This window comes from Cynocephalus volans, chromosome 9 (genome assembly GCF_027409185.1).
Source record: "Cynocephalus volans isolate mCynVol1 chromosome 9, mCynVol1.pri, whole genome shotgun sequence".
NCBI lineage: Eukaryota > Metazoa > Chordata > Mammalia > Dermoptera > Cynocephalidae > Cynocephalus > Cynocephalus volans.
In genome coordinates this window covers 38,441,886-38,586,064 of record NC_084468.1, presented here as the reverse complement: position 1 = coordinate 38,586,064, position 144,179 = coordinate 38,441,886, and positions in this window count along the sequence as shown.

The window sequence follows — 144,179 nt, the reverse complement described above, 5'->3', positions numbered from 1 at the left end:
TAACACGAGATGGTGTTCACATCAAAATCTTTATGTGTAAAAAATGGTGTGTTTGGCATGTCAAATTTGTTTTGACACATGCCCATGTATAAAATGTGGCACAAACAAATAATGTTCTAGAGAATTTTTCTGATTCCTCTCGCTTATTCATGTGAAGAAAATCTTCCTTCATTTTTACACTTTTACAATCGTTGAATTTCAAGGTAGTATAATTTTATGAAACAAGGCATAAAGTCATTGGTACCTAGCCTAGAATTTAGATGTTTATTTTACCCTCTTTCTTTATGAATTTAAAAGTATATCTTAAGATTAACCACCCCTAGAAGCAGCGTTCAGTAGATGAAAGTTGATCCGTATTTGTCAAAGCAGTACATATTCTCGCTCTGAAGGATTTTGTGTGTTGTCCAGACTCATGTTTTCCTAACCGCGACTCTCCAAGAAAACTGTGTCTCCTCAGTTATCTTAACACATATCCTCAACACATTTTAATTTTCTTTGCTTTGTCGGATTTACATAGTACCTTTAAAACACTTTACTTATTATTTAAAAATAAACACAATGAGAAAGTTAGCCAAAGAATCTAACAACAAAAACAATTCTTATACCATGAATCATTTGAACTATATTTCATGTTATCTTAAAAAAATATGAATCTCTCTTAATCTGGGATGTTAAGGAGACTAAATGCATTCTACATTTTAAAGGAAGGAAAAAGAGAATGAAATATAGTTATAAACCTATTGTGCTGACAAAATTAGGTGCTTGTTCACAATGTTTCTACTACTTATTTTAAAATATGGTAAACACAGATATTCGTTAAATAATTTTCTTTGTGATTAAATGAAGTCTTCAATTAAACCAGAGTGTGTGAAATGAGTTTTAAAATGAAGGCTAGATTACAAGGCATAATGGCCAAAGTTTACATAAATTTTAAATACATAACGAGTTGAAAAAATTTCCTAGTACTGTTTGTAAACGTGCATCCTTCTGAGAGTTCCATGGTGTAATGGTGAGCACTGGACTCCTCAAATATTAATCATGTGTGCAAACAAAAAAAATCTTCAAAGATAAAATAATTTGGATATTTTAAATAACAAACTCAGTAATAATTGATAACGCTTTAACAGTTCTTTCAATCAGATAATTGATTACCAATTAAAATAAGTTTTTATTATATTTTAATTTGTGGTACATGAAACAATAGAAGTTGCCACTGTAAATAAAAACATAGAAGTAGTAGTATCTCTTCATTATGCCTCTCGGATATATTCCCTGTATCTCTTTAAATAGTTATATAGTTCTGTGGGTTTAAAAATGTTGTTTCATATCTCTATCACAGATCTTAATTAGAATGTGTCACTTTTCTGTATGTGTGTTAACTAAGAATCATAAAGAATAATTTTCCATGAGATTCCATGATTGACATCAAGCCCTAATTGGTGGACTTTTCCTTTTTTCATTTGTATCATTTTTTTCTTCTTGCATTGTATCATTTGGATTGTCCAACATTAGAACAAATATTCTGAAAATTTATTATAACAGCTATGGTATATTACACAGTTTCTAAAAAATGACTTAACCCTAATGAAGAGTTTTTAAAAATTCTTCAGAATTATTGTATTAATATGCAGAGTCTATCAGGGATATGTGCCATCTGTTAAATTATTAGATAATAGGGCTGAGCCCGTGGCGCACTCGGTAGCGTGCTGCGCTAGCAGCGCGGCGACGCTCCCGCCCGCGGGTTCGGATCCTATATAAGAATGACCGGTGCACTCCCTGGCTGAGCGCCGGTCACGGAAAAAAAAAAAAAAAAAAATTATTAGATAATAGAAAAGAAGAAAAATATTTTGCTTTTTTTCTCCCCACAATTGCTATATTTTCTACCAAGATCTATGAATTATTAAGAAATGATATGGCTATTGATACATGATAATATTAAATTAGACACAATTAATTTAATTTTTTCAGCAAGTAGTGAGGGGAAAGTCATATTCACCATATAAAAAAGTAATTTTTCTTTAATATTCTTTAGTGTTACTAATGTTCTATGATTAAACATACTTAAGCTTCAAGGAATATCCGTGGTATCTATTTGATTTCATCTTATGAATGAGTCTACTCTCTGCTTTTTCTTAAAGACATTGCAGATTCCAATCATACTTTGTCTTTACATTTCAAGATTAATCCTTTATATTGTCCTCATAAAGCAGACTCCTTGATTCAAAATTACTTGGATCATTTTAGCTACCATTATCCATAACTTTTCAAACTCCTAAGGTCATCTTCAGGTTATGCAAAGCAGTCTATCTGTAAATACACAATCACCATTTGCAAGGATCATATGATGATTACTTTTTCCCTCCCCTACAAAGCACTTTTGACCAGATTGTTTTTTCTATATAGAAGTACGAAACAGCAACAGTTCCAGGGAGTAGTCTAAAAATTCTTCTTTGATTATTAATTGCACGTATTCCATCATCTTTTAAGTATTTTTGGATTGTTTTCTCCTAAATATTAATTTTCATTTACACATATTGAAGCCCTCCTGCTGCCTCTTGGCTATGAAACAATTTATTTCTTGATTTGTTGATGGGATGATCACAGTGGCATGCAGACTTAGTCTATCTTTCCTGCTACAACATTCCTCCATCTTCCTAAGTGATTTTCCATTATGTAGGGAAGGGAAATTAAAACTGTGAAAATGACCAAGAAAGATTTCACTGGAGGACCAGGATTTTGCAATGCTTCTTCGAGCAGCTTCAAGTGTCACTTTGCACATCTCCTATGTAGTATTTGACATCAGAAGATGCAATCTCAACATCACCAAAAGTTTGGCTAAGCATGTTAGTTTGCTAGTGCTACCATAACAAATACCACAGATTGAGTGGCTTGTGAAACAAATTAATTTTCTCACACTACTGAAGGCTGAAAGTCCAAGATCAAGGTGCCAGCAGGGTTGATTTCTCTCCTTGGCTTGCAGAAAGCCACCTTCTCCTTGTGGCTTCTCTCCCTGGTGTTTCTATCTCTTCTTATAAGGACATGAGTCATACTGAATTAGGGCCCCACCATTATGTGCTCATTTAACCTTAATTAGCTTCTTAAAAGCTGTATATCCAAATACAGCCACTTTGTAGGTTAGGACTTCAAAATATGACTCTAGGAGGAACACAGTATAGTCCATAACACGAGGCTTTATATTATTTTTTGGAAAAATTTAAAAGACTTCCTTCCACAGGCCACAGGTATAAAAAAGTTTTGCCACCAGCAGCATCATTGAGTGAGACTGCCTCAAGCTCCCAAAGTACGTCACTCTGCCCAAACACCTTATTTCTGTTAAGGCTTTTTAGAGGCCACTTTCAGTACACCAGAACTTAACACAGAAAAAAAGAAATACTTTCTCTTATTCTTTTGATTTGGAACAACATTTTTTTTTTCTTTGCAATTCAATAGTTTCATAGAGTGATACTGAAGAAGAAAAGGGACGTCTGCACATTTCCCCAGGATATGCATTATGCAATTACTTTAGTAAGTCCCCTGGAATGAAAGATACCCCACCAAAAAAAAGGCAGTATATCTCCATAAACCCAAGGTTGCTGCAACTCCTAATACACCTTATATGTGTCCTTCTTGAATGTGCCTAAGAGTCACTCTGTATATAAGGAACAGAGACCCATCTTAAAATTTAACTCAATTGATACTGGCCTATCTAGAAAAAAGGCCTAGAAACTAAATTTAAAATACACTTTAAAAATTATTTATGTCTGGCTTTGGTGTAGTGAAGCTTTTTGTCTTCTGGAATGAGGAAAAGCAGATTAATCATACAGGCTTAGCTCTCTAACATTCTTTCCTCAGTATCCCCTGCCTCCTATAGCATTTCAGATTTTATACACAATATAGCTTAGCCTGCAAAACAGAACATAGAAATATAGGTATATGTAGAAGAAGTGTGTCATCCGAGGTTATGCTATAGATTACCAGGGATAAAGAGAGCAGGCAAACTTTTCTTTAGTGGTTGATCTATATTGGTTTCAGATTATGTTAGCAAACAGATTATTGGGGGGGGGGGGATAAATGAGGCTCTTCCTTTAATATAAATTAATTATTCAAACTATTCAGTGTTTCTGGATAGTCTTAGAGAAAATTATATTAAGTGAAATAAGCCAGGAACAGAAAGAGAAATGCCACATGTTCTCAGTTATTTGTGGGAGCGAATAAAAATTAATAAATAAATATACAAACAAACAGGGGGATGGGGGAAGAAGACACAATAATCACAACAATTCCTTGAACTTATTAAGACAAATGAGCAGATAGGATGTAGATGAGGGGAGCAGGGGGGACCAAGGAAAAGGAGGAATTGGTAAAGGGACACGAAAATCAACTACATTGTATATTGATAAATTTTTTAAAAAATTCTTAAATAAAAAATATTTTAAAAAGAGTTTGGAGCTGCCTGGTGACCAATCCTTCTTCCCCAGGCTAGAGTCAGAAGAGAATGGGGGGGGGGGAGAGGGGGGCAGAGGGAAAGGAGAGAAAAAAACAAACAAAAAACCTATGCATTTTTCAAACCAGAATAATATCTCTTCCAGAAGTAATTGTTATCTCCTCCCCGCTTCTTCCTCCTCCATTTCCTCTTTAATCTTGTTTTGTTCTTAGGTGTGTATATATTAGAGTGTTACCAAAATAACTAAAATGCTCATTTGTGGGAAAACAAAGTGAATGAATTTTCACCATTAAAAAGAAATTTGTTGGTTCAGCAAAGAATAAGGGACATACCTGAGCCATGAGCTGAATTAGAAAAGAGTGAAGAGCATATCTTCAAAATGAAAAAGAGAATAAGAAATGTGGACTTCCAAATGATTTTCACAAAGCAAACTAATTCAAACTCCAGACATATAATCTTTTAATTAAAATGTCTTCTTAATAAAAGTGCTCTCTATCTGCTGTTCAGTGTCAAATAATATATTTGAGTCAGTGATAGAAGCAAAAAGTATTATGTTCAAAATGTATTTTAAGCAGATCCACAGGAGAAAGTTCAAATCCCTTGCAGAAATACCTCTAGTAAGAAAGATGTAAAATTGGTGAAGAAAACTAGTAGAGAAATGTGAAACAAGACTTTGTAACTTCTTTTTAGTAGTAATTGTTTCCCCTTGGAGAAGAGAGCTGGTCCTTCTGATGAGTCATTGGTAGAAAACAAAGCAAGGAGCCATGCACCCTTGGGATAGATGAAATAGACATAAAATATCTCAATGCCATCACAAAAGCTAAAAGAATTCATGTTTCACGTAGTCTGATTCCTGACAGGTATTTAGAGAACAGCTTAGTGAACACACTGGAAGGTAAGCAGCAAGGAGGAGTTTGGGGGCTCACTTTGAAAAAGACAAACAGCTTATTCTTGGTTGTTTCGATTTTCTGAAACTTAGACCTTATCGTGTGAGGATAAGAAAGAATGTAACTTAAGAGAGATGGATTTCAATCAGTGTAAATCAAATATCACTCAGCATTTGGAGCTGAATTGACTTTTAGATCACACTTATTATGGCATAACTATAAATGAGATTTTCTCATCGAGTAAAATTAATATACATTAATTTACATTTTGGTTGTTAATTTTCTAAATTCTCCATTCAAATTTTTATGTACTTATTAAATATTGACTGCAACCTGGGAGAAACACTGTTTTCCTTACTTATCTGCTCAAAAATGTTACCTTAGTGGTAGCTTAGTGGTATTTACAGTATGAAGTCATCCTCCATAACATGGGGTCTCTATCATATGTCCTTAATCTAATTCTTAAAATATTTCCTTCTGGGATTATATTCTTAGTCTCCATGTATTATGGGCTGAATAAAAAATTTATGTGTTGAAGCCCAGAACCCCAGTACATCAGAATGTGACTGTATTTAGAGGCAGTTCTTTTAAAGAAGTTAATTAAGTTAAAATGAGGACATTAGAGTAGGCCCTAATTTAATATGACTGATGTCCTTATAAGAACAGGAGATTAAGACAGAGACAACAGACAGAAAGATAACCATGTGAGGGAGGACACAGCAAGAAGGCAGCCATCTGCAAGCCATTTCAAAAGAAATCAAGGCTGCAAACACCTTGATCTGGGACTTCTAGTCTCCATTACTAAAAACACACATTCCTGTTGTCTAAACCACTAAGTCTATGGAAGTTTTTTATGAGATCCCTAGCAAACTAATACATTCAGTTTTAGTTAAAGAGGATTACAATTTTTCTAAAAGAAAATTTATTGACTTTATTAAACACTTACTACATGCCAAATACGTAAAATATTTCACTTTATGTATGTACAAAAAACTGAAAATGAATCAGCATTATTTTCATTTTAAAGATACTTGTTCTTTGCCTCAAATTACATGGTTTGTTAATACTGGTCGTCCTATCTGAATTTTGCTTTTATTATAATATTCTACCGTTCCGACACAGAATGCTGACACTCCTACCTACACTAGCTTAATTTCTACTCTTCTCTGCTACCCTGGTTTTTAAAGTCCTGTTTCTGAGTTTTATTCATTATACCAAATTTTCTACATCTGACAACTTCAGTGTCAAAATTACAATAAACTTAACAGCAAGTTCAGTACAGTGGAAAGAGACCAGACCTGGCTGTGAATCTTGAATCTACCAGTCAATAGTTGTGTGACATGAATACACTTAACCTCTCTGAGCCTTCTACCTTCATCTGAGGAATGGAATTACACCCAATCCAAAGGCTCTTCTGAGGTTTGATATAAAGTCTATGTACAGGGCCTGATTTGTAATAACAGGCTCTTAATACACCAGTCAGATAATAAACAGCCTTTAACATAAAATCTGTGGCTCTTCCCATTTTCATGTGATTCCATATGAATAAAGTCTTAAGGTTCTTTTAAAAAATCTAATATTGCTAAGTCCTGACAATTAAAAATTTGTTTTATTTGCACGGTAATATCAACTACAGCAAAGCAAATAATTTTCTGGATTAGTATTCTCAGCTGAAAATTGTTTTCTCATTGGATGATGCTAAACAGATAATCAATCATGAAATTATTGAGAGCAAGAGTTGTTGCTAACCTGAGTTGACAAGGCAGCATCAGCCAAAGTAAAAAAATTATTAAGAAAAAAGTTCTACCCTTCATTATTACTTCATTTGTTCATTCATTCACTCAATATGTAGCTAATGAATTACTAATGTGTGCAAAGCACTGAGAGGATGCAGAGGTTACAAAGATAAATCAAGAACAGAGGTAATAAAAATGTATCAATATGATTAATAAAGAATAAAAAATGAAAATTTTCCTACTTGAATTACACAGAAAATCCCCAGAGATTCTCAGGTACAAGAGATTATTATTAACTGACTTGATTAAGGTAGACGACATAGAAGGCATATAATTTAGGTTGTAAAAGAAGGGCAATATTTAAACCTTAAGGAAATAAGAGTGGGAGAGAAGCAAAGTGTTTTTAATGGGGTGAGGAAGAACTGGGCACATACACAAGAACTCAGTAGTTCTTTTTAGCAGTGCTGTAGCTTTTCTGATTGAAAATCATTGAAAACAAACTTGGAAATCATGAGTGTCTTGAATGACAAATTAAGGAGCTCTGATTTATTCTGAATGAAATAAAGATTAATTATAGATTTTTTGAGCCAGGGGTCATTACTCAATCAAAGCTGTGTGACATTTCGTTAAATAACCCTCATTCTCCAGTCCACCCAGCAAGGGACAATTGTAGCCTCACATTTGAGTTTCAAATCAATATTTCTCTGACTCTGCACCCAATTTTGGTAAATGAAGACCCTTTTAAAATTTTTCTAGACCGAGAGCTTTAATCTTTTACCCATGAATAGTCATTAGGAGTTCCATGAACTAGGCATAACCCAGAAAAATACATACACATGCACACACAGAGGCGCAAACACACACTCACACACACTTATTTGATTACCTTTCAGTCATGTTGAAAATTATATGTCGATGGATAAAATGTTACATTATATTAATTATGTTCCATGATTATATAACAATGCACATAAAAGTTTGAATAAAATGTTACATTAATGCTATTATGTCTTTGCTGTAAATGACATAGTACACTACCGTGCATACATATATGGGTGAGTGTAATCATCACACCAACCAGAATAGCTTCTGGTTGACATAAATTAATAAAACATAGCCTTCTTTGCCATTTTTTTATATAAGGCATCACTTAAGTTGGAAACCGTCAAAGAAACATTGAACTTTCAGAAGGAGAAAACAGACCTATAGTTACTAGAGGTGGGAAAGAGGGAGGGGGAGGTGGGATAGGGAATAATTGTGTAAGGGACACAAAAGTAATTGCAATTTGTAATGTTGATTTGACCACCACATACTGTACACAAAGACTGATAGTCAACTCTGTACCCCATAAATATGTATAAATAAAAATAAAATAAATAAAATAATTTTTAAAAAACGAACAATGAAGTTGAAATTACTTTTAATTTTAATTTTATTGAAAAACGTGATTGGTCATAAAAACCACAGTATTTATAGTATTACATTTTTTTCCCCCAGTTGTAATCTAAAGCCACTGAGGCTAAATAAGCTCCTCGGATGTGTCTTCACAGAGTATGTCACACAGCATTCATATTTCTCATGAGAAGATGGCTTGATTTAAAGAGGCTGAAATTAAAGCTACCCTGAATCAAACCCTTTCCTCAAAGCATCCTACAAGACATGAGCACACAATTACAGAGACCCGAACACAATCATGTGTCCTAGAAATAGATAAGCTGGTTTGTAGCCTATTGTTCAGGAAGAAAAGAAGGTTCTGCTGTTTCTTTTATTCCTGAACAATAGGAAGACACGTATCGTACACACCACCCACGCTAGAAACATTTATTTGTTTACTAATATATTAGGGAAGGCCATTAAAGAATCAACGAAGAATCAGCAAAGAATCTAGTAATATAGCAGAGGAGGTTTAGAAGAATCAGTGAGTTAGCATGCAGCAGCATGAAACTACTGAAATCTCTTTATGCAACCAACATGTAGATTTCTGCTCTTAAAGGGACTTAGAAGGCATTAAGAATTCCTATTTGGAGAGCTCCTTTTAGAATCCTCAACCCTGAATTTCTTCTGCTACTAAAATCTTTAACTGAAAAAAAAATTTCTTGATTCTCTGTTCTGAAATGATACATTTGAAATGCTCGGTAACACTATTTTTGCTATTTGGGCAAAGAAAAATATGTAAATGAGTCATTATTCATAGAACAGTTGTCAAATCTCAGCTAAAGATTCTAGAAGAAGGTTTGGATTTTTGCTGTGAAACTGTAACTTCAATGGAGCTGCCGATCCCCACTCTTTGAGGTGGTCCAGGCAAGAATTGAAAGCAAAGGATGAGTTTGTTCACTTGGGGCAGAGAACTTTTTTACCTCTCAATAAATAATTCCTGAAGTGTTTAAATGAACTTCAGGTAGATGTTTGACTATCTTTCAAATAAACAGGAGAGTCTACCTTATAATAATTTGATTGGAAGCAGTTTATTTAAGGCTTTGCTCTATCAGCTGAAAACTTTTGGTCATGGAATAAAGTGTATTTTTGTCTGCTTGATCTCACGGTCTCTGAGAGGTAAAATTCCCAATTACAATTTTTGGTTGATCCATTCATTCTGTGGTTCCGTTAAAAGTTAATACATTTTAAAGCAGTTTATACATGTTTATAATGAATATAACTTTTTCATTTCTCCTTTTACAAGATATAATTTCTTGTCTTTGGCCTATTTTCTTTATGTCTTAAATTCAATTGTGATAATTATTGAGATCGTTACCTCCATCTTTATAAAGATACATATTTGCCTGATATTCTTTTCCAAACCTTTTATTTTTAACATAAAGTATGTTTTTAAGAGAGAATCTTGAAAAAACTGCTGTTTTATCTTTTCATTCAATCTAAAAGTATCTTTCTAATTAAAAAGGCAATAGACACTTACTTAAAATTACTGTTACGTTAGAACTCTTGTGTGTCATTTTACTTCATATTTTACATTAATTGTACTTATTTATTTTTTTCTCCATTGATGATTTCATTGGATGAGTGGAGTTGTCTTTTGGTTGTTTTGAAAGTACACGTATGTCCCACTTTTTTCAGGTACTTTGTTCATTGTTCTTCTTTCTTCTTTTGTACTGTTTTTTTCAGGTGGAATAATCCCTAAATCATCTCTTTAACTTTGCTGATTCTTTTGATAGCTGTTAAAATCTGTTGAATACTTCTAATAATTTTTTAATTTCAGTTATTGTTCTTTTCAACTCCAGAATTTCTATAAAGTCCTATCTCTTTCTTAATATTCTGTATGCTATGCACATTGTCATCATATCTTTCTCTGGTTCTTTAACATGGTTTCCCAGGCCTAAGGCTAGGATCTGGGGGAAGAGGCAGCCATTACCCTTGGCTGCACTTGCCCAGGGTAGAGCGCCTGGGTTAGAGATTCCTTAACACAGGGCTGGGAGAAGGGCTGTGAAGGCACAATTCAAGCTACAGACTCTCACTGTTCTTACCAGGACTTACTAGATGTTCTTCAATTAATATTTTTTCATTTCCTTTGTTTCCTGTATCCTGTATTTTCATTTCCTTATCCTTTCCTGCCCTTAAGAGAGTTTCCAGAGATTTTAAACGATTTATTTTTATAATTTTCACCAGTTAAATTATTTTCACCAGTTAAATGGTCTACTAAGTTTTTTACTCTGCCATTCTGAAGTTCTACCCTACCACATGCCTTTGAATAAATATTTGAATTTGCACAGTAATATGGGCTGAATTGTGTACCCCTAGTTTTTATGCATTAGTAGCTTAACCCCCACTGACAGTGTTAAGAGGGTGGGAAATTCTACCATGGTAATTGAAAGGTGGAGACTTTATGAGGTGATTAGATTGTGAGGACTGTGCCCTGGTGAATAGATTAATCCAAGATAAGTTACTGAGTTACTGTGTGGTCAAGTCCTCTTGCTTGAGGACTAGTTACTGAGTCAGCAGTAATTAGTCTTGAGGACTCATTACTGAGTCAGCAGTAATGAGTCCTCAAGCAAGAGGACTTGACTGCACAATTTGTCACATATAGTTGATCTTAATTCACCTGGCAGTTAGGTTGACCATCTATGTTAGCTAATTGATTTTATCCAAAGGAAAAAATAAATTTCTCATATCTTTACGACAAGAGGTAGGTTTGCAAGTTGAAGGCAGGCAGAAGCTGAAGTTAGGCTCTTACCTTCCCATAGAAACTGGCAAATAGGGGCACTACCATCATAATGACTACTTTTCAAAGAAATGGCCTTCAGGTCTTTGAGAAAGGAATTTATGGTTTGTGAAGCTGGCAAAAAGTTTATTTAGCTTTTAAAAAGATTTGCATTCATCTCAAAGTGGTAGAGAAAGAATGTACGATTACAACTTTTCTAAAAGAAATGCTCTAAGAAGAGAGAGGGGGAAATGGTCTCTTTTCCTTTTCATACAAGGGAAGAGTATTTTTCTTTTTTTACATGTGTGTTTACCCTTACATTTACAACATCATTTGGTTTAAAGGTAGAGGTTTGTGAAATTTGCTTATTATTCATTAGTCTTCAAAGTCAAACAAATCTTTCTTCATAAAGAGTAACTGAGACAAAATGATTCTGTATTTGTATAATACCTTTTTTATTTGCCCAGTTGCTGACATAATCTTACCAAAGGCCCAGCACAACATACCAGGAGAATTGAATATGTGAAGCAAATTCTTTTTCTTCCACATTTTATGGGAGCAAGTCACTATCTCCTACAAAACTGGGACTTTTATTCATATCAACTCAAAAATAAAATAGTTCTCATAGTTTTTTTTAGACAGATTTTCTTTCATGAGTTATATTTAATGTTCTATATTAAAAATAGACTTTTAATATCAGATCCTTATAAAAAACCTATAGCTATAAACCATACACCTTTTAAAATAATTCTCAAATATGTTATCCTACATAGAATGCAAAATATTAACTGATATTTGGTAGAATGTTATAGTTTATACAATGTTTACTTAGACACTACCTCATTTCTAAAACAATACTGTGGGTCAGCAGAATAAAATAGAATTATACACATTGTGTTGATAAGGATTTTTGAGACTTGGAAAGGTTGGGCAATTTTCCAAAGTAAAGGATGCAGCTGCGATTCAAACACAGCACTCCTGATGTCCAGTTTCTAGAACTTTCCACTATGCCATAAACAAGGCTCTTTGAAAATTTAACATTTCAGTAGTCAAATTACAAAGTAGTTTGAAATATCTGATTATAAATTCAAACTAAAATGCTTGTACCAAAAGAAAAATTAATCATCCACATATACATCTTTTTATTTACAATCTTATTATATACCTAAACATGAAGAAGACCCAAATATTCTCTGTAAACTAACAAATTATTGTCCAATGTCATACATTACAGTGTATGAAATAAAATGGCTGGATTCAGATTTGACAAACATTGAATAAAACGGAATGATTTAGGTACTCTCAATTAGTTTAATTTGAGCCAAGATTTACACCTTGTCTCTCCTCTGTTTTAGGGCATGTTTAGGAATGCTGCCTCATTGCATGAGGGAGTCTTCAAAAAGCTCACAGAAAGATTTGTATTATGTTTTAATTTAGTTTTTCCACAAACTTATTGAAGTACCCATGTATCATTTAGCCATGAATGAAGAAATCTCTTTTTCTAACCAGCAGCCACAAAACCAAGCAACGAGCGTGGAACTGAAAGGTATTTTAAAGACCTAAATAATTTTATTTGTCCCCAAAGCTCTCTTTCTGAGGTGTACCATGCCCCTTCTTTCCTCTTCTGTGTGAATTGGATGCTCCTACCCAACCCAGACACATACACCAACACTTCCCTGATAAAATAGCTACTAAATTCAGCTTCAGTATATATTTTAGAAACCTCAATGTTACCATGCCATTCTGAATCAATGGCCATTTTGAAGTTGTCAATTTAACCCCACTTTTTATCTTTGCTTCACAAAAGTTGAGTGGAATTAACAAATAGATTTTGTTAGTAATATAAATGACTAATCATGAAAAAGATAACAATTCTGAACTGAGGAAAAATTTCTTAAAGATTGGATAACAAAATCAATCAAAATTTCCTGTCCAGTTCATAATGAGTTAATAGACATAAATTTCAATGGTCCAGCTCTTGACACCTAGTAAGAGCACAGGAAATGTTACTTTTCTTCTTAGTGAAAGCCCCACTTAAACTGTTAATGTTAACATTATAAAATTAATACTTTATTAGAAGAACTGGCTTTCCTGTCAAAGTTACAGAGTGTCATACACAGGGTTGTTACCGAAGAACCAAAAGTTATTTCCAAAGAGGCAAAGGATGGTTAGGCCAATAATTACCGAGTAAGACAAATAAAGAGAAGTTAAATCACAGATTAAGTCAATTATAGACCAGAGGCTACAAGTAAGAAATATTTAGTTCCTAAACAAATATTTTCTCCTGGTTATTACAGGAATTTTCTTTAATTTTACATTGCAATTTGTGTAGAAACTTAAGAAGATAATAGAGCCCTAAATTATATTGGAAGCCCCATTTTATCACCCCAATTTATTTAACAAAAAAAGGAACTTCATTAGAAAAACTATAATGGAGAGGAAGATTTCACTAACAGGAAACTCATTTCAGTGAGCTCTTATTCTTATCCAGACAAGACTCTTCTGAAAATTAGGGAATCAAGAATTCTGATGAGTTGATGATGGAGATATAATATAGAATATGAACAAGATCATAATATGATAAAATTTTCCTAATGGGCACCCCCCAGTGGAAACAAAAATATGCTAATTAACCAAGCATTACCATTAACAGAGACTCTTAGGGATATCCTGTGCTGCACAATATGCACTTTTAATTAAGGTATTGTTTGCAAAAATAACTGGAGACATGATAATTTTTAAAATGCAAAAATTTAGATTTTTCAAGCACACATAGCAACATATTATTAAAAATTGTCTAATAAGCAACTGAGGTAAGTTATTTCTAGGAATATGCCTCAATAACTTTCTTGCAAACAGCATATTTATAAAAATAAATTCCTGAGTAAAAAACAGGTCATGCAATTTATTGTTGACTGGTTTGTGTAGCTGATACAAGCAAAACTATTTAAAAGCCAATCCAAGGCAAGTTCACATCTAGATAATACATTAGACACAACCAGACTCTGATCATCTTAAATTTGACCTGAGTCAGACATCATATTGCCACCTTACTAACAGATTGATTGCTAAAGAACATGTGACCTTCTTCTAACAGATTTTTACTCCTTTATGTATCCTATTTCTGTGCCATTTTTGCTGACAAAGTAACTGGATTTAGGGTCCAGATCTCTACTCACTTTGCAGTAAGGGTTTCTCAGATTCTGATTAATATATGATTGAAGACAACTCAAGTAGACTATTCTCATCAGTTGATTGATTTTATAGTGTAAGTTTCATCCTTTTGCATGTATTATTTCTAAGATTGGATAGATAGGGCCTGATGAAGAACAGAAATGAACTTATTTCCAGGCTTAAAAATGACAGCTTGGAGGAGAAAAATGTTTAGTGAATATAGTAAATACAAAATTTTATCAATAGCAAGGATTGGCTTTAAAAGCCAATGAGCGAATTTAAAAACTGATGAGATATACCAGAATACTGTGGAATCTGACTACACACAGCTAAGTGATCTCGTTAAGCACTCGAAGTTTTAATTTTCTTATCTTTGAAATAGAGATAATAATATTATCAATCTCAAATGACAGGTAGGAATAAATGATGGCATGGTCTATGTAAAGTTCTTGGCAGTAGTAGTATTCAATAATCATTAGTCATTCTTTGCTCTTGATTTAAATGTAGTCTTTTAATGATATAGGATATTATTCAACTATAGGAGTTAACATTATAAAACTTAATCATTTTACAGTTAATAGAAAATAATATATACATATAATTAATTATAAAATTGTATAATATAATATAGAAATTATAGAATAATAATAAAGAATGGATTTGGTGACAAGTACAGGAAAATTGTTTCCTTCTTCATCTCCTTTCAGGAGTCAGCTTTGTTTTCTCTCTCGTTACCTTAATTAGGGAAACTGAGTCTGTAGTTTCTCTTATTTTCCCAACACAGTTTAAAATTAATGAATACTGGATAAAGAACAGCATCTAAGTTGCTTAGCCAAAAATCTTGGTATAGCAAAGGTCCTCAAGTAGTAAAAATGGCATCCATGAACTCTCTTTTTTGAAAATATTTTTGTATATTTGAATCCAAGACTCTTATAGAGTAATACCAGATTAAAGAAGGGTTTCCAGGATATTTCTGGAAGAGAAAATTATAGAGTATGAAATAAAATGAATCATAGAACTATAGGTACTTAACACTGAAGGGCACATCAAGAATCTCTGGTCAGGGTCCCCAATTCAAATGCCAAAGGTGGGCAGGTAGATTATACACTTGGGTGCATCAGGCAATTGGGCAGATGAAAGTTAAGACAGATAATAAAAAGCACAATGCTTCCAAAAAAGGCAGCTTTTCTTCAGCTCCACACAATTGTTGCCATGTGAGAAACTGGACTCAGTATTGCCACATATTCAAGCGTTTCAAGATAAATGGAATACTCACATATGTATGTATAGCCTCTCATATTTTAAATGATGTCAACTCATATCATTGTAAGAGGACATCTTTGGCTAAAACATCCCATAGACAGCCAGTTTGTGAATTCTCTGCTATTCAATGGTCCAACTCTCCTCACAAATGAAAAAGTTGTTACTGAAAGAAGTTACAGCATAATAGATATCAATATGCATATCCAAAAATGTGTTCATATCAATAAATTTAATTTAATAGTTTACAGAGGGATAAATGTATTTATTCTTTGTTAAAATAAAAATATGATTTTCTTTTTTTTTAATTTTTACTTCTCAATATACATTGAAGTTGATTTTCGTGATCCTTTACCTGTTCCTCTTTTCCCCCTCCCTCTCTCCCCTTCCCCCCAGCTACATAATGTCTGTTCATATAACAAGTTCAAGAAATTGTGTTTGTTGTGTATTCTTCCCCCATCCACCCTTTATTTGTTTGTGTGTTTCTTTATTTATTATTTTTACCTTGACAAATAAGTGAGAACATGTAGTATTTCCCTTTCTGTGCCTGACTTGTTTCACTTAATATAATTTTCTCTAAGTCCATCCATGTTGTTGCAAATGTTAGTATTTCATTCTTTTTTATAGCAGAGTAGTATTCCATTGTGTAGATGTACCACAGTTTCCTTATCCACTCATCTGATGATGGACATTTGGGCTGGTTCCAACTCATGGCTATTGCAAATAGTGCTGCAATAAACACTGGAGTAGAAGTATACCTTCCGAATGATGATTTCCATTCCTCTGGGAATATTCTCAGCAGTGGAATAGCTGGGTCATATGGTAGATCTATCTGTAACTGTTTGAGGAACCTCCATACCATTTTCCATAAAGGCTGCACCATTTTTCAGTCCTACCAACAGTGTATGAGAGTTCTTTTTTCTCTGCAACTTCACTGCATTTATCATTCTCAGTCTTTTGTATATTAGCCATCTTAACTGGAGTGAGATGGTATCTAAACTTGGTTTTGATTTGCATTCCCGAATGCTAAGTGATGTTGGCATTTTTTCATGTGTCTGTTGGCCATTCCTTTGAGAAACGCTTATTCAGCTCTTTTGCTCATTTTTTAATTGGTTTATTTGGTTTTTTGCTGTAAATTGTTCGTGTTCCTTGTATATTCTGGATATTAATCCTTTGTCAGATGTATACTTTGCAAATAGTTTCTCCCACTCTGCTGGTTGTCCTTTCACTCTGCTGATTGTTTCTTTTGCTGTGCAGAAGCTTTTTAGTTTGATATAATCAGACTTTTAATTTTTCCTTTAGTTGTCTGTGCTTTGGGGTCCTATTCATGAAGTCTGTACCCACTCCTACTTCCTGTTTCCCCTATGTTTTCCTTAAGGAGTTTTATTGTTTCAGGATGTATATTTAATTTTTTACTCCATTTTGAGTTGATTTTAGTATACAGTGAGAGGTACAGGTTCAGTTTCATTCTCCTACATATGAATATCCAGTTTTCCCCAAACTATTTGCTAAAGGGGCAGTCTCTTCCGTAATGTGTATACTTGGTGCCTTTGTCAAAGATCAGATGGCTGTAGGTGTATGGGTTGATTTCTGGATTCTCTAGTCTATTCCATTGATCCATGTGTCTCTTTTTATGCCAGTACCATGCTGTTTTGGTTATTATAGATTTGTAATATAGTTTCAAATCAGGTGTGTTATGCCTCCAGCTTTATTTTTATTTATTTATTTATTTATTTGATCAGGATTGCTTTGGCTGTGTGTGGTTTTTTGTTATTTCATATAAATATCTGAACAGTTTTTCCATTTCTGAGAAAAATGTAATTAGAATTTTGATGGGGATTGCATTGAATCTGTAGATCGCTTAGGGTAATATGGACATTTTCACAATGTTAATTCTTCTGATCCAAGAGCATGAGATATCTTTCCATATTCTTGTGTCCTCTTTAATTGCTCTCAACAGTGGCTTATAGTTCTCTCTCTTTTTTTTTTTTTTTTTTGTGACTGGTAAGGGGATCGTAACCCTTGGCTTGATGTCGCCCGCACCGCACTCAGCCAGTGAGCGCACCGGCCATCCCTATATAGGATCCGAATCCACGGCCGTGGTGCTCCCAGCACCGCTGTGCTCCCACCGCCACACTCTCCTGAGTGAGCCACAGGGTCGGCCCTGTAGTTCTCTTCATAGAGATTTTTCACATCCTTGGTAAACTTTATTTCTAAGTATTTTATTTTTTGGTGGCTCTTTTAAATGGGCTAGCTTTCTTGATTTCTTTTTCTGCATGTTTACTGTTGGAGTTTAGAAATGCTACTGATTTTTGTGTGTTGAATTTGTATCCTGCAGCTGTGCTGAAATCATTTATCAACTCTAAGAGTTTTTTTATAGAGGCTTTAGGCTGTTCAATATATAGGATCGTATCATCCACAAACAGGGACAGTTTGACTTCATCTTTTCCAATCTGGATGCACTTTATTTCCTTCTGTTCTCTGATTGCTCTGGCTAGTACTTCTAACACTATGTTGAATAGGAGTGGTGAGAGTGGGCATCCTTGTCTAGTTCTTTTTCTTAAGGGAAAACCTTTCAGCTTTTCCCTGTTCAGGATGATATTGGCAGTGGGCTTATCATATACGGCTTTAATTGTGCTGAGATAATTTCCATCTATGCCTAACCTGTAGAGAGTCTTTATCATGAAACAATGTGGAATTTTGTCAAATGCTTTCTTGGCATGTGTAGAGATGATCATATGGTTTTTGTCTTTGCTTTTATGAATATGGTGTATCACAGTTATTGATTTGCAGATGTCGAACCAACCTTGCATACCTGAGATGAATCTACTTGATTGTGGGGTATAATTTTGTGTGTGTGTTGCTGTATTCTGTTTGCTAGTATTTTATTGAAGATTTTTGCATCTATATTCATCAAGTATATCGGCCTGTAGTTTTCTATTTTTGATGTATCTTTGTCTGGTTTTGGTATCAGGGAGATGTTTGGTTCATAGAATGAGTTTGGGAGAATGGCCTCTGTTTCAATCTTTTGGAATAGTTTGTAGATAACTGGCATTAGTTCCATTTTGCAGGTATGGTAGAACTCTGCAGTGAACCCGTCTGATCCTGGGCTTTTCTTTCTTGGGAGCTTTCTGATAACAGCTTCATCCTCTTTTATTGTTATTGATCTGTTCAGATTTTCTATTTCTTCTTGGCTCAGTTTTGATAGATTGTATGTGTCCAGAAATTTATCCATTTCCTCCAGATTTTCAAATATGTTGGCATATAGTTGACAATAGAAGTCTCTAATGATTCCCTGTATTTCTGAGGTGTCAGTGGTAATATCACCTTTTTATTTCAAATTTATGTTATTTGGGTCTTCTCTCTTCTTTTCTCAGTTAGCCTTGCTAAAGGTTTGTCAATTTTATTTATCTTTTCAAAAAACCAACTTTTTGTTTCATTGATCTTTTGTATCATTTTTGGGGTTCTATTTCATTTAGCTCTGCTCTGACCTTAATTATTTCTTTCTGTCTACTAACTTTGGGTTTGGATTGTTCTTGTTTTTCTAGTTCTTTAAGGTGAAGGTTAGGTTGTTTATTTGCCATCTTTCTTTCTTCTGAAGTAAGCATTTAATGTGATAAATTTCTCCCTTAGTACTGCTTTTGCAGTATCCCACAGGTTTTGGTATAATGTGTCATTATTTTAATTAGTTTCAAGAAATTTTTTGATTTCCTGTTTAATTTCTTCTTGGACTCATATGTCATTAAGTAGAGTGTTGTTTAATTTCCATGTGTTTATATAGTTTCCATAGTTTCATTTCTTATTGATTTCTAATTTGAATCTATTGTGATCTGAAAAAATACATGGAATAGTTCTATTTTTTTAAATTTGTTGAGACTTGCTTTGTGACCTAACATGTGGTCTAACTTGGAGAATGTTCCTTGAGCTGATGAAAAGAATTCTCTGAGGTTGTTTGATGGAATGTTCTGTAAATTTCTGCCAAGTCCAACTGGTCTAAAGTGTTGCTTAGATCTTGTGTTTCTCTATTGATTTTTTTGCCTAGATGATCTGTCCAATGTTGAGAGTGGGGTGTTCAGGTCCCCTGCTATTATGGTGTTAGTGTCTATCTCATCCTTTAGATCTAATAGTGTTTGCTTTATAAATCTGGCTGCTTTGACATTGGTGCATATATATTTATGATTGTTATGTCTTCTTGATGGTTACATACTTTTATCATTATATAGTGGCCTTCTTTATCGCTTTTTGTGGTTTTCGCTTTAAAGTCTATTTTATCTGATATAAGAATAGCTACTCAGCTTGTTTTTCATTTCTATTTACATGGTATATCTTTTTCTATCCTTCCACTCTTAGTTGATGTGTGTCTTTACAGGTGAGGTGAATCTCTTGAAGGAAGCATATTGTTGGGTCCATCTTTTGAATCCAGTCAGTCAGTCTGTGTCTTTTGAATGCTGAATTTAATCACCTAACATTTAGAATTATTACTGAAAGGTGTTGATTTACTCCTAGCATTTTATTGATTTTTGTTTAGGTGGCTTAAGTAACTTTTGTTCCTTTCTGATTTTCTGTTTGTCTTCTGTGTTTGTTGGTTTCTTGGGGTGGTAGACAAACTGTTTTTTTTTTTTTCTTTATTGTTAGCCTTTTTGTTTTACTGGTAGGTTTTGTTCTTTCTTGAGTATTCATGGCAGTGATCATTGTTTTTCAGGTATCAAACCCAGTACTCCCTTGAGAATTTCTTGTAAGGCTGGTCATGTGGTAGTGAACTCCTGCAGTTTTTGTCTGAGAAATATGCTATTTGTCCTTCATTTCAGAAGGATAGCCTTACTGGGTAAGGTATTCTTGGCTGGCAATTTTTGTCCTTTAGTGTTTTGAATATATCATACCATTCTTTTCTGGCTTTTCGGGTTTCTTATGAAAAATTTGATGTTATTCTAATTGAGGCTCCCTTATAGGTGACTTGCTGCTTCTCTCTTGCAGCTTTTAAGATTCTCTCTTTGTCTTTGAGTTTTGCCCATTTGACTATAACATGTTTGTGAGGGGACCTTTTTTGGCTGGAAATGTTTAAAAACCTTTGGGCCTCCTGATTCTGAAGATCTGTGACTGGCCCTATACCTGGGAAGTTTTCTGCTATTATTTCATTGAATATGTTTTCAATGCCATTTCCTTTTTCCTTCCCTTCTGGAATACCCATGATTTGGATATTTGAGTACTTAAGGTTGTCTGTTATTGCTCTGAGATTTTCTTCAGTTTTTAATTTTTTTTTTCTTTTTTCTGGTCCACCTGTATCAATTCAAACAGCTGGTCTTCAAGGACTGAAATTCTCTCTTCGGCTTCTTCTAGCCTGCTGGTTAGAATCCCAGTTGTGTTTTTTATTTCATTGAATGAATCATTCAGCTCCACAAGCTCTGCTACATTCTTTTTCAGGGCACAGATTTTTTGGACATTTCTTCTTTCAGGTCCTGCATATCTTTCCTCATTTCATTGTGTTGTCTAATTGAGTTTTCTTGTATCTCATTTGGTTTCCTTAGAATTGCTTCTTGAAATTCCTTGTCAGTCATTTCAAGGACTTTCTGTTTTATAGGATCTAGAGCTTGAGAGTTATTGTTTTCCTTTGGTGGTGATGTACTTTCTTGATTTTTCATATTTCTGGTATCTTTCCTTTGGTGTTTAGTCATTGTGGCAGGGGGTATCACGGCCCACTCATTCCATGCTGATGTCCAGCCTGGATCCTGAAGGGACTGCCAATTCTGTACAGCAGGGACTAGCCTGGGCCAGGGGTCCTGTGGCACCAGCTTGTTCTGGCACAGCTGGCTTGGGGCATCTGGGTCCGGTGGCTCTCGGGCCTCTCTGGGCAGTATGGAATGACCTGGGCTGGGGGTCCTGTGGTGCCTGCCTGTTCTGCCATGGCTGACTTGGTGTGTGTGGACCCGGTGGCTCTCAGGCCTCTCTGGGTGGTGGGCACTGGCCTGGTCTGGAGGTCCTGTGGCTCTTACCTGTTCCTGCACAGCTGACTCAGGGCATTTTGGCTCGGCATCTCTCAGGCTTCTCTAGGCTGTGGGGACTGACCTGGGCTGGAGGTCCCATGGCTGCTGCCTGTTCCAGCATAGCTGACTCAGGGCATGTGGGCCCGTCAGCTCTCAGGTCTCACTGGGCAGCGGGCACTGGCCTGGGCCAGGGCCCACAGTGTGCACCTCCTGCTTGTTCTGGCACAGCTCTCAGGCCTCCTATTGTTGCTTTTTAATTGTTGCAAATTGGTTCATTTGTGAGAGAGAGTGACACTAGGAACCATCTAGTCTGCCATCTTGACTGGAAGCCCCAGAATATGATTTTCTTATACTCTTTCTCTGCAAAAATCAACTTTATTGTCATCAAACCCAACTTTGTTATCCTTCTTTATCCATGCTATTATACATTGTGGTTTACAATGGTCTTTTTCACACTATTTCTTTTATTTTACCTAGAATCTGCTACCTACGTCTATACATTTTAAAATACTAATTTTTCTTCAAGATCACACACAAATGTAAGTTTTCTGAAGGTAGAGACCATGTATTACTTATTCACTACTTCATCCTTTATACCTTGCACAATGCCAGAGGCAGTGGAGATGATCAGTAAATATTTCTGGAATGAATGTGTACATGAATTAATGAATGAGTGAATAATCACACCAGTCTGAACTGATGGTTCTATCCTCTAAAAAGCTAAAACATTTCTTATGTTTGGAATGCCACTTGTCTTAAACTGTCTGGTTCTGCTACTTCTCAGTAAACTCAAGAAAGGTTGTCATGTTTGCAGTGTTGTCAGTTTTGTTGCTCTTTTTCAAATATGAGGTACTTAGGGTCATATCATCTACAAGTTTGGGCACCAGGAGTCAATTCTGGGGTATCAGGAAAAGTCTGATACAAACATATGTATTCTTTTTTTATTTACCCCAGATTTTTATTTACCCCCAGATTTCAAGATCTTTGCAAGCAGAGACTGTGTCATACTTAGCCTGCTTGCTCTTACAACATTTAGCCCAGTGACTTCCCACATGAGAATTCTTCAATGAAGAGAAATGAGTAAAGCTTGATAAGGAAATGTTTTTGCTCTAACTCTTCATTTCCTATTATTTTTCAGTGGCATTGTTTTTTTTTTTTTTTTTTTTTTACCCCCAGTCTTTATATCAGATGTCCAAATAATTAAAAGATAATATAATATGACTTGAAAAATCTGAAACCTCTAATTTGTAGTAGAATTTAGTGCAACATCATGTTACTTTTGTTTGACCATGTGTCAAACACCATCCTAGGTGCTGAGGGAACAAAGGCAAACAGAAAAATACAAATAAGCAAAAGGAGGCACAGCACAATGATACATGCAGAGAAGTTTTCAGGTTCAGCGGGAGGAGACAAGCAATTAATGCTACCTGGAGTGATGCATAAGTGGTATTTTACTAAGGAGCTTTGTTTTAATGCCTTCCACACACTAATAAAATAAAATGAAATAAAATAAAAAATAATAAGGTAAGTCTCCTGAATTGTTGATAAACATTTTTTCCCTACTAGGATGTCTGCCTCTGTGTGTGTGTGTGTGTGTGTGTGTGTGTGTGTGTGTGTGTAATTAGCTCATAAAAGTCTGATTATTATCTTTCATGTTTTCACTATTGAAATCCTCATATTTTTTCACATTCATTAGGGAGAGAATCTTAATCACCAGATTTTAAGTTTTAATTTTACAATTTAGATATAAAACTGGAGTGACAGGAAATTGCTGCTTATCTCTTCCTCGAAGCCGATTCCCCTCACATGTGCTTTCTTATTTCCTAGCTGGGGACCATGCTTATCCAACTTTTGAGATGACTGAACTCCAGACAGGAGAGTTATTATATTATTTATCTATTATTGTGTAACAAATCACCCCATATTTGATGGCTTAAGACAACAAACATTTCTTATTTCATCCACATTTCTGAGGGTCAGGAATCTCAGAGTGGCTTGGCTGTGTGGTCTGGCTCAGGGTCTCTCATGGGTTGCTATCAGTCTGCTGCTGGGGCTGCAGATACTTCAAGGCTTCACTGGGGCCGGAAAACCTCCTTCGAAGCTCACTTACGTGTTTGGTGGGAGGCTTCAGCTCCTCACTGGTTGTTGGTGGGAGGCTTCAGCTCCTCACCGGTTGTTGGTGGGAGGCTTCAGCTCCTCACCGGTTGTTGGTGGGAGGCTTCAGCTCCTCACCGGTTGTTGGTGGGAGGCTTCAGCTCCTCACCGGTTGTTGGTGGGAGGCTTCAGCTCCTCACCGGTTGTTGGTGGGAGGCTTCAGCTCCTCACCGGTTGTTGGTGGGAGGCTTCAGCTCCTCACCGGTTGTTGGTGGGAGGCTTCAGCTCCTCACCGGTTGTTGGTGGGAGGCTTCAGCTCCTCACCGGTTGTTGGTGGGAGGCTTCAGCTCCTCACCGGTTGTTGGTGGGAGGCTTCAGCTCCTCACTGGTTGTTGGTGGGAGGCTTCAGCTCCTCACCATTTGGACTTTTGCATAGGGCTGCTGATAATATGGCAACTTCCATCCTCCAAAGTGAGATATCCAAAAGAGAAGAGAGTGAATACCTGTGGTGAGTTCGAGGATTCCAAGGCTGATTAAGGGAAAAACAAGACCTGGAGTTGGCAGTATTTCACAACAAGCTTTACTAGGTGGCACTTGACAGGGTTGCATGAGCGGTGAAGTCCTCAGAGCAGGAGACCTTCTAGAAACAGCAGTGCAAGGCCACCACTCAGAAGGGAAAGATGACAAGGAAACTCCTAGGAAAAAAGGAGAATCTGAGAGGGGGCTTATATGTCTGGGTGATGTCATCTAGTAGTAAGGTCGGAATATCTGGGTCAGTGACCTTCAAAGGGCAGCAGCAGTCTCAAATCTTTTTTAGCTACAGAGTTTGTCTTATGTATGGCTAGCAGGTGTTGAGTGAAATTTCACATGTTATTCAAAGCAGAAGGGCTCTAAATATCTAAACATATGCTTATTTGGGCTATACTTAAAGCCATTGGACTCATAAGAATTTGAGTTTAGCACCTCTGGGCTTTGTGCTAATGGTCCTACTCTGCTGCGAAGAGGTAAATAACATCTGGACCAGTATACAGGGATCACCTTTGGTCCTTTTATGTAACAGGACCCAAGATGGAAGCTACAATCTTTTACAACTTGATCTCAGAATTAATATACCTTTACTTCTGCACTGTGAAAATGGTTACAGACAAATCCTGTTACAATGCAAGCAGGGACTACAAAAGGATGAGAAATTCAGGAGGGAGAGAGCATTGAAAACCATCTTGGAGGCTGGCTTCTACAGCTACAAGGAATCACAGCCTAAGAAGTTGGTGTGAGCTGTAGTTCAATACCAGATTTCCTTCCTGCTTCTAGTGCCAGAACCTTGCTAAGAGTCCATCTCAGATTGTCTGGATATTTAATTCCTGATGTTTTGCTCTCTAGTTTCTTAATCTAGGTTTTTATCTTTGCCTTACCTAATTTTCTAGACTCACCTCTTTGCTTCTTTGAACTAAAGTACCTCCTGGCCCTTGTTTTCCCTAGCTATTCTTCTGGACTTCAGCTGCATAAACCTGAACTTTTTGAACCTACCTATCTTTCAGGTAAAGCTCAACTTCTATTCTAGCTCCCACAAACCTTCGCTGATGAAGTACCACAAAACTACAACATGGGGACAAACACTTTGAGGATAAGGCTGCTACAAATAACCTCCACCAAATTCATATGAAGACAATTAATTCACAATAACAACACAAGCAATAATATTTTCTCAAAGATCACCCTTCAGTGGATTTTACCTTTCCCCTCAAAAATTTCAGTGATAAATGAGCAGCTGTCTGGTGAAACATCTGTAATTCCTACTCAAGGAAACCAGAGGCTTGACTGAAGACAAGGCAAATCTGTTGTTTTCTCACCTGTGTGGACCTGCTGACCTTGACTTCTTTTCTAGTAGAAACTCACATTTGGATGGTTCTGGGGTGGAAAACAAAAAGTGACAGTCAACTCTCACTATCCACATTGTTATAAAAAAGTTATGATATGGTTGACCTTGACACCAATGGAGAATTTAAAATGATAATTCTCTTGAAGATAAAATAAGTTTTGATATTTATGTTGTATGTTATAAAATACCTATTCCATGTTCCTCTTATTTTTTTTAATAGCAAATGACTTTCTTATGCCTACCAAATAAGTCAGTTAGTTGTGAAAGTAAATTTACTCGAGGAGATATGTTTCACAATACTAATTTTACATGAAAAGCGAATTTGGGAATTAAGAATTATTTTTTAAATGAAACAAAAATACTTAAATCAGGATTTCTTGAAAGGATTTGCCCCCCACTTTTCTATATATGCCACAAATATATTGTGTCCTATTTTACATTGATACAGAAAATTTCTTCAAGTTCTATTTAGCAGTTTCCTGATCTGATGTCCAGATATATTGTAATTTTTAATGTTACTAAACATATCGTGAATGAGTTGTTAGAATAAATATGTCAACGAGAAATATTTTGGCCCCTTAGGATATCTGAAACAAGGAGAAACAAACAAATACTTCCAATGATGGGAAGGGTGTGTGTGTGTGAGTGTGTGTGTGTGTGTGTGTGTGTGTGTGTGTGTGTCTGTCTGTCTGTCTGTGTGAATATATTGGAGAACTGAGGATTCCTGTCAGGTGGTACATCATGAATCCTGTTTATTCAATAATATCACAACCTTAAGAAAATCAAGACTGGCTGGTTAGCTCAGCTGCTTATAGTGTGGTGCTGATTACATCAAGGATTCAAGTTTCCATCCCTGTACTGGCCAGCCACCAAACAATCAAACAAAAAACAAATAAAAATATTAACCAGAAGAAAAAAAGAAAGAAGAAAATGAGGTGTCCTGAGATAGTTGTATTTTCTGTGGACTTAGAATATCAAGTGCTTCCTCCCAGGGGATCACCTACAGCATATCTGCCAGAAGCTGAATCCATCCTTAAAGAGATCACTGGGCCTGGAAAACGATCCCTCCTGGGGACCCTGGGAGGGTGATTTGTGATTGGGTGATTGTCACCCTTTCCTTCTTTGTTTATACCAATTTTTTCAAGCATCTTATATATATATAAAAAAAAAAATCTTAATTTCATGAGCCTACATGGTTAAGTTAAAGACTGGAATAAATCATTCCTATCTATTCTTAGTCCTCTTCTGTGAGCAGACATGCAGAACAATCCCTGTCTAGACAGAGCTGGTGCTTTCTACTATCTTTCAAGGGTGACCTTTGAGTCATATTTTCTCAGAGGTGAAACAGATAGACAAATGTTTTGATTGAGATCAGATACCTGACTGTCACACTTAATAGGGTTATTATGGTTCAAAGCTCTTTCTGAATAAGAAAAAATACATTTAAAATTATTCAGTGCTAATTATTATGTATTAGCTCTTGGAGTAAAATGGAGAGTTAAAGAAAAAAATATATATATACACACATATATATTTTTATGGCTCATCTATCAGATAGCTCAGAGTCCGGTTATGGAAAATTCATGAAACAAATAAACACATGATCATATAATTGCAGACTGTGATAGGTACAGAGCAATATGCAAGCATATAGAATATTCTGATCTTGTCTAGAAGGTCAAGAAAAGATTTTCTTAGGAACTGGCTTCGGAGCTACAATTTGAAGGATGGAAAAAAAGAGGAGAGATGATAAGGAAAGGATATGGAGAAAGAGGCCTGATAATAGAGGATCATGTCACAGTTATGAAAATGAAAGAAAAATAAAGTATGGATAAAGCACAGAGAAAGAGGAGAGGGTAGCATAAGATGAGAATGGAAATGGAAGCATGAACCAGAGAATGCAGGTTTCTATGGCTGTAGTGACCATGTAACTTATCCAAACCATTATACTTCTGAGAGTGAAAGGCAAAACTATTCATTTTTCCAGGACACCAGGCATAAGATATTTCTATATAGAGGCCACGTTAGGGATTTTCCTGTTAATCCTAACAGCAATGGGAAATAATTGAAAGGCAATAAGCAAAGGAGAAAATGATTATATCGATTCTTGAGAAAAATCTCTTTGGTTAAGATAAAGTGGAGATTGAAAGGCCTATTAAAGGGCTATAGAATTTGCCCAAGGAAGAGATGATAGTAATTTAGACAAAGACTGCTACAATGGAAATAAAATGATCCAGTCACAGAGTACATATGGGCAATAAAAGAACTGGAGGGATTAAAGATGACTCGTAGGTTTCTAATCTGCTCAAACTACACAAAATCAGATAGATGAGGTCTGGGGTAGATCATTTGAGTGAGAGTATTTGGGATATTATCAATACTTTGTAGCCAACAGACCACCAGGAGCACACCTGCAGTTGAATAAAGTTGGGTTTATCCTCATCGCACTGAGGGAGAACACACACCATGGGCAGCCGTGGGCCATCTCAGTAAGAGAATATGAGAAAGGATTTATAAGATGCGGGCTTGCTTTAGGAGATTTGGGGAAGATGCAAGAAAATAGAGATTTGTTCTGAGTTGGATGCTGTTTGTCAAAGGGGGCAATTCTATGATTGGAGTAAAGCTAAATTGATTTTTTTAAATAGCATATTCATGAGGATATAGGGATATTTTATCATTTTTGTGATTTAGGCTATTTTCTTGTTTGGTCTATACTCAGATTTGATTACAAAGTGGTCTTGTTTTGTCTTGACTCGCCATAGTCACAGTATGGCCTTGTCTGATGGCGCTCTGTGAAATTGTTTATGTTGAACAGGAGAACACCACAGTCTAGCTGGGAGGGCCAGGCCAGCTCATACTAACATAAAGACCCAGCAGCTGGTAATACCATATCAGCCCCTAAATGTTGGAGACTGCTTTTCTCTTTCTCAGTATACTAAGTAAGCGGTGCCTTTGAGACGTCCAAGTGAAAATATTGAAGAAGGGTATGACTATATAAGTCTAGATCTTAATAAAGAGATCTTGATTGAGTGAGAACAGTTGAATCTATGTTTTAGCACTCAGTGGGTACTTATAATGAAATAACAAAAATGACTTCAAAGTGATTTGTGTGTACTAATTGAACCTCACAGCAATGTTAAGAGCCGGTTGCTATTATCCCATTTAATACTTAAGAAAATTGTGGCATAGAGAGTCGAAGATATTTTCCCAAAGTCACAGAACTAGTAACTGCCAAAAGTGAAATTTTAACAAAGGCAGACTTATTCCAGAGTTTATGCTCTTAACTGCAACTCCATAGTATGACATATAAAAGACTAGTTAATTTTAAGACAAAAAGAAGTCTGATCCTGTCTCTCACATTTGCCAATTATGTAAACTTGAAAAAGGTCACTTAAATTGGTGAATTTCGTTTATCTCCCCTGCAACACAAGATAATATAACTTGAAAAGCTGTTGGTATTAAAATGTCCACTGTGTATGAAAGTGCTTAGCATTGTGTTGAAGACCTAATAGGCACACTGTAAACAATAATTAAATTTATACAAAAAGTCATCAGCATGGTTTGTGTGAGATTTGTCCTAAAGATAAATTACAACAAATGAAAATAGAATACTTAAGGCTGAAGGGAAATATATCTGTAAAGAGTTCCATTTTCAATGCCTTATAAACTTGTCAGAGATGAAAGGTCGGGGGCCTGAAAATAACTAGTAAAGAAATATTGGGTCTTTTTAAAAATATATAGCTATGAAAAGTTAATGCAACTAACATTTAATCAGTCTTCTAAAGTGTTCCTGAGAAAAGGAAAGCTAAATAGGATACAAATATGTACTTACATGGCTACAAATTCTTCAAGTCTTCTGAGTTAGTTGGATAAAAAAAGTTACCTTTTCAAAATATTATGAACTGTCAAACCATAAAATTCATGTGGTTGTCATGACAGGCTTTCTTTTGCCTTTTATATCATCTAAATTTTAAAAAGTCATTATGTTCCCATGTTTTCAGCAGGATTCATGGTGGCTTGTGACTGGGCACTTAAATAATAAATACTTTCTCAGGCACTTAATAAAATAACATGTTAGGGGAAGGAAATCTAAGGGTAGAATAAAATATTTCTTACATATGATTTTTTATTTGGAGTCTGATATCAGTTATGGTGGTGGCCTTCAGTGATGTCTTCTCCTGACAGGGAAATAGGCATCTTTTCAAAAGCTGAGAAAAGTGTCTTTCATTGGATGTCAGGACCATTCACACAAGTGGCATCAGCTGAAATGCTGGAAGGGATTGTCCAGAACCTATCATTTCAATGTTTCATCAAACCCACTCAACACTCTGAAAATATTATACCTTGAAGCTATAAGAAATATTTAAATCATCAAATTGTCAAGATGAAATTGAAAAAGGTATGGCTGCTTTGTAAAAGATCTGTTTTTAATTTAACCTAGACCAGTTTTCTAAAAGTCAAAGCAATGTCTTATACCCCACTTGATGCATGATGGAGTGTGCATCAATTCTGTGAATGCAAGTCATTTTTTATGTCGCTTTTTCATTAATAGGGGGAAAGCCAAGCATGTCTCCACTCATCACCAGGAACCACAATGCTGCCAACCATTTTTCTGAGATTATTCTTCCTTATGAAAGAAATAAAGAAAAAAACATATGTTTAAAAGTTGTGTAGGTAGGTACTCGGTTAACCTGTTTATGTACAAAGCACATTGTCTCTAATATTTTAGAAAGTTCAATTAAATGCAAAAGGAATTATGGAAGACAGCTATTAAAAATTCCCATGGGGTCTGAAGTAAGTAAGTTCAGATTGCTATTTGCATTCTAAGGTCCGGGGACAAATTTGTCTATGATTAACCATGATTATAGAATGTGATCTACAACATCTCATAATTTCGTATGTTTTGCAATTTGTTTGCTGTGTATATTGTAAGTTTTTCTGAGCACAGAAAATTGTTTTATACTTTAAAATTTTTCTATGACAGATCCAGCATAGTTTTTTGCAATATGATGGAAACAGAGAAATCAGAACAGCCCTGGTTCTGCTACTGTGTGGCTTTGGATAGGTTAGATTAGGTTGGATAGGTTGTTCATTTAAACTAACAGCCTTAGTTTTCTCATATGCAAAGTAAATACTGTCGAGTCCGCCACCGGCTGACATGAACAGCCCTTGCCTTGCTATCAGTCTCTCCTGTGGTGTCCCTTCTGGTGGGCAGGTGGATTGCCCAGATTCCTCTTTCCCCAGTCCCCATTAAGAGGAGACAGAAGATGAGAGCCGTGAAGAGAGGTGAGCACAGCTGCAGGCCCCAACCAGCCCATTAAAGAACACTCAGACGTGCGGGGGTTCTGTCGAGCAGTTCCGTTTGTTATCACACAAGCACTTGCTTTTAAAGGCAAATGGGGAAGGGAGGTTTTTACATCCTCCAATCAGCTTAAAGGTTACGAGAGCATGCATCCTGTCTCAATGCCTAGCTATTGCAATCACGCAGTGTTCATGAGCATGGAAGCATGTATCTGGCCAATAAGGGCTAAGGCAAAGTTCCTGCAGACACTCCCACCCTACTTCCTCCTGGGGCCATCTTAGGCTGCCATGTTAATACGCCCTTGTGGGCCCATAATGGTGCCGCTTGTAATGTCACTTAAGGTGGCATTAGTTTTTAAGGCCCGGCAAAATACCTACATTACAGGGTTGCTGTGTGTAACTACTATAGATGCTCAAAAATGGATATCTACTTTCACAATTTCCTTTAAAATATCAGTTGCTTTTACTAAACACTGAATTAGAACAAAATACTTTCCTAAAACACATTCTAAAAGAATATTTCTATAGGCAGAAGCAGACTAACTTCCCTTCTTTCTGAAAATCTCTTTGATCTCCTCCTTGAACTCTTAAGTTTCAGAAGAGTATCATCCTCATGTATTATAGCATTTAAAAAAGAACACCCCAAAATTCTAATCTCTCTTAGCAATGGTGTTTGTTATTTTTTCTTTCTTTTTCACATTTTGGAGTAAACAAAAGGTGCTGTAATACCAAGTGCAGGGATTGAATCCTCATTGCCAATAGTAGATAAAAATCCTTCCTAAGTACGGGAGATTCTCCTCATCTGTCCCAAGTTTCTCATGTGCTCATTTGTGTTTAATAAAAGGGAAGAGTCTAGAATGTCTCTCTCTCTCTTTTTTTTTAATCTGTGTTGGTGAACCAAGTACAGTGTATGGATTTTCCATAACTGTTGAGTAAAAGCTGGGTTCAACTGCATACAGCACATAGTTGGGTAAAGTCTCTCTGCCACTGCTATTCCAGATAACAGGGCTGTACCTTACTCTGCTTTAGAGAAACTTTAAAAATGAGTAGATGCATTTCTCTCTGTTTCAGTGTAAGTGCTCTTTTCCAAGCTTGCAGAAGTATATATAACATGAAGCTATTAAGGCTCCATGGAAAAGAAGAAAGTAATAGCAACTGACTTTGGCAAGCCACTTGACCGAATTTGATCCTAGATAGAGTGGTTCATTATATGCATTTTCCTAAAGGAAGTAGAATATTAGAAGATGCATATTTATTTCTAGATAATATCTTAGTAACATGGAAATCACAGATATTATATAACTTTAGCAACATTAAAGATGCTTATTAAAACAAGAACATAAATTACTATTTTTTTAGCCTGAAGTTGGAATGATAGTCAAAAAGTAATGAAAAATAAAGGTCGTTTTTTGTTTTGTTTGCTTGCTTTCTTATTTTGCATTTTTTTGTGTAGTCCAATCATTAAACTCTCAGCAAATAATGTATTTATGGAAATGAACAAGAAAAGTATAACTTTTTGATGGATATAAAAATTTTATGAATATTACAAAAGAAATATTGCCCACAATTTATTTTTCTTGTGATTTATCAGGAAAATCCAATATTTTGGCAGCTAAAATTGGATAGTGGAATAGAAGTGATCATAGGAGATGGAATTATCTGTCATTTTGGCTATTTCTATGCACGTACAAAAGCTGCTACTTTAGAGAAACTCAGCTGAGCAACATTTTCAGCAGAGGCCAATAGGTCAGTATTATATTTTATAGCACTAGCTTTCTCTGATAGATTGCAGTATGACTTAACCATCCCTCATCAAAAATGCTGTGTGACATCAGAAGAAGGGCAGCTACATCCACATTCCAAGAAGACACAGGATTTATGCCAAATGAATTAGAAGCTCAACATAGACGCTCAGTTTACATGTCAATAGACTAGACCTAAGAGACCTAAGGTAGAGCCTCACTATCTGCATTTGTAATAACCTCTCAAATGATCTTAATGCACTGTGTTTTGAGAAACACTGAGTTGTACAATTAACAACAAAACTAATCAATCAAAAAATATACTTAATCGCCTATTATATACAAAATAGTGTGCTAAGCTTGGTAGGAGAGATGATGTCTAAGAACTAGTTCCAACATCTTAATCCTCAAGAAGCCAAAAATTGATTTGGAAGACAGACAAAAAACAGATACACAGCGTGGTTTAAGTGAGTAATGCACGGTACTGAAGATTAAAGACGTAGATTCTTTCCTGAAAGTCAGGGCATTCAGAAAAGATTGGCTTTAAAGAATGGAGAGTCTTTTGAGAGGGGGGTAAATGAAAAGAAGGCTGAAGGTCACTCAGTGAAAAGGAATTCATCCAATGTGGCAGAAACAGAATGTAAGTTGAGAAGTTATGGAGTGGAAGATATAAAAGGAGGGCCTGAAAAGACAAATAAAATAATTCATCTATGTCATGGTTTTGAACAGCTTCTCAACTGTACTAGATACAAAACTGTTTTTTATAGCCAACATTTTGTGATGATGCTTTTATTATCCTAAAGTAAGTTATCAAAATTGTAAATTGAAAAGTACACCATAAAGAAAAATATATACAGAAAGTTATTTATGTAAAATTATGTGTATTTTGGTCTGGAAATGCTTAGAAATGACTATAGTCGATAAAGTTCAAGGACATCTACATGCAGAATCACCCTGAATGATGAGGTGTATAACAGACATGTTTAGTATTTATGTCTAAAAATCCAAAAATGTAATTGTTTTTAGTAACGTAGTTTTCAGAAATATTAAATAACTCTTCATCAAGTTCTAAAAAATGTCTGCATTCAATATGAATGTTAGTGGTGTCTTCAGAAATTCATTGTATATCAAAATATGCAAAAATACTTTAGGATTTTATGTGAAACAAAGTTCTAGATTCACATAATTTTAAATAGATTTTTTAAAAATCAAATTATGGAACTCATGCAAAATAACAGGAAATTCTTTGTTGTGTAGGGCTGCCTCACTCATGTAGTGTAGCAAGTCTGGCCCCAGAACCCTCAATTATGCAGTAGTTTCCACCTCTGAAAAACAAAACCTTACTGTGAAAAATAAAACCTTGCCGACAAAATCCCAAAGCTCTCCCAAGGATTCAGTATCACCCCCACTGAGAAACACTGGCATAGGCAATGAGAAATTGTGGAGATGTTTAGAAAAGAAAAGGATGTACTAAACCTGATTGTGTTGAATTCAGAATTTATATTCTTTATCTTGGCTGTTATGAACAGTGCTGCAATAAACATGGGGGTGCAGATATCTCTTCCATATGCTAATGTCCTTTTATTTGGATAAATACCCAGCAGTGGGATTGCTGGATCGTATGGTAGTTGTATTTTTAGTTTTTTGAATAACCTCCATACTGTTTTCCACAATAGCTATACTAACTTACATTCTCACCAACAGTGTGTAAGAGTTCCCTTTTCTTCACATCCTTGACAGTGTTTATTATTTTTGATCTTTTTGATGACAGCTATTCTATTTGGGGTGTGATGATATCTCATTGTGGCTTTGATTTGCATTTTCCTGATGATTAGTGGTGTTGAGCATTTTTTTATATGCATACAGATGAGTGGATAAAGAAAATGTGGTATATATACACAATGGAATACTACTCAGCCATAAAAAATAATGAAATCCTGCCATCTGTGGCAACATAGATAACCCTGGAAGACATTATGTTAAGTGAATTAAATCAGGCAAAGAAAGACAAATACTGAATGTTCTCACTCCTGTAAATGAACTCAAAAATTTCATGGAAAGATTTGTATTATCTTTTAATTCTATTTCTCCATGAACCTTTTGAAGTACTCTTATATGTGGTAGCCACAAAAAAGTTGAGCTTACAGAAGTAGGGAGTAGAACTGTGGTTACTAGAGGTAAGAAAGGGTACGGAGAGGGGCACAGGGAATACAAAATTATAGCTAGAGAGGAAAAATAAGTTCTACTGGTCTACAGTGCTAGATGTCTATAATTAACAATAATTTATTTTGTTTCCAAATGGCTAGAAGAGAGGAGCTCAAATACTCTCATCACACAAAAAAATAAAGTTCTGTGATGATGAATATGCTAATTATCCTGATAAGATTATCCTACATTGTATATATGTACTGAAATATAACTCTGTACTGCATAAATAAGTACAATCAATATGTGTCAATTAAAAATAAGTAAAATACAAACAAACATTTTTGAAAGAGTATTATTTTTAGTGGCAGCAAGGGATGTTAAAAAATTATTGCAATAGGCCTGTTGAAATAGTCTCTTTCACATTTGTATGGACTATAGATGTGAAAGAGAAACATAACAGTAGGACTACATAAGAAAATACAAAAGTGTAAGAAAACATAAAGGAAGAACCAGCAGAAATTGAAGACTGATTGGATGTTAAGAATGAAGGAGAGGGGGATCCAGAAAAGTTTTGTTTATTTTGGTTTTGTTTCTTTTTTCTTCTTATCTTTTTTTGAAGCAATAAATCACCATTGCTTTTTTATGGCTGCTAATTTCATAGAAACAACTATGAAATGTATATGTTTAGAAAAATTTTAATTTATCATCAGGTTTCTCACCTTTAAACATTGTGCCTTTAATTAAACTAATGGAGTGAATATAGTTGATTGGCGAGATTAGATAGTGTCATGTTGAGTGATGCTTAATGAAAGCTAATGCATACAGACTCCCCACACTCCTGCCACCATGAAAGTCAAGCCATTCTATCTCATTTATGGGCAGCCATTACATACCATCTGCTACACCTGAAATACAACAGTATGATACACTAATGAGTGTGTCCTAAATGCATCCTTCCAGATCATGGTAATTTTCTATTTAAACATGACAATAACCAACTAATTTCCCTTTTGATTAGCATTCAGAGATTGTAGTAGGAATTACACTGAAAAGAAAAAAGGCAATGAATAAATAATTAAAATACATCAGAAAACATGTAATTTGGGGGAAATAATGGAATTATTGGTTGAAACAAAAGTTATACTGGGGTGGGACATGATAAGGATACAAAAGATGTTAACAAATAGTTTAATTTATTTTTTTAAATTTTTCTAAAATATTTATCTATTTTTTATTATACATATTTATGGAATACAGATTGACTATCAGCATTTGTGTGCAGTAGGTGATAATCAAATAAATATTATTAGCATGTGCCTTGGATAGAGTGCCCCCTCAAAACTTGACCCCACTGTGATAGTGTTAAGAAGGAGGACAATCCTGTTATGGTAATTGAAAGGTGGGACCTTGAAGAGGTGGTTAGATTATAGGACCATGCCATGGTGGTCATGGCATGGTTCTGAGGGCTTTAAAAAGAGAGTGAATAAGGAGATTAGTCTCTCTTTCTCTCTCTGCTCTGATATTTTTCAATGTGATACCCTGTTGTCACTGTCACCGCCACCAAAACTTTCACCAGCTGTGTTCCCTGGACTTTGGACTTCCAAGCCTACAAAACTGTAAGCAATAAATTTCTTTTTCTTTATAAATTACCCAGTTCCAGGTATTTTGTTATAAGCAACAGAAATGGACTAATACAGAAAATTGATACTAGAGAACTGGGGTGTGGCTTATAATAAACAGTTGAAAATGTGGAAGCAGCTTTGGGACAGATTATGGAGTATACTAACATTTATAAAGCAAATGTATTTCACAGGGCCTAGCTTCCAAGGCCCTGTAGTTTCAGCTATAGCCTAACTTTTAAAAATTCCACATAGAAATGTTAAGCTTGGAAAAGACAGGAAACTTTCTCAAGGCTAAAGTCTCTGTTGTAGATAAACAATTATAACACAGCAAAATTGCTGACTCTAAGGGCAGATGTCCTTGGTGCAGCTAAACCTAATGATTGTTGCCATGACAATTACCTTACTGTTCTTTTTGTAACTACCTATGTTCCTTTTCTGTAACTTGCTGGCCTGGAGAATAAATACTGAGAGAAGACCCTAGTTCCGTGTTATTTTTCCAATGAATGCTTCTCTCTTGAAGGTTTCTGGAAAATTAACCCCTTTGGGGCTTCTCACTGCTCAGAAGAAATGGGCTTTGAGTAATCCTTTGCATTTCCATCACCCTGGGGGAGAGGTGACAGCAGATACTGAGAAGAAGCTGGAGGAATTTAGAGGAACAGGTTAGAAAAGGACTAGATGCTGGTGAAAGTTTAGAAGTCAAGAAAAACAGGGAAAGTTTGGAATGTTTTAGAGACTGGTTAAATGGTGGCAACCAGAATACTTATGGAAATATGGACTATAAAGACCACTCTAAAGAGGTCTCATAGGTAAATGAGAAGGGACTTATTGGGAACTGGGGCATAGATCACCCTTGGTATGAACTGGCAAGGAACTTAGCTGCATAGTGTCCATGCCAAAAGACCTTGTGGAAGTTAGAATTCAGGAGTTGTAAACCAGAGTATTTGGTGGAAGAAATTTCTAAGCAACAAAGCATTAAGGTAGCTGCATGATTGCTTGTATCAGCCTACATTGAGTTGTGGTGGCAAGGGCATGATGTAAAGCCAGAATTTAAAAGGGAAGCAGAATGTAAAGATTTAGCAAATTTGCAGCCTTGCCATATGGTAGACAAACAGAGAGCGTTTTCAGGATAAAAATCCAGTGGTGTAGTAAAAGGACTGGTTGTTGAAGACATTAGCATGGCTATGAGGCAGCCAGGTGTTAATACAAAGACAGTGGGAGACAGGTCTTGAAGGCATTTCAGAGATCTGGAGTCTGAGTCTTCCATTACAGGTCCAGAGGTCTAGGGGCACAGAATGGTCTTGGGGAACAGGCATGAATTTCCCTCCATGGGCTGGCTGCTCAGGCACACCTTGGGAAGCTGCTTCCAGAACCAGTACCAGCTGTGCTCCAGCTATGGCTAAATTAGCCCCAGGTGTGGCTGGATCCACAGCTTTGAAAGACACATGCCAGAAGCTTTGGCAGCATCCATGTGATGTTAAATTTGTAGGCTCAAAGAATGCCAGAGCTGTGGAGGCTTGGGATCCTCCACCCCAATTTCAAAGGATGTATGGAAAAGCCTGGGGGCCCAGGAAGAGATCTGTCATGGGGGCAGATTCACCACATAGAGGCTTCACTTGAGCAATGTAAAGCAGAAACACTGAGTCAGAGTTGCAGCAGAGAAACCCCATCAGTGCCATGCCTACTGGAGCCGAGAGAGTGGGACCACCGTGGAGACCCCAGAATTGCAAAGCTACCAGCATGCGACACCAGACTGTGAGAGCTGAGGCATGGCTTCAGACCAGAAAAACAATAGGAATAGAGCTGCCTAAGGACTTGTGGATCCAACCCCAGCACCGGACTGCAGAGGGCATCAAACATGGAGTCAAGGTACATGATTTGCCAGCTATAAAATTCAATGCACACCATGCTGGGTTTCAGACTTGTTCAACCTGTTACCCCTTTCTTTTGGCCTACTTCTCACTTTTTGAATGGGAATATGTATCCTTTGTTTATTCCATCATTATATCTTGGAAGTTAGATAACTTGTTTTGGATTCACAGATAGGACTTGGAACTTTGGATTATTGAGATGAAACAATTTAAGACCTTGGGGATTGAATGAATGTATTTGTATATGAAAGGAACATGAGTTTCATGAGTTTGGGGAGGCCAAGGGCAAAATGCCTTGGATTGAGTGTCTCCCCAGAAAACCTGATCTCACTGTGACAGTGTTAAGAGGTGGGAAATCCTATTATGGTCATTGAAAGGTCAGGCCTTGAAGAGGTGAATAAATTATAGGACCACACCACAGTAAATGGATTAAAAATGGTGATCATGAGTGTGGTTCTGAGGGCTTTAAAAAGACAGTGAATGAGGAGGTTAGTCTTTCTCCCTCTGTTCTGCCATATCACAATGTGATACCCTGCCATCACTGTCACCACCACCAAGACTTTCACCAGTTCTGTTCCCTGGACTTTGTACTTCTCAGCCTAAGAAACGGTAAGCAATAAATTTCATTTTCTTTATAAATTACCCAGTTCTGGGTATTTTGTTATAAGCAACAGAAATGGATTAATATAGCATTTTCCTCATTACAAATTGTAATTACTCTTTGTGTCCCGTACCCAATCACTCCCTAACCCCCTCTTGCTCCCCCTTTCCCACTCTGTTAACTATAGGTCTGTTCTCTCCTTCTGAAAGTTCAATGATTTTTTGTGGTCTTTATTTATTTCCTTCTTTCTCTTTCTTTCTTTCTTTCCTTCTTTCCTTCTTTCTTTCTTTCTTGTTCCCACTTATAAGTGAGGACATGAGATATTTCTCTTTCTGTGCCTGACTTACCTCACTAAACATATTTTCTCCAAGCTCAGCCATGTTTTTGCAACTGGCAGAATTTTGTGCTTTTTCTATGGCTGAGTAGTATTCCACTTGTATATATACCACATTTTCCTTATCCAGTTATCCACCGATGGACATTTATGTTAGTTCCTTATCTTGGCAATTGTAAATAGAGCTGCAATTAACATGGTCATGCAGGTAGGTATCCCTTTGACATGATGATTTCCATTCTTTTGATTATGTACCCAAAAGTGGAAATGCTGGATCACATGGCAGTTCTATCTGTAGTTGTTTGAGAAAGCTCCATACTGTTTTCCATAATTGCTATACTACGTTTACAGATAATACTAGTTTACAGTTCCACCAACAGTGTAGAAGAGTTCCCTTTTCTCCACATCTTCTCAGGATTTGTTAGTCTTGGTCTTTTTGAAAATAATCAGTCTAACTGGGGTGAGATAAGATCTCATTGTGGTTTTGATTTGCATTTCTCTGATGATTAGTTATGTTGAGCATTTTTTTCATGTACCTGTTGCCCCTTTGTATGTCTTCCTTTGAAAAATGTCTATTCAGTTCCTTTGCCCATTTTATAATTGGGTTATTTGTCTTTTTACATTGAAGTTGTTTGAGTTCCAGGTATATTCTGGATACTAATCCTTTGTCAGATATATAGTTTGCAAATATCTTCTCCCATTCAGTAGGTTGTCTTTTCACCCCGTTGATTGTTCTCTGTGATGTGCAGAAGCTTTTTAGCCCCCAGTCCTACTTCCTGAAGAATTTCCCAATATTCTTGATGAACACAGATGCAAAAATCCTCAACAAGATATTAGCAAACAGAATTTAACAGTGCAGCAAAAAGATTATTCACCATGATCAAGTGAGATTCATCCCAGGAATTCAAGGATGGTTCAACATACACAAATCAATAAATGTACTACACCACATTAACAAAAGCAAGGACAAAAACCACATTATTATCTCAACAGGTGCATAAAAAGCCTTTGACAAAATTCAGCATCCCTTCATGATGAAGACCCTCAGCAAATTAGGTATAGAAGGAAAATATCTCAACACAATAAAAGCCATATATGAGAAACCCACCTCCAACATGATCCTGAATGGAGAAAAACTGAAAGCTTTTCCTTTAAGAACAGGAACAAGACAAGGATGCCCAGTCTTACCACTCCTATTCAACATAGTTTTGGAAGTATTAGCCAGAGCTATTAGGCAACAGAAGGAAATTAAGGGCATCCAAATAGGAAAAGACGAAGTTGAATTGTTACTGTTCACAGATGACATGATCCTATGTATAGAAAAACCCATAACCTCTAACAAAAAAACTCCTAGAGCTCTAAACAAATTCAGTAAATTTGTAGGATACAAAATCAATGCACAAAAATCAGTAGCATTCTTATATACCAACACCAAACAAGAAGAAAAAGAAATCAAGAAAGCAAGCCCATTTACAATAGCAACCAAAAGAATAAAATACCTAGGAATAAATTTAACCAAAGAGGTAAAAGATCTCTGCAATAAGAATTACAAAACTCTACTGAAAGAAATTAAAGTGGACACCAAAATATGGAAAGACATTCCTTGTTCATGGAGTGGAAGAATTAATCAATCCCCATCAAAATACCAATGACATTCTTCACAGAAATAGAAAAAAAATCCTAAAATTCATATAGAACAACCAAAGACTCTGAATAGCAAAAGCAATCCTGAGCAAACAAAATAAAACTGGAGGCATTACACTCTCTGACTTCAAACTATACTACAAAGCTGAAGTAACCAAAACAGCATGGTACTGGCATAAAAACAGACACTTGGACCAATGGAACAAAATAGAAAACCCAGAAATCAACCCAGGTACATGCAGCCAATTGATCTTTGACAAAGGCACCAGAAACATACATTGGGGAAAGGACAACTTTTTCCATAAATGGTGCTGGGAAAACTGGATATTCATGTGTAGAGGAATGAAAATAGATGCATTACTCTCACCATATACCAAAATAACCTTAAAATGGATTTAAGACTTAAGTAAAAGACCAGAAACTATGAAACTCCTAGAAGCAAACAGTTCAATTCAAATGCTTCTAGAATTTAATGAATCTCTTTTCTAAGTACAATGTAGAAAGTTCTGACCGAATTTTAGCTCAGTTTAAGACATTTATCATAACAATTGTAAGTTTTTAAATATGTTTAACAATTTATGTTCTCTTACATGTTTTCAATGGTCATATTTTTCTTTAGAGCAAAAATCTGTGGCTGATTTAAAACAACAGTTACTTGACTATTACAAAAACTGAAAGATCCTAAAAATGTTTAGCCCTAATTATACATCAGATTATTTAAAAACAGGAATACGATATGATTAACTAACATTTTTTTCCTCAGCAGCCTTTAAATGTATATCCATATGACTCTCAAAATCCTCAAGGAAAGTGAAAGGATGCTCGAAACTCAATGAGGTTAAAGATTTATACTTTATCAAAAAAAAGCATAGTGATAAATTGTCCAATTTCCAAATTTTCATTGTCTTCTAAGGAACCCTAAAAGCTAGCTGAAATTTAGCTGCTTGTACCACTCACAGCTAGTTCCTTTGATTCAAAAAAATCACCCAAGACTGAAATATAAATTTAGTAGCCAATACTAAATAGACATAATTTTTACCAAGACTCATCCTAGAGTGTTTTGTCAGCTCCTATGGAAGACCTGAAATTGCTCAGTTCTCACTTGTAGAAGACATCATCACTACTTCTGGGCATGCTCTGACCTCACATGTGATGGACCTGTAAGGTTGGACACCATTATGCTTTTCACAGGTCAAAATATATTTAAAATCTCTCTCCATTTTCTCTCTGTTTGGCTCTTTTGTACTATCTCTCTTTTGTTTTTTTAGACCCTACCCTTCTCTTTTCTCTTTCCCGCTGTCAGTAAAACTTAGTTTTTCCATAGCTGTCTTTTATTTTGACAAAGATTTAATTCACACTAATTAAGACCTAATTCCCCCTAAGGTCATATTGATTGGATGCTGCTTAATATGTACAACTATGGGTATTTAACTTTGCTGGACAACAAAACATACCCTAAAGGGATGGGATATAATTGAAGGGACCTTTTGAGAGCCCTTCAACCCATAGCTAAATACTCTTTGTTATACTGTAAATGCAAATAACCCTTTACATGGAAACTCTATACTACATTAATTAATTTCCTAATTTTGTAGTTTCTTCCTCTTTCATCTCTGATTACTTTGTTGTTGTTGTTTTTGGTGGCTGGCCAGTAAAGGGATCCGAACCTTTGACCGTGGTATTATAATACTGCACTCTAACCAAATGAACTAACCAGCCAGCCCTGATTACTTTGAATCTATGGAAACATCAGTAGAACAAAGAAAACATATGAAGAGAGGAAAACCCACACAAACATGCTCTCTCTCCCTCTCTCTTTCTCTTTCTGTCTCACACACACATGCTCATACACTACACACCACAGATATACACACCACACACACACCACAAGCATACATACATACATACACACACCACACACACACACATATATCACACACATACACACATATACATACACACACCACATACACATACACATGACAAACAATTTAGTTCCACAGAACATCTCTTTGGTGATTAAAGATACAATGTTTGGGCTGATATTAGAGTCTCAGGTGCTAGAAAATTAAGGGCATAACTTTCTCACAGCTGTAGTTGTGGAGTAATAAGGTGTTCAGCACTATATTAATGAGACCATAAAGAGCATTGAAAGCAAAGGATCACCAGTGAGACTGTATAAGAGGAGAAAGTAAGCATGTTCTGGAAATAGTCTTGTAAAATTCTAAAATACAAAGCTAAAAAAAATCATTACATATCATATTTCACATCCCAGATTATTTCCAGCTTCATTTTTAATATAGTTCATTGGAGGTTTTGCAATTTGATTCATTGCAAAATATCATATACTGCATTAATCAATACATAAAAGTCATGTCTCAAATTTGAATTAACCCCTCTTCCATTAACAAATTCTTGGGAAGAAACAAAAGTGCTGAAGTTGAATTGCTTTTCAGGTGAAATATGGCACAACCAAAAGTCCAGATTTCATCCTCCTTGTCTTATCTGAACAATCTCAAATAAGAGGGCTTTTTGGACTTAGACTCACAGATTTGGTCTTTGCCACGTCAATTCATGATCGTGTACATATAACATTCCATCACCATTTACCTTGATTTAAAATCACCTTTTTGTATTATTTTATAGAAATGAAATAAATGTGTATTGCTTTAGTTATTTCTGCTCACCTTTATCTTACAAATTAGAGTTTCCTTGGATGACACTGGAAAGTAGACAACAAATTGATGGTTGCCTCTGGAACCCTACCAAAGTTCCTTCCACAGTCTGTCCTCACTCCATTCCCACTAGTGACTGAAGGTCACATCTGTCAGCTGATTTCTAAGCTGGGCATTGGTTAATAATACCTTAAATTATGGCCTCTGGATAACATCAAAATCTTCAGGGCACAAATGAATATCTCTCTAAATATAGAATACCTGAAATTACAACATACAGTGAAGGATTTTTTTCTAGATGTTAGAGCCTTATCTGGTATCCAAAAATTATTTTGCTTACTTCTATGTATGAGCTTTTTTGTAGATCCCAGGCATTCAGAAATTTAATATTCACTATTTCAACAATTTGTGAACTAGCCAGAGTCATCACATGCAATTTCTCATTTTCCTGAGGCATAAATTGAAATAATAAGAGCAACAACACTAATGAGATGGATACAGTTAATATATTTGTGAGAACAACAAAGGGGAAATGAGATGGCCCGTAACACAGTCAAGGCCAGGGGAATCTCATCAAAATAAAGACTGTGATGGAAGCAATCTTATTTAGTAACTAAATTGATTTTAGAAATTTGAAGTGGGTCTTGACAAGCAACAAAGTAGGAGCTCAGTTTTATGCTGGGAGTTGGTAGTACCTAAGCTTTGATGAGTCTCTCATTTCAGGAAGAAGAAGCCTAATTGTTCTATGTGAGCTGCACCATTTGGAGCACATGACAACCAGCAAGTGGGGGTTAAGGACAAGGTTTGACTTCCATGGAAATGGGAGGTTGCACTAACCAGGGGTACTATCGACCCACTATAACTCCATTGTGGTTACAATAGGGTAACCTGAATGCTCATTAAGAACTGAGAGTGAAGCACAGTCATAGAGAAAGAACCAGCAGAGCAGTCCAAGCAGGTTGTAGCTCACTGGGTATCGGGAAGCCTGTCCAACCTTGCCTAATAGGGAACAGGGTAACGTATTTAATTGAACACTGGAAGGGGTAGGACATGCTCTCAAAACTGATTTAGAAATTTAGTGGGGTAGACCTGCAGGTAAGAATCATCAGTTGTCCTCAGCTGAGCAATGCTGGAGACAGGCGGGACTGACATATCACAGGACGCCTTGTTACTACCAAAAAGTGATGTATTGTCACTGCAATTAAAATCTCCAAGAGCATAAAGCATAAAGTTAGGTTATTTTTCAAGACAATCCTACTTGTTACTGAACATAAATGTAATAAAATAATGGAAATACGCCACACAGTTACTGAGCACCTCTTCTGCTCATTACCTACTCATTAGTTTATTTATTTATATATTTTTACTGTTTTCTATAATTAATCTTTTTCCATATCTCATAAGTCAACCTTTCTACAATGTTCTTGCCATTCTTGAAGTTTATTCTTCCACGTGAATTTTAGAATCCATTTACTTTATTTTATTTGGACCATATTAAATGTACAAATTAAGGAGAAATTACATATTTATAACATTGAATCTCCCTATGCAAACTAATCTATTCAAAACTTCTTTTCAGTCCCTTTAGTATTTTAAAGTTTTATTCACATAGACATTATGTATTATGTATTTCTTATTGAGTTTATTCCTAGGGGCTTTATCATTTTGTTGCTTCTGTTTAAGTGTTTTATTCATTATATTTTTAAGTAGATGATTTTTATCTATGAAAAAGTTGGATTTTAAAAATCAATTATGCATTTAGAGACAGAAGTAATTTACTATAGTTTGTGGAGAGCGTATGAGGTGTAGGAGTGAGAAGCCATGAACTATCAATAAAACATTAAGGCGCTCTCTAGTACTAGACCTTTAGTCGTGCATATGTACAGAAACCAGATTGCAGCAAGCCAAGGAGCAAAAGGAAAGCAAGAAAAGAGAGTAAGATGACTATACAGTCAGAAGAAAATAAAGAACAGAAGGACATCTCAGGGTTATCAGAGCCCAAGGAAAAAAAGCTTTTGTTTCTGTTTTTTGTTTTGTAGAATATGAGACTTAGGGATGTATGCTTCTATTTGAACTCAGAGTAGAAAAGCATGAGCAGAAAGCCTGAAGTTTCTGGGGACAAAGAGTAAGCCAAGTTTTGGTGAAGTTACAAAGGAGGTATCAGAAGCATAAAGGTGGAAAAAACGACTTCCACAATTTGCTGTGGCTTTCAGAAATAATACAATACAAATAAGATCGGGAATAAAATGAAATTTCCTCATAATTCATGTGACACTGAATGTTTTGCCCCTGTCAACTAAAATCATAATTCCTGTTAAAAAATTAGTCGTGAATTGATTAATCTTCTATAGGAAGATTTTTATTTCTATTGTATTCCCTTTTCTTTCCTGTTTCCCTGTTTCTTTCCTGTTAGTAGACCAAACAAACAAAAGAAAGCATGCTCAGGAAGTCACATAACAAAATCATTATCTCCTACTATTTTAAAACATGCTCTTAACACTTAAAACAGTTTCATTTATATTCTTTCAGACATACATATAGATACCAGATAAAGATATAAAATGTTTGGCCATCCTGAAATAATAGTTAGCAAAAGAGAGTAATGTTTATTGAAAATTCCAGTTTATTTATTCAAAAAATTAATGGTAGTTAAGTTTAATATCATTAAGTTTAATGGTAGTTAAGTTTAATATTAGCTAAAACGTATCTGTGATAAAGGCTATGTTCTCAACCCTTTGATTATTCTTTAATTCTGTGCAATACACAGTATGTCCATAGTTATTTAAAGCAATCTGCCTTTCACATATATATTTTTGGACTTTTTGTTTGTCTAAGAAATATTCTAAGACCTTGCTATGCAATGTACACATTCCATGGACTTGAAGTATCAGCATATTCTGGAAACTTGTTAGAAATGTGGAACCTCAGACTCTACCCTGGAGCTACTGAATTAGAATATGCATTTTAACAAGATAGAATGGTTTGTATGCCACATAGCTCTTAAAGCCAGGAAGCACTGATCCAAAATAAAACACATATGATTTAGGGCAATACACTACTGATTATACTTCAAATAGATAAAAAGCTAACAGAGCCTTCTATAGTCCTCTTCACACAGATTTAGTAAGATTTATGAAATGTAAAATTGTAGTGTAAGTTAGAATCCAGTCAAGATGGCAGAGTAGATGGTTTCTAGTGTCACTCTCTCCCACAAAGCGACCAACTTGCAGCTATTAAAAAGCAGCAGTAGGAAACACGAGATCTGCACTGGAAGAGGCAGGAGCCACGTGCCACAGGACTCCAGTCCAGGCCAGTTTCTGCCACTCAGAGAGGCCTGAGAGATGCAGGGCCCACAAACCCTGAGACAACCAAGCCAGAAAAGACAGGCGCCCAGGGACCTCTAGCCCAGGTCAGTCCCCACCACTTACAGAGACTTAAGAGTCTCTGGGCCACACACCCCAAGACAGCTGCACTGGAAAAGGCAGGCACTGTGGGACCTCCAGCCCAGGTCAGTTCCCACCACTTAGAAAGAATTGAAAGCCTCTAGGCTCATATGACCTGAGACAGCCATGCTGGAAAAGACAGGCATCATGGGACCCCCCAGCCCAGGTTAGTTCCTGTTGCCCAGAATTGGCAGTCCCTTCAGAATCCAAGCCAGACTAAGGGTGAAATGAGTGGACTATGATACCCCCTGCCACAATGACAAAAAAACAAAGGAAAGATAACAGAAATATGAAAAATCAAGAAAGTACATCACCATGAAAGAAAAATAGTAACTCTCAAACTCTAGATCCTATAGAACAGGAAGTCTTTGAAATGACTGACAAGGAATTTAGAGCAACAATTTTAAGGAAACTAAATGAGATACAAGAAAACTCAATTAGACGACACAATGAAATGAGAAAAAATGTACAGGATCTGAAAGAAGAAATGTGCAAAGAAATCAGTGCCTTGAAAAAGAATGTAGCAGAGCTTGTGGAGCTGAAGGATTCATTTAACAAAAATAAAAAACACAACAGAGAGTCTAACGAGCAGGCTAGAAGAAGCAGAAGAGAGAATTTCTGACCTTGAAGACAGGCTGTTTGAACCAATGCAGGCAGACCAGAAAAAAGAAAAATGAATTTAAAAAATTGAAGAAAATCTAAGAGACATAACAGACAACCTTAAGTGATCAAACATCTGAATTATGGGTATTCCAGAAGGGGAGGAAAAAGGAAATGGCATTGAAAGTATATTCAATGAAATAATAGCAGAAATATTCCCAGGTATAGGGACAGTCACGGATCTCCAGATTCAGTAGGCCCAAAGATCCCCTAACATATTCAACCCAAAAAAAGTCCTCTCCAAGATATGTGATAGTCAAACTGGCAAAACTAAAACACAAAGAGAGAATCTTAAAAGCTGCAAGACAGAAGCAGCAAGTCACCTATAAGGAAGCCTCAATCAGAATAACATCAGACTCTTTGTCAGAAACCCCAAAAGCAAGAAAAGAATGGGATTATCTATTCAAAATACTAGAGGACAAAAATTACTAGCCAAGAATACTTTACCCAGCAAGGCTATCCTTCTAAAATGAAGGTCAAATAGTACATTTTTTCAGACAAACAAAAACTGTGGGAGTTCACTTCCACACAACCAGACTTACAAGAAATTCTCAAGGAAGTTCTGGGTTTGATACCACAAAACAACCATCACCACCATGAATAATCAAGAAAGAACAAAATCTGCCAGCAAAAGGAAAATGCTAACTGTAAAGAGAAAACGTGGTTGGGCCGACCCCGTGGCACACTCGGGAGAGTGCAGCGCTTGGGAGCGTAGCAGCACTCCCGCCGCGGGTTCAGATCCTATATAGGGATGGCTGGTGCACTCACTGGCTGAGTGTGGTGTGGTCGGTCACAAAAAAGACAAAAAAAAAAAAAAAAAAAAGAAAAGAAAACGTGGTTTATCTACCACCCCCAAAAAACAACAGATGCAGAAAACAGAAAATTAGGAAGAAAGGAACAAAAGGTACTTAAGACATCTAAAAAAAAAGTCAATAAATTGCTAAGAGGAAATCAACACCTTTCAATAACAACTCTGAATGTAAAAGTATTAAATTCCCCATTCAAAAGATACAGACTGACTGACTGGATTACAAAGATGGACCAAACAATATGCTGCCTTCGAGAGACTCACCTCACCTGTAAAGACACATAAACTAAGAGTGAAGGGATGGAAAAAGATATATCATGCAAATAGAAATGAAAAACGAGCTGGAGTAGCTATTCTTATATTAGATAAAGTAGACTTTAAAGCAAAAACTATAAAAAGAGATAAAGAAGGCCACTATATAATGATAAAAGGATGTATCCATCAAGAAGACATAACAATCATAAATATATATACACCCAATGTCGGAGCAGCCAGATTTATAAAGCAAACTCTATTAGATCTAAAGAATGAAATAGACACTAACACCATAATAGTGGGAGACATGAACATCCCACTGTCAACATTGGACAGATCATCTAGGCAAAAAATCAATAGAGAAACACAATCAAGATCTAAACAGCACTTTAGACCAATTCGACTTAACAGGAATCTACAGAAAATTCCACCCAACAAACTCAGAATATTCATTCTTCTCATCAGCACATGGAACATTCTCCAGGATAGACCACATGTTAGGTCACAAAGCAAGTCTCAACAAATTCAAAAAATTGGAATTTTTCCATGTATTTTTTCTGATCACAATGGATTAAAATTAGAAATCAATAATAAATAAAACTATGGAAAATATACAAACACATTCAAATTAAACAAGATTCTACTTAATGAAATATGGGTCCAAGAAGAAATTAAACAAGAAATCAAAAAATTTCTTGAAACTAATGAAAATAATGACACATCATACCATAACCTGTGGTTATGTACAGCATAAGCAGTACTAAGAGGGAAATTTATCACATTACATGCTTAATTCAGAAGAATGGAAATATGGCAAATAAACAACCCAACATTTCAGCTTAAAGATCTAGAAAAACAAGCACAATACAAACCCAAAGTTAGTAGACGGAAAGAAATAATTAAGATCAGAGCAGAACTAAATGAAATAGAAACCCGAAAAACAATACAAAAGATCAATGAAACAAAAAGTTGGTTTTTTGGAAAGAATAATAAAATCAACAAACCTTTAGCAAGGCTAACTAAAAAAAAAAAAAAGAGAGAGAGAGAGAAGACCCAAATAACAAAAATTAGAAATGAAAAAGGTGATATTACAACTGACACCTCAGAAATACAAGAAATCATTAGAGACTACTATAAACAACTGTATGCCAACAAATATGAAAATCTGGACAAAATGGATAAATTTCTGGACACATACAAACTACCAAGGCTGAGGTAAGAAGATACAGAAAATCTGAACAGACCAATAACAATAGAAGAGGATAAAGCTGTTATTGGAATGCTCCCAACAAAGAAAAGCCCCGGTTCAGATGGGTTCACTGCAGAGTTCTACCAAACCTTCAAAGAGGAACTGATACCAATTCTCTACAAAATGTTCCAAAAGATTGAAACAGAGGCCATTCTCCCAAACTCATTCTATGAGGCAATCATCACCCTGATACCAAAACCAGACAAAGATACATCAAAACTAGAAAACTACAGGCCAATATCCTTGATGAATATAGATGCAAAAATCCTCAACAAAATTGTAGCTAACAGAATACAGCAACTTATACACAAAATTATACACCATGATCACGTGGGATTCATCCCAGGGATGCAAGGTTGGTTCAACATACACAAATCAATGAATGTGATACACCACATCAATAAAAGCAACGACAAAAACCATATGATCATCTCTATATATGCTGAAAAAGCATTTGACAAAATTCGACATTCTTTCATGATAAAAACTCTCTATAAGTTAGGCATAGATGGAAAGTATGTCAACACAATTAAAGCCATATATGATAAGCCCACTGCTAATATCATTATCAGGAACTAGATAAGGATGCCCACTCTCACCACTCCTATTCAACAGTGTTGGAAGTACTAACCAGAGCAATCAGAGAAGAGAAGGAAATAAAGAGCATCCAGATTGGAAAAGATGAAGTCAAACTGTCCCTGTTTGTGGATGATATGATCCTATACATTGAACAGACTAAAGCCTCTACCAAAAACCTCCTAGAGTTGATAAGTGATTTCAGCAAAGTTTCAGGATACAAAATCAACACACAAAATCAGTAGCATTTGTATATTCCACCAGTGAACATGCAGAAAAAGAAATAAAGAAATCTAGCCCATTTACAGTAGCCACCAAAAAAATAAAATACTTAGGAATAAAGATAATCAAAGATGTGAAAAATCTCTATGAAGACAACTACAAACCACTGTTGAGAGAAATTAAAGAGGACACAAGAAGATGGAAAGATATCCTATGCTTTTGGATCAGAAAAATTAACATTGTGAAAATGTCCATATTACCCAAAGTGATCTACAGATTCACTGCAATCCCCTTCAAAATCCAATGACATTTTACTCAGAAATAGAAAAAACTATCCAGACATTTATATGGAATAACAAAAGGCCATGCATAGCCAACACAATCCTGAAGAAAAAAAATAAAGCTGGAGGAATAACACTACCTGGCTTTAAACTATGTTGCAAAGCTATAATAATCAAAACAACATGGCACTGGCATAAAAACAGACACATGGATCAATGGAATAGAATAGAGAATCCAGACATCAACCCATACACTTACAACCATCTGATCATTGACAAAGGCTGCAAGTCCACACACTGGGGAAGAGACTGCCTCTTCAACAAATGGTGCAGTGAAACTGGATATTCATATGTTGGAGAATGAAACTAGATCCGTACCTCTCACTATACCAAAATCAACTATAAATGGATTAAAGGATTAAATATACATCTTGAAACAATAAAACTCCTTAAAGAAATCACAGGGGAAACACTCCAGGAAGTAGGAGTGGGTACAGACTTCATGAGTAGGACCCCAAAAGCACAAGCAACTAAAGGTAAAATAAGCAGATGGGATTATATCAACCTAAAAACTTTCTGCAAATCAAAAGAATTAATCAACAGAGTTAAAAGACAACAAACAGAGTGAGAGAAAATATTTGCAAAATATCCATCAGACAAAGGATTAATATCCAGAATATACAAGGAATTCAAACAACTTTACAACAAAAAAACAAATAACCCAATTTAAAAATGGGTAAAGGAGCTGAATAGGCATTTCTCAAATGAAGATATACAAATGGCCAACAGAAACATGAAAAAATGCTAAACATCACTCGGCTACTGGGAAATGCAAATGAAGACCACTTTGAGATACCATCTCAATCCAGTCAGGATGGCTAATATCCAAAAGACTGAGAATCATAAGTGCTGGAGATGTTGCAGAGAAAAAGGAACTCTCATACTTTTGGTGGGACTGCAAAATGGTGCAGCCTTTATGGAAAATGGTATGGATGTTCCTCAAACAGTCACAGATAGATCTACCATATGACCCAGCGATTCCACTGCTGGGAATATACCCTGAGGAATGGAAATCATCATGCCAAAGGGATACCTGTACTCCAATGTTTATTGCAGCACTATTTACAATAGCCAAGATTTGGAACCAGACCAAATGTCCATCATCAGATGAGTGGATAGAGAAAATGTGGTACATCTACACAATGGAATACTAGTGTGCTATAAAAAGGAATGAAATACTAACATTCACATCCACATGGATGGACTTAGAGAAAATTATATTAAGTGAAACAAGTCAGATACAGAAAGAGAAATACCACATGTTCTCATTTATTTGTGGGAGCTACAAATTAATAAATAAATGAACACACTAACAAACAGTGTGGAGAGGAAGAAGACAAAACATTCACAACGATTCCTTGAAGTTTTTAAGACAAGTGAACAGATATAATGTAGGGGGTTTGGGAAGCGGGGAAGAGGAATGGGTAAAGGGTCATGAAAATTGACTACAAAGTATACTGAGAAGTTAAAAATTAATAACAAAATAAAAATAAGAAAATAAAATAAAATTGTAGTGTAATGTAAGATTGTTTAATAACATAATAGTTCAGTTATGATTTTATAAGCTTTGATATAGAAAATTATCACTGAATATGTTCAACTCTACTATTAGAATTCCTATATTCCAATATTCTTGTAATTCAGTATTAGAAAATGATTTTTAAAAGCTGAGAAATAGAGGAAACATGTTAACCTGTCATTGGTGAATGACAATTTAGTCTAGGTTACCACACAGCATTTAATTTGCACAACATTTAATTTGTACAAGCAAAGTCAAAGAAGTTTGTAGTGCAATCTATTCTCCTGACTCAGCTGTACAAGGTTCTGAAATTTTTAAAAGATGAAAAATGTCTCCTGCTAAAAATAGTTTGAGAACTCTATCAATTGTGCTTTGCTGATAACAAACAATGTCAATATCTCAGTGGCTTACAGCAACAAACGTTCAGTATATTCTCCTGCAGATCAGCTGCAGGTCCGTTGATCTAAGCAGGGCTCAGCTGGGTTAGACTAGATTCCAGACTTCTTCTTGGGTTCAGGATCTTTCATCTGTCTTCCATCTGGGAACTAGGCTGAAACAGCTACTGTGGAATGCTTGTTTTAACCACGGATCTCAGGAACACAAGAGCGTATGTGGAATTCCACAGTGGATACTTCTAAGGCCTCTGCTGACAACTTGCATGCTGTTACTTCCATCCACATTCCATTGACCAAGGCAAGTCATTTCACTCATACCCAAATCAGTGAGACAGGAAAATAGACCACACCCATAGTAAAAGGTGCTGGAAAGCTACATGGCAAAGAGCACTGGAGACTTCCAGTGCACAGAGGAGAGGATCCAATCAATGCTAGAATAATTAGCTTCAAACTTTTATTATTTTTGACATGGCTGACATGCTCTGCTGAACTGTAAGCTTTCTGAAAGTAAGATCAAAGTACAAGCAATCAATTCCAGCCTTCCCTAACCCCCACAAAAAGTAGGGATTACATCCATTTTGTTGAATGCATTTGAGAAATAAATTTAAAAGAAAAGTTAATGGATTGCTTACTTTTTAAAACAATGGAGATTTAAACATTAGGTTTAAAGATTCGAAGTTTAATCCTCAGGTGAAATAATCATCTACAGTGGTCCCAGTCCACTTTTTTTTCTTTTTCTTTTTCATTTCAGTGTTTTCTATAACAATTTCTGTGCCTGCAGAGTGTATTTTTCTTAATTATATTTGTCATCATTTTGAGAATCAACCCACCTGTATAAAATGGGCATATTGCAACCTCTTTAAATCTTGTAGAAATATTGATAGAATTAAACAAGATTTTGTAAGTAAAGAACTTAGTGTAGTGCCATGGATATAAAGAATCTCGAAATATCGGTCTCATCTCCTTTTCCAAAGTATCTCTTTTGGTTTTTATTTAGCAATGCTTTTTATGGAATGGTAAGGTATTTGTTCACTAGAATGCTGTTATTATTTCTGCCTGCCTTGAATATAGACTTTGTATTTTCAAATTGGAAGAGACCATATCTAGTTTAAATATATCATTTTACAGACAAAGAACATTTGTGATGGTTAATTCCATGTCAATCTGACAGGTTAATGGATGCTCAGATATCTGGCAAAATATTATTTCTGGGTGTGTCTTTGTAGATGTTTCAGGAAGACATTAGCATTTGAATCAATGAACTAAGTAAGGAAGATCCACCTTTACCACTGAGGACAGGCACCTTCCAATCCACTGATGGCTCAGATAGAACAAAAAGGTGCAGGAAGAGCAACTTTTCTTTCCCTCCTTGAGATGAGACATCCATTTTCTCCTGCCGTTGAACATCGGAATACTTGAGTTTTGGGACTTTGGACTCCAGGACTCACCAGTGCCACCTTTCCTGGCCCCCTCAGTTCTCAGACCTTCAGCCTAGGACTGAATTGTACCACTGGCTTTCTTGGGGGACTTCTCAGCCTCATAATCACATGAGCCAGTTCCTATAATAAATCTCCTCTTACACTATCTATCTGTGTATTTATCTATTTATCTGTCTGTCTAGATCTCCTGTTAGTTCTATTTCTCTGAAAAGCCCTGACTAATACAACATTTACACTAAAAAATGACAGGATATTGTTCAACATCATTCAAAATATAAGCATTAGGATTAGAAATAGAACTTAGGCACTCTGCCAGTTCAGTGTGTTCTGTCTACTAGGCTGTATTAATAATAAACGTATGTATGTTGCCACCACCTCTCCCCAAGCTCATGCCCAGCATGCCAGAGGGATGCACCTAATTCTTTAACACTTTTAATTTCTATTCCCCCAGATAATACATACCCAATAAAAAATATACCTATTCTCGACCCTACTCTTTTGGGGGACACTCTTTATTGGCTTTTCTCTGTCTTTCTTAGAGGGCAGTGAGTGAATCTGATAATTTTTTTTACTAAGGTCTAGCTGTCTCTCATCAAGCCACAAGTAAAGCCTAATGAAAGGGATTATTTAAAAAAAGCTGGTGCCTCCTTCATCAATGTGATCTCAGTTCTGGGCATAACAGGAGTAGGTTTAACAGTGTGGTACCTAGCTTCTAGTATTTTGCTTAATCGTGGCAAACAATGTGGAAAATTTTGTTTGTTGGCAGCAATGCAAGAAATTAAAGATTTTTTAGTCAATAAATGAAAATAGAACTTTGCACCACCTAGTACACCTGCTTGGCATGTATTCTTGAAGCCATTTCTCTTAAGTAGTAGTTCAACTTGAACATTCATGTACTCCCAAAGGATTTATAATAATAAAATGTCCATCTATAACTTAATATTTTTAAATTACAGGTAGTTCTTAATTCTCTTGATGTCCATTTAATTCCCACTTCTAGATTATCCAGACTACTGAATATCTGTTCTCTTCCCAAGAAGGACTCTTTAGAGATGGAATATTGGCTACATAACAGTGATTTAACTCAAAGAAATCTCAGGGTACAGTCTTACATTGATTCTGATTAATGACAATAGGTATTTTTCATATTAAAATTCAAAGTCTTTAGGAAATTGTGTGCGATTATTTGAAGGAATCAGTACATTGGGAAAGATTCAATAACAGTATAGTGCATTTATATAGAATGTATATAATCACAACCTTTTATACACCATCAGTTACAACAAAATTTAATTTTTTGTATAAGACAGAAGCAGTTAAATAGATCCCCTAACAGACTGCCTGAACTGAAATGTATTCCAAGAGGAGCATTATGTCTTACCATCTTCCTACTTTAGCAATGATTATAACCAAGCAGTTGGTATAGAAAAGTTAGGAAGTCTGAGTTTTTAGCACATACTTTTGACCTAACTTTATGAATTATATAGCTCAGGAAGTAGCATTGCCCCCACCTTTTTTTTGTATGTTATGACTAATGGTTAATAAAATCTGGAATAAAAGTGTCCCATTGTTTTCTCTATTTTGTGCAGAGAAATGGAGCATTTACCAGCTCTCGCTTAGTTTTAATTTAAGTTCCTACCTAAGATGGTATATCACATTCACTACTACTTTAGACTTTCATGTACAAAATGAGAGTGAGAATTACTACTGTGCAATAGGCAATATGTCTGACAATTGATGGGACTCTTAAAGTGGTGGCCTGCATGCACATATCATATATCACTTTGATATCAAGGAGAGGGTGTGGAGGATACTAACATTAATAAAACAAATGTATTTTACAGGGCCTAGCTTCCAAAGCCCTGTAGTTTCAGGTTTAGCCTAACTTTTTAAAATTACACATAGAAATGTTAAGCTTGTGAAAGACAGGAGAATTTCCTCAGGCTAAAGTCTCTGTTGTAGATAAAGAATTGTAAGAGCAAAATTGCTGGCTCAAGGACAGACATCCTTGGTGCATTTTAACCTACTGATTGATATGTTAAGAAAGTTGCTTGATTATTATGTAAATATGCTAAGGAAATTGCTGCAGGGAAAGAAAGTGTTTGCTAAGAACAAGCTTTTGTTAGTGGACCAACTTAACTTTTTACTAATTGCAGTATGGAATGTCACTTTGTTATTTCACTGACGTTACCAGCTTCTATTGTTAAACTATACTTAGCCATAACTCTATTTCTGTTCCTTTTCTATAACTTTCTGGCCTGGAGAATAAATACTGGGAGAAGACCCTAGTTCAGTGTTATTTTTCCAAGGAGGGATGCCTCTTTCTTGAGGGGTCCTGGAAAATTAACCCCTTCAGGGCTTCTCACTGCTCAGAAGAAATGGGCTTTGAGTAATCCTTTGCATCTCTGTCACTCAGGGGGAGAGAGGTGACAAGAGGGTATGCAAAGAAACATCAACTAAAGCAGAACACAAGTCGCAAGGGTGTCAGATTTGCATGTGTGTGGTGGACTACTCAGTGTTTTTGTTTAACTACCAAGAGAAAAAGGATGAAACAAAATAGAGTGATTCAAAAACACCATGAGTGTTTTTGTTGGCTGAATGCTTTCCCATAAAAGGAAATTAAAACAAGAAGGAAGACAAAGCCTAGTGTGCTTTCCTGTTTCTGACTTGGGTCTTCAGAATATAGCTAAGATTCCTTAACAAAACTCAAAACACACTTTACTCTCTGATCCTAAGCAGCTCTAACCCCAGTGAACCATTGCCCCTCTGGTCTCCCTCTTCAGATGTTAGCACACTTTATTCTCTGCAGGTAAACTCCATGTTGGGTCTGATAACCGCTTATGTCTGTTTTTGTGGGATTAATTCCTTCATACCATGCATGCTCATATTAAATTCTGCTGGTATTGATTTTGTGCCAGATAAGCCCCAGATCTCAAGATTCACCCCTTCTCAGTCACAAGAGATCAAATCACCCTCGGAAGTATGCAAGTTTAGGCTACAGCATACACAGGCATGCACGCATGCACAGATCCCGTTCCCAACTAGCCCTATGTCCTTTTTCTGACTCCATCTCACATGACCTCCAATCTTTCTGTCTCTGCTGCAGGCTCAGCTTCTTCCTCAAGAATCCCATCCATCGGCCTCACAGGTGTGCCTGCTGAGCCCTAAACAAGCTGTGCTCTCCTGATTTCCTTTGTTCAAGTTGTTTGTTTCTTCTGAAGAAAGGAAGGAAGAAATCTCAGACCGCCTTCCCACCTCCACACACATCCTCTATGTTCTCCATCAGGCAAAATCCTATTCTTAGGCAAAATTTTGCCTTCTAACTGGATCATTCACCCCCCTACTATCCCTAAACACCTCAACAGAATTATTCTCTCCTTTCTCTATGTTCTAGAATTGTGTTCCTGTGATTAACATAATATTTACTAAGCACTTATACATCTCTGTATTTCTAGATACTTTGTTATAAAGAAATTTGATAAATATTGTTGAAATGATTAATTTGCCTCTTCCATAATCCTGTAGTTCAACAAAGTTTGACCTTCACCCTCTGTTTCTACATGTGAAAATTTTCTAAATTTTTAATGTAGTGCTTTAGACCAAATTCTTCAGTCAATAAAGCCTAAGTTGTAATTTTATATTCCTATCAATATCAGCTCTTATCATTCTGAGTCTTTTCCTTCTTTAGAACTTCAAAGAAAAACATGTTCAGGCCCTTCTTCTACCTACTTGATTTCCAATGGTTTTGGAATTCTAGAATCTGTATATGTCTCTCCAGAATTCCACACACTCCTAAATCTTGTTATTGTCTCTTACCTTAACTTGTCATAAGTATATTTAACTCTTCTTCTCTCTTAGCTATCAAAGAAAATACAAGTGAAAGTAAAAGAAGAGAGAGATATATAATTTTTAATTTACCTTTATTTATTCTTAGGTTCTTACTGAATCCTAAATTTTCCTTTAAGCATTTTTTTATTTATTTTTTGCTTGTTGGCTTGTTTCATTCTGAATCATTCCAACCTGAGGCATTCCAATCCTGAAGGAATTTCTTTCTCAGTTTTTACCATCATAATAAAAACTTCATTTAATTCTTGATATTCTAGGATTCTAGTCTTATTGTGCATTCTCCAATTTTTGGACTTATTTTGCTTTTTGAAAGATAGGTAGGTAGCAATATTACAATTTCCCCACTTGATATTAACTCACCTCTACCCTTCTACCATAGTTTAGTTTATTGTACATTGCTTAAGTCTGTTTTGGCTACGTGCGACACCTTCTCCTGTCAGTATCCTTCCACGAGCAATCTTCTTGGCCAATTCCAAATCTCCCTGTTCATCAGAACTAGCCAGTTCTCCAAGATTTCTTCTGCATAAACAAAATAAGTACATCATAAGCAAATAATGTTAATGTATCACATTTCTTAAAGCTTCAAACATCTTCTCTCTTCATTTACTAATATTGCCTCAGATTGAAAGGGAATAACTTTTCGATTTACTTTGTTCTTTACCTCTTCCAGGAGTTTCTTTGCCTTCCTAACCTGATGCTACTTATCTCCAACTCTAATTTCATGAACCTCTGACCTAGATCAAGGTACCTCTGCTTCTGCATAAAACATTTATCTTTTCAAAATTTTGTGATGAGGCTGGCATAATGCTCCTATATTTCCTTAGTTAATTGGACAGAGCCTTCACAGACAACTGTTTGGGACAATGCTCAAACCAAAATTTAGCTTGTTTTATCAGAGGGTAACAGATAAACATCCCAGGAATTAGAAACTGTAAGCTCTCTGACTTTTATGTAAAAATAGCAAAGTGTTCTGCATGAATTTCAATTGATTTAGGAAGTTATCAAGAAGGGTAATTCAAAAATTACTGTACAAATGGCATCTAAGAAATCCTCTTCTAACGGGAAAGATAACACTAAACTGGATCATTTCCTGGGGTTCTGTTTTGATGTCATTTATGGTACAGAGGGCCAGGTGTTTGTCCAGGTTTTTTGCCATCAGGTGAAGTATTGTATTGCTCCCTATGCCACTCCATGCACAGCTTCCCGTGGCACTGAATCTATTAGAATGCGCTTTTCTCTTTTCTTATGTGAATTGCTCTTTTGACACTCAACCTCAAACAAAATGCAATATTGCTTCAGTGTTGTCTCAGTAACATGAACATGTTCTGAACTTGACAATTAAGTTTGTTTCTCTTAGATCCATGGCAGTTTTGACACTGAAGTGTGACCTGAACCTATTGGGCTAGTTTCCCTGAAGTCTTAGAAATGACATTAAACAACAGGAACAATGGGCAGTGCACTATTCTTGTAGGGTTTTTTGTTTGTTTGTTTGTTCTGACACTGGTCTAGATTTTTCCTCTGCCTCATTTACCAGACATACATCTTTCTGAGCCTCCAGGATTGTTATTAGGGCACCTTGCCGTTTATAGGACATTTGGCTTCTGTATTTTGATACCTGAGCAAATGCTCAATGTGAACCAACACTTTTATTTCCCTTAGGGAAGTTTTATCCTTTAAAGGGCTACCAGTTTTCATTTTAGAATATCAAAAACAATTTTTATCATGTAACTCTGCTTGAAAATGAACAAGATAATATATGGTGAAATTTAGACCTAGATTTTTCCTTGAAGTTCTCAAATCTGTTCCATAAAAGCATTAAATTATATTTCTACTCTATGGCAAGAAGAAAATATTAATTTCTCCTTCACCAGAATAGGGGCAAACTAGATACTTATTTTCTGCTGCATTGGTGTAAAGTGATATCTTTAGAAATACACCTTGTTTTCTTGGACTAACTATTCTAGATCAATTCTTGATGTAACATTATAGGGTCAAGTTTACAATTTATATCAAACCTAAGCCTAATAAAATATTAAACCATGCATCAAGTTTTATAATTTTGCTTCTCAATCCAGTGTCAACTACACATTCCAAAAACACAACACAATACAATTTTGGAAGCAAATAGATGATAAATTTGATATTTACTCAAATTCAAATTGAATCAAACATCTTTGATAAATTTGTGGAGAAGTTCTCCATTTTTATTTTATTTAGCTTGCAGACAGATTCTGATAATAAGGATTTTTTTTTTTAGAGTCAGCCTGTGATTAGCCAACTTTTCTTTTCACATCAAAATCTCACCTTGTTAAAAAAAAATGTATATTAAAGAGGCATATAGATACTTTACTTACTATCCTTATTCTAATAGTAATATTATGTACATTTTTAAATTTTGCCTAAGGACAGAACATGATGATTTTTTGTTTCTATTGATATCATATAATCAAACTATACTATCACAATGTCCTAGTTTATATTCTTCAAAGGGGATAAAGAAATACTACTTAAGTTCTTTTAGAATTAAGGTGTCTAAGAAAGCACAGTTCAGTCTTTTCAACAGTTTTATGGAGACACAGGTTACAAGAGACAGCATGGTGCAGTCACGAAGAGCACATGCTCATTACAGTCAGTCTCTGAGCTCTAATCCTAGCTCCACACTGGATAGCTGTGAAATCTCAGTTAAATTACCTGGCCTTTCTGTGTCACCACTTCCTTATTTGCAAAATAGGAATGATAACAAAGCTCCCTGGCACATAGCAAGCACTCAATATTATTGCTACTATCTTTGTTATCATCAACATTGTAATTCAGGCATTTTAATCACAGTCAAGGGGAAAGAAATACTTTTCTACCAAACTATCAGGTGCAAGAAATGGTTTCAATGTAATTTGAAAATGTTTAGTAGGAATAAAGTAAAAGTAAAATTTTAGTTACACAGAAATCTTGAGAACATACTTTGGAAAAAATAAGTTATAAAAAAATATGCATTTGTTGCCCAGAAAGGAAGATCCTTGAACTGTCTCTGTAGGTTATACCAACTCAAAAGGTAAAGAAGGGTAAGTTAATTAGAGTACCTTAAAATAAATTCTAATGTATCTTATCGAACCTGCAGTGGTGGACATTGCCAACCCATGTTTGTGTGTTCAGATATTTCAATTTTCCAGGTGAAAATTTTAAGCCTCTCAGCATGTTTAATATATCAAATATTACAAATCAATTTGGGGCAGGGGAGATTATGTAGGAGATCCAGGGCGTCTATGAGTTAGGCCAACATGTCTGTACTACATTATATTACTCCTGAAAAAATCACTGGAGAAAAATATTTGGCCCTTAGTACAGATTAATACTGTTTTTATCAATGAAATGCTTCAACTTGATTGAAACTAAGATAGGCTAGAAGCACTCGAAAAAGTAATGTTTATTACAAGTGCTACATGAACTAAAGTACAGGTAATCAATTGATGGCTAACAAATATTTAATTTCAGACTGACCTGTAGTAACAGTAGCCAAAATATTTATTTAAGTTTATTAAATGCACTGTAACTGAATTATTTCAGTTAACACTAATAACAGTCCTACAATGTGAATATTGGGGTCTCTGAAAAGGCTGAATAACAACGATACTGCTTCTCACATTCTGAACATGTCAAGAAATAAAAATAAATGGAAATTGAAAAACTGAAATATCAGCTTGACAAAAGTCCAAGTTGGAGCATATGGATTTTGCTCTGAGAAACAAGTGGGTTTATTGACACCAAACTCTGGAGTCAGCTGGAGATACCCTCACAGCTCCTGGGCAGGGTCTTCTCCACATGAGGGCCACTTGTACCCAAGAAGAAGGGAGGAGAAACATTTCATTTCCCCCAACTCTTACCAGTCCAATAATTCAATAATTCTTATTCCCATTGGATAGAGTGAATAAAGGAAAGAGAGCACACGTTTTGACAAAATGAGTTCTAACCGCAGAAAGGTAAGGATCAAGCATTTTCTAAAAGAGTGGGCAATATTATTATCTACATTTTTAAAATGAGGAAATCACACCAAAGAGATATCTAGTATTTTGTTTGGGTCACATAACAAATGGAAGAGGTAAGACTCAAATCAATTATTTTTTTCCTGGTCCAAATAAAAACACTGCTAAGTACTTTGCTATACCGCCTTCCTAGATACAAACAATTTTTAAAGGACATCTCACATGACAATACAACTTGCTAGATATTGTGAGTACTATAAACATGCATCCACTTGCATGCACATAAGGGTGGAGAACTAAGAAAGGCACTAAGAAAGGAACCCTGGGTTCTTGCAGCTATGAGGTTGTACAGACAGACAGATAGCTATTAGAAGTTGTCATGCTCCAAACCTCCATTAGATTTATACCCCTCAGTTCCATAACCAAGAATCCCAACCACTGTGTTAACTTCCTGCTTATTGGAATAAAGGCTTAGAAAATAAGTGTTTGTTTTTGTTTATTCATAGGAACGTTTTACATGGTCATTTAGGTACAATTGGTATAATACATGCTCGGTGGTTTATTCCTAAAATAAGAACAACTTATATAACTTTGATCTCCCTCCCCCCCAAAAAAATGTTTTATGAGTTTCAGTCTGTGCAGAATTGGTCATTGTCAACCTGACACTATCACTACCTGTCTCTTCTAAGATCAGGAACTTTGTTTCCCAGCACCTCCTTCCCTGTACATTTTTGAGTCAGTGTTTGTCTCTGTGAAGAACTTTTGTGAGAGTGGAAAGCTCAGCAAAGCAGAAGCCATTATTATCAGAGACCAGGGTGGTCAAATGCAGCATCTTCTAGACTCTTCTCTGGGTACCACTTCGCAGTCATGGTGGTTCAAAGAGTTCGGCAACATCATTACGGCACCAGCATTTCTTGCAATCTCTAGCTTTCTTATTCTGCTTCAAGACTAAAGGCTGACATCAGGGTAACTCTTTCTCCAATTCCATAGCCATATTTTCAGATATTTACTCCCCCAGCTCTGTCCTTTGGTAAATGGAAATTCCTATATGAAGCACCAAATTCACATAATACTTGAAGTAACCCTGTTTTCCTGACTATAGACTGATACACAAACCAACTGAATTAACTCTGGAATAAACAATATAAATCTTGAGATAAAAGGAAAGAACAGGCCACTAAGATTGCAGTGTGATATTCAACCAATATACTAATATACAGCATTCATTTTTAGTATATATTTAATGAGTAAGACTATGTTCCTTAATTAGTGTATATAAATTAACATGCATTTCACATCTAATTCTCAGCAATAAGCTAAATTCACTATATATAGTCTATGCATATATTTTAATACAATATATACATATATATTTTTTCAGCATATATAATGATATCCTGTATGGTAGTAATGTTTTGTAATATTTTTACATTCGAAGATAATCCATTTCTATGTGAGTATATGAGAAACTTCAATTTTTTTATTTTTCTTATTAAAACAATTGGTTATACATATTTGTGGGGTACAGAGTTTAATATCAATACCTATGTGCAATATGTGGTGATCAAATTAGGATAATTAGTATATTCATCATTACACAACATAATCATTCCTCATTACCCTTTACCAATTGCTTGCTAATTCTCCTCTCTTTCCCCCTTTCCCACCTATGGTAACCTCAGTTCTGTTCTCTCCTTTTGAAAATTCAACTAGTTATTGTGATTGCTATATATTATTTATTTATTTATTTATTTATTTTCAACTCCTACTTATGAGTGAGGACATGCAGTATTTCTTTCTGTGCCTGGCTTATTTCACTTTATATAATTTTCTCCAAGTTCATCCATGTTGCAAATGGTAGAATTTCATTCTTTTTTATGGTGGAGTAGTAGTCTATTGTCTATATATGCCACATTTTATTTATCCAGTCATCTGTTGATAGACATTTAGGTTGGTTCCAACTCTTGGCTATTGTAAATAGATCTGTAATAAACATGCGAGTGCAGGTACCACTTTGACATGATGATTACCATTCCTTTTGGTATATACCCAGCAGTAGGATTGCTGGGAAGTCAATAAATATGATAAAATACATCAACAAAATCAGGGACAAAGACCATACAATTATCTCAATAGACCCAGAAAAAACATTTGACAAAATTTAACATCCCTTCATGATACAGACTCCCAACAAATTAGGTATTGGAGAAGTATCTCAACACAATGAAAGCTATATATGACAAACCCACTGCCAATATCATCCTGATGATGGGGAAAAGCTTTCAGTTTTTAAGAACAGAAATAAGACAAGGATGCCCACTCTTACCACTCCTGTTTAACATAGTACTGGAAATACTAACCAGAACAATCAGGCAAGAGAAAGAAATAAAGGGCATCTTTTCCAGATTGGAAAGCATGAAGGTGAACTCGGTATATGATCTTGTATAGAGAAGAACCTAAAGACTCTACAAAGAAACTCTTACAGCTGATAAACAATTTAAGTTACAGGATACAAAATCAACACCAAAAATCAGCAGCATATTTGTACTTCAACAACAAGCTAGCAGAAAAAGAAATCAACAAAGCAATCCCATTTACATAGTCACACACACACACACACACACACACACACACACAAATAAAAAATAAAAAAATAAAAAAATACCTAGGAATCAATTTAACCAAGGAGGTGAAATATCTCTACAATGAGAACTACATATCACTGCTGAAAGAAATTAAAGAGGACTCAAAAAGATGGAAAGACATTCTACACTCTTGGATTGAAAGAATTAACATTATGAAAATGTCCATACTCCCCAGAGCAAACTACAGATTCACTGCAATCCCCATGAAAACACCAATGATATTCTTCACAGAAATAGAAAAAACATTTACATGGGACAACAAAAGACCCCAACTAGCCAAAGCAATCATAAGCAAAAAATAATTAAAATAAAATAAAGCCAGAGGCATTATACTACCTGACTTCAAATCATACTAGAAAACTATACTAACAAAAACAGCATTGTACTGGCATAAAATAGACACTCAGACTAATGGAACAGAATAAAGAACCCAGAAGTCAACCCACATACTTACAGTCAACTGATCTTCAGCAAAGGCACTAAAACCGTACAGTGGGGAAAAGACTGCCTCTTCAATAAATGATGCTGGGAAAACTGGACATCCATATGTAGAAGAATGAAACTAGACCTGTACCTCTTGCCATATACTAAAATCAACTCAAAATGGATTAAAGACTTAAGTATTAACCTATAAACTATAAAACTCTTTAGAGAAAACATCAGGGAAACACTTCAGAATGTAAGACTGGGCAGAGATTTTATGAATAAGACCTCAAAAGCACAAGCAACCAAAGAAAAAATAAACAAAGGGGATTGTATCAAACTAAAAATCTTCTTCACACCAAAAGAAACAATCAACAGAGTGAAAAGGCAACCTACAGAATAGGAGAAAATATTTGCAAACTATGCATTTGACAAGGGATTGATATCCAGAATAAAGAAGGAACTCAAACAACTTAACAATGAAAAAAAAAAAAAAAAAGTAACCTGATTAAAAAATGGGCAAAGGAGCTGAACAGGCATCTCTCAAATGGAAACATACAAATGGCCAATAGACATGTAAAAAAATTCCCAACATCACTAATCATCAGGGAACTGCAAATCAAAACCACATTGAGATATCATCTCATCCCAGGTAGACTGGTTATAACCAAAAAGACACAGAATAAAAATATCTAGGGAGGATGCAGAGAAAGGGGAATTCTCCTATACTGTTGGTGAGTCTGTAGATATGTGCAAACATTATGGAAAAAAATATGGAGGTTCCTCAAACAACCACAGGTAGAAATGAGCTACTGCAATTTAGATCATGATTTTAAAGCATATACTCAGTTATGAGACATCATTCTTTGCTCATGGATGTTCAGAGTATGCATTAGGTGACTATACTTTCATGAAAAAAAGATTATTATACTTTTATTCATGTTTGTAAAATTAATGTCTTCTTTTTTCTTCTGCACACTTTCAAATATTAGTGTGAATATGCTTTGGAACATTGCACGGTATTAACAGTCTGTCTCAGAAATCTATTTGACCACTATAACTTCATGCAGTACAATTTAATATCCATTTTCAGTCCTTGCTTAAATCACAAAGTTCAGCAGTTATTATTAGCCATCACAACTGTACATTTCACGTTTATTTGGAAGCCAAAAGGTACTTATTGATCTTTAAATGTCACTTATTTGTTATATGTAAGCTCTTGAACTTTTATAAACACAGATGTTAGCAGGTGGGCAATCTGCCTAACTTTATCCTAAAGATCTAAATTGTTTACAAATCACTTAACTTTTTTTGACTCATTAATAAACAGAAGTCAGATCTTACAGCTGGTATTCTTTATTCCACTGTGTTCCTTTGGAAGTGACAATTTGAATAATCAAGCTAGAACCCAGTATGCAGAAGCACACATAAAATAATGCACTAATTTATGCAGTCGATGCCTGTTTTGCTTCATATTTCTCCTTGGACAGTCCATTTGATTAACTTTGGTGGTGCTGCCACTACCAAAATCACACTGGTATTTTGAAAATGTACTTAGCACTAAACTTTGTATGCTCAGTGAGTCCAAGAAAGCCAAGCCAAAGAACTACCCAATATATGATAACTGGCGGTCCACATGCTGTCCTCTTCTATCAAATCCTATTTAGCATGAAAGCAGTTTCAAGTCACATTCTGGCAAATATCACCTACTAATATACACCATTTTTTACAACACTGGCTTTGATCTATTTTGCTTTCTGTTACTTCCCATAAGGTTTGGCCAGTTTCTTTTTACCCAGACTGGCTATACTGTAAAATGATGAATAAATTGATTTTGATCAAAAAGGCAGGTAAGAAAATTATACTCAGTAGTTTATCTGAGTTTGCTAAGAGCTGTCAGCTGGAATATGAATAGAAAGACAAAAAGAAATTTAAATTATATTTATAAATATTACCATACATTGAAGATTTTCTTTAAAGCCCTAATTAAATATTACATTTCTTAGTTTTCATTTCAATAAAGGCATTTACATACCATGGACTAGATAATACTTACCTTTCATCTGCTTTCATATGCAAACCAATGAGTTTAATAGTCCTGACCTTTGATGTGTATAGAACTGTATTTTTGTGATTAAAGGAGGTCAATCTCTTCCTTAGGTCTTTCTATTAAATGGCAACAAGATAGTAGACACGTCTTATGTGCAGTAGGGAAAGGTTTTGAAATCATAATTTAAATAAATGTACAGTATAGTAATGCTAAAAATCATATGCATTTCTTAGCTTTTTTATAATTAACAAAAAGCTTTAATGTTTTGTCTCATATCAGCTTCACAATAATTCTTTGAGAATAGAACCATTGTTTAGCCACATTCTGCTGAGAAGAAACACGTCAATGAAATTAGACAAGTGATTCAAGATCACTCCTATCATGTAGGAGCCAGATTACCATAAGGTGCTCAGTCTCTTTTTAAGACTAAAGACCCATCCACATGTGCAGGTGAATTCTGTAATGCACTAAATGGAACACATTGAAGAAACAACAAAAACTCTTTTAGAAATAATCTACTGAATTGCTTGTAAGGAAATCATTACATGAGTTTAAAGTCACTTAACTGAAAGTCATTTCAATGAGTGCTTTATTTTATTTATTTATTTATTTTATTTATTTGGCAGCTGGACAGTACAGGTATCGAACCCTGGATCTTGGTATTATCAGCACCACTCTCTAACCAACTGAGCTAACCAGCCAGCTCCCAAGTGCTTTATTGTTAAATGAGAATTTGCATATGCTTCTTTCATTGCCTGAATAATTACCAGAGTATGAAACATATAATTTATAATATAATATGAGCTTCTCAGCTTGGACTTTACTGCCAAGAAACTCTTCTTAAAGTGAAGCCTCGCCTGGCTTTGAAGCTAACTCTACATTTCTGGGTTTAAGTAACTCCATGCAACGTTAGAAATGGATGTATCTCTGGTTCTCCAGGTTTGAAAATTCTATTTAGAGTTTATTTAATCCATTTGATTTGGATGTAAAAACTTGGGCAATGATCTCTTTTTACTTCAGGGAGTTAACAACTGAGATCTGCAGATAGTTACTTTTTACTGTGGGCTGAGTGAGTAAATGCATTGGATATGTGTATATAAAATGTTTTCCCCCAAACAAGGTAACTTTTTAAAAAGTTTATAAATCACCCTAAGTATTCCTGCACGATCATTATTCAACAATTTAGGTTCAGTCAATGTCTGCTTTCTTCAACAGTAGAGAAGCAAGAAAAAATTCGTCTACCTCTCCTTCACCCCAAAAAGTGTACAAAGGGAAATGTCAAGATGGGACATTTTTTTTCCTGTATCAATATTGACTAAAAGCACAAATACCAAGTCTAACAAATTGCCTAATAAGATCTTCAGGCAGAATCTAATTACCTGTATTTAAAAAACCCAAAGGAAAGCAGCACTGAGTAAAGTTATTTAGACTATGTCTATACATACAGAATTACCAAATTAAAATTAGTAGCTCCAATTGGTCTTGGAAGTTTACCAAAGCTATGGTTTCCTTTGTCCATTATTTTCTGCACAATACCCTTCTTCTGAACTCAAGCAGTACGTATGCAGACGCACACACCCACACTGCACACGCACACACCCACACCACACACACATATGGGCCACAAATATTTTAACACATCCTGGAATCTCCTCACCCCACAAAAAAGTAAGTTCACCTTTCCTTTCCTTGTACTCTCCAGGATTCTCTAACAATGCCACCAGTCCTCATTAACCTGCTTGTGTGGCTTCCATTAAGACTAGTACTTATGAAAACCTACCCAACCTGACAAGTGTCTGCTGGTAATAAGACAGCAGATGATACTGTATCTTCTATGCAAATATCCTTCAGTATGTACCTTCTCAGAGAATGTCTATCTGAATGAATGTCTTGAATGATAAAAATTATTAAACATCAAGGCTTCAAGGAAATCTAATGATTGAATTGAACAGGTTCTATGAGATTGATTAGTTACAGAACTGTACGGCTAAAAGGGTCTCAGGAATAATCTTATCTACCCTCCCCTGTTTTAAAAATAGAAACTAGAATTCAGTAAGATTTAATGCATTTTTTCTAGAGATATACATGTTAGCCTGTCTGCAGGTATTGAGTAACATAAAGCAAGACCACATTTCAACTTTCACTTGTATAGGTTACCTGTCAGTTGGTCTAGTCATACATGCTTCTTGTGTATAGGATTAATTCAAGGCCTTCCTACACGCCATATAAAGTGCTTCACAAATTATCCCCAAATTTCTAATTACTGGCTACCACCCAAATATGTTCTCCACATCACAGAGGACACTTTATACTCTAACCACAGCAAACTCTTCTCTCATTTATGTTTTTACAGAATCTGCTCCTCTATTCAAAATGCTACATTCTACCTCTTCCATAAAACTTTTTTACAGCCCTGAAAGCAGTTGTACTTGCTTGCTATTCTGCTCCCATAAAGCCTGGAGGAAATCTCTATTACAGCATGAATCACACAGACTTGGGATAAATTGCTTGTTTGTCCTCCTCATTTTACCAGAGGATTTTCAAAGTAAGGACCATTCATGTTTATGTCGCTACTGTCAGAATACTCTTTGGCACATAGTAGATCTTCATGAAACACCTAGGCAACAAATAAATAAGTAAAATCAGGAGTGAAATCCATGTGTTTATAATCTAAATCTGGAGTGCTTCTTCCACCATATTGTGCTGATTTGGTTAATCCTAAAATCCTAACTCTTGGTTGCTGGGTGTCTTTCCTATGCCAGCCAGTACTGTACGAGGCCAATTCAGTCTCAAATTGAACTTCCACTTACTTCAAATGGCATAAATCCAAACATTCATTCATTTCAATTGGAAAGTTTGGTTTTGAATTAATATGGCTTCATTCATTCACTTATTCATTTATTCAACCCACACTTCAGTGCCTACTAAGCTCATTTGAGGTAGGAGCAGCTGTCTCAGTAGCACTTTCTGTTCCAGTTTCATTTCACTGCTCCACACACATACATAAGCTTTAGAGAATTACTGAAAGGGCATTTGAGACAAGCCAGTTTGGCTCTGCATAGTTCTGTGTTTTGTTTGGTTTTGTTTGGGGTTTTTTTTTTTTTTTTTTTTTTTTGCATATTTAGTAGCCTAGCATAACAATGGTCTAAATACAAATTGCATTTTTTCCCATGGAATATGCCAAGTTATATTACTTAGACTTATCTCCTATAAGTTCAGAGGAACTAATTACTAAATTATAGAGTGTTAACTAAGGCCATGATACTTTGCAATGTTACCATAAATGAGAATAAATATTTGCTAATTCTAACTTTAACTTAAAATAATTTAATCAAGTCCCTTAGATTATTCAGATGGAATTACAGAATTTTCTATTCCAGGGAGCAGCTCCCCATCATGCATTCTTAAACGATCAGATGCATTGCTGATTCGCTGTTCTTCTCACCAGTATGTTGTTAGAACCTAATCCAGAGAAAGTCCACATCATAATCCTCCCATTCCAGGAAACTGAAAAAGTTGAAAGGAAATAGAACAATCCAGACAGGATTCACAAAATGAAAAAATTAACAGCCAGTGTTAATTTTCTAGCAGAAACAAGAATTTTTAAAAATTAGTGGACATATGGCTTAGAGACATATGGCACATCATTTTTGTCTAAGCCTAGAAAAGGAGATGAATTGTTCAAACCCTCAGCTCTTGGGACATTGTTCCTCTAATTTCAATGAAATATACATGTATCAGAGTAAAAAATCTAAATTATTTATCATTTTAACTAGTAATGGCAAAATATTTTTGCATGACAGATTTTGGTTAGTCTTTCGTCAAACTCTATTTATTTCAAATGTGGGTAGTATCTTATACTGAACACGACAAATAAAGGAGCAATTTGGATTTTTTTCCTTAGGTAACAGGCTTTAAGCCATCTGGTTCTCTAAAGGCTTGTTTAAAGATCTGATAAGCAAGGGAAATTCATCTTCACAGGTTACCAATAGTTTTGCCTTCCCATCTGAAATTGTTCAAAAATAATATATTTTATCAGATGTAAAGTGGCATTTTTTTTCTTTTGATTAGAAACCTCAGAATATATTCAGATTGGAGGCTAGCCTAGAAAAAAATTTGATCAAATTCTCATTGTAGAAACAATGTTTTTCCAAAGGTCCACTTCTAATAAAGAAGGTAAACCAACCCTCTCCACTACGGTAGTGGTAATTCTCAGCAAACAAAGATAGCTTTGAGCCTATCATAAGAGTCTCCGAACTTTTGGGTATTCTTTGTCCTTCTGTATCCAGAGAGTCAGCCTGATAGAACTATTGAGAAGAAACTCATAATAAGCTTGTTGAAAATAGCATTATCACAGTCAAGTCACTAAAGGAATTAAAATGGGGTTCTCTCACATTGTCCCCTCACTCTAAATTCAGACATTGGATGCACCCTTGGTTTTCTACTTCCTTCTCCCAGAATGCCTTCTTCCTATCTTCTTTGTCTAAGGTCCACCAAGACTTAAAAGCACGAATTCCATTCTTGCAGTGAAAACAAAACATTCCCGAAAGACAGCTCTCTTTTAAAACACTTGAGGACACATTTTTCTTTCTTTTTCTTGTCCTTTTTTTCTTCACAGGTAGCACTCTTACAAATGTCTTTCATTTATTTATTTTTTGATACTCTGAGCAGTTATATCTTTTCAGCTTTATTAAGCTTTAATATATTTATGGTGTACAACATAATACTTTGGATATATGTATACGTTATGCAATGATTAAGTCAAGCCAATCAACATATACATCACCTCACATAATTATCATTTTTTATGGTAAGAACATTTAAGATCTACTTTCTTAGCAATTTTCAAGTATACATTATTATTAACTATAATCACCATGCTGTACAATAGATCTACCGAACTTATACTTCCTGCATAACTGAAACTTGGTATCCTCTGACCAACATCTCCCTATTCCCAGTCCCCACCCCACCCGCAGCCTCTGGTTATCACCATTCTACTCTCCTTCTACGAGTCTGACTTTTTCAGATTCCCCATGTAAGATAGATCATGCAGTATTTATCTTTCTGTGTCTGGCTTACTTCACTTAACATACTGTCCTCTAGGTTCATCCATGTTGTCACAAACGATAGGATTTCCTTCTTTTTAAAGGCCGAATAGTATGCATTGTGTGTGTGCATGTATCACATTTTCTTTATCCATGCATGCATTTATCCATTCATTATTCATGTGTTTATTCATTTATCCATTTATCCATTTATCCATTCGTCCATTGATAGACAGTTCGGCTGATTCCCTATGTTGGCTATTGTGAACAGTGTTGCAATAAATATGTGAATGCAGACATCTCTTCTCCTTTATTCTTGTTTATGCTCTTTACAGACTTTCTGTTTCCCTAACTGTATGTCAAACCTTGTCTTATTCCTCTTTACATCCACAGTACTCAGAACAGAGTCCCGTACCCAGTAGATGATTATAAACAATATTTTTTCAACAATTCCACTTTGAAGCAGTATTGCATGATGGTTAACAGCAGAGCTCTGAAATCCTATTGCTTAATTTTGAAAACTGGCACCACCATTTATTCACTCTGTGACCTTGAACAAATTACTTAATTGTCATGTACCTGGATTTTCTCATCTATAAAATAGATATAATAGTCATAGATTCTTATGGTATAAAAATCATAGATTCATCATAAGAATGAAATGACTTAATACATAAATAGTGCCCAGCACAAAGTAAATGTTCTATAAGTGTTAGAAATTGCTAAACAAAGGGATGAGTTCTGTATGAAGCTCTGGTATGTGTCAGGCACCATACTGATTCCTTTACGTATGTTAGCTCACTTCATTTCCAGAAAAATATGATGAGCTGGATATTATGAGGATTTTAAAGATATAGATTTCTTATCAGAGGACACAGAAAAATATAACAGTAAATAGTAGAATTGGGATTAGAATCCAGATATGCTTGACCACAAAGTGCAGTCTTTTATACTATAACACACTGATATCTGTGAGTATATATTGGGTACTTAGCTTTAAAGTTTACAGAGCCTTTTACATATACCATTTCCAAGAGATAGTCATAATGATTTTTCTGTAGTCAGAGGTATTATTGATCTTGTTTTACTGATGAGAAAACTGATGCTGGGGAAAATAAGTTTGTCTAAGTTCAAAACTCAAACTGTGTATTTCAGAGACCAGACTGTGAACTAAGTATCTCAACTCGCAATCCAGTGGTCTTTCCACCACATCAGGTGTAATGAGGCCTCGGTCTCTTTGTACATATCTGTCGATGCTGCTCTCATTTATTTAGTGAGCTGATTGGAAGCACCTTACATCTCCCCTGAGAATATGCACATATATTACCTGAATTGTGTAATGTTCCCAAAGGTGACTGATTTTCTTCTCTTTGGTCACATGGAGCCAAACTATCACTATAGTCTTTTGTTTGGCCTGTTCCAGAGCTCCATACATAACTGCCCTGGGCATCATCTGTCATTTGAAAAGCTTGTCACTTGTGAATCACAAAAAGTCTAAAATCTTTCTGCAAGAATGATCATCTATTTCTTTGTACCTGAACACATTGCTGGTTCTGTAGCCAGACCACATTGTCAGAAGCTATATTTAATCAACAACTGTATCAAGCCTGCCTCTGTCCTATACATAGACTTCTTAGATCCACCAAAGTGGATGCAAAACAAGCAAAATTTTACTTTAAAAGTCTATAAGCTACAAACAAAAGAAGAAATTTATTCTGGATTATTTAGAATTTTTTAGAAGAAAAAAGAACATTTTATAATAATGACTGAAAATCTATTTTAAGTAATAATTATGGTTCTCAGTAATAAAGTTATTTAGAGCAGTAAACCTGCAATATTACATTTGCACATTTTTTCCTAATAAAATGACTGAGAAAATACTATTTAACTTACTAACAATTTTTTTCTTGCTCTTATTATCTTGGCTACTAACAACCTCCAATATACCGGAATGTATTCATATTTCTCTCCATATATTTTATATGCCAGCTCATCCCAAAGTCAGTTTTAATTATCTGACCAGTGGTTAATATTTGATGCCATCTTTATGTGTGTAAAAATGTTGTAAAAATTCTTGCTCAGGAAATGCAAAGAATGACTATAATTTTCTCTGGTAACTGTCATAATAGTTATATATGGTGGCATGAAAAAAATAACAGAAATCGGAAATGTGCTGTGAATGTTGATCAAATGTTAATTGATTAAATGTTAATTTCTTTCACTTAGATAGCTATTCTCTTTGGACTCCCTTCAAAAACACTTTCCAGCCAAGGTGATATTCTATTAGCATTTGCGGCATGTGTTTCTTAAATTTTTGTATAATTCCTATATATGGTTTTTCAATGTGTCTCTTTTTTTACATGTGTCCAAGCAAAAATAATATACGGTAAACTAATTCAAATAGAAGGTTGCCTGATACAGTAATAATTCTTTACATTTATATGCAGCAATGTCCTTCTTCCAAAATTCCCTTGGTATAACAGGTATTGCATATTTGGAGATCTTGAGCATTCTAAAATCTCTAGCCCCCAGCCCACTTTCCCTCACCCAATTAACCTTCTTATCTCCCTTGAAAGTTTGGATACTCTTGACTTGAATAATAAAATAGAATAAATACCAAACTCTATTATACTAAACGTGTGGTATTTCAAATTGAGCTAAAAATAAACTTTCTGTAATCTATACTAAAATAGTTAGCTAATCAAACACCAAATATTTACAAACTTATCTACTTGAACCTTGACCAGGATTCCAGAGTCTGTAGTTTTCTTTCACAGCTATTGTCATTGGAGACACATGACTGGCTCAGCATTGCTTTTGTATCTGGGATCATTCTGAATTGAAGGCAAAGTGTTTTGAATAGCTCTAGCCCCATGCTCCTGTTATTCCAGGGTCTGTCATTTATACGCACTGTCAAAGAATACCAGAGACAGGCAGTAGTAAAACTGTACCAGCAAAGTGGTAAAACCAATTTCATTTAGGGACTCTTGCAATAGGAGAAAATTGACTTTGGTATAGAACTAGCCTCAATTCCAAATATACAAAAACAAGTGGGAATTTATGCCCAAGTAGCAGGTTTGGGAGAAGGGAGTTGGGAGATATAAAACTACTAAGAGGAAACATCAGGGGTAAAGAGGAATTCTGGCTAAACTGCTCAAAAGGATTCTTACTGAAGGCAGGCCAGGGTAATCAGATTTCAAGTATGGGGGAAGAGGAAGTTGATCAGATAGCAAGAGCGGAAGGTTCTTGCTAAACTGACAGCAGGATTCTTGCTAAAACCATGTGATGCAAAGACAAACAGAACACAGGAGACCAAATGTTGAGGCCTTGCTGAGAAGAGGGTTCAGAGAAAGCCAACTACAGTTTGGTCAAAGAGAGAGTCTTTGTCACCACTCTGCACACGTGACATAGCCTTCATATTAGTAATAGGACAACTCTGCTTTGTTACGTTTAGTTTCCCTTGAGGGAGTGCTGTCCTACTATGACACCTCAGGGATCAGACTACTTGCTAACAGAAATTCATTCCAAATGTCTGCTCAGACAGCAGAAATGGATGAATTAAAAGACAAGAATGGCACAACTTCTAAATCTAGCTTTATCCCTTTGAGAAAAAAATAAATAAAACCAATACACCTCTAGAATGTTTAATTAAGAGCAGAAGAGATACAATAAGAACAAGCAAAATGTAGAGTGATAATGAAATGTTACAGCATATTTAAGGGCAATTAAAATAGTTGTAATATAGGATATTTTCAGTTTTAATAAAGTTAATGTTGTTCTGGGAAAATGAAACTGCTAAAATTTTTTAAAGCTATATAGAACAATAGTACTATGAAAACAATTGAAATAATTGCCAAATTTAAATTTTCAAAAGTCGATGTAATATCTGACTATTGCATTAGAATTTTTCTCAAACTTGGAAGGAATAGGGTTCTTCCGAGCTACAATGTAACCTATTTCCATCCAGAAATGAAGTAAAAGCTATGGCACAGTCAATGTAAGTTAATAGTAAGTCAAACTAATCCTAAAGATAAGGTGGACAGAGCAACCAACCAACCAACCAGACGAAGCGATTGTATAAAACCTCATTTGTTTTTGCCCATCTCACATTCATGGCCTTTTTTTTTTTAGAACAGGACCCCAATTTTGCTTTGTAGAAACAACTTTCCTCCATTAAAAATTGCCCTGGTAAACAAGACAATCAAAACCACTCCTCTCCTACTGTCCAAAACGAAGGGCTCATCACCCAAATTAAGATAATTCCTCTCTTTCTTAGGGAACTCAAATCTAAAAAAGATGACATAGGATCTGAACTAAAGATTTCTGATAGGAGGGCTGCAGAATAAACTGTCCATGGATACTGCTGCCAAGATCACAGCAGGTGCCCTGGTTCCAATCCTTATTACACTTTGATTGTTTACCTCCTTCTTCACTTCTGTGAGCAGAAATTATCGTTTTTGCTGTGGATACTGAGATTTGATATGTGTGGCTTTTATCTAAAGACCCCAAATGTATACATAGATCCTTAGAAATTCTCAAGAAAAAAATTTCGATAAAAATGTATATAACTCAGGGGCCAGATGGGATTTCATCACCCCTCGAGAGCTATTTTAAATTGTTCCATCCCCATTATCTGCCATGGAGAAGAGAAAACTAGCTGGCAAAATTCCCTAAGTTCACAAGGAGCCAGAATTTTTATTACGACCTTTGGTTATGACCTCTGATTTATCTTTGTAATGTCTTTTGGTTCGTCCAGATGCAGAACTCATTCCAATCGTTTTTCTTAATTTATATCAGACCAGCCACTTATATAAATTATGTGTGTATGTGAAAGACGTTATTATTAAAAATGATTTTTTAAAAATGTAGAGCTTTACAGTGCAACAAATCAAGTATTTTGAAATCTTATGATAATGATTCCAGTTATTAAAAGCCTCTAGGACATTTCCCAGTTTAATTCCTTGCCTTCTGCTTTGTCTGGCAATGTAGGGCATCTTTTCTCCTTTCCACCCTCCTCTCTTGTCTATTCTGTCCCTTGTCACCTCTAATAGCACCCCTAGGTTTCTCTCAGATTTCCATTCATTTCTGAAAGAAGAGTGTAGCATCTACTGTCATTGACTCAGTAATCTATAAGCTCATCTTCCCACAGATGCTCCCTTCCATATAGTAGCTGATCAAAAAAAGTCCCTCTCTAAAAAGAAGGATTCATGTCAATACATATTTTTATTGATAGATGTCAACAAATACTATCTTTCTTGCAAACAGTGAGTCTAGAAGCCAAGCATCAGTGAATTTAAAAACTGGAATGCATTTTGAAACACTAAAGACATTAGAAATAGAAGAAGTAGTTGACGGACCAGAAGCTAAATTAATTTTAAAGAAGTAGAAAAGATTCGATGAAATGCTAATTTGTTGTTTTGGGTTTTGTTGTATAAGTACAGGAAAACTTAACAAGTCTTAAAAAAAGAAAAGAGGAGGAGAGAATACAGGGCAAGAGATAACTGTGAAAACAAGACTGTTATGAAAAAATAAGGGTGTGTAAAGTGTGTATCCATGTAGACACCTGAGGTCTTCAGAATTATCATGTTTCTGTTTGTTCCAGAAGCCTAATGTGCCTTATCTTCCTCTAAGGGAAACTTGACTTGTGGACAGTACTATAGCTATAAAAATCCCAAGTTTCTGAGGCTGGACTAGCCCTGTTATGCTAATTGATGTCTTCTACGCTTGTGACACTCACACTGCATGCTACAAAGGCCACTCCAAATAGTTAGAACAGCAGTTTAACTGAAAATAACTACATTCAAAACCATGGTGACATGTGACCTTTGATCAACAAATTTAAAAGTTTGCAGTATACCAATATTTCAGTGAATTAACAGGAATTGTAACCCATCATTACAATTCATTTGAATAAATTTGGGTTTCTTTACTAAACAATCTTGCAAGTGACATTTTGTTCCACCTTTCTCTGTGAGAATTCTTTTCAAAACTAATAGAAAAATAAATATTTTGAAAGAGCATTTTCTACCTTCAAATAAATTAAAATGTACTGTTAACTTGCAGTGTCTATTCCATCTTAAGCCCTATGTCTACAGCCTTCACAATTCCGTCTCGTGAAATAGAATGTTAAACATTTATTAGATTTTTCCTTGAAGCATGAAATTTACATTTGTCACCAAGATTTTTTTAAATTGCTAGGCTTGTTTTGATGAAAGAAGTTTTACCCTGTTTTCCCGTTTTTTGCAATACATCATATGCCTGAATTTTCAATGCAGGCATTTTAGAAAAAGCCAATTTATTTCATCTCAGTCAATTGGACACAATGTGTCATCGGTTCTGCTAGAGAGGGATTTTGGTTTTTTATCACTTGGTTAATCCTTGGAGACATGAAGTGCACAAATGTGAAACTTTCATCTCAACAGTATATTCAGCCAAAACAATAAGTGGCAAGAGGTTTCAATAGAGAGATATTGAACCTCACCACATCTATAAATGTCTACCTAAAATACAATTTATTGCTGAATACCTTGTCTCTCATCTGCTTTGCCTATTCAACAGACATTCATTCACAATCTCTGAAGTCATGAGTCTTAAACAGATAAAGTGAGCTTATGTCTCACTTTCTTCTTTGTAAACTAATAGATATACACTTACACTATCAAGTCATTTGAATGGAATTATAATGTATTTAGAAATCATTCATTATTAATTAAACTGCCACTCACATTTTAAAATACATACTATGTAACACTTTTTGAACATATGAAACAAGCTTTCATGGTAACACTGTTTACATTAAAAGACTTTTGACCAAACAAAATGACTTGAGAGTTGTTTCAAATTCCTTATTCAACATTCAACGTTTTCTACAATCTGGCTGCAACATAACTTTTCAGGTACATTTCCTATAATTCTCATAAATTGGCAGTTCTGTTTAAATTGGTCATTTTGTGATCCCCCAAAACACCTTGTGGTGTCTCACAACATGCTTTTACCCTTGCATTTTTCCCACCTGAGTAGTCCACTTTCCTCCTTTCAGCTTAATTAAATTTTTCACGTGTACTCTAAGACCTAAATCTATTCTCAGCTCCTTGAGTTGCCATCTTTTTTTTATATCATCTAATGTAAAGAGATCTCAACTTTTTCTGAAATCATTTAAGTATTATTTCTATAGATAAAACATTGTATTTGTTGCCATATTATTTGAAATAACTTGGGAAGATTTTCACCAAATTTAGGTGCTTTGTCTGGGATGGGCTCATTATAATATAGGCCAGATGCCCTTCACAAGCTTAGGACTTCATGGAAATCTTCCCCAAAGGATAGGCTGTCACCTTCCAGGGCAGCTGAAACTGGAGGATTGATTTGCACCAGTTCTGGTGGATATGTAAAATTCAGTCAACCTCCAAGCTATGTGGCATAGGGCAATTAACTATGGAGGAAATGAGAACCTGGATGGGACTTAAAGAGATAGGCAGTTATCTCCCGGGACAGTTGCAATGGGAGTAGATCAAGGTTTTTGTCCATAGGCATGCCATTGATATTAAGATAGCTTTGAGAAAGGAAATATACAAAGGTTCCAGATATGGTTTCAAATTTTCAAATCAGAACCAACAAATAGAGATGCTTTGAATTGCAGACAGAGGGTAGTAATGGAGGCTGTTTTTCACATGGACAACCCTATGTAGTGTGCTCCAGCATGAGTAACAGAAGGGAATTATTTACTTGACCTTAGTTGAAATTGAGAAGGTCAAAAGCAATTTATATGTTTTCCAGTTACACAGGTACTATATTAAAATAGTGCTTCTATTTGTGTCTTGAATAATTAATGTATACCTCACTCAACTTCTGACGGTTCTCTATTTTGCTCGTTGCATTACATATTATATTATACATTACTGAGGGGTCATTTCTTGTATACCCTCAGAGAACAGTGATTTGAACAGAGCAGGTATATAGATGAACTGACTAGTCAAAATATTTCCACTGGGAAAATACCTAGTTCAAGAAAAAATTAAATATGTATTAGTTTGGAAAGAACAGGGAAAAAAAAATCTGTTTATTCATTCATTCTGCAAACACATTAAGTGCTTATCATCTGCCAGACAATCTACTAAGAACTAGGATAAATTTTCTTTTTAAAAAAGTGTTGCCCCACCTCACTTTCCTCATCTGTAAAGTGAAAATATTACCAGTGTTTACCTCTCTATTACTTTTCTATTGTGGTCACAACAAGTTACCACTTAGCAGTTTATTTTTATTTTTTATTTTTATTTTATTTTTATTTTTTTCCACTTAGCAGTTTAAACAAAGCAAATGTATTATCTTATAGTTATATAGGTCAGAAGTCTAACACAGGTCTCATCAGGCTAAAATGAAACCAGGGTGTCAGCAGGGATGCATTCCTTTCTGGAGACTCTGGAGAGCATCTATTTCCTTGATCTTTCAAGCTGTTGGCAGAATTCAGTTCTTTGCAGTGTAGGATTGAGGTTTCCATTTCTTACCTGATTGACAGCAGAATGCTATTCCCGGCTTCTAGAAGCAGGGGCATTCCTTGGCTTGTGGACCTTGTCCTCGGTATTCAAAGTCAGCAATTTGGATTGAGTGTCTACTGCCTCTTCTTCCACAAAGTTCTCTGACCCACTCTTCTGGTTTCCTCTTCCACTTTTAAGGGCCCATCCAGATAGTCTAGGAAAATCTGCTTTTTTAAGGACTTCAATCTTAATTCCAGCCACAAAGCCCTTTCTGCCATGTAAGGTAACATATTCACTGGTTACAGAGGTTAGCGGATGGGGGCATCTTTGATGATCCATTATTTAGCCTACTACAACCTCCTAGGTTTATTATGAACATGAAGTGTGTTTACCCATGTAAGGCACTCGGAGCACTGCATGGTAGACATGAATTGTTCAACAGCTAGTTAGTTACGCACCCAGTGCTGTTGTTATCATACTATGATGTGCCTTCAGACTTTGCATACCAGCAAGAAACAACTGTAATAAAATAGCAAAAATGATTATCTATGAAAAATAATCTAACTATATATTTCAGGGCCAGATACACTTTAAAATCTATTCTGCAATAACACATGCAGGCTGAAATTTGGCCAAAATGTTTTATTAGTGTATAGCCATAATATGTGGACTGGTTTTCTCCTTGCTCTTGTTCCTGATCTTAAAGATATCATTGGCAGAGATCGAGAGTGAATATTTCTCAATAAAAACTCACCATCTATTATTATTACATTATTAAATTGAGCAAGAAAAGTAACATAACAGCAAGCATTGTAAAAATCCTACTTATATTCCCTAGATATATTCCCAATATCAAGACTCTGGATACAAGCAAGAAGCTAGAATCTTACCTAAGTAACAAGAATTGTAATAAGTGAAAAAATGAGATAGCTTTTCCAAAAAACAAAAGCTACCCATAAAAATAACAATGGAAGTCAAATTTAAAAAGTTTTCCCTCAGTTCTGTGGAAAATATAGGGTCACTCTCACAAAGTTGTGATAAAAATTTTAATACTTTGATTAGCTTTTGTGGAAACTAGAATATGACAATCGTTAGTCCCATTTTACAGAAAAAAATAAATAAATAATCAAGAAGACTAAGATTCACACTAAGTCAATGCTACCACAAGAAAAAGGCCAAACGATAGATGTTAATACATCTTATCAGCTGCCTAACTTGGACATTCTCATCCACTCAGTGAGAAGGCCATTAGCCTCTCCCCAAACTTGCCGATATTTATAGATTGACTGAAAAGACTAGGTGGCAATTCAGTCAATAACCTTTGACACAAATTCAGACAAATCTTGTGCTCCTCACAATGACAAATTACTGTAGAAAATTAACTGTCGCGAGTGCAGCAATATGGTGAAGATTGATCATTTTATTCTTGCAAGTCTGCTTTGAGTTAGAGTAACAGCCTCATTTGGACACAGATGGCACTTATAGGGAAGAACAGATCAAGTCTTCATCTCAGCTGAAAAGGAGAAGATGAATTTTCATGTAATAAGAAGGGTGATGATTCTTTTTCCCAGAGAAAGAGCTCATGTTTTGTGAGTGCCTCTTTGAGATTACCTTTTACAGTCTCTGCAAAGATGAACATCATATTTTTAAACATTTTGTCACCACTTCTGAGGGAACCACCTAAAGGCAATTGTAGCCCCATGCTTCAACTTTGTTGGAAGTAGTTTGAGAAACTTTCCTTTAACTTGTATGTACTTTATTGATACAATATAATGATTTTGAATATGTTTAAATTACATATAGAATTTTCATAAAGACATAGAAAGGTATATACATTTAAATTTTTCTTCAAAGATTAAAAATTATAGCCTCTAAGCTAAATTATGTGAGGAACTTAAGTCCTTCCTTGAAATTAAGATAGGTATATTGAAAGACATACTAATCATTTCAGGTGAAAAGATGAGTGAAACTATCCTTTTGGGATTTACACTATCTATTATTTATTTGATCTTACATAATTCTGTCCTACTACCAAGTGCCATATAAGACATTCTTTTATAGAGGAAATATTCGAAGATTTTATAGCATCCTCCAAAAAAGTAACTCAAAGGTCACTAAAGTATCACAAAAGCAGATCTGAAATTATTCTTCTAAGGAAATGCTTCCCAATGTATGTTTGTCCCATTGTAGACCTACAAACAGGGTGACTAGGGAAAGGAAGAAATGGAACCACATTACTGCAGAGATGACAAGGCTAAAAACCTTGTGTAATAAAGGATTGCCCTGAAGAAGATCTTGAGATGGGAGAAGGGCAGTGGGCCTGGGAACCATGGGCAAATGACAGATTCAGAAGACATCTACAAGGATACTGAAGAACACATTGTGGTGGGGAAGAGCTTCCAAGAGAGTGGAGCAGGGTGTGGGCCCCAATTCCTAAGAAGCGCACTCTTCCAACAAATGAGCAGGGCAGTGTTGCTGCCCTGTGCATGTTAACTATTAACCAAAGAAATCGGTCTTCTCGGGACACACAACTAACTACCTCTGGGAGATTTCTGGCCAGGCTGTGTTGGCAGAATGCCTTATTCACAGATGCTGTGGATATTACAGTGTTTTTAACTATTAAAAAACTAATACTCTGTGATGACTACCAGCAAATTAGAAGAAATCACCAAAGACCCAGCAATTTCTCCATCTCTTTATTTGATCATCATTTCTCATCAAATCATGAGGCCATAGACATAATACAATATTTCCCCAAACTAGCATGGTCACTAAAAAAAAAAAAAAAAAAAAAAAAGTCACCTGGTTAGTTTTACAAACTAGAGAATCTCAGGCTTATTATGGAGATTGTGATTCAGCAAATCTGAATCAGGGTTCCAGTATTTTCAATAGAGGCCTGAATTGGTTTTAGGATATAATCTTAGGAGTTAATCTCAGGATTCTGGTTAACACTGGAGTAGAGAATGGGTTCCAGAGGCTGACAGATATGGCTCTTTTAAATACCAGCTATATTCTCTGAGAAAAAATTATTGCTTTTGTTTGTACCTCAGTTTCCTGGTATGAAGAATGGGAACAACTGTAGTGCTTGCCTTAAGTTGATTAATTTATGGAAGGTGTTTAATCCATAACCAGAATAGAGTAAATGCTCAATGCAATGGTAAGAGTGGTACCATCCTCATCTATTTCTGTTGTTATGCTGCTTGTGTTATCGACAATTTAGCATTATGCCTCTGAAGTTCTCCATAGAAACATCCTATCCACAACCTCCAAGACAAAAGCACAACGAGAGACCCAAGATTCAGCAAAGTCGTGTTAGCAGATACTGCCCCAAACACCTGCTTCCTGCAGGCACTTGGTCTCTACTTACCTGGTTACAGCCAAAAGCAAATTTGGTCTGTGGGCATGAGAGCAACCATGCATCGGGAGCTACTCCGACGTATGTCAGAAGAGGGAGGGTACATACAGACTCACATCAGGAGATTACAACAAAAAGGGGATTTCTTAGTAAGCTGAGGCTCCAGCCTGAAGTCAATCTCTTGCCTATTTCAACCTCTCCTGTCTTTTACCACCAACTCACCTTGACTGTTAAAACCCCATTTTCTTGAGGAATTTTAATGTTCTTTTCTCTTTATCCATCCTCATTCACTCTCCCGTGGTGAATCTTTTTAGAAGAGAGTTAGTGATATAACACATCAATACCAATATATTCAATACAAATGTCAAAAATCTCACTACACACAATTTGCAAATCTGGGTGTTTTTAGAGCTATAACAAATAACTATTTGCTTTACAAAATAACTCGTCAAAAGAGCCCGTCCAAGCAACAAGTGCCTCAAGGCTTTAAAAAAGTGTTTTGCTTCTCATTAATCTTGTAATAATGAATGTGCTAATTACCTTGATTTGATCATCACACATTGTATACATATATGGATCTGTACCCCACAAATATGTAAAAAAAAAAAAAAAGTCTCAATAAAAACATTTTTTAAAAAAGGAAGTGTTTTGCTTTACAAAAAACAGACATATCTTTTTTTTTTTTTTTCTGGAACAAAAATACTGCATAAATTGAGTCACTCCAGAGGTCATCAAAGCCCAAGCCTCCTCATGACCAACATAGCTGGTGACCCACATTGCCTTTTTTTGATAAAATTCCCATTATCATAGTTAATTGTAGGGTTAAGCAAAATTTATACTGCAAGGTATCCTGGAGAGGAATGCTAGGCACTGATAAAATCAAAGGATTAATATTAAATAAAATATGGACATTAAATGATAACATTTAAGATAATGCATGTAAAATAGATGGCTCAGAACTTGACACATAGTAAACATGCAGAAGTTTTTTCAGTAAATGTTTGTTGTGAAGGTATTAGGCGTTTTGTAAAAGAGAGAATGGAGACTTTCAATATAAGTGGTAGACCAAAAATACTTATTTAGCTGTACTTTCTCCCTAAACCTCACTTAAATGAAAGTAAAGGAAGGTGACTTCAAAAGGGGGAAGGAGAGCACAAAGAAATAAAAATGAAAACCTCCCAAAGGCAAAGAGAATGGGATGGGAGATACCCTGATACTTTAGATGGAAAGCATGCTTGTGTGTGGTAACTGACTTAGCAGATCAAAATAAGGCTGAATCTTTAGTTGTCAGGAGTAAATCTAAGGAACATTCTGATTTGCATGACAAAACCACAAAAGGCTTTTATACAGCTGAGTAAAGGAGTTAAGGTTAGTGTAAAAACAGGAGGATTGGTTGGAAAAATGTCAAGAGTACAATAAAAACTTACAGTGCTTTTATAATATGGCTGCAAATTTTTTTGGCAGACCTGTGCATCTTCTTGGATTTGGGCAGACTTGTGACTTGTGACTGCTCCAACCAAGACAGTTCAGCAAGAGTGATGCCATGTGACTTCTGGTGCTAGGTTATAAAAGTTCATGCAGCTGCTGCCTTGTGTATGGAAACATAGGCTCTTAGAGCCATGCAAGAGGTCCAACGACCCTGTGACCACCATGGTGGGAGACCACATGTGGTTCTCCCTGACAGTTTCACCAGAGCCACCCTTCACACATCCCAATCAAGGCCACGATTGAAGGAAGCATCTTGGAATCAGATTGTTCACACACAGTTGTTCTGTCCCCTTGTCATTTGAGTCACCTCCAGTCACGATGCCACCCTAGCTGAAGCCACAAGCATGGTGGAGAGACATGAATCATCCTTGTTTTAATTCTTAATTATTAATTAAGAATTCTTAATTCCCTTTCTTAATTCTTTACCCACAAAGGCTGTGAGCATAACAGTCGTCATTTTGTAGTACTAAGTGTTAGGGGGAAGGGTGGAGTTGTTATGCAGCAATACATAACTGGAATAAGACCCACGTTAGGTAAAGAACTCCACATAACTCTTCTCTATATTAGGGAGCTGCTCTTAAACCCCAGCAGATTACCGGAGGGTAAAACAGAGTTTACTGGATAGCAGAGGTAGATATCAGGCACTTCAGAGAGCAGAAGTATTACATCAAAAACAGGGTGTGCACAAAAATTTAGCTACTAAATCTTAAAGCTGCCAACGTTCTTACTTCACTTGGCACACACAAAGCTCGTAGCTAAGGTGCAGTTTCCAGGCTTTATACTGGAAGAGAAAAGCTAGGCAAACAAACAAGAAAAAAAGTTAGCAAAACCAAAAATATCTAAGGAGATAAAAACTTAGAAAACAAATAAAAGCCTCATTATCATTAATATCCAGAGAAATAAGAGAGGATTCTATAAAAAATAATGTTATGAAAAAAAATCTAACTCTTGAAATAATATAGCAGAAGCAAACAATTTAATAGAAGGGTTTGAAAATAAAGTTTAACCAACCTTGCATCCCTGAGATGAATCCCACTTGATCGTGGTGAATAATTTTACATATGTGTTGCTGTATTCTGTTTGCTAGTATTTTAGTGAGGATTTTTGCATCTATATTCATCAAGGATATCGGACTGTAGTTTTCTTTTTTGGTTATATCTTTACCTGGTTTTGGTATCAGGATGATGTTTGCTTCATAGAATGAGTTTGGGAGATTTGCGTCCGTTTCAATCTTTTGGAATAGTTTGTAAAGAATCGGTGTCAATTCCTCTTTGAATGTTTGGTAAAATTCTGCTGTGAATCCATCTGGTCCTGGGCTTTTCTTTGTTGGGAGCTTTCTGATAACAGCTTCAATCTTCTTTATTGTTCTTGGTCTGTTCAGATTTTCTACATCTTCATGGCTCAGTTTTGGGAGCTTGTGTGTGTCCAGAAATTTATCCATTTCCTCCAGATTTTCAAACTTGTTGGCGTATAGTTGTTTATAGTAGTCTCGAATGATTCCTTGTATTTCAGATGAATCAGTTGTAATATCACCTTTTTCATTTCTAATTTTTGTTATTTGAATCTTCTCTCTTCTTTTTTTTTTTTTTTTTTTTGTTAGTCATGCTAATGGTTTGTCAATTTTATTTACCTTTTCAAAAAATCAACTTTTTGATTCATTGATCTTTTGTATTGTTAGCCTCTATGGAAAATGGTATGGAGGTTCCTCAAACAATTGCAGATAGATCTGCCATATGACCCAGCTATCCCACTGCTGAGAATATACCCAGAGGAATGGAATCATCAAGTCGAAGGTATACCTGTTCCCCAGTGTTCATCACAGCACTCTTTACAATAGCCAAGAGTTGGAACCAGCCCAAATGTCCATCATCGGATGAGTGGATATGGAAAATGTGGTATATCTACACAATGGAGTACTACTCAGCTATAAAAACGAATGAAATACTGCCATTTGCAACAACATGGATGGACCTAGAGAGAATTATATTAAGTGAAACAAGTCAGGCACAGAAAGAGAAATACCATATGCTCTCACTTATTGGTGGGAGCTAAAAATAAATAAATAAATCCACACACACACACACACACACACAGAAAAAAAAAACCGACGGGGGGGGAAGAAGACATAACAACTACAATTCCTTGAAGTTGATACGACAAGCAAACAGAAAGGACATTGTTGGGTGGGGGGGGGGAGAGGGAGGAGGGAGGGGGGTTTCGGTAATGGGCCACAATAATCAACCACATTGTATATCGGCATAATAAAATTAAGAAAAAAAAAAAGAAAGAAAATAAAGTTTAGAATCTCTTGGGAGAATAAGCAAAAGAATATAAGTGGAAAATTAGAGGGAAATAATTTTTTACAAATAGTCTTTGTAGTCCAAAATTTTTTAAATTATAAATTCCAAAAAGAAATGAGAGAAAATTAAAAGAGAATCAATCCAGGAAAACTACCCAAATTAAGTACATGTTATAAACGGTTGTAAAGAATGTGCAGTCCAGTAGATGCAAACAGATCTATCTAAGATCCATCACTGTGAAAATTAAAAACACTTGAAACAAAAAAGTGATCCTAAAAAATTTCAGAGATAGAAAGAAAGAGCAAGAAAAGAGAAAAGATGTTTAGATAAAAGATTCAAAATTAAAATAGCAGCAAACTACTCAATGGAAATAGTGTGTATTAGCTATCTATTGCTGCATAACCAATTATACCCAAAGTTAGCGGATTAAAACAAGAACTTATTATCTCACAATTTTTGAGTCAAAAATCTGGGAGTGATTTAGCTGGGTGCTTCTGGCTCATTCAAAGTGTGGCTGGGCTGTAGTCATCTCAAGGATCAACTGGGAGGAGGATCTGCTTTCAAGCTCATTTAAGTATTTGTTGGCTGGCCTCAGGTCCTGGCTGGCTGTTGATTGAAGACAACAGCTCCTCGCCATAGGTACCTCTCCATAGAGCAACTCAAAACATGACAGCTGGCTTCCCTCCAAGAGAGAGTGAGAGAATGGGAGAACAAATGCCCCAAACAGAAGCCACAGATTTGTCTCCTATCAGAAGTGACATTCCACCCCTTTTGCCAAAGTCTATTCATTAGAAGTGAATAACTAGATTTAGTCCACATTCAACAGGAGAGAACGGCAAAGGTCAGTACCAGGAGGTGGAGATAACTTGGGGCCATTTTAGAGGCTGCCTGCCACATGCTGTGTTAGAATACAATTGGGCAATGCTTTAAAATTCAGAGGGAATAAATTTGTCCAAGCTAGCGTTCTATACCCAAAGTAATAATTACGTGTGAACATAGAATAACAGCATTTTCAGACTTGCAAGCTCTCACATTTTACCTTGCATGCACCTTTTCTCCATTTAGTAGATGCTGCATGTACCGCCCATACTCTCCACGTAGACAGAGGCACTGATTCCCCAGCTTCTGGAGATGTTGGCTGCTGGATGCTCATAGCTATGTCCTTCTTTGGCAGTTGCACTTAACTAAAGTTAATGTCCCTTCCCCCAGGGCAGCTTACATCAAATGACCGGTCAATGGAGGAGGGTACAAATACTAAGTCATCTATCCTCAATTTGCAATAACTCTGAAGGGCCATCCCAGCTTTAGAGCTATCTTTTGATTCAGCTGAGAACTTTGTTCTGGGTTGTAGTTCAATTTCTCATTCTGCCTACCTCTTTCACTCCTTCACAAGTGTTCCTGGGAGCATTACTAAATAAACTTACTGCACTCAGATTTTCTTATTGAGACTACTTCCTGTGGAATCCAACCCAAAACAATTGTTACCAGAAGTGATGAGGAAGCAGAGTATAAAAATGAGAGTTTGCAGCTAGATCATCACCTGCTAGCTGGCCATAAGAGCTCAACCATGGGAGGTGATTGATGTGATGATCATAGCAACTGGCATATTATTAAAACATACATTGATTATAAAGTCAGATGGAAAGCAAAACAGTATGGAGGTTCCTCAAACAACTACAGATAGAACTATCATGATCCAGCAATCCCACTTCTGGGTATATACCCAAAGGAATGGAAATCATCATGTCGAAAGGATACCTGTACTCCCACATTTATCACAGCTCTATTTACAATACCTAAGAGTTGGAACCAACCTAAATGTCCATCAGTGAACAATTGCATAAGTAAAATGTGTATATATGTTCAATGGAATACTACTCTGCCATAAAAAATAATGAAATTCTGCCATTCACAGCAACATGGATGAACTTAGAAAAAATTATGTTAAGTGAAATAAGCCAGGCACCACATGTCCTCACTCATAAGAGGGAGCTATAAACAAAACAAAACAAAAGAAAGAAAGAAAGACACAACAATCACAATAATTAGTTGAATTTTCAAAAGAAGAGAACAGAACTGAAGCCAACAGAGGTGGTGGTGGGGTAGTGAGAAATCGGTAAAGGGGTGGAAAAAATGATTACACTATATAAGGTTGAATATACTAATTATCCTGATTTGAGCATCACATATGTACACACGGGAATTGATTATGCAATGTTGTACCCCACAGATATGTACAATCAATTATGTTTCAATTTAAAATAAAAAAAAGAAAAAGGCAAAAGGGTCATGTGCATAAATCATTCTGCTTTAATTAACACGTAATAAATAATAAATTGAGATATAAGACAAAAATATTAAGTATTGATACAATCCATTAATAAATTGATATTTGTAACCATAAAAAAAAAAAAAAAACACCACAGCAGCTGCCTATCTTAGGCATTTGATAGGTTCAGGAGGAGGAGTTATTATAAGGACGATGGAATAGAACGGCAGTGGCTTGTGCTATTGATGCACTGGAGAAGTACAGTGAGGTTCTCATCTGCTGATGCTAGAGACTGAAAAAAGTAAGAATCAAGTCTAAGATTTCATTATAAGCGAAGCAAAGCTCCAAAGGGACTTGTCAACTACAGCAATTGTGCCATGCAAAAATCAGGGCTCAGGTTGGAAAGGAGTGGGGCCGTAAAAGTTTGTCTGGAGATATCTGGGATGAGGCAGTCAAGAATATTCAGGCTTGAGATTCCCCTGAAGCCTCTAGGCCTTCAAAAGTGGCCCACTCCTCTCATAGAGGCCATCACTCTCCCATTTTTTAAAGATAAAACAGATGTCCTTGCCTTTTAGAACAACACACACACATCTCAGGCTCTACCTCCACTTCTCTTCCTATTTACAGACAAAAAATTAGGGTGAAATTCACAATATTGTATACACACAATATAATCCAGAGAAATTCTGGACCATTAAAAAAGGAAAAGTACTAGACCAAAGAAGCAATAAAATACAGCCAACAGATATTATCAAGACACTTGATAATATGTACAGCTATGGAATCTGAGAAGGCCGAATCAAACTAAATTAAGTATAAAGTTGGATATCATGAATTTATTGATATAGAGACCCTCTTCCCCCACTCCAACTTGAAAAACTGATAAGGAGAAGAAAGACCAAACTTGATTCAAAAATAGGTCAGCTCAGTATGTGTGTACAATAACTAACCTTCATTTAATCTAATAACTAATCTAATATATTGCAATTGCAGGACAGTAACTCAGTATGGCCCTGAAAACTAAGATGTTGGAAATCATCTCAGTAGGAAACGCTTTTGGAACTGCACATGGTAGTCCATATCATCTGGAAAAAGAAACGCCCAAGGCAAAATATATCTACAATTCATGGTGCGAGATCTCATGATTTCTTCTTGGTCAGGGGCTTAGAGGGAGAAAGATTAGCAAACAGGAGCAAGAGGTTCTTAAAGAAGCATGTGAATGGATTTATCTGGGTGGTCAAGAAGCACAAAGACCTTTGTATCACATGGCAATGCTCATTAGAGAGTACCCACCATGGAAGAGGCATTGAGCACCCAAGTAGACACAAGGCTTTAGACAGTGGACTAAATGGTTCAATCAGCCTCTGTCTTTAGACATTCCACTTTAGTAACAATGGATTCTTGGCCAAAATAGTCTTGAAGGCAATAATGGTGACTATTTGTGGGCCCAATAGCATGAGGACCACCAACCAAGGCTGATCTAGTCTCTGCCAGAACAAAGACCAATTTTGAGTTCCAATATGGCAACATCTCTTCAACCATCTAATTCATTGGCAAGTTGATTTCAAAAGACTCTCCACTATGGAAGGGGCAACTATTCATCTTGACTGGAATCAACACATATTCTAGGTATGCATTTGCTTTTCTTTCTTGCAAGGCACCAGCCATCCCCCCAGGGATCATGACCTAGGACAGATGAATGTGTTCCACCAAAGGAAAAATTAAACCAAGAAAGAGGAGTTCATAAGACTGAGTGATCAAAGATTCCAACAAAATAGATAAAAGAAGGGAATCCCCAGGATAACAATTAAGCAAAATCAAGAATGACATTGTGTAGCCATCCTAGACAAGTATCAGTCGAGTATGGAGTAGAACCAAATCCCCAAAACAGACTTCTTCAGGAAGATAAAAATGACTTAAAGACTAAGTATAACATGGCAAATGTTTATAATAAAATGTTTTAAGAAAAAAACAGGTAACAAAATGTGTGTGTGTGTGTGTGTGTGTGTGTGTGTGTGTGTACTATACAAGTATATACTATAAGAATGTATGACACCACATCCATTAGAAAAATCTTGGCAAAAAATGTATCAAAACAAATAATTCTGTACGTAATTTTTTCCTAATTATTTTGTAAATTTATGCCTTGCCTTATTCTTAAGTGGGTTTAGTAAGTTCAGTTCACTATACATTTTTTACATATTATTTCCAGTTTTCACTCTAATTCAGCAAGGTGGAAATTATTTTCATTCTTGCTTGTATCAGAATATATCACTGTCTCTGAGGGATTAAATAACTTGTTCAAGATCACCCAAGGTGCTAAGTCATACTCCAAACCCGAAAAGTAGTTTATCACAGTGATTATAAGTGACTTCCTTTCTACTTTCATTTTTTAAACTTTCTAAAATATAGTTATGTTGATTGTATAGTAAATATAATTTTGTAAAATAAAAAAAAAATAGACTCACTAGCTGTTCAGTGCATATTTATTGAATTTTCAGGCGAACAGAAACAGAATAATTGTCATTCAAGATTCTCTGGTTCTATTTTAAAGAGATTCAGTTAAATTTCACGGTAGGAAATTGTGTTCTCAGCCTAAATTGTCCATGCAATTTCAAGAAAGTATGTCATTTTCGCTCAATCTAATAACTATGAATCATTGTATTTAACAACTTAGCTATTATCTACATTTTAGAGCTGCCTAAAAAGATCCTTGTTTAACTAGTATTACAGTTGTTACATAACAAATAGAATTTTCTATAATAGTAGAAAAAATATTTTTGAATAAAAGAGGAAAATATTGTCATAATAAAGAATGTCACAACTAACAGTTCCATTGATAACTTTTGGGTGTTCTCTCCTTACTTTATATAATGTCTTCTAAGGACACTTTACACATAAAGTACAAAATAAAATGGGTGACTTTACACTCAATGTAAAAGCAGCTCATTCATTAAAAATAACTCATCATATTCACTGCCGAGATTTAAAAACCTAAGAGCTAGCACAAACTGGAGACGTCCTGAGTTAAAAGTCAATGATTCTGCTCTGTTGTCCCTTCCCCTTCAAATTATAAATGGATCTTATGAAAAAAGAGGTAAAGTTTTTTTAAAGACTATGCATCACAATTAAGCTCACTTACAACATTAAGACTTTAAAATGTACCTGTAGCCAAGTGCTTGAACCTTAATGAAATAACTTTTTTTAAAATTTTAGACACTCAGAATAAGAACAATAGCTCAGTACTCAACAGTTTAAATCAGACTTCTTCTTGTCACCTTAAGTGACTAGAAACCATTATTTTAGGGAGGAAATGGATCAAATATTATTTATATAATTTCATGTACAAAGTCATATGGTGGGGTTTGAAAGGGTCTAAGAACTATTGCTCTTTTCCCCCAAATGAAGTTCAGAACTAACTAAGAGATAACTAACAAGAGATGGAGGTAAAGATATCACTTAAATTACTGACAAAGACAGTATTGAAAAATATGAGTTAGAGTGAGTTCTAAGGAAGCTAGCTAGTGTTTTCCCCCTAATTACAGGATATGTAAGAAGGCAGAGAAACACATTGTGTTACTCAAATGGAAGACTGAGCCACATGGCAGCATAAAGAAAGGAAAAGATAGTCCCTTTTAAACATATAGTCCTGGGCACTTACGCATGATCAAAAACTTACAGGATACAACCACCTTATGATCCTAGTTAGTAAGACAAGTGAGAAAAATCAAATAATAGTCCATTAATTGATTAATACACTTGTCTCCTTCCTACACTGAAAGTCTTTGATGACATAGATTGACACATTCATCCTAAAATTTCAAGCATATTTTAGAAATAATGAGTAAAATCAAATGAAAAGGAAGGACCACTAACGGTTTATAGGAAAGAGAGGTCACTGTGTGGTGGATGCTTAGGACTAGTGTCCAAGAAGAGGGAAAAATTAGAGTTTGAAAACTGAGTGATAGATGAAGACAGAAAAGAAGAAGGCTTTTTTGGTAGGGAATAAATGTTTTAGTAAAATCACAAGGGTATACTAATAAAAAATATATTTTGCGAAAATGGTAGACCTTCTGGGCCAGAGGAAAGGGGTCACATTGTGACAAAAATGGAATATGACAGAATGGAAGTCTAGAACTGGACCACTGAAGAACTTAATAGCTTTGGGGGGGTTGCCTTGTATACACAGAAATGAGCTATTGAAGCTTTTTAAGCAAAGCTGTAATATAAAAATAGAATTTTACGAAATGAAATAAGCTAGGAGCAAACTACCAAATGAATCAGAAAAAATCAAGCTTGGGACCGAGAGATAGAAAAGAGAAAATGCTTCTCTCTCCTAGCTCTTCTCTCTCTTATGTTTTTCCCAGTCTTAGATGTCTAAACCTACTTCAGGTTAAGGGGTGTGTGTGTGTGTGTGTGTGTGTACACTGCAGCTATTTTCAGTTTTAAAAGTTTACATCAAAAGTCATTTTTCTTTCATCATTTAAGGTTGTTTTAGTTGGTACATTTATGTTGAACTTTTAAAATTAACTTCTGAAAATATTTGATAGTGAAAGATGAAGAGGATTCAGCTACAAAAGTCGCTTCTTTACTTTCCCTTTTCCTTTTACCTCTCATCTCATTCGACTTAGAGAAACATCTTTGAAAACACATTTATTGGAAAGTGTCTAGAAGATCTGATTGCATAAGTGTGCCTCGGCCTTGTTCTCTAGCACATTGAGACTACACCATGGGGAAGTGGGTGGTATGTGGTGCCTAACTGATGATGAATGGAGGCAGAAGTGTCCCCAGGACAGGGATGAAATCCAGGCAAGGAAGATGGGAGTGGGATTGGCAGGTAGATATGTACTCACATGCCCATGAATGGGACCAAAGAACAAAGCAGCAAAAGACTCCAGCACGCAAAGCAGAGAAAGAGAGGGTGTGCCTCCAACAGAACTATCCTGAGGAAAGTTCTTTGCTGAGACAAGAAGGCAAGAAAGAATGGAGCACCAGCAAGCAGTGATGTCGTCATGAACAACAGCAAAACTCTATGAAGGATTTACTAAAGTATAGGCTCCGGGCTAAACACTTTTACATGCATTATCTCTTTTAATTCTCCAAACAGCTTTGTAAGTTCAATTCTATTATTATAAAGAACTTCATAATTGAGAAAAGTTGATGCTTAGAAAGTTCATGTCGCCCACTAAAAGTCTACTAGTAAAGAGCACAACAAGCATTTGATCCATGGTAGTGGCTCCAGAATATCAGCCACGGTCATTATGCTTCTCTAGGAACCATACCCTTAAAATGAAAAAAACAAAATACAGGGTTTTCAAAGATTGCATCACCATGATCTAGATGGTAGAAATTAGTGAAAGTTTGACGTGGTGTTTGTTGGTTCTTTATAGTAGTCCTGCTGTACTTCTAGCTGAAGGCCTGAAAAATACCCATTATACTTAAAGTACAGTACCCTCTCCTGCAGGGAGTACATTCCAAGTCCCCCAATGGATGACTGAAATCATGGATAGTGCCAAACCCTATATTTACAAGGGCACTTCCAAAAGTTCATGGAAACATAGAATTGGAAAATAATACAAATCTTTCCATGAACTTCTTGAAGTACCCTCATACTGTTATTCCCATATATACTCACCTAAGATAAAGTTTAATTTATAAATTAGGCACAGTAAGAGATTAACAACAATAACTAACAACAAAATAGAACAATTAAAACAATATGCCACTGTCACTACTCTTGTACTTTGAGGCCATTATGAAGTAAACTAAGGGTACCTTGAACACAAAGACTGCAATTCTGAAAATCAATCTGATAATCTAGATAGCTACTAAGTGACTAACAGGGGCAGGGAGCATGTAAAAAGTGTGCACGGTGTTCAAAGGGATGATTTATGTCCAGGTGGGAAAGAACAAGTCGGCGTGAGATTCCATCATGCTACTCAGAATGGCGTGCAATTTAAAATTTATGAATTGTTTATTTGTGGAATTTCCCATTTAATTTTCAGACTGTATTTGACTGTGGGTAAAAAAAAAAATAAAGCAAAACTGAGGATAAGGGTTGATTACTGTATTTAATCATTCACCTGGTCCAAGACTGGTAAACACACTGTTTGAAAAAATAATCCTTGCTATTCAAAAAAAGTGGGGGAAAAAGCCACAATTAATAGAAAATTAAAATGTGTTTTTCATTAATTCTCATTGTATATATTCCATGATCAAGTTCTCTGTGATTTTCTAACATTTGTGAATAACATTTGTATTAACAGATCCCATGTTTTTATCCAGACACATCTGCGCACTAGAGTTGTAATGCAATTGATTAGTTTTGACGCAGGTGAAATAGATAAAAATCAATTTCCTTATTCATTGATTTATTTAACATTTAATAAATAGCTACTCAGTGCTTAGTAGAATGGCATATTCTGCTAGGCACTGAGAATACAAAGTTGGATTTAAAAAGTTCTTACAACCATTAGGGTTTCAAGATGGCGGTGGCTGCGGTGGTTGGCGTGGAGTAGCTGAGGTGGAAAAGGTGGCCACTGGGCCTCAGGCAGCCGGGAAACTTGTGGACCTTCCTCTTGCCATCTCTTAAGGGAGGACCACTGCTGGTGGCCGGTCGTGGGGGGTGACCGCCACTTTTCCCTCGACAGGAGAGGCTGCCTCATTTACAGGCAACAGCTTTGAAGTGTGGAGCAGGAAAAGAATTGTTTCTTAGCTGCAAAAGCGAGTCTCGAAACAGGGAACACGGCGCTAGGGCTGCTGTGGATGCAGCCAGGATCCCGGAGGCCGGGGCCGCGCTGAAGGCGGCCAGCTGCCCTATTCAGGATTTGAGGTTTCAGGCCGGCATTAAAGAAGATTCCTGGGAGCACCCGAGCTGCGCCACGACTGAAAAGCCCGAAGCGGCAGCGGCCGAGAACAGGGAAGGCAACAAACCAGAGACAGAGAGTGAGCGCCCGACCTGGCACAACCCTGTGAGTGACCCCTGGACCAGCTCTGTTTGGGGGGCTGACGCCCACCCGGCTTCCGCCTGCATCATGAGGCCACTCACCGCCCCGGGGTTGCCTCCATTTTCCCAGGTCCAGGCAGCTCCGCCTGGCTCGGCCGTCACTGAGCCTTCCCACTTGCTTGGCCCTGGGCGGGGCTTTCCGGAGCCTGCGGGCCGGCCTCCCCTCCCACTCCCTCCGCAGTTCTCTGGCGGGTTGGTGGCGTGGGATGTCCCCGGCCAGTGTCAGGAGGGCAAGAAAGTACGGGCGGGCCGACTGTCACTCCACCACACCCTGGACTCCGGCCCTCGGTAAAGTTCCTGTTACTGGGAGGCAGATACCATCTCTGCGGCCACCAGTTTGGAAAAAAGCCTAACCAATTTCTGGTTGGGAATAGTGTGGTAGGAGAGTACCCAGGTCCGCTTGAACCTGCTGGAGAGCTGGCTGCAGGCGGGCGCTAGACTCGGTTTATACTGGGGGGATACAAAGGTGAACAAGACCTGAGAAAGATCTACACAGTGCTACAAAGGCACCCAGAGCGACCGGTCGTCTGTGCCTACCAGAAACCTGGTAGACTTCCTGGGCGAGGCAGTGCCGAGCAGGGTCTTGAAAGCCCAGCTGATAGACGAGGGGTGCAGAAGACACGCCCCAGCCCAGCACAGTGCGCACAGAGTGGGGAGACGTGCGGCCAGGGAGGTGGAGACTCAACAGAAACCACACACCCTGTGGGGTTGCCACTGCACGATCCAACAGCCTGCGCCAGAGCACAGGAACAGGGAGAAGTCCTGCACAGGAAGTGAAAGCTCAACAGCGATCACACACCCCATGGTACGTGATCCACCAGCCCAGCAGAGTCCAAGCTGACCAGAAAGGTGGCTCCCCGGAGAAGCCCAAGACCCGAGGCAAACACACACACAAGGCACTAGAGGCCAACTGAGCAGCCACGGAGGGAGCCATACCAAATTGGCAACCACAACCGCATCCTAGTTAGTCATTAGTCTCAAACCGGTGGACTGTGAAACCCCCTGCCACAATGAATAAACATCAAAAAAAAGATACCAGAAATACAAAAAATCAAGAAAGTACACCACCAAAAGTTAATAAATCTCAAACTCTAGATCCTATAGAACAAGAAGCCCTTGAAATGACTGACAAGGAATTTCGAGTGATAGTTCTAAGGAAACTGAATGAGATACAAGAAAACTCAGCTAGACATCATGATGAAATGAGGAAAAGTATACAGGATCTGAAAGAGGAAATGTACAAGGAAATCAATGTCCTGAAAAAAAATGTAGCAGAACTTGCTGAACTGAAGAAGTTATTCAGCGAAATAAAAAACACAACGGAGAGTTTAACCAGCAGGCTTTTCGAAGTTGAAGAGAGAACCTCTGAACTTGAAGATGGGCTGTTTGAAATAACACAAGCAGACAAAAAGAAAGAAAAAAGAATCAAGGACATTGAAGAAAATCTGAGAGAGATATCAGACAACTTTAAGCGCTCAAATATCCGAGTCATGGGTATTCCAGAAGGGGAGGAAAATGGAGATTCCATTGAAAACATATTCAAAAAAATAGTGGCAGAAAACTTCCAAGGTATAGGAAAAGTCACAGATCTTCAGATCCAGCAAGCTGAATGATCTCCAAACGTATTCAACCCAAAAAGGCCTTCTCCAAGACATGTCATAGTCAAATTGGCAAAACTCAGAGACAAAGAGAGAATCTTAAAAGCTGCAAGGGAGAAGCGTCAAATCACCTATAAGGTAGCCCCAATCAGGCTAAATTCAGACTTTTCATCACAAACCCTAAAAGCTAGAAAGGAATGGGATGATATTTTCAAAATACTAAAAGACAAAGATTGCCAGCCAAGAATACTCTACCCTGCAAGGCTATCCTTCCGAAATGAAGGGCAAATAGTATATTTCTCAGACAATCAAAAAATGCGGGAGTTCACTACCACAAGACCACCCTTACAAGAAATCCTCAAGGGAGTACTGGGTTTGGTTCCTGAAAAATAACTACCACTGCCATAAAAACCCAAGAAAAATCAATACCCACTAGTATAATAAAAATGGCATTCATGAAGAGAAAACTAGCAAACAAAAACACTATCTACAACCTAAGGAACCAACAAACACAGAAACCAAACAGTAAATCAGAAAGCAAGGAACAAAAGACACCTAAGACAACCAAACAACCAATAAAATGCTAGGAATAAATCAACACCTTTCAATAACAACTGTTAATATAAAAGGCTTAAATTCCCCAATTAAAAGACACAGACTGGCTGACTGGATCAAAAAGGAGGACCCACTATATGCTGCCTACAAGAGACCCACCTCACCCATAAAGATTCACACAGACTAAGAGTGAAAGGATGGAAAAAGATTTACCATGCAAACAGAAAAGAAAAACGAGCTGGAGTAGCTATTCTTATATCTGACAAAATAGACTTTAAACTAAAAACCATAAAAAGAGACAATGAGGGACACCACTTAATGATAAAAGGACTGATGCATCAAGAAGACATAACAATCATAAATATGTATGCATCCAATGTCAGAGCAGCCAGATTTATAAAACAAACTCTATTAGACCTAAAGAAGGAAATAGACACTAATACCATAATAGCAGGGGACCTGAACACCCCACTGTCAATATTAGACAGATCATCTAGGCAAAGAATCAGTAGAGAAACAAAAGATCGAAACAAGACTCTTGACCAATTGGAATTGGCAGATATCTACAGAACATTCCACCCAATAACCTCAGAATATTCATTCTTCTCATCAGCACATGGATCATTCTCCAGGAAAGATCACATATTAGGTCACAAATCAAGTCTCAATAAATTCAAAAAAATTGGAATTATCCCATGTATCTTCTCAGACCACAATGGATTAAAACTAGAAATTAATAACAAACGAAACTCTGGAAACTATACAAACACATGGAAATTAAACAGCATTCTACTTAATGACATATGGTTCCAAGAAGACATCAAGCAATAAATCAAAAAATTTATTGAAACTAATGAAAACAATGATACATCATACCAAAACCTGTGGGATACTGCAAAAGCAGTATTGAGGGGGAAATTTATTGCATTAAACGCTCACTTCAGAAGAATGGAAAGATAGCAAGTGAACAACCTAACACTTCACCTTAAAGAACTAGAAAAACAAGAACAATCCAAACCTAAAGTTAGTAGACGGAAAGAAATCATTAAGATCCGAGCAGAACTGAATGAAATTGAAAACCAAAAAACAATTCAAAAAATCAATGAATCAAAAAGTTGGTTTTTTGAAAAGATAAACAAAATTCACAAACCATTAGCATGGCTAACAAAAAAAAGAAGAGAGAAGACTCAAATAACCAAAATTAGAAATGAAAAAGGCGATATTACAACTGATTCATCTGAAATACAAGGAATCATTCGAGACTACTATAAACAACTATACGCCAACAAGTTTGAAAATCTGGAGGAAATGGATAAATTTCTGGACACACACAAGCTCCCAAAACTGAACCATGAAGATGTAGAAAATTTGAACAGACCAATAACAATAAAGGAGATTGAAGCTGTTATCAGAAGGCTCCCAACAAAGAAAAGCCCAGGACCAGATAGATTCACAGCAGAATTTTACCAAACATTCAAAGAGGAAAGGACACCGATTCTTTACAAACTATTCCAAAAGATTGAAACAGAGGCAAATCTCCCAAACTCATTCTATGAAGCAAACATCATCCTGATACCAAAACCAGGTAAAGATATAACCCAAAAAGAAAACTACAGGCCGATATCCTTGATGAATATAGATGCAAAAATCCTCACTAAAATACTAGCAAACAGATTACAGCAACACATATGAAAAATTATTCATCACGATCAAGTGGGATTCATCCCAGGGATGCAAGGTTGGTTCAACATACGCAAATCAATAAATGTGATCCACCATATTAATAAAGTCAAACACAAGGACCATATGATCATCTCTATAGATGCTGAAAAAGCATTTGATAAAGTTCAGCACTCATTCATGACAAAGACCCTCTATAAGTTAGGTATAGAGGGAAAGTATCTCAACATAATTAAAGCTATATATGCCAAATCCACTGCCAATATCATCCTGAATGGGGAAAAGCTGAAAGCTTTTCCTTTAAGAACAGGAACTAGACAAGAATGCCCACTCTCACCACTCCTATTCAACATAGTGTTGGAAGTACTAGCCAGAGCAATCAGAGAAGAGAAGGAAATAAAGGGCATCCAGATTGGAAAAGATGAAGTCAAACTGTCCCTGTTTGCAGATGACATGATCCTATATATCAAACAGCCTAAAACCTCTACAAAAACACTGTTGGAATTGATAAATGATTTCAGCACAGTAGCAGGATACAAAATCAACACACAAAAATCAGTAGCATTTCTTTTCTCCAATAGCGAACATGCAGAAGGAGAAATCAAGAAAGCCTGCCCATTTACAATAGCCACCAAAAAAATAAAATACTTAGGAATTGAGTTAACCAAGGAGGTGAAAAATCTCTATAATGAGAACTACAAACCACTGCTGAGAGAAATTAGAGAGCATACAAGAAGATGGAAAGATATCCCATGCTCTTGGATTGGAAGAATCAACATAGTGAAAATTTCCATACTACCCAAAGTGATGTACAAATTCAATGCAATCCCCATCAAAATTCCAAAGACATTTTTCTCAGAAGTGGAAAAAACTCTCCAGACATTTATATGGAACAATAAAAGACCACACATAGCCAAAGCAATGTTGAGCATAAAAAATAAAGCTGGAGACATAACACTACCTGACTTGAAGCTATACTACAAAGCTATAATAACCAAAACAGTATGGTACTGGCATAAAAACAGACACACTGACCAATGGAATAGAATAGAGAATCCAGAAATCAACCCACACACTAACTGCCATCTGATCTTTGACAAAGGCACCAAGCCTATTCACTGGGGAAGGGACTGCCTCTTCAGCAAATGGTGCTGGGAGAACTGGATATGCATATGCAGGAGAATGAAACTAGGTCCATACCTCTCACCATATACTAAAATCAACTCAAAATGGATTAAGGATTTAAATATACACCCTGAAACAATAAAACTTCTTAAAGAAAACATAGGAGAAACACTTCAGGAAATAGGACTGGGCACAGTCTTCATGAATATGACCCCAAAAGCACGGGCAACCAAAGGAAAAATAAACAAATGGGATTATATCAAACTAAAAAGCTTCTGCACAGCAAAAGAAACAATTAACAGAGTTAAAAGACAACCAACAGAGTGGGAGAAAATATTTGCAAAATATACATCTGACAAAGGATTAATATCCAGAATATATAAGGAACTCAAACAACTTTACAAGAAGAAAACAAGCAACCCAATTAAAAAATGGGCAAAAGAGCTAAGTAGGCATTTCTCTAAGGAAAATATACAAATGGCCAACAGACATATGAAAAAATGCTCAACATCACTCAGCATCCAGGAAATGCAAATCAAAACCACACTGAGATAACATCTAACCCCAGTTAGGATGGCTAAAATCCAAAAGAATCTGAACGATAAATGCTGGCGAGGTTGCGGAGAAAAAGGAACTCTCATACATTGTTGGTGGGACTGCAAAATGGTGCAGCCTCTATGGAAAATGGTATGGAGGTTCCTCAAACAATTGCAGATAGATCTACCATACGACCCAGCTATCCCACTGTTGGGAATATACCCAGAGGAATGGAAATCATCAAGTCGAAGGTATACCTGTTCCCCAATGTTCATCGCAGCATTCTTTACAATAGCCAAGAGTTGGAACCAGCCCAAATGTCCATCATCAGATGAGTGGATACGGAAAATGTGGTACATCTACACAATGGAATACTACTCAGCTATAAAAACGAATGAAATACTGCCATTTGCAACAACATGGATGGACCTCGAGAGAATTATATTAAGTGAAACAAGTCAGGCACAGAAAGAGAAATACCACATGTTCTCACTTATTGGTGGGAGCTAAAAATTAATATATAAATTCTCACACACACACACACACACAAAAAAAAAAAAACCGGGGGGGGGAGATATAACAACCACAATTACTTGAAGTTGATACGACAAGCAAACAGAAAGGACATTGTTAGGAGGGAGTGGGGGAGGGAGAAGGGGGGGAGGGAGAAGGGAGGGAGGTTTTGGTGATGGGGAGCAATAATCAGCCACAATGTATATCGACAAAATAAAATTTAAAAAAAATAAAAATTAAAAAATATAAATAAATAAAAAGTAAAAAAATAAAAAGTTCTTACAACTATTTATACTCTAGATGGGGGAAAGGCATGTAATCATAAAATTGTCACTGAAAGTGCAAGAAAAGAGATTTTCCAAAAAGTATTATGGGAGGATGAAAGAGGGCCTCTGATACAGATTAAATTGTGTCCCCCAAATTTTATGTATCAGAAGTGTGATCCTCAGTGTGACTTTTAAGAAGCTGGGAAATCCTATTATGGTAATTGAAAGGTGGGGCCTTGAAGAGGTGATTAGATTCTGAGGATTATGCCCTAATGAATGGATTAATAACAGTGGTCATGGGCATGGTTCTGAAGGCTTTAAAAGGAGAGCACATGAGAGTTTCTCTCTCTATTGTGCCATTCTGCCATGTGAGACCTCTGCATTACTGACAAGGAAGACCTTCACCAGATGTGTTCCCTGGGCTTTGGACTTCCCAGCCTATGAAACTGTAAGAAATAAACTTTATTTTATTACAAATCACCCAATTCCAGGTATTTTGTTATCAGCAACAGAAACGGACTAATAACAGATTTTGGGTGACTGAGTTTAGCTTTACGAAATATTAGGATTTAACTAGATGAAGAGAATCCACTGTTTTAAATGATTATTTCTCAGTCATCTAATCTGCAACATTCCACACCCTAGCTCCCTGGTCACTGTACTGCAAATACTCTCCATAATAAATGTCATACATTTCTAGAACTTATCACTGCCTATAATACAATTTACTAAATCTATGGTTTCACCCAAGATTCTCTCCTATGTTCTAGATCTATATTCAGCTGTCCTCTACAACTTTCGTTTGGATAGCCCTCACACTCGTACATTTCTATTGCAATGTGCTTAAAATTTTCTATTAATACATGCTACTTGAATGTGCTTTCTATTTTGTTCTTTACTATGAAGAATATCCCCACCATATACTGAGTTACTTAAGCCAGAAATCAATGAGTCATTCGAGATTCCATCCTCTCCCTTATTCCCTCATCCAATTAATCATCATCTTTCTCCTCCATTAACCTAAATGTGTTTACCATATGTGCCATGATCACCCTGCAGAAGCAGGATGACCCCTATCCAAAAACTTGATGACACCACACACATACCAAGAGGATATAAAAAGTTCTACTACTTACATAATAAGGCTTTCTGAGGATGTAAGGGCAGGACTCCTGACTTCAAGAAAGCAGGAAAAAAGTATGGCTTGGGAATTTTATTACGGTTAGGGTGTGGGGTCAGGATGAGGGTTCTAACATATGGGCAGGGGCTTGTGTGGTTTGAATTACCCACCAGAGACAAAGGAAAAAGCACCAGGCTTTCTTACCAACTCTCCCAAATGTGGAGCATAAGGGAGAAATAAGGCATAAAGGCTATCAGCAGTCAAACACAAAAAATGGAGTCAAACTCCTTATTACATTATGAAATGCCACCATCCCCTCTCATTTGCACTACTGTCATAGCCTCCCAATTTGTCTCCCTTCCACTAATCTATGCAACCTGCCAATCCAACTTACACCATCATGCCAGGCTTGCACACTTGCAAATCTGGTGATGCCATGGCCCTGTTAAAAATTCTTCAGTGGCTCTGAGTTCCTAAGCAGTAATTCTCACGTGTTCTCATTGGGAATTTGGGGATTAACTCCTAAGGACAGAGGAATACTCAAAGTGGTTCACTACAAAACTGAAATATTTTTTAATCTATTGTTTTACTATAAATATCAAGTGGATTTTGTCTTATACAACAGATAGTCATGGGAGTTCTCACATAAAAACAACCTCTTCCATATCAATTTAAAATATACTAATTTTTTTAAAAAATTACTTTATTTATTGAATCAAAATCGATTATACATATTTTGGGGTTGAACACTGACATATGTTGATTAAATCAATATTACTAGCATATATATTGTTACAAATTGTAATTATTCTTTATGCCCCTTGTCCAACCTCTCTGCTCCCCCCATCCCCTCCCCCTCCCCCTTCTAATTGCCCTACATTTCTTCTCTCCTTCTGAAAGAATAATGGTTACTCTGTTGATTTGTTGCCTAGATGATCTGTCCAATGCTGAGAGATGTGATCAGGTCCCCCAATATTATCATAGAGTAGATGCTTCTTCTGTCACTCTGGAATTGGCTTTGTAGAGAGAGACATCCTCTTCTCTGTCTCTTCTGGTGACTCTTCTGGTATGAATGCACTCCAGTGGTAGGCGGACCATCTGCCTGGTGGCTGTGGCATCTAGCAGCTTTTGCAGCAGCCATGGTTATTGTGGTGGCTGTGGTGGGCCACCCACATGCAGGTGCTGTTTTTGATTTGCTCCTTGGCACTGGCAGTATGCCTGGTTGTGCGGTGTGTTTGGTTCCCTTCTCCATGCCTCTGGTCCCTGGGCAGGCTCCAAGGTGCTGGTGCCATGTGCCTGGTTGTGGGAGAGGGGTCCAGTCCCCTTCTCCATGTCCTGGGTCCCTGGGTGGGCCCTGAGGTACTGCCATGGTATGCCTTGTTGTGGATGAGGGTCTGGTTCCTGGCTTCATGCCTCGGGTCACTGTGTGGGACCCAAGGTGCTGGCTTGATGTGCCTGGTTATGGGAGAGAGGTCTGGTCCCCTTCTCCATGCTTCAGGTCTCCAGGCTGACCTCGAGGCACTGGTGCAATTTGCCTGGAAGTGGGAGTGGGGTCCAGTCCCCAGATCCAAGCCTCCAGTTCCCAGACAGGCCCCAAGGTGCTGGTGGTGTGTCTGTGCCAGAACTAATTTTTTGCCCTTTGCTTCTAACACGGGGAAACTTCCTGTGGGAACCAGTACTTGAGTGTGTGGTTGTTTAAATTGCTACTTTGCTGCTGTTTCCCTAGGGAAGGCTTTTTGTGCAGCTCAGTGTTTAATGGTTGACCTTATAGGTACTTATGGCTCTCCAGAGACCTGGTGGATCTGTGTTCTGTAAAATCTCTCATCTGGGCCTGAGTTTTCTCATCAAACTGTACCCCATGCAATTCTGTATTCCTGATCAGTCTCCTCTAAGTGATCCCATGCTGATTGGGGGGCAGATCAGCTGTCCTTGCTGTGTCCAGTGATCCCCTGGTGGGCCTGTCTCCCCTACTGCCAATGCTGCAAACACTTCCCATGGGACAGGTCCTGTGCTGGTCCCTTGCAATGATTCACTGGTCTCTGAGTGGCTCCCTTTTTTCAGTTGTTCTGGCTCCTCGCTCCTGTGTGGGTCCATGAGAACCCTATTAGTTGTCTTGCTGTCCTGGGAGCCACCAAGGCCCTCTTCTCTCCTGCTGCCTCCAAGTAACTCCATCTGAAGGGCACAGCTGCAGCTTTTGCCAGCTCCTGCTCCTTGCACTCAGCAGCTCCAGCCTTAAAGCAGCCATGGCCCGAAATGCTCAGAGCAGCTTTTTCTTTCTCTCATCGTAGTTTCTCCCACCTTCATGAACTCCGTAGGTCTCTCCTCCTCTTCCCCTGAGCTCCAGTGGCCCCGGCTTGGCTGATGTTACATTTTTATAGTTGTAAATTTGGTTGATTTGTGGGAGAGAGTGACGCTGTGTACCGTCTATTCAGCCATCTTGATTCCCTTTACAAAATATACTAAAATTTTATAGTACCCTTACATTTTCTAAAAGGAGTCACCATATCAATTCTGTTGTCTTTAGTACTCAACCAAGCATACCCTTAGAACATGTATACTTTATTTTGAGAAGCATAATCTTACAGTCAAACATAAAGTCCTCTGCTTAGTACACCAGGCCCTTCACTATCTTAACCCATATCCACCCTCAGGTCCTATCACCATGGCTTACACTTCCAAACCACACTCAGCAAGAACTCCCCAGCTGTTGCAACCCACATGTCAGTCCTCCATGCCTTCATGTGGTTCCTTCTGTATAGAGTGCCCTGCCTTCACCCTGCCCTAGACATAACTCTTCTTTTTATCCTGATACACTCAACCCTTCATATTAAAAATTTTAGTCCTTCTTTGAAATGTTCCCCTAATTTTCTCTGGACATTATACACACTTATACTATAGCAAATGCTGCAGTCTAAGTGTCTGTGTCTCCCCCAAAATTTGCATGTTGAAATTTCCACACCCAAGATGATGGTAATCTGGAGGTGGGGCTTTTGTGAGGTGATTAGATCATAAGGGTGGAGCCCTCATGAATGAAATTAGTGCCCTTATTCAAGAGGCCCCAGATAGACTCCTTGACCTTTTGCCATGTGAGGTTAACATGAGAAGATGGGGTCTGTGAGGAAGCAGCCCTCACCAGACACCAAATCCACTGGTGCCTTCATCTTGGACCTCTTAGCCTCCAAACCTGTGATAAATAAATGACTTGTGTATAAGCCCCCAGTTTATGGTATTTTGCTATTGCCATCCAAATGGACTAAGACAGACTGGATCATTTCATTTTGTGATTTTTGCCTATCTACTTTCCCAAAAGTTTTCATGGACAGGGACAGCATCTTTACAACTACGTAGGCTGGCACTGAGCCTGCTGCACCATGGGTGCTCAGCACACTTTGTGAATTGAATGAAAAAATATTTTTGAAGTGACATTTATGATAATAACTGTCATTGCCCTTTCTTTTAAATGCTGTGAAAGAAACACCTCTAGTAATAAAATGGTTGACATTTTAAATTTTACCTCATCTAAAAGGTGACTTAAAAGTTAAAATTACAGGGTGCATTTATTTTAAAGAGTATTATAAGAATGGCCCAAAGACAAAAAACAAAAAAAGAAAATAAAAAGGACCAACAACAGAATAGCAAAAAAGGAAGTAAAATGAAGAAGCCTAGAAAAAAAGAAAAGCATGAGTCAAAAGAAAGCCTTGCTGTGAAATCTCCCAAGAGTAAAAAATGGGGTCAAGGAAACTCATGCAATATCTCAAGGCCAAGTGGGAATGGGAGGGGAATGAGAATTTACACAAATCATCAGGGAATGAACTGGGGCAGGAGAGAGGTCAAAAAATTTAAATGTAAAGCAAGTCCATGAAAATATAATTATGTTTGCCGAAGAGGGGACAGTAGGCTTCAGGTGGGCAGTGAGATAAGTTGAATGAATTATTATGTGTGTGTGAGATGGGAATAGGTAAGTAAAAGATGAGATTTTCACTACTGGTTATTAAGTTACAACTTGCTAGATTTTCATCACGTTAATTTTGTAGTGTATCCCCCAACCGCAGACTATTGGAATTGTGAACCCAGGGACATTTGCCTTCTATAAGCCCCTTCGCTCACAGAGTAATAGTGAAAAGAAGAAAAATAATTAAAATAGAATAATAATCAAAACAAAAACAAAACGTTAATGAGTTATAGTCCACAAACTCAATTGTGTTAGATGTATATTTTTTTCTACAACACAAAGTGATTTCTATTTGGGGCCACATAACACACAGTTGGGAGAAAACAACCTTAGTCCTTTTTAGATACTTCTTCCAGTGCAACTCCCCAGGACCAAGCATCTAATAAAGTATCAGGGAGTTAAGGGAGAGGAAAGGACTTCAGTAATTAGTTCCCACGGTTAGCATCTGAGATATCTACCACCCTCCATATAAGTCAGTTCCAAGTCTGGCAACTCAGAGTAACCCTCTGCTTTTACACGTACAGCTCTCTCCTTCCTATAGTTCACAATAATTTCCTTCTAGACTAAAGGGAGTAATTCAACTTTCAATTTATAGGTCAAAATATGTTACCTCTTCCCTCTGGGAAGAAAGAAAGCAAAAAGCCAGGAGAACTTTGGTTACTTCTTTCAGTCCTTAAGGGAATAAATAGTGTGTTAGATGGGCCAATAAACCATAAGGGAGAAAAAGATGATTTTCTCAAAAACCATCATCTCAAAAAATTATCTTTCCACACAGTTACTGCATGCTTACTATGGGTCAGGCACTGAGATCCTCATTTCATGCTGACTAGTTTTGGTTGGTATTGTTCATAAAGGAAATCTCATATATTGCAGAAGGGAAATTTCTCAGGAGTATTTAATAGAGATAATATGTGTTAAATTCATTGAATTCAAAACCAATTGCACCAGGGTCAGTGACAAATTTAAGAAAGGCAGAGAAAGCAAGGAAAAAGAACAGAATGTTTGCAGACATGTAGCAAATTTAGGACATAGTTGGGAGTTTGATCAAGCAGAACTGAGGCCTCAGCAAAGATTTAATTAAGAATGAGCCACATTTAATAGTCCTAGCAATGAAGATGCCACCCCAAAATATGCTACTTTGGCATATTGATTATTTTGAACTAGAGGCATTTGAGAAACAGCAGATGTAGCAAGGGCTCTCTGACCTCCTCCTTTCTACCTAGAAACAGGCCATAAAATTTCCCGTGGAAAAGGTACCTCCTGTATGAGGAAAAGAAAAGCATTGTTATCACCAAAGACTGGGAATCAAGGCCTTCCAAAATGAGCCTGTACAAACAAACCTACTAAAATAACTCACATCTGCCATTAGTTTCCCCACATATTTCCTAGTCACTACCCCGCAGTTTACAACCCATAGCCCAAGGCTCTTTGTCTTGTCACATCCCCACAATTTATTGTTCTTTGTGGAAAAGATATATAAACTTTGGGATTAATGGCTTCTTTAGGTCTTTATTTTCCTTCTGAAGACTCCTCTGTACACATAAAAATATTGAAGTTGTATGCTTTTCTCTTGTTAATCTGTATTATGTTAGTTTAATTCTGAGGCCAGCCACAAAACCTAAGAGGGTAGAAAGAAGTGTTTCCTCCCCTACAATAACTGGACTCTCTCCTTATACAAATGATGTCATAATGGAAAAGTCTTAGGTTCATTAAGTCAGTAGAAACCAGCAAACAAATATGAGGCATAAATATGCAGTTTAGTTCTAACTTGACAGAAAGGCTGGAAAGGACTTTTTAGAAAATTTTGTGCATTCTACAAAAAAGATCAATATGAGTAAAAAAAGAATTTGAGTTACTTACAAAGAAATTAAATTAGATCTGTGTACTAGGAAACTTTTTCCATTCCAGAGAATGGATGATGGCCCTTTTTATAGGCCATGTAAATAAACTAAATACTTCCTGGGTCCACACTTCTTCAATTGTCCTTTTTGTTTTCATTATTTCATGGAAGAAAGCCCTAAAGGGGAAAAAAAGAGTTGGATTAACTCTTTACATGAAATAAGCCCATTTGATTTTCACAATGAGCCTGAGTTATTAATTGTCTCATTTCAAAGAAAATGAAACTAAAAGGTACAGAAATAATGTAATTTGGCTTCTTGAGAAAAATGTGGTATAGCTTGGGGATTTACAACTTTGGTGCAAAATTGCTAGAGAACTAAGAAAAGTAGCAGGCTATATGTTTAAAAAAATTTTATTATCTATTGAATGCTTATTTTCACCTTCCTCATTACGTTAAGACACCATAAATGTCAGTGAATGAATGAATGAATACATACATACATATATAACATTTGTTTTAAAAGTCTTTATTTCTGAGACAACATTGGAGTTAGGATTGAGCATATGATATGATTCTGGCCATTGAAACGGAAACCAAAGACTGCGAGAGCTTGCTGGGAAAGCTCCTTCTTCTTTATAGCTTCCGTCTTTTTCATTTTGCCTAAAATATGGGATATGAGGCTGCAGGAGGAATACTGTCAAAGCAATACAATAGATGGGACCTAGTCCAGTAACGTCATAAAAAAGAGGCTGCACCAACCTTAACCTGACTCCTGAATTTTGTGTTACGTGAAAAAAAAAAAAAAAAAAAAGAGCCCATATAAGTGACTAGAGTCATTTTTTTTTATAGTTAGCCAAAACCACTCTTAACAACAAAGATTTTTGTATCTGGAAGGGGGTATCGCAAAATCCTTAAATGAGGAAGGGGCTTAATGGTGGTTGTGAGGCTCATAGGATGGAAAACTAGTGACAGTTATGCAACAGAGCACACTCTTTCAACCTGCTGAAGGCCAGGTACAGTTGGAGGCCACAGGGTTTAGGCAACAGTAGACAAGATTTAGAATGGTGCAATGCAATGCTCTCTTCTTGCTGCCTTCAGCAATGTCCTGAAGGAGAGGGCTGAGCTCAGACTCAAGCTATGCAGAGTCCTCAGACAGCAATAAAGAAGATACTGCTTTGCTGAGAAAAAAGAGAGAGAGATAGAGAGATAGAAAGAGAGAGAGAGCCTGTAAGCCCTCTTGATTGAAGTCCTTTAACTAGGAGCTTTCAGAGGTGAAAAGAGGCTGTACCTCAAGCTGAGGATGGTTATAAAGGTGGCTGCAGAGAGACAGACTTTGCAGAAGATAAAGCAGGAGCCCCTGCCCTTCCCTAGTAGCTTCTCTGAGGAGCTCTTTGTCTGTTGCAAAGATGATATCAACAGTATTGTATTCTCACTATAGTCTATTGTTTTTGCTAGCCTGAGGGCAACTATTTTAATCTAAAGATCAGAGGTAGGGGCACAGCACAAAAGCAGATAGGTGAGTGGGAAAATTTTACGCTGAAAAACTATATCCTGGTAAAATTATTAGCAGTGTTTTTTTTTTTTTTTTTTTTTTGCACCTAGAATTGTCCACAATCAAATAAACGAAAAGCCTGCTAAGGGAACTGTAGTGCCATAGAATCCTTAAGCCTTAATGGTCAGAGTCAGGGACCATTCAATCCCTAAAACTGTTCCTGGACCACTGAGAATTGACTAAAAAAGCTGGGTATGGCTAGGAGCATTAAAGTCTCCAATATCCACCTGGCGTGTGGCCCTGTGGGACAATGGCTATGGGGATTAGCTCAAAAGAGCAAAGCCTGGGCTGCCAAACTGACCATTTAAGGAACACGTTCCACTACCAGAGAAAGGTGCTTTTGCTGTTTCTTCCCAGGAGGATTTGATATTCGGTATTCATTAGTATCTATTGTGTTTTTTTCCTCCTGATTCTTGAGTGGAAATTCATGTTGTTGTCACCCTATTCATTCTCCACCATTGTCTACGGAATTTGTTGAGAGAGGATATCGTAGTCTGTTAAAGCTGCTGTAACAGAATAACTTAGAGTGGGCAATTCATAAACAACAGAAATTTACTGCTCACAGTTCTGGAAGCTGGAAAGACCAAGATCAAGGTGTCAGCAGATTCAGTGTCTGGTGAGGCCTATTGGTAATAGATGGTGCCTTATATGTGTCCTAACATTGCAGAAGTGGCAACCAGGCTCCCTCGAGCTTCTTTTGTAATGGCACTATCCAATTCCCAAGGGCAGGCCCTCATGACCTAATCATCTCTCAAAGGTCTCACCTCTCAGTACTATCACATTGGATGTTAGGTCTCAATATATCAATTTTGGAGGGACACTGACATCCCCGCCATAGCAGAGGATAATTAGTCTTTTAGTGTCCAGGTTTCTGGACCATGAGAAACCACAGTTAGTGCTGATGAAGAAGAATGCAAGTCACTCAGCCATCCTGGAATTTAAAATGGATGCAAAAACCAAAAGAAACTAAAGAAGTGGGAGAATATGTTTGATATACAAATGACAGATGTGCATATATACTGCACAATCAAGATGCACTGAGGCAGAGACTGCTTGTACTTTAATCAATATCAATCTCCCCTTATTCCTTATTCACAGAACCTATTTGGTTCAGGGTAGCATGTGCCCACCTACACATACATTCCATGCCCACATCCATCTTTGCTATTGAGTGGCTCATTGATGAAGATCTGAAACAATGAGACCTAAGAAAAAGTACACTAAAGTGTTCTATGTTCTGAGGAAGTTTCTATTTCCTACTAGTAGTTTTATCCCTCCCTCCTGGCTGCTTTCTTCTCCTTCATCCTTCCTGGAATGCTGACATGAGATTTGAAGTGAGCACTTATCATTCAACCTTGTGAATTAAATCATAAAAATAGTGAACTTGGACACTGGCATTGATGACTTAGTGTAGTTTCTATACCTGCTCTACTCTGCCTAACTCTGCACTTCTTATGTGGGAAAATTAAACTATTTTTTCTCACTATAATCATGTTTCTATTGCATGTAGCTGAATGCAGTCCTTATTGGTTCACCTTGGAAGTAGTAAAAGTTGTAGATGTCAATGGAGAACTTGGCTTTGAAGAAAGTGAAGATTTACCATCCCAAAAACAGAACAAATGTTCCTAGAAGATATTAAAGTGGAGAGGGGACTAGCCATTGTTGCTTATGTGTCTGGGAGGGTGAGAAATAGAAAAATAGAGAAAAGGTAAAAGAAGGGGATTCAGTAGAATGACTAGATCTCTTCAAATTAAGAGAAATGAAGGTAGGGACAAAGAAAACTCATGAAGTGGATGTCTGAAAAGTATGGAGAAGAACTTCAGAGAATAGAAACCCAGTTACTTATTTTTGTTATGTTGGCTTAGATACTTTGCTCCAATTATCTGACATATTGATATTGGAATCTAAAATAAAATGATGAAATCTACGAAGTTGGAGTTTAAATTCATGGGGAATGGGGTACCTCTGGCATGTCTAGGTTGCCAGTCACTGACTGATTACTATCGCATTCCAAAGTCTTTTCTTATTCCTGACAGCATCCTTGAACAAGGTCTTTACCTGCTCTTAGTATAGTCTCAGAGAGAGAGAGAGAGAGAGAGAGAGAGAGAGAGAGAGAGAAAGAGAAAGAGAGAGAAAGATATGCCTAGAACACAGAGATAAATTCACGAATAAAAACAAAAATGCCAGTCAACATTTGAAGGATATATTAGAAAATAACTAATAGAAATGTGTTTCTAAAAGAGCATCCTCTATAAAAACGAGAGTTTTAGAAGTAAATAAAATATTAATAAATAATGCAAGCGGCAATGTTATTTCATTTGGGAAATTTTATCTTAGTTACCATGGAGATGGTTTCAGAGGGAGTCCATATGTTTTAAAAGGTCATGGAATGATGTCAATTATTTTTTATTCCACACATGAAACATCAATTTTTAGAGCATGTAAAGAAGAGGTCAATACTGAAGAGTTTCTGTGCAATTTTAAAATCCAATGTTTAAAATCTTAAAACCAAATGTTTACCATATATTTATATGTATATGTGTGTGTATGTGTGCATGTATAGGATTTGTGATATTTAATAATATTTTAGCAATAATCTATTTTATTTAAATGGTAGCTTTCTGTTAGAAACATGATATTTATAACTAAAATTATGTATTTTTTAAAAATAAAAATTCAGGTCAAACATAAGGACCCAACAGTTCAGAACTCTGTTCTTTATCCAATTTTGCTATCTATTTCTCCAAACTAGACAGTGGTGGGGAAGGGGTATGAACTGTGTGGGGAGGGAGGTAACATTTTAAGATACCAGAAAAGAGTGAACTGTATAATGCAAAGTGAAAATTAAGCTGAAAAGTGTCAAAAAGACAAAGATGCTAAACCTCATTTGCTTCAGCTTGTCAAATTCAATTTCATTTATTACAGGTAAAAGACCTTTTGGAGAATAATTAAGTTAAAGAAGCTGTAAGGTCTAAAATAATTCCTGAGGTTGCCAGAATTCTTAATAAAAATTTCAGGGAGTCTGAGTATATCCGGGCAGCACATGAAACTGGATTAACAAAGAATTCCAGAAGTAGCAAGAGGGGCCTCTACCAACACAGTCACTGCTAGTGCCAAAAAGCAATTGAAACTATGAATGATTGTGGGGAAGCGGGAGGGCAAGAGTTGGTTAGGAGTAAGGTATAAAGCCAGCATGACTCCTTGTAATTTTATTAAGAAATCGGTTCTAAGAAACAGATGTTTCTCAAAAAAGTAGACTACTTTGTTCCTTATGATCTTCAAGACAACCCAAGTTAATGGTAATTGTAAAGATTCCAGGAATCATTTTTAGAATATGAAGTTTCTGTTCCAATATATATGGTGATAAAGAAAAAGGTCATAGAAAGAAAAAGTTGGTCAAATTTAAAATAATGTCTCATTACTTCACAGATTTGTTTAGAGAAGACTCTTATTGCTAACAATATGTAGCAACATATATAAGAGCCAATTAATCATAGCCACATAGAGCAATGTGTCCCAACTAAGATCTTTTGACAAATGTTCAATTTGTTAAAATATTGAAATACTAATTTTTTTTTTAATTTTATTTTGTCGATATACATTGTGGCTGATTATTGCTCCCCATCACCAAAACCTCCCTCCCTTCTCCCTCCCCCCCTCCCCCCCAGCAATGTCCTTTCTGTTTGCTTGTCATATCAACTTCAAGTAATTGTGGTTGTTATATCTTCTTCCCCCCCCCCGTTTTTTTTGTGTGTGTGAGTGTGTGTGTGTGTGTGTGTGTGAATTTATATATTAATTTTTAGCTCCCACCAATAAGTGAGAACATGTGATATTTCTCTTTCTGTGCCTGACTTGTTTCACTTAATATAATTCTCTCGAGGTCTATCCATGTTGTTGCAAATGGCAGTATTTCATTCGTTTTTATAGCTGAGTAGTATTCCATTGTGTAGATGTACCACATTTTCCGTATCCACTCATCTGATGATGGGCATTTGGGCTGGTTCCAACTCTTGGCTATTGTAAAGAGTGCTGCGATGAACATTGGGGAACAGGTATACCTTCGACTTGATGATTTCCATTCCTCTGGGTATATTCCCAACAGTGGGATAGCTGGGTCGTATGGTAGATCTATCTGCAATTGTTTGAGGAACCTCCATACCATTTTCCATAGAGGCTGCACCATTTTGTAGTCCCACCAACAATGTATGAGAGCTCCTTTTTCTCCGCAACCTCGCCAGCATTTATCGCAGAGTCTTTTGGATAATTCAATGCAATCCCCATCAAAATTCCAAAGACATTTTTCTCAGAAATGGAAAAAACTATCCAGACATTTATATGGAACAATAAAAGACCATGCATAGCCAAAGCAATGCTGAGCAAAAAAAATAAAGCTGGAGGCATAACACTACCTGACTTTAAGCTATACTACAAAGCTATAATAACCAAAACAGTATGGTACTGGCATAAAAACAGACACACTGACCAATGGAATAGAATAGAGAATCCAGAAATCACCCCACACACTTACTGCCATCTGATCTTTGACAAAGGCACCAAGCCTATTCACTGGGGAAGGGACTGCCTCTTCAGCAAATGGTGCTGGGATAACTGGATATCCATATGCAGGAGAATGAAACTAGGTCCATACCTCTCACCGTATACTAAAATCAACTCAAAATGGATTAAGGATTTAAATATACACCCTGAAACAATAAAACTTCTTAAAGAAAACATAGGAGAAACACTTCAGGAAATAGGACTGGACACAGACTTCATGAATACGACCCCCAAAGCACGGGCAACCAAAGGAAAAATAAACAAATGGGATTATATCAAACTAAAAAGCTTCTGCACAGCAAAAGAAACAATTAACAGAGTTAAAAGACAACCAACAGAGTGGGAGAAAATATTTGCAAAACATACATCTGACAAAGGATTAATATCCAGAATATATAAGGAACTCAAACAACTTTACAAGAAGAAAACAAGCAACCCAATTAAAAAATGGGCAAAAGAGCTAAGTAGGCATTTCTCTATGGAAGATATACAAATGGCCAACAGACATATGAAAAAATGCTCAACATCACTCAGCATCCGGGAAATGCAAATCAAAACCACATTGAGATACCATCTAACCCCAGTTAGGATGGCTAAAATCTGAAATACTAATTTTGGTTGGTAAATACCTTATGCCACATGTCCCTTGAGTACTATTCTGCCAACTTAGCTTTGAAATCCTGGAATCACTGGTGGGACTGGGTTCACCCAAACCAAAGGATATTTGCTTTCTTCATATAAATTGTTTTCTGCTCTCCAAATCTTGTGCCAACATAGATGTGACTACCTAAAGAAGCTGCATTCTTTTTTTTAAAATTGGCACAAAAAAGCTGTCTACAGTAGTGTATTAGTCTGTTTCTGTTGCTTATAACAGAATACCTGAAACTGGGTAACTTATAAAGAAAATAAATTTATTTCTTACAGTTTCAGAGGTTGGAAAATCCAAAGTCCAGGGAACACATCTGGTGAGGGCCTCTTTTCCTGGTGGTGACTCTAGAGTGATGCAAAGTGTAACACGGCAAAAATGCTGAACAAGAGAGAGCTCTTTTTAAAGCCATCAGAACCACGACCATTACTTCATGAATGGATCAATCCAATCACCTCTTCAAGGCCCCACCTTTCATATCATAATAGGGTTTCCCACCCTCTTAACACTATCACAGTGGGGATTAACTTTCAATAAGTTTGAGGGGGCATTCATTCCACAGCTAGTAGCAATACCAGTTACCTATTCTGGAAACTGGCTGTGTACCTGCCTCTTAACAACCAATTAAACATAACTAGTACAGAATAACCACAGAGCAGTTCTAATGGTTTTCTACAAGATTGAATAATGCAGTTTTTCCAGATAGAACATCTTTGGAAAACCCAGTTTAAGGCCTCTTTGAAGTCCATGCTAGCACTATTTTATAACCAAGCAATTCCATTTGATTTCAATGCTCATATTCACATGTGAATTTAAGATTAAGTTGCACCAAGTAATTAACTAAAAAGAGAGGATTTTATTTCTAATGTATCGGTAAATAAGTCTGGCTGCCAATAGATAGGCAAGTCCAAATGCTGAAATGGCAATTGTCCTGCTCTCATGTTGAATTATTCTAGTGGCTATAAAGATAAAACTCATTTGCTCAATTTAACAAACATGGGCTTGGCAGAAAATAAATTGCACATTCAAAAGGATTACATGAACACAGTTTAATGAAGGGAGCATGTGCAAATGCATTTGCACAGAATTAAGGGAAATAATAGGAATGATAAAGTACAGTGGAACTAACAAGAACAAGGAAATGTTACCTCCCCTAGACCCAAAGTGGTGAATGGAGGAACAATATTATCAGAGCTTGGCAAGATCTAGAGCGATGAATAAAGGGTCAACCATAGGGCTATGAGTGTTGCTGGCACAGAAGGAGTCAGGAAAGCAAATGCCCACATCTGCCTTGCTCCTAGCTCCTCAATTTTCAGTCAGTGCAAAACACACCTGGATGCCAAAAGGCAGGGAGACATGAGCGATGCAGTCCATGAATAGCTCTTCAGGGCCCCAGATTCAGGCAGAAATGAGGAGAACAAATCTTGAAGTGGGGCGTCGGGGAGATAGAGGCATGTTCTAGTCATTTATGAGTTTGCTCTCAGATCCATTACCTGACCTTTGCTTGATCTGACATTAACAAAGGGAACTGCATTTTGCAGACTTTCTTGCCAACTTTTTTCTAACCATGTCTGGTCATTAAGAACTGGTGGGCAGAGATTGAAAGACTTAAGAAAATCCATAAGTCATGCTGTCTTCCCCCATCTCTCTCAGCCTCAGACATTATCTCCAGCAGTGAGTGTCTGTCTGTCCTCCACAGCCCAGCTGTCATTGGATGGACAACCCTTTACACCATGGTAGGACAGAGCAGGACAGGGCAGGAATTCCATTTCAGTTTCAACTGCAAGTCGAGGCTTTTGGGATGAGGCATTATTTCTACCTCCTGTGTCCCTCCAGCCTAAGGGTAGCAGCAACTTCATGCTGTTTCTTCTGTCTGGTTTGTCTCATGTTTCCCTGTGTAGATCTCAGATCTTCCATCAACCACACATCCAATTACCAGTATTTAATTTCCTCTCTTTGCAATACCAAGAGTTATTTCTGCTTCTGACAGAACTCTGAGAAAATGCTGGGTTTATCTGTAATTGAAAGACATTTTCATAAACTTAGACTTTCACTTCCTAAGTTATTTAATATATTAAAAATATGATCTGACATCACAAAAAAGGATATGGCAAGTAGCAATATTGTACTATTTTATTCAGGATAAAGCTAAAAGAACAGACACAATTTCATAAATGAATCAAACATTTATGTCACCTACAATTCAAGTCACAGTATACTGTTTGAAGAAAACTTTAACAGTAATTAGAATAGATTAAAAATAGTGGAGAAATTGAATCATTCCATGGCATAATTGGCAGTAGAGCCATAAAAAATCTTAAAAGAACCTGTGACTTTGCAGTCAGTATCATTTCCACATTTTGGACAGGCATATTGTTCAGAGTCCACTTCTGTCATACCAGATTTCCTTCATGTATTGAAAGTAAGGAGAGTAGAAAATGATAATGAAGGAAAACACTAGGCAGAAAACAACAGAATTGATGACACATTTCAAGGTTAATAATGCAGTCTTTGTAGTCCTTTGGTTCCTAATAATGGTATTTTTAAAAATACAGAGATTGAAAATAAATTTCAATATTGGGTTTTTTTATAGGTAACATAAAAGAAAATGGAATGAGTGGTAGAAAATTACAATAGTATGTATAATTTATAATTGGTATATACTTATCAAATATAGATATAATTTATATATATAATTACAATATAATTATAAATGTGTATTTTTATATATACATATCAAATATATCTATGGTTTATACATATATCTGTGTGCATATCAAATATATACATATTTAAATATACACCTACACTTCCAAGATACACTTGAAAACAAGTGTGTCTCCCGATATATAAGCAAAAGTCATTGAATGGGACTTCCAATCAAGCTTTTGGGGGGGCTTACTTAGCAGGAATGTGCTTTTTGCCCTTCTCCTTTCTTCTAATTTGTTCCTTAATTGCTGATGTTATGTCTGGCTTTGCAGCAACTATTTTTCAACCATCAGGCAATCTTAAGATGGAAGCTACTTGCTAATGTCAGAGGAAATGGAAAGTGTAAGCCTGGAATATTGATGATACCATGAGACCACAACAGCAATCATGGACAACCAGAATCCAAACTTAATTACATGAGAAGAAACAAATCTCCATCTTATTAAAACTAATGATATTCAAGCTTTTTGTTCATGCTTCGGATTAAGTGTCCCTCAAAACTTGACCCTCTCTATGATAGTGTTCAGAGGTTAAGAAATCCTATTATGGTAATTGAAAAGTGGGGCTTGAAGAAGTGATTAGATTGTAGGACCACACCATAATGAACAGATTAATAATGGTGGTCAGAGGTGTGGTTCTAAGGGTGTAAAAGGAGATCATGTGAGAGCCTTTCTGTCTCTCTGCTCTGCCATTTTCTGCCATGTGAGACCCCTGTATTGCTGTAAAACCACCACCAAAGAAGACCCTCACCAGATGTGTTCCCTGGACTTTGGACTTCCCAGCCTCTGAAACTGTTAACAATAAATTTTGTTTTCTTATAATTTACCCCATTCCAGGAATTTTGTTATAAGCAACAGAAATGGACAATATAGTTCATATCAGACAAATACAATTACAACTGTAGCCACTTTTATCTACAGATATCCATCACAAAAATATGATACTTGTTTGAAACTCTAACCAGAAAGTTAGAGAAGAATTAAATTAAAATACTACACCCTTTTCCTCAATAAAAGCAAATTGATTATCGAAAAGGTCTCAATTATTCCCTCACCAACTTATGTATAAAGCAAACTCCCAATCAAAATATAAAGTATTTTTAACTTGAGAAATTATTTCTAAAATTAATCTGAAAGAGTAGTAGAATGAAATAACTAAAAAACAAAAAACTGAGGAAATATGATGAGGTTCTTACCCTCCTTTAAATTAAGGGCCGACCCCATGGCGCACTCGGGAGAGTGCGGAGCTGGGAGCGCAGCAGTGCTCCCGCCGCGGGTTCGGATCCTATATAGGGATGGCCAGTGCACTCACTGGCTGAGCGCGGTGTGGCCGGTCACAAAAAGACAAAAAAAAAAAAAAAAAATTAAAATGACTGACATGTAATATCAATCTATAATAATTCAAAGAGAGTAATACTGATAAATGGACATGTCATTGGACAGCGTAGTTTCAAAACAGACTTAAGTGTATGTGTCTTTAATCAATTATAAAGCATCTTCACTATGGAAAATGAATAAAAATAAGATTTATATAGTCTATTATTATAACTTTAGAATTTCTTATAACTATGACCCTGAGTCTGCTTCTCTGAGGAAGACCATTTGGATATCAAATACTGAATATAATCACTACGTATGGAGTCATCAGGGAAGGTGATAGGATAGGGATAGCTTTGCTCCAGTCGTCTTTCAAACACTCATTTTGCTCCTGCTAAGTAAAATGCCAGTAATCTAGCCTTGGCGTATCCATATTTTAAAATCAAGAGTATTGACATAGGAAGTGAAACCAAAACACAGTCCTAGAGAATAAAGTCTTTCCTGGTGACTTCCACTGACTTCCAGTGCTCTCAATATGGAACATTATCTCTTTTAAACAAGTACTAATAGGAAAATTCTGAATTGGGTCAAGGAGAGCCACTTTCACGGGAGACTGTTTGGAATACCATTCTCTAAGAGGACATAATTTGAAATAGCCGATTAAGTTAGGTACTAAACAGCTAAGATAGAAACTCCTTTATAAAATCTACAACTTTGCAACCAATCCATCAGTTGTGGGTTAAGAATGCACTACAGGCACCCAGAAAATCTCAATGCTTAGGGTCATCTCTTCCCTGAGAGAAGGTTCCCAGGGGTTATTAACAAGAAATGAATGTGCCAGCATTGACCTGGGGCAGAGTTCCACACTTAATGAGTGAAAACATTAATTAGAATATTTCTGAAGAATTTGCAAAGTCCAAATATCAGGAAAGATATTCAGAACCACAATCTCACTGTGAAAAAAAGAACAATGAAAGTGAATGAAATTAAACACAGAGGCAAGTACTGGTGATATTATTTGGATAGATTCAAATGCTGCAAAAAGGGACAAAAAATGCCTGCAAATTGTTTCTCCTGTGCAAAAATTAATATGTAAAAGCAAAGATCATTTATTTTACACAATTTTTAGAAGTCATTATTAATTAATTCTTTTAAAGTGGGTTATTTAGAATTTACCACATCAATACCACCTTAAAAGAAAAAATTTGCCTTTATCTCTAGAGCAATTTTTACAAGCTGAAATGCCAGTTTTAAGCGGACAGATGAATATCTGAGTACCTTAGCTTCGATCCTTATAAACAGCTTTGGAAAACTCCAGTGATTTTGAACTCTGAATAGCCTACCTGTTCTATGTTTGTTTGTTTTTTGTTTTGTTTTGTTTTGTTTTGGCAGCTGGCCAGTACTGGCATCTGAATATGTGACCTTGGTGTTATAAAACTGTACTATTTGTGGACACTTTCCTCTTGAGGTTTTTGTGGTTATAAACTCAGGAAAATTAGTTATACCACCATGAAATTCAGAAAAATAAAAAGAACACCATTCCAACACTTGCATATAGACTGCATTAGTTTTCTAGAGTTGCTGTAACAAATTACCACAATCTGGGTAGCTCAAAACAACAAAAATGTATTGTCTCACAATACTAGAAGCTAGAAGAGAGAAATCATGCTGTCATCAGGACCATGCTCTTTCTGATTGTAAAACAATACAAAAATTAAGAAATATAAAAAGAAGTGGCAAGATTAAAGGGAAGTGGATATATAAAATTACTGTATTTCTTGATTTCTGTAAGACTAGGAAAATTGAAGTACTGTGAACCGTCCAAAAAAAAAGAAAGAAAAAGTAGTTCTGAAACTCAGGAAAGATAGAAGTTATTGGTATAGAAACTATCTACATATTTTGATCATTCAAGTTTTGTGGGTAGATAAAATTATGGTAAAGGAGAAAAAGCAGAAGCCAGCCAAGATCAGTCTTTGGTAATGTTAACACATAGGAGAAGAGGGTGGGGGGAACCAGCAGAGGAGAGATTACAGAAATGGAAGGGGGACCAACATCATTCAACATTATGAGAAAACAGGGGGTGTTTCACAGAGGTAGAATCGATGAAGAAACACTGTGGAAGTTATTTGGGCTATTCACAAATAGCTGGTTCTCTACTTGTAGGCACCTGGTAAGATTGCACTTACCACTCTTGCCCTCTTCCCTTTAATTCAGGGACAGCCAAGTGACTTACTTTGGCTAATAAAATGTGAACAGAAGTAACATGTGCCACTCCAGGTGGAAGTTTTAAATGCCAGAACTTGCCACAGTCGGTGGCAATATTTCAGAAAGTTCTGCTCTATCAGTCAGGGTCCAGAGAAAGGGCAACATAGATCAGATCGTCCACATGACCCCTGCTAGACATGCTAAGTGATAATCACACTGTCTAAATTAGCCCATTTTCTGTTGCTTATAACAGAATACCTGAGATTGGGTCATTTATAAGAAAAAGAAATTTATTTCTTACAGTTTGGGAGGCTGGGAAGCCCAAAGTTGAGGTACATAACTGGTGATGGTCTTTTTCTCGGTGGGGAGGCTACAGAGTCCCATGGTGACACAGGGTATCACATGGCAAGAAGGCAGAAGAGTGTTTTAATATGCTCACTTGCTCTCCTTATTAAGCCCCCAGTCTGCACCTGTAATAACCCATAAAACCATTAACCCATTACTCATGAGTGGATTAATCCATTCACGACAGCACAGTCCTCACTTCTGAAAAACCCCACCTTGCAAATACCATATTGAAAATTTAAGTTTCAACATGAGCTTTCAAGGAGACAATCATTCAACCCATAGCACCTTCATTATTCTTAAGACAGTAAGATTTTGTGTTGGTTTTTATGCAGCACAAACTAACTTATCCTAAATGTAATAAGGGAAAAATGCAAGCAAGTCATGAAGGAGAATGAGAACCAAAAAATGTCCTAAGATTTGATATCTATGCCAACATTTTCTCAATGGCTCCCTATTGTCAATAATAGGACAAACTTGTCTATATGAAGTGCTTTATATTTCTTATCTTTCTCTTGTATTTAGACTCTTCATTTCATTATGTAACTTCTCTAGGTTTACCTCAGCCTGGGCTACATTGCAGAATACTTTGCTATTGCCAAAAGGTGTCCTCTTTTTATCCCCGAAACATACTGTAGTTGCTGCAATTAACTGTGGTTGAAATGAAGTACAAAGAGACACAAAAGGCACTTTTGCAATTTGGAATTACCCTATAAATGGGTTCAAATTACAAGAGAGTGAGTACTACAAAAATAAATATGTTCAAGCTGAAGCTTGATAAACTTTTATGAGAAATACTATTATTTATTGAACACCTATTATGTGTTAGGTAATATATTGGATGCTTTATTGATTTCATTTTATTTTATATGCACAGCCATCTTGATGAGTAGATATAGTTAATTCCACTGCCGTGAAAGGCTATATAAATTATCCGATGTCAAATAGCTAGTAAAGTGGCTGAGCCTGGATTCAACCCCAATATGGATAATACCAAAACATATTCTTCTTTCAGAGACAGAAGTTGGGCTGAATGTCTATTTTAGTCATTAACATTAATGATTCCTTTTTCTTAGACCACATTCATGTCACTGTAGAAGACCATTCCTTGATTTCACAGCTCAGTGTACTATATTGCATCTGGAACAAAAGACCAAGACCCTAAATTTCCTACAAAAATACAATTTATTCCATGTCATTTGTATTTCAGGATTTTTTTAGAAAAAAAAAAAAAAACAGGACTTTTCATATTTGTACGAGGTACAATAATAATTTTCTTTTATAACCAGAAATTCTACTGCTCCTTGTGAATTTGAGTGATCTGAAGTTTCACCATCAGTGTGTCTAGAATGAGATTAACTACTACTTGTAGATAATGAAGCCACTGTTGAAATAATTTAAATGACTGAATGAAGCATTTGAGAGGAAGTCATTGTAAGGCATGGAGTTTTCTTCTCCTGTCTTCTAGTACATGGATTTAATTCCTTGAATATATATAGAGAAAAATGTAATACCTTGAAATTTTCTAGATGAAATCAGTTGCAATGACAAAGTTACCTACCCTGCAGCAAACATTTTCTTTTCTACCACATTCTTTTTATCATGTTATTTTTGCTGGGAGATGATTTATTAGAAAGTGTCTACAATATGGAGCCTAAATAAATCATATTGGCTGGATATTAAGGAGCTATAATAATCAAACGTAGAAGTAAATTTACTAACTTTTAAAAGTTTGTGAGTCATCATTGCTTAGCCTAACCCAGTGGTTCTCAAAATGTGGTCCGTGTAGCAGCAACATCAGCAGCAACTGAGAATTTGTAACAAATGCACTTTCTTGGGTCCCTACCCCAGACGTACTAAATCAGAAACTCCAGGGGTAGGGCCCAGGATGCTGTGTTTTTAACAAGCCCTCTAGCAGATGATGATGTAGCTAAAGCTTGGGAAACACTGGCCTAATCCATGGTTAATTACTTGGACAAATGTATACCTTATCCCCAGCCTTCATTTTCAACAGTGCTTCTTAAACTGGTTGAAATTAGAATAATCTGTGGGTCCTTTTGAGAAATACTAATGCCCAGACCCACCTCAGATAAAGCGAATCAGCATCTCCCACATGGGTCTGATAACCAGTAGGAATTGAGAACCTACTGCACAGCAGCATAGTTTGTGGTAGAAAGAATTTTGGGAATAGTTTCAGCCAATCTGGATCAGAGTCCTGATCCAAAGTTTCATTCTTGGTACAACTTTATTCAAATCATGAAAGTTGCAGATTACTTCATCAAAAAATTTTGTACATGTCCAATGAGTTGAATTATGTGAAAATGCATTGTAAATTCTAAAATCTTGCTACTTCAGAGAGGTCCAAGATAGGCCACACTTGGTCTCAGTTAGAACTGTTGAGGCTTCTGCCCCACCAGAGATTTGATGAAACAGAATCTGCATTTTAAAGTCATCTGTCGTTCCTATACACATTAATGTTTGAGAAGAACTTCTCTAAAACATGAAGACAATAGAATTCATCATAACTGCATATGAAAATGAAAACACACTATTTCCCATGATGTAAATTATACTTATTTTTAAATGAGTGTGGGAGTAAAAAAAAGAGGGAAAAATTAAAAATCAGCATTTAAGCTTCACATTTTCACTTGAGCCTCCCCTTTGAAAGTGAAAATGGAAAGAATCACTAAGTCTGTTTGTTCAGCAAAGACATCAGGGAATACCACTCCCCTCAGGGCTTACTGGGTTAACAAGATTTTAAGAGCAACTCAACTATCAAACTCTGTTCCTTGAAGACATCGTTCCTTGTATGTTCATAGGCATAGAATCAGGTGGCTACTATTGGAAAAGAACAGGATAATGTAAAGATTAGCTGATGAACAACCTGGAATAGAATACGTCTAAAGGAAAATACTTGTCTATAAACACACATTTAGTAATAATAGTAGTAGTAGTAGCAGTAGTAGTAGTAGTAGCAGTAGTAGTAGTAGTAGTAGTAGTAGTAGTAGTAGTAGTAGTAGTAGTAGTAGTAGTAGTAGTAGCAGTAGTAGTCATAAACAGACGTACCAGTTTAAATCAACAAACTATAAGTAAATGTCATTGCAATAACATATCCCAAAAGAGGTAAGAAAAAGCAATCAGAAAATGGTGCTTTGAATGGATGGTTTAACATACTAAGTTTGATTTTCTTCAGCAGGTATCTCTTGCTGTTTATTTTAGGGCAATTATTAAGGCACAGACCTGATTTTTCTTATAATAGTTACTGTATTCCTCCACCTTTTGGAGAAAGTAATAAACTGCTAGGTGGACTCCAATAAATACCCCCATACACTTCAGCTCATCAGCTGTGTAAATTATTTCGATTTACCAGGATTACATTATTCGGATTTATTGTCTGTGAGGATGAAAAGCTGTTAATAAAGGTGGATAAATGGAACCCATTGGCCCATAAATAACTGCTCAACCAAGAGAGCTGTGAAAGAGTAACTTTGTTTTCCACCATCTGGTACATCAGAGAATATTATCACAGCAGCAGTAGGTGGTAGTGGGAAAACATCGGTTTCATTTCCATCCTTGAGAAAACAGTAGCATTTGGAAAACACAACATCCTCTTTCCTAAGCCAACTAGCTAAATACAATCCAACCTAAAAGGATTTGTTTTTCTAATATTTTTCCACTCTAGTGAGTCCCATCATATTATAGATGGGGGAAGTGCTAGACTGGTAGACCTGACATCTAAAATGCCCTATTTTCCTGCATATGAGGAAGAACGCCATCAAGAATGATGCAGAATGCCAAAGCTGGGGTAGATCTAGACTGGTGGAAAGTGTGAGTGAAAAATGAGTAGGAGCCATTGTATTCTCAGAGGACTGAGAGAGGTCACACCCCAGGACTTAAACTACATTAACCTCCATATTAGTTAAAGAATTTTATGTGACGTCTTAAATTTAAATATTAATGCATTGATTAATCCATCTTCTCTCTTTATAATCTATTCATTGTAAACATTTTAATTTAGCACTTCTAAGCCTCAGGCATTTTGAAATCTTGTCTTGTTTGCATATTTTCTTTTTTGGCTGAACAAATCTATTTCCTTCATCAGACTGTTCTTTATAGACACTGTTCCCATTTTCATGGACATAGAATCAAGTGTAAAAAAAATGGCTATTTTTAAAAATTGTTCCATTTTATGTACTTTTAGGCCCTATTCTGATGGATATAGGAAACTTATTAACATTACTTTTAAGTGAAAGCCAAAATGGAGGGTCAAGATGGAGAAGAAAAGAACATGCTTGTTTATGTCTCATATTAATATCTTACCACACTCCCATTTTGAAAATATCCATGTTTAATTCTTCTAAATATTTTCAGATTTCTTTTTCACATGCTTATGGTGAATAACATCTTAGGTAGAGCATGTACTTATATGTATGTCCTAAGAACATTTAAGATCTACTCTTAATAACTTTAAGTATACAATACAGTATTACTATCTATAGTCACATGATATATATATATATATATGTATATATGCACATATATGCCACATTTTCTTTTAACCATTTAACACTACCACATGCCCAGCCCTACAAGAAATTCTCAAGGAAATACTGGGTTTGATACCACAAAAACAATCATCACTGCCATGAATACACAAGAAAGAACAATACCTACCTGCAAAACAAAAATGCTAGCAAAAGAGAAAAAAAAATAGTGAATCTATCACCCCAAGAAACCAACAAATACAGAAGAAAACAGAAAATTTGAAAGAAAGGAACAAAAGATACTTAAGACATCTAAACAAAAATCGGTATAATTCTAGGAGTAAATCAACACCTTTCAATAATAACTCTGAATGTAAAGGGACTAAATTCCCCATTCGAAAGACACAGACTGACTGACTGGATTAAAAAGATGGGCCGAATAATATGCTGTCTCCAAGAGATTCACTTGACCTGTAAAGACACACATAGACTAAGAGTGAAAGGATGGAAAAAGATATATCATGCAAGTACAAATGAAAAATGAGCTGGAGAAGGTATTCTTATATCAGATAAAATAGACTTTAAAGCAAAAACCATTCAAAGAGATAAAGATGGCCATTATATAATGATAAAATGATCTATCCATCAAGAAGACATAACAATCATAAATATATATGCACCTAATGTTGGAGCAGCCAGATTTACAAAGCAAACAATATAAGATCTAAAGAAAGAAATAGACACTAACACCATAATAGCAGGGGACCTGAACACCCCACTCTTATCATTGGACAGATCATCTAGGCAAAATATCAATAGAGAAACATAAGATCTAAACAATACTTTAGACCAATTGGATTTGGCAGATATCTACAGAACATTCCACCCAACAACCTCAGAATATTCATTCTTCTCATCAGCACATGGAACATTCTCCAGGATAGACTACATGTTAGCTCACAAAGAAAGTCTTACCAAATTCAAAAAAATTGGAATTATTCCATGTATTTTTTTTAGATCAAAATGGATTAAAATTAGAAATCAATAATACATGAAACTCTGAAAACTATACAAACTCATGGAAATTAAACAACATTCTACTTAATGACATGTGGGTCCAAGAAGAAATTAAACAGGAAATGAAAAACTTTATTGAAACTAATGAAAATAATGACACATTATACCAAAACCTGGGGGATAATGCAAAAGCAGTATTAAGGGGAAAATTTATTGCTTTAAAGGCTTACTTCAGAAGAATGGAAAGATGGCAAATAAATATACTAATACTTCACCATAAAGATCTAGAAAAACAAGAACAATCCAAACCTAAAGTTAGTAGACAGAAAGAAATAATTAAGATCAGAGCAGAACTAAATGAAATAGAAACCCCCCCAAAATACAAAAGTTCAATGAAACAAAAAGTTGGCTTTTTGAAAAGATTAATAAAATCAACAAATGTTTAGCAAGACTAACTAAGAAAAGAAGAGAGAAGACCCAAATAACAAAAATTAGGGGCATGAAAATCAAGGACAATGTATTTTGAGACGTAAAATAAAATAAAATAAAATTTAAAAAATAAATTAAATAAAACAGCTTACATTTACCTTAAAAAAAAATGCCAACAAATTAAAAATCAGCACAATATTAGAAGAGGAGCAAAAGATATGAATAGGCATTTCAGAGTTGAAGAAATTCATATGGATGATAAATATGTATAAAATATTTTGTATGACTAGGAAGCAGGGAAATGCAAATCAAAAGAAAGTAGACACCATTTTACTCCTACTTTATTGGCAAGCATTTCAAAGCTCAGCAATAACAAGTCTCAGGAGAAAATGAGTATACAGAAGCTCTTCTACCTTGCTGGTGCTAGTGCTATTCCACTTCTTAGTATTTACTTAAAAGAAACTCTTGTGCTAATAAAACAGAAGACATAGATAACAATTTTCATAGTGGTCCTTATGACAATAACTCTATCTTCAAAAAAATCCAAATGTCCACTAGTGGAAGAGAAATGAATTATCTGTAGAATAATGATATAAAGGAGTATTACAAAACAGTCAAAAAATTACCTCCATGGACAAAAACTGTTTAAAAAAGTGAAAATAAATTCAAAATATGATACCCTTTTAATAAAATAAAACAAAAACATGTTTTTAGGAGTACATATAAATTCAACTAAACCTCAGAAAAAGAAAGAGTGAATGATGAACCCAAGACGGATAATATTGGGTAGCTCTTATACAGGAAGGCAGGGCAATGAATTGGTACAGAAGATCATATTCACACACAGGTTATTGTCATTGTTGAGTTTCCAGCTTCTGTTTTTGGCAGTAGGTCCATAGGTGCTTATTATAATGGTAAAAGCAACTAATTAAGTAGCTAAATAAAAGCAGACCATGAATGGATCAGTGATGTGAGTGAGTTAAAAAGTACTGTAAGGAAAAAAAAAGGAAGAGTAAAGGGAAAGAGTGTGAGATGGGGGTGCTATCTTACATAGAGGGTCACGAAAAGCAATTTTCCAATACATTGCAGATGAAACTTTCTAATATGTCAATCTGATCGTGTTTCTCCTTGTTTAAAACTCTCCAGAGCCCTCTTTTTGCCTATAGAAGAAAAGTAATCTAAATTCTTTGGATGTTAATGCAAGGCCTTTTATGAACTGACCTCTGCCTTTGTATACAGACTCATGGTGTTTGAATAATCATCTTACTTGAGTTTGTATTTTCTATCTCAAAATTTTTGTGATTGCCCTGCGCTTGTCACGATCTTTTATGCCCCAGGCCTGCACTTGCATCCCTTCTAGTAAAAATTTCAATCATCTTCTCTTCTGAGAAGTCTTTTCTAATTTCCCTGAAAGACTCAGATACATCTCATTCTGTGCTTCCAGTCATTCATTTTACAATTATTTATTAGGAGCTTACAATGTGTAGGCAGTAGTCTATATTCAATGCATTAAATTTTGTATGTAGAAATATTGCAGTAATTACAATACGTTGTCATTATGTGCATATATGGCTTCTTGGACTCTAAACTCCTGGATGGCAGTGTGTTTCCATCTTTCTTTTCAACACCTAAGACATTTTCTGGTACATGGTAGTTGGTCAATACATATTTGTTTAATGAAAACTTGAGTGAATGAATGGACGAACTCCCAATAATTGTTATGTTAGAGCCTCAGATCAAAACTTTTCCCCTATTGGCTGAGTTTCCAAACAACCCTAAGCCCAACTGATAAACCTTGTACCTATCTCTATTATAGCTCTTGTTGCATCTGTTCCTTACTTACTAAATATTTATTAAGGGAATATTTTGTTCCAGGCTCTCTCTTAGGCACTAAGAATGAGATCATAGATACAGAGAGTATCTGCTGTCAGGAATTGTCCATTAGTAAACAATCACAAATTGTGCTGTTGTAATTATTAATTATAGACTCTATTAGATAGTTAAGTCCCTTAGGGCATGGATAAACTATAATTCATCTTTGGAACCACAATTTTCAAGGCCAGTTGGTACTTAGTTCGCCACAATCTGCTACATTCAGAGGGACTCTCATGGAGTTTGGGTTGGCTAGGTAGAGCAACTTAATTATGTATATTAGTAGGCTAAATCTGATCTGATTAATGGAGCCACTATCTTATGTCCAAGGGCAGCAACTCATCCTTTATTTATTTTAGGTTTGGCCATCTCTGAGATACAGCTTACACATAGATTAAACAAGTAGAAGAATTGTTCACTAGATACTCATTTCCAAGTATCACATTTTACTTTTAACATGCAAATAAAACATAGCATACTAAGGTTTTTAAGGCAGAAAGAAAGAAATTCATATTACAGTATTTAGAATTTGTTTATTATTTAGAATTATTTAGGATTAGTGAAAAATACTGTGTTTTCTGCTAGCAGTACTATTTAGGAAAAATCACTTGACTAAGCTTTACTCTCTTCATTTATAAAAAGTGTTATTAATAATCCTGCTCCAACTATCCCTTACAGAAATTATGATAGATGAAAAGGAACAGAGAAGAAAAGTTCTTTAAATATCAAAAGGACAATGCCAATGAAAGATTTTACTTAAATGTAAACTCCACAAACGCAAGAATTTTTGTCTATTTTATTTACTGCTAAATCTCCAGCATCTAGAACAGTATTGGACACAGAGTTGGCACTCAATAAATATTTGTGGAATACATTAATTAAATATTGCTGGCATTAATATATCTATGACAGAAGAAATTTTTTAAAAAATTTTTTAAAGGTTTATTTTCTAATTGTAAATATCCAAACTAAACCCCAAAACTTGGAGAGTTTGAGGATTTTCCTAACTTGAAAGAGATTTATTTTGTTAGCGTAATCAATGAGTAATTGTACTACTATATCTATAAAGTCAAAATTCAAATTTCCCTGTATAATATTGAAAAACGGGTTGCAACCAGAGATTAATTTTTTAAAAGTAGGCAGTGTCTTGATGATGTCTAATTGTGTGTGCATGTATGAGAGAGGCTTTGGAAAACACTCCTGCATCTCTTTAATTTAGTGGCTCAAAAGTAGGCTCTCTGAAGTATCATCTTAGTATCATCTATTATGTTTAATGCCCTTACTGAGTATTCAAAGCAGCTAAGTACAATCTGTGTCATTAAATTCTTTGGGCCCCTGTTCTGTTTCTATAAATACTCATTTAATCTACTCCCCCCAAAATGGATCAAGTCACCATGTAAGCCTATGCTTTAATTCTAGTGATATAATCATCTCTCTCTCTGCTTTCCTAAAACCACTTTACCATAAGAAAATCCTCAGCTAACCACTGTGGAGTGTCAGTTATCAACATGGGCTTCCAGATTCTTGTGCCATTTTCACAAATTCTGCGTAACATAAAGTATTAAACAAGAAGTCTATCAATAGAATACTTCTTAAAAGACTATGGTTCTCTACATATCTAAATTTGGAGAAAAAGTATTCTTTTTTCAGAAAGGTTCCATCTCATTATTATAATACAGGTGTATTAAGAGCAAAAATTGTTAGAATTCTGGTGAATGGAGTGGTGTCAGTTTCTCATACAAAACCCCTGAATAATTTGAGGCATCACATGAATTATTTATCGTTCATAAGATAATATATGTTGGCATGCATTGTCAAGAATAAAGTGGCCAGATAGAAAATGTTACTCTAGAGATGGCAAGGATCCTTATTACAAGTCAGCGATTGACACAAGGGGCAGGCTGGGATCTTGGGTCCCAAGAGTTCAGAATTTTATATTCTAAATTGTTCTCTTCATCTGTCCAGAGAAAGCAGTGCAGCTCACACTAGAACAGACCCAGGTCTGATGTCTGTAAGGATCTGGCTAGCTAAAATAGATTTGAGAAAGTGGCCTTACTTTCTTTAGCTTAAATGACAACATTCATCATCCCCACTGCAACCTTCTGGTGGCTAATCACGATTTGTAGGAATGAATATGCTAATAATAATTTTTTTTTTAAAAAAAGAACTAAGAGTTACCTCTCCTGAGAACTTGGTTTTACTGAAACTCACTTTGGTTATGCAAGCCTCCACTAGACTGCCTTTAGTGGTTATTAACTCTTTATGAACCTTACTAATAGAACTAAACCAATAAAAGCCTCAAACATTATACTGACCTGATGAATGCATGAGCATCCTTACCGAAGGGAAAAGATTCTATGCAGAGGTCCAGTAGGAGTCACCACATGCATTGGAACATAATCGGTTTTTTCCTACTTGCCACAAAGGAGTTAGCAGGTGGGAAGTGTATTTGTATGCAAGAATGAAGCCAGGAGAGCATTTTCTGAGGGAGACATCCAATGAATATCTCATAAATCCAACAAATAATCAGACTTTTGTAGTGAAAATGGGACAGAAAGAAAAATAGAACTGTAACCTAACCCTACTACAGTCGCTAAGGTACTTGATAATTTTACTAAGTCACTTCATTTCTTTGTATTTAACTACTCCTTTATAGAATAGAAGAAGACAGTGAACAAAGGGACAGATTTGGAAGAGAAAACAAAAATTATGGATCCACCAGATTGGAGTTATTAATGGAAGGTAGAAACAACTTCTGTGCCCTCAGCCAGTGCTTTACAACGATGTGTATCAACGGTGGTGTTAAAAATGATGCGAGCCAGTCACATATGGTTACATCACATTCAGAATGCTCTCATCGAGAAGTGATGCATTTTAGAAATACATCTCCTTAATCTATTTTTAGTTTGCTGTGTTAATTGGTAAATTTTATTTCTCTGGGAAATGCACTTTTATGGAATTCCACATATCATGATACTCCTGAGTCTGAGAGCTCTCCTGGAGCAAAGCCAGGGACATAGTCTTCTTTGTATTTTTTAACACCCAGCAAGTGGAAGTTGGGTAGTATTTGCATGCATGAACAAATAACTCAGGTTACCTAGGTTCTTAAATTATTAATTAATTACTATTAATAGGAATGCAATGTTATGTTATTCTGGACCAGTAGCAGGGGTGTGGCAAACAGGGTTCATTTTAAATTTGAACTTACATGATGTAAACCTTGTATAAGGACAAATAATTCTATATGGCTTTACATACATCAGGGTAAAAGATCAGTAGGTGAATCAAAGGCCTTTAAGTTAATGTGCCAAAGGGTCCAGAGCAAAACTTTACTATAATGTGCTTCATGGAGAAAAGGTAAGTATGGGTTTACAGATTTTTGTATGAAATGATTAAATAATAACGTACAAATAGAAATTTTAATTTTTCCTTCATAGGTCTTAGCAGTTTCTTTTTAATTTGTAAAATTATTTACATTTTTCTTTTTGCCCATGCTTCTCTGTATGGTCCATGAATGCAGGGGCTGCTTTGCTTTGCTCGTCTCTGAATCTCAGTGCCTGGCACAGTGAGTGGATGGTATTATCTCATGTTTTGTCTGTAACTAAAATGAGAAAACAATAGTGACATCTTGATAAGAAGTGTTACACCTCCATTTCTAAGCTAAAAGCAACTGCCTCAAAGTACAATGAATATTTAGACTTGGATAGTAAAAACACAACAGAAAATAAAAGATAGAATTAGAATCTTTCCCTAGTTTTGTCATTAACTCACATTATTATTTTGACATGACCCTGAATTTCTCTGTACTAATTCTTCATTTGTAAAGCATGTAAATACTACCTGGTATCAACTGTAAAGGAAAAGGAACTAGTGAAATTTAGATGAGAGAAGCGGGGAAGGATACCTACCCTATCTAGTTTAAACAGTTAGTACCACTTTAATGAAACTGCTTTCTCAGTGATGCTTTCATGTCCATAGGAACTGGATTGTGTCAACCTTGCTTATTGCTACATCTCCAGATGCCTGTCACAATGTCTGGAACAAAGCAGACACTCAAAAATATTGGTTAATGGGCTGATGATAAATAATAGCTAGGTTCATTGTCCCCTTATTCGCCCTTGTTATTCTCTCTGATGTCCCTGCAGCATTGATACCTCTAAGGCTTTGTCCTTCCTGAAATGCTCTTTATTGATGGCGTATGACACCAGGCTACATTTGTTTCACTCTCTTCTCTTCAACCTTTTCTTCTTGATGTCTTGTCCTCTTCTTCCTACAACCTCAAATACAGATGTTACCCAAGTTTCAGTACATGGGTTTCTCCTCTGTAATCTCTACAGAGTATTTTAGGCAAATCACTCCTATGGTTTTCATCATAGCATTATCCAGATAACTTCTGGCTTTATATTTCCAGTGCTGTTATTGCCATCAATGCTCAGTCTCACCTTTCTAAGAGACCAAAAGATATTTCCAATCATTGGTCTTCATGCAACCTCAAGTCAAATTGCCAAAACTGAACTCATTATTTCTCCTTGCTCCCAAACCAGTCTTCCTACATCTTCTGTATTCTTAACGTGACCTTTATTGCTCTCACTACCCTTACCTACACCATCATATAAAATCCTGTCAAATCAGTTCTGTGTATCTTTCTTATCTATTCCTGTTTCTAGTTCCACTATTACATCTTTGTTCAGCCTTAATTTCTGCTGCTTGATCTACTGTGGTAGCATTTTCATAGATGTCACATCTTGAGGGTCTCCCTGCAGGCCACCATTACCTTGAAAGGGAAGGGAGAAGGAAACTTGCATATAATGCCCTTGAAATTGTCATTGCTGATAGGAACACAAATATGAATAAGTCTTTGTCTTATTTTTACTCTTTAGTGGGAAATAGGCATGTATAAAAAAGACTGCAATAAGTTATGGCAAGTCTGATACCAAATTATACATACTGTGTTAGGAGGGAATCACCTAGATTAGAGACACATTCTCCTCTATACATGGGCCTGGTTTTTTCTCCCACTCACACTTTCTGCTCCCTAGGAGGCAGAAGAGCACTTGTATAGGTCAGGTCCAAGGACACAATTCAGCCACAGTGTTTTTTTGGCCAGAACAGCCATAAGGAATACATCTTTGCTAGAGCTGTCTTAGTGGAGTAGGGATGAGGAAAGTCAGAGATGGCGAAGTGATTTCCAAGCTAGAATTAAAGAAGTAGAGACAGTGACTGTGGTAGCTGCCATGATACTCCACCAGATATCCTACCAGAAATAGCATCAGAAGCATCCTGCCTCCCAGGTGCTGGGAGCACTGCCAGAAGATGTGCCTCAGCTGCCAGCACTCTTTAAGGATTGCCTCAGCTGAAGAAAATTATCTTGCCCAAGGTCATGCTTCCTTCCTGGGGCTCTACATATGCAATGATTGGTCAGTATTGGGATATAAAAGTCCACTTACATCACCCCAACATAAGCCATCCCAGCTCCAGAGCTTCCCATAGCATCACCTGAGGCCTTCGTTGGGGCTGCATTACAACTCGACTTCCTCTTTCTGCTCAGTCTTGCTCCTTGCCCTCGAGCCTCCATCTTAGAGAATGCATCCAAGGGGACCCAACAAGTAACAGCTGGTATCAGGAGGGGTCCAAGAAATTAAAATGTGATTTTGGAACTAAGTATCCCATAAGTGGTGGTAGATTGAGAATAGGATGCTCTTAGAACATAGTAGCAAGGCAATTATTAAAACTATCTTTCGATGAACTGGGATGTTACTACAGTGGAAGGAAATACAGTAGCTGGCACAATGTGTCAGGTGTTTGAAGAATACTGGGGAAGTAACAACTCTCCGGACAATGGAATTGGGTGGTTATTGCTAACCTCAATTTATGCTCTGGAGAGAAGATAATAAAAAACTTATAGTTATTAATAAGCTATTAAAAACTTATGTGAAAGCCAAAGGGATTCTTATCTCCTGCAGTGGGTTGTCAGAGAAAGTTGACAAGGCAGAGGCTAATGGTAAGAATAGGCAAGAACTAGAGAAAACTAAGATTCCAACCAAGGCAGGTCTGTTACGCCAAAATCAAGTGATAATTAGGAAAGAAGGGGACCATAACATGTGGTATAGGGACATTTGAGTTGATTCACCTGAAAATCTTAAAACCCTGAATTCCCGAGAATCACATGAGCTTGCAGAAGTAGCCCACTCCTGCTTATTAAGAGAAAGCACCCGCCTATTCTCTCTCTCTCTCTCTCTCTCTCTCTCCCTCTCTCCCCCCCCTCCCCCCCCCTTAAAAAAAATTCAGAGGCCTCTGCCCTATGATACAAAAGGCACCAAACCCCACTCAGGATCTACTCCCCTCTACCTACCCTTTTGCCACTAAGCCAATCACTAATGTTAAGCCAAGATACAACCCAGCTGGAGAAACTGGGCCTGCAAATGAAAGAGACTGTATCCAGAGAAAACTATAGGATTGAGCCAACATGCTTCCATATGAGATGCGAGAGTACACATGGGTTCTTAGGGTGCTGGATCAAGGACTGCTGGATACACACTTGCATGAAAGAAAGTATATTGATATGGGAGCACTCTCCTCAGATACAGGATTTAATATCCTAGTGTGTCATTCAGAGGTGGTGCAGGCATGCTGAAAGATGGCTCTTCTGAGTGTGGAAAAAGCACTAGATCACAATGAGGTAAAAATCTAGAATTGTCACGGCTGATGATAAAATAAGGAATCAAAAGGCTCAGAAAAGTGGGCATGTTAAAGTGAGTATATCATATAAGATCAGAAAGTGCACCAGAGGACAATATTCTGTCTGGGAGGGCCCAGGCAATGTTCCTATTTACAAGAGCAATAAGGACTGTGCTGGTGAGAGCGTCACAAATACCACCAAGTTCAATGGGGTCTCTCCTCTGCTGACCAGGGCTTATGGCAGAAGATGCCATGACCCATCCAGGCTACTAGTAACAGTGGACATAAGAGGGGCCCCCAAACAATATGGGGCAGTGGCAGTGCTTTCTTTTCAGAAGTAAATGAGTTCAATTACCAGAATGAGTAGCAAGATGGTAGAGGCCATCAAGGGGGCCTAACCCACTGAGAATTATGGAAGTCGTTAATACAGCAAGGTTTTCATTACTGCAAAATACATAGGAAGACATTATGGTCCTGTCCTGTGCAATCAGAACAATAGAGGAAAAATTAGGAGGAACGGAGTAGTAGACCCCCAAAGAATGTCATAATATTGTTTCCTGATTCCAGACCTGAGCCAGATTTTGGACCCGGTACCTAAATACTGAACTCACCAAGTCTCACAGAGGAAAAACACTGCAACCACATAGAAAAAAAAAAAAAAAAGATTGTAATAATTTTCTTAGTCCTTCCTTAAAAGGGGTCTATGATCATTTATACTGTTAACTTTATATTTGCAAAGGCGGAATAATACCCAGACATTTCAAGGATTGGTGGACTCATTGATCTGAAATGATACAAATATCCATGCAGGTGTACTACTTTGATACATGATCATAGCTCTAGAGCATCCAGTGAAATGAGCTGACACCTTTGTTGTGACAACATTGAATTCAACTCCTCCTCCTCCTCCTATACAATCCTCTTTTCTCCTCAGTTCCACACTTAATGATCCCAAGTGCCTTCTCAATATACTTCCTGCATGTGTATCTCTATCTCAAAATCTACTTCCCAGAGGTTTTGACCTATTGCTAATAATTGTCCTCCTTTAATCTAGGATCCAGAGCAAACATACATGGAATGGACCTGAATCCAACCTACAACCTAAAGCAGATTTGCTTCACAGAGCCCATGCTAGATCAATTGATACACAGTCCATCTACATATTGTGAGCCTGATTGTAAGCTACCAAGTCTTGGGAGATTTATTATATAACATTTTTGTAGAAGAGATGATTAATACAAGGTATTTTACTCTACATTTTACAGATGAGGAAACTGAGACTCAGAAACAGTCATTGGTGAGTATTGCACAACCAGTAAGTGCTAATGAAAGAATTCAAACCAATTCTTTTTTTTATTTTTTTTAATTATTTTTTTAAATTTTCTTTTGTCAATATACATTGTGGCTGATTATTGCTCCCCATCACCAAAACCTCCCTCCCTCCTCCCTCCCCCCCTCCCCCCCAACAATGTCCTTTCTGTTTGCTTGTCATATCAACTTCAAGTAATTGTGGTTGTTATATCTCCTCCCCCCAGGTTTTTTTTTTTTTTTTTTTTTTGTGTGTGTGTGTGTGTGTGTGTGTGTCTGTGTGTGTGTGAATTTATATATTAATTTTTAGCTCCCACCAATAAGTGAGAACATGTGGTATTTCTCTTTCTGTGCCTGACTTGTTTCACTTAATATAATTCTCTCAAGGTCCATCCATGTTGTTGCAAATGGCAGTATTTCATTCGTTTTTATAGCTGAGTAGTATTCCATTGTGTAGATATACCACATTTTCTGTATCCACTCATCAGATGATGGACATTTGGGCTGGTTCCAACTCTTGGCTATTGTAAAGAGTGCTGCGATGAACATTGGGGAACAGGTATACCTTCGACTTGATGATTTCCATTCCTCTGGGTATATTCCCAACAGTGGGATAGCTGGGTCGTATGGTAGATCTATCTGCAATTGTTTGAGGAACCTCCATACCATTTTCCATAAAGGCTGCACCATTTTGCAGTCCCACCAACAATGTACGGGAGTTCCTTTATCTCCGCAACCTCGCCAGCATTTATCGTTCAAGGTCTTTTGGATTTTAGCCATCCTAACTGGGGTTAGATGGTATCTCAATGTGGTTTTGATTTGCATTTCCCGGATGCTGAGTGATGTTGAGCATTTTTTCATATGTCTGTTGGCCATTTGTATATCTTCCTTAGAGAAATGCCTACTTAGCTCTTTTGCCCATTTTTTAATTGGGTTGCTTGTTTTCTTCTTGTAAAGTTGTTTGAGTTCCTTATATACTCTGGATATTAATCCTTTGTCAGATGTATGTTTTGCAAATATTTTCTCCCACTCTGTTGGTTGTCTTTTAACTCTGTGAATTGTTTCTTTTGCTGTGCAGAAGCTTTTTAGTTTGATATAATCCCATTTGTTTATTTTTCCTTTGGTTACCTGTGCTTTTGGGGTCGTATTCATGAAGTCTGTTTCCAGTCCTATTTCCTGAAGTGTTTCTCCTATGTTTTCTTTAAGAAGTTTTATTGTTTCAGGGTGTATATTTAAATCCTTAATCCATTTTGAGTTGATTTTAGTATACGGTGAGAGGTATGGATCTAGTTTCATTCTCCTGCATATGGATATCCAGTTCTCCCAGCACCATTTGCTGAAGAGGCAGTCCCTTCCCCAGTGAATAGGCTTGGTGCCTTTGTCAAAGATCAGATGGCAGTTAGTGTGTGGGTTGATTTCTGGATTCTCTATTCTATTCCATTGGTCAGTGTGTCTGTTTTTATGCCAGTACCATACTGCTTTGGTTATTATATCTTTGTAGTATAGCTTTAAGTCAGGTAGGGTTATGCCTCCAGCTTTATTATTTTTGCTCAGCATTGCTTTGGCTATGCGTGGTCTTTTATTATTCCATATAAATGTCTGGATAGTTCTTTCCATTTCTGAGAAAAATGTCTTTGGAATTTTGATGGGGATTGCATTGAATTTGTATATCACTTTGGGTAGTATGGACATTTTCACTATGTTGATTCTTCCAATCCAAGAGCATGGGACATCTTTCCATCTTCTTGTATCCTCTCTAATTTCTCTCAGCAGTGGTTTGTAGTTCTCATTATAGAGATTTTTCACCTCCTTGGTTAACTCAATTCCTAAGTATTTTATTTTTTTGGTGGCTATTGTAAATGGGCAGGCTTTCTTGATTTCTCGTTCTGCATGTTCACTATGGGAGAAAAGAAATGCTACTGATTTTTGTGTGTTGATTTTGTATCCTGCTACTGTGCTGAAATCATTTATCAATTCCAGCAGTTTTTTTGTAGAGGTTTTAGGCTGTTCGATATATAGGATCATGTCATCTGCAAACAAGGACAATTTGACTTCATCTTTTCCAATTTGGATGCCCTTTATTTCCTTCTCTTCTCTGATTGCTCTGGCTAGTACTTCCAACACTATGTTGAATAGGAGTGGTGAGAGTGGGCATCCTTGTCTAGTTCCTGTTCTTAAAGGAAAAGCTTTCAGCTTTTCCCCATTCAGGATGATATTGGCAGTGGGTTTGGCATATATGGCTTTAATTATGTTGAGATACTTTCCGTCTGTAAATAACTTATAGAGGGTCTTTGTCATGAATGAGTGTTAAATTTTATCAAATGCTTTTTCAGCATCTATAGAGATGATCATATGGTCCTTGTGTTTGAGTTTATTAATATGGTGTATAACATTTATTGATTTGCGTATGTTGAACCAACCTTGCATCCCAGGGATGAATCCCACTTGATCATGATGAATAATTTTACGTATGTGTTGCTGTATTCTGTTTGCTAGTATTTTAGTGAGGATTTTTGCATCTATATTCATCAAGGATATCGGCCTGTAGTTTTCTTTTTGGGTTATATCTTTACCTGGTTTTGGTATCAGGATGATGTTTGCTTCATAGAATGAGTTTGGGAGATTTGCGTCTGTTTCAATCTTTTGGAATAGTTTGTAAAGAATCGGTGTCAATTCCTCTTTGAATGTTTGGTAAAATTCTGCTGTGAATCCATCTGGTCCTGGGCTTTTCTTTGTTGGGAGCCTTCTGATAACAGCTTCAATCTCCTTTATTGTTATTGGTCTGTTCAAATTTTGTACGTCTTCACGGTTCAGTTTTGGGAGCTTGTGTGTGTCCAGAAATTTATCCATTTCCTCCAGATTTTCAAACTTGTTGGCGTATCGTTGTTTATAGTAGTCTCGAATGATTCCTTGTATTTCAGATGAATCAGTTGTAATATCGCCTTTTTCATTTCTAATTTTTGTTATTTGAGTCTTCTCTCTTCTTTTTTTTGTTAGCCATGCTAATGGTTTGTCAATTTTATTTATCTTTTCAAAAAACCAACTTTTTGATTCGTTGATCTTTTGAATTGTTCTTTGGTTTTCAATTTCATTCAGTTCTGCTCGGATCTTAATGATTTCTTTCCGTCTGCTAACTTTAGGTTTGGATTGTTCTTGTTTTTCTAGTTCTTTAAGGTGAAGTGTTAGGTTGTTCACTTGCCATCTTTCCATTCTTCTGAAGTGAGCATTTAATGCAATAAATTTCCCCCCTAATACTGCTTTTGCAGTATCCCACAGGTTTTGGTATGATGTATCATTGTTTTCATTAGTTTCAATAATTTTTTTGATTTCCTGCTTGATTTCTTCTTGGACCCATATGTCATTAAGTAGAATGCTGTTTAATTTCCATGTGTTTGTATAGTTTCCAGAGTTTCGTTTGTTATTAATTTCTAGTTTTAATCCATTGTGGTCTGAGAAAATACATGGGATAATTCCAATTTTTTTGAATTTATTTCAAACCAATTCTGATCATGTAATTCTATTATTTATCAACAGTTTTCTGTGGCTTCCTATAGCCTACTGAATAAAGTTGAGAATTCTTTTTGTGGCCTTAAAGGTCCCTGGAATATGGTCTCAAGTTATCTACCCATTGTTTTGCAGAACACTATTTCACACTATGAGCACTTTGGCCAGACGTGCTGTCTACTCTCAAACCCTTGCTGATTGACCCATGCCATCTTCTCTCATGCAGCATTTTTCCCTCAGTAGATTCATACTTCTGAGAGCTTAAGAACAAAGAGTGATTATTCCCACCTTTGAATTATTGTCACTTATGCCTCTCTTATGACACATTGCTATACTTCCCTGAATAACAGTACCAGATGGTAACTTCCCAGGAACAGAGGGTCTTTTTCTGCCCTCTGCACATAATATACAGGCTACCAGTAATAAATTCTCAATAAGTATGTATCAAATAAATGATCGGTGGGTGATAAAAAATTGTGAGAAAATATTAAAGCTGTGCACAGATGTAAACTATTATTATCTATGTCTTAAATTCTAAAGATTTTATTAAATAAATAAATAAAATAGGCTATCAACTGAGACTGACCTGAATTGAAACACTTGTTTTATGAGGTTGGCAAGATATTTATTCCCTTAGAACCTCAGTCTGCCCACTTATCAATTGAAGATAACATTGATAATACAGGGTTCTCGTGGGTTCTGGATGAAATGAACATATGGGATTACCAGCCCAGAAGTTGCTCGAATAAGCAAGTACCTTCCTCTATATGCCTCATTCTTCCTCTTTTTAAATCCTCCAGCTTTCCTTTCCCCATAGGAACCCTTACAATTGGAATATTTGTTTGTTGTTTTTGTATCAATCCAAAAATATCGTACATCACAATCAGGTGTACTATCTGGTATACATTTCTCTATATAAATGATCATCATTAATCCGTGACATTGTGCAAATATTTTAGCTTCTTGCATATGGTTTTTTTTAGTTTATGTAGTGAAAAGTCTGCAAGTACATGATCTGTAAGGACCCTTAATAATTTCTG